This window comes from Embiotoca jacksoni, unplaced genomic scaffold, assembly GCF_022577435.1.
Source record: "Embiotoca jacksoni isolate LCO1_2020_lvr unplaced genomic scaffold, fEmbJac1.0.p SCAF_3, whole genome shotgun sequence".
Lineage (NCBI taxonomy): Eukaryota > Metazoa > Chordata > Actinopteri > Embiotocidae > Embiotoca > Embiotoca jacksoni.
This window is the reverse complement of record NW_027185381.1, coordinates 20,411,724-20,519,143: the sequence shown is the minus strand read 5'-3', so window position 1 is coordinate 20,519,143 and position 107,420 is coordinate 20,411,724. Positions and strand designations below refer to the sequence as shown.

Here is a 107,420-nt window from a genome sequence, read left to right as displayed (position 1 = left end):
TTTCTGTTCTGCACTTGAATGTAACTTGACACCTAATCACATGACCCAGGTCTGACTGACGGCTTTATCTGTGCTCGGAAGTTAAGGAGAATGATTCAGGTAAAACGTGCCACACCTAGTTCCCCGTCCATTCATAAATCCGCACAGAGGTGTGCGGCCCTGTTCCTCTGCTGTGTGTGAAGCTCGCTTTCCCAGACATACCAGGCAGAGAGGTAACCGGTAATAATGCAGTAAAGCCAATAAGCTTAACCTGGTTATAATTGCCATTGTTTACATGGGAGAGGAAAGTTTGTCATTGTTCGTAAAAGATTGTGCAGAGCTTTCTGTTAACTCTGGTAGATTTAATTTTCTACATATTGCAAAATGAATCTGGCCCTGTGCACCTTTTAATTATATATATATATATATATATTTTTTTTTTATACAACTGATCTTTGTTTGTTTGATCAAATGTAGTTTTACTGAGACGATGATTCAGCGCTGAGCTCGGGTTTGATTCCTTGCCCAAGCCTTTTATTTCTGGATTTCTCCTCCCACAGTCTACAGAGACATGCCAGTCAGGTAGGCCTGACATGCCCAATGCATTCCGGGACAGACTCCAGTCCATAGTAGGGAAAAAAAAAAAGAAAGAAAAAGATTGTGTTTTGGCCAACAGCTGTCAAAATCCCTCCGTATTTCCATCACCGGACGCCCACATACAACGTTCACACACAAAGGTTTATTGTGAAACTCCGGCTGACGTGTTAGTCATGGCCATGTTTGGTCTCGCTCCTGGAGGAGATCGTGCCCCTCTTACCCCCTTAAGGATTCCGGCCTGCCTGAACAGAGTTTCCCATGAGTGGGGCAGGTTTGGATTATAAATTGCAAAGTGTTGTCAGAGCAGATTGTGGTAACAGTTGAGCTGGCTGTTTGCATGTTTAGTGCTGTTGACCTCTGGTTTGAACTAAGGATGGACATTTTAAGTAGAAACACCATTCGATATGTGCAGGGAACTATTTGACTATTATTAAAATCCCCTCCCCTCCCCTCCCCGACACACACACACACACACACACACACACACACACACACACACACACACACACACACACATACACCTTTGTGCTGTAAACTCGGGCTCAACAAGTGCCATCAAACTTCGAAAACCTTCACCTTTCACAAATCTGATGAGAAGCACGTCTTTATCTATATTTTAGATGAGGGTCGTTGTTTGCGCTGCACGTTTTAACATCATCGTTGTGTCAAAGCTAGCCGTTGGTTGTTGATCTCTGGAGATCTGCTCGATGCTTTGCCCTCTGATGACGGCGAATAGTTATGGTAGATGTACGACATGCTTGCTTCGCCTGCAGAGTTTGCGCAGCGCCTCATTCTCGTTTACCCTTTGAAGGATTTAGAGAGAACTTTTTGACGGTTGTTGTCGTCTTTTGTTTCTGCTGTTGGAACCGAAACATTGAATCTCAGATCGTCGCACATGTTGGAGTTACTTTTTCTTTTGTTGCCTGGTAGCGTTTGTCAAACAGCTTTTAGTTGCATCACTGCTACGATGCTATGTGTGTTACCGATGGCAGTAACACACGACAAGACGCCAGTAAAATATCATTTTTAAGACAATAATCGCATAAACGATTCAATTTCTTTATGATTTAATGACTGTTTTAAAATCATGACCAATCCCTAATGTGAACTATAAACTTAAGTGCCCCTCATGGTTTGTCAACTCTCAAAAATAAAAGCCCTACTGAAGTCTGGAGGATCACAAAACATACCCCAGAGTAGCTCTTTTCGTTGAGCCCTCGATCTCATGTCTTTTTACTAATACGATTGTTTGCTATTGTTAAGTACCACAAACATCAAAGAGCAGCAGACTGTAGAGACAAACAAAGAAATTGGACAAAATAATACAATGATTGCAAAATGCAGATCATCCTGAGGTTGGGCATTAAATATGTGTATCAAATTAAATGGAAATCTGTCCAATAGTTGTTGAGCCATTTCACTTAAAACAACAAACCTCAACTTCATACTGGAGCTAGAGGAAAAAAAATTAACAAAGTCTTTACGGTTCCGCTTTTTAGGACGACGAATGCCCGTACAAAATTTTATGGAAATGTATCCGGTAGCTGTTGACATATTTCAGTCTGGACCAGAGTGGTGGGCCAACGTAGCCATCCATAGAGCCGCTCTCAATTTTTGCAACTTCAGCTTTGTGCGTCATGTATCTTCTGAGAAACTAAAAGGGAGATTGAAATGTATCAAATGAGATAGTCTGTAGTCGGTATGTGCAGCCCTACCACTAACATTATCAGATCTGAGAGGTAATGGGCTCTTTATCAGGCTGTCGGTTCAGCTCATTCAGCTCACCAACCCGGCGTCGGCAGCATAAAACGCTCCTCTGTTCCCTTCTTTCTCTCTGGATCTCAGTCTGGCTCGCATCACTTCCGACCGGGAGGGGACGATACAGAAGAACCCCACACAGACGACCTTGTTCACACACACACACACACACACACACACACACACACACACACACACACACACACACACACACACTCGTATGTGTGCTCGCGTGGGACCGCTGCCAGAAGCACCTTTAGGCCGAGAGTGGGACGACGGGTGCAGCTGTGAGCTCGTAGCAAGGTTAGGAGAAGACTGCACCCTTAACGCTTCTGCTGGATGAAGATGAGACGATGGCAGACGGCGTCACTCAGGAATAATCCCAGCCGTCTGAATACCCTTCTTTGTTCCACCCCTCTCCTTTGTTCTGCTGCTGTGAACATGTGCACTACATCGAGATCATCTCCTCTACAGTCCAGCAGACTGATTTCTTATTTATTTGCTGTTGAAATGTTAAATGTCCTCTCTGTCCACCCATCAGACAGCTGAGGATGCCAAAGGGCTTCTCTTCTCTTTCTCAAAGAGCCCTGAAGATAAAGCCTCACTGTAGTTCTCTTTTCTTTTTCATTCCCTCTTCTTTCACCAGGATCAAATGAAGTTGTTGAATGAATGGCCTCCTCTGTTCCAGAGACTCATCTCGTTATCTGGACGTCACCTTTCCAGCAACAAAACTGGACTGCTACACCTGCCTTTCATTCTGTCGGTGTGGCTGCTCACGACATTCAGTCAGCATTTTCCTTCAAGCCCGTGGAAGACTTGGGCGCGTGTGTTTGGTGGGCGGTTCGAGGAGTCCTCCCCCTAGAAAATGTGACTTTTTTTTTCATTAGAAATATGCAATTATTACCATATCTGTGTCAAATTTTCCCCAAATTTAGAAAAGCTAGAGCAAGTAGCAAATAAACAACACCCCAAAAAAAGCTTAAAGACAAAACATTTGTGAAAATGTTTTTCACTGTGATTTAATGTTTAATCAGATTCTAGGTGGTTCCCAAAACAGCTTGGGTGCTCCACCGACGCCTTACAGTGACAGGAAGAGCCCTGCATTCAGTCATTTAATGTGTCCATCTGACAGTCAAGACTGTTGTAGTGATGTAAATACAGGCGGCTGTGGGTATCCAGCCGATAGACTGAAAAAGCAGTTTACTGCTCTGTGGATAACTAAAGCTTTTAAACAAATCTACAGTTTTAGAGCCTCACTGAAACATTGTGCTACATGTTTGTTAACCACATTTTAGGAATCATGGCAAAAAAAAATGTGTTTATTAACACTGGTATTTGCAGTAAATATAAAAAGAATATCGGCTGATGAATTGAGAACAGAATCTTTTTTTTTTTTTCTCTCTAATATTGGTTTTGGCATTGGCAACAAAAAGCTAGTATCTGTTGTGCTCTACATATTTTATTATTTCCTTAGGAGACATTCATCTTGAAGCTGAAGCTTCAGTACGAACGAATTGCTTTTTAGATTAAAATTAAATGAATACAACTCTGTGTGGCTACCATATTTTGTCAGATTGAAAAGTATCATTTGTTAGTCAAGTTATTTGTGTATTGCGTTGCCCACCAGTTTACAGTTCAAAGTACAAGTGCATCAATATAACACCAGTGTGCAGTTTCATCTCTCTGGCCTTGTTTCTGAAAATGCAGATATGAGTTCAGAGGCACAATCGGGCTCCTTGTTACAGTGAGGCGAACCCTAACCCCCCCACACAGCAGCCGCAGCATGAATAGTGTCTTGTTCACAGGTCTTCAGAGCAAAAGCCTAAAAAAAAATTACAGTAAGACACTGGAGAGGAATCACAATTCACAGCTGCCCACTCATTCCCTCCATCACATGAAACCGTCCCAGTTTTCTAAACATTAAAAGAGATAGTTTGAAAAGTGACCGAGCCTTTGTCACAATCTTGATCTAATCCAAACTTCTGTTTTCTCACTGTCTCACGTTGTCACCCGTGTTCCCACGAAGACAGGAGCACAAACACACATAGCTGCGAGTGTTGTTGGATGAGACGACAGGAAAAGAAAGCACCTGTCTGCCGGCACCTTGCAGAAAACCTGGGTTGCTAGGACAGTGTCGCCGTCTTCCTCGAGAAACTTCAGAGCGCTCAGCCATGATCTCCCACAATGCATCACAAGGGTCCCTTTAGAGGAGCGTGCGTGCTTCCTCTATCTGCAAGACCGAATTCCACACATTCTGGTTTCCTTGCTTGAGGTTTGACAGGCCGTAAACAAATTCCTCCAGCCGGGACACTGCCCTGCTCTTACAACGTCACCATGGTGTCTGTGATGCAGAGAAGGCTCAGTTCATCTGCTCCTCGGTCAGCACGTTGAGACTGTGACTGCATGATGCAAACTCTTGCCAATCATTTGCAAACCGTCACCTGATGTCTAACAGTAAAGTCAGTGTCCGGTCACATTGTGCTGTCAACAGCATGTGCATTCACCCGAAGAAACGTATCTGAGCACACAGAAAAAAAAGAAAAAAAAAAGAAAAATAAACTTGACCGGTCTGCTACTGGCCATGAAAGCAGCTCCACTGGAGCTGCAGGCGACCGAGTGTCCTGCTTAACATTACGCCTTACCGTGTTTTCCATTTGAACCGAGAAGTCAGTATTTCCTAACCCAACGTCACTGCATGTGTATTTGGGTCTTGCCGCGCTGTGTTTGGGATTGTTTCCAGTCATTGTATCCGATTAGGGCGTAGACCTTGCGGTAATTTTGAGACTATTGGAGCAGCCTTTAATCAATCGGCATTGACCACCACATAATGTATGTTGCGTGCCGAAACTCGGCCAGCTATGAATAACAAGAGACCTTCCCGTAATGTCAGCAGAGTGCAACGCCATGTTGGTAAATGACAATTGCAGACTTCAAAAAAATAAAAAAAAATAAAAAATCTTGACGTTCTTGCTTCAGCTTCCAATTCTTCCATATTTGCTGCTGTTAAGTTACTTGATGAGCAGTTGTAGTACTACATTTCAACACAAATACCCTCACTGGTCGCTGATTGGTCCACCTCTCAAGAGTGGCTGAGCGACCTGATATGCGAACAGGGTTTCCAGAGTATAATCACAGATTGTGGATGGCGGTCGACTCGGGTGACATCATTTTCCAATTCCACCACCGATATCCTTGAATATATCCATGTCCAGCTATTTCAGTCTGCACATTCGGCCACTTCCTCCAAGTTCGTGTAGTTTCTCCTTCTGAAGAGACGCAATTTGAGGCACAATCTCTTCAAAGTCCTAAAACCGTGTTTATGTGCTGAAAGAGACAATTTCCCTCTCACTTAAAAACTATTCTGTAGTACAACTGCATGAGTTCAAGGGATCTTTTATCAGATCTGCAAAGAAAGTTTGGATTATTCTCAAATTATGAATACAAAAAACCCCCCCGTCCTCCTCTTATTTGTCCTCTTGTGGCCCTAGTAATCTGTTATATGAAAGTATTCTGGATACAAATATGTAAACCTGTGCCGAGTGTTTTTTCGCCTGTTCTGTCGGCTAATGTGGGACAAACACACAGAAAGGACAGAGGACACTAAAAACACATTTCCATGTCGCACAACTTTAATAGAATATCTTAACTAACTCTGTACAAATTGAAAAGAAATATTGCGCAAGTAACAAATTGTGAATAAGAACCAGTTAAGGCCATTGCTAGCACACGGTCCGATGTGGTAGATTTGAAGATGTCGACCGTGGCTCTGAGAGATCTGTCCAACGAGATCTACAATCGTTCTTTTTAAAAAGAGAGAAGGGGTGGGTATTAGTTTGTTGTCACTGCTATCGATGACCAGTCACCAGGCAAAGGTGTCCAACCAAACGGCCAAAATCCAAGTGCAGTATATAAAATACATTGGCACCCTCTTCCGTTTTGTTTTCCACAGACATTCTACTGAATCATTAGACAATAACAGAAATATTTATATATTCTTTAACAACTTTAAATGCTGAATAAGATTACATCGTGTTAATGACAATTGGCAAACAATTGAAATTTAATAAAAGAGGACGGCGTGTCTTTCCTTTTGGCTTCTTGGCAACAGAATTTACATTTGATCAAGCTTCCTGCACTCTGTCCCATCACTGACTCTCAATGACATTTGTTAAGAACTAGATACATACCAGAAGTGGTATCTTAAAAACAACCAGAGAAGTTGAACGGTCAGCAACTGGTGTAAATCTGTCATCCGAGGGGAATTTTCAACAGACTGGATGTGATGCTGTGAAATCAGCATATGTGGAGAGATATATTTGTTCTTTGTTTAGTACGTCAGGAAGGAGCGATATCTGACCGTTCCGAGGTACGACCACGTGCCTGTCTCAACATTGTAATTAGCTGTTGTGTGTCCACGCAAGTGCTCAGTTTAAATGCTTGTATAGCCCAATACACCCGGGCAGAAGTGAGCAGAGTTAATGCAGAACACAAATATTCAGTCTTTGAATATGTTTTGATTAAAAAGGGTAAGAAACAAAACAAAAACAACAAAAAAAAAAACACTTGGCAGTATTCACGTTTTGTTGACCTGCTAAAAGCCCAATACGATTTCAACCAATGAAAATGAGCCTATAAACACGGCTGGACCTTAAAGCATTCCCCAAAATGCACCACTTCATACAGCTGCATGACACTATAATAAATAGTCCTTTGACATGACAATGAACATTTAAAAAAGTAAATTAAATTCAAAATGATACATTGTATGTCTCTTAAAAAACACCATAACAAAAGAGAAACACAACCCCAGTGAAAGATTAAGTCAAAACTTTGTTCAGCAGTTTCCTGGTAAACTCGCACGTCTCTTGTTGGCATTTAAAAAACCCTGAGTAACTGACTTATTTCCATGAAGACTAAAGTTGGGATCCATTCCTTTCTATCTTTTTTTTTTTTTTTTTCTAACAATGATGTTCCGAGTTTGGCAGTAGTAACCTACTTCACCTTTCCAGGGAAGAAGACTATGTGATGCCATGGTAATTTAATTAGACAAGTCAATTCCTGCTTTGAGTTTGAATGAAGCCAAATAAAAGGAGTGAGATGGGCGCAAGACAAAAGAAAAAGAAAGTCATGCACATAGTAAAAACGCTGTTTGGTTTGCGTTCTATTGCGTTCAGATGAGAGTTCGTAAAAGGGCGGAGCCTGCAAGAGTAGGACTTGCTGATTGGTTAAGAACTGGTTTGACGGACAGCAGGTCTCCCACATCCCCTGATCACCACGGTTACTGCTGTTGGCATTCGGCAGGCTGGGGCTGTTCTTTCTGCGGACGACACAAGAGGAAATCCAGATTAGACAACAACAGGACAGACAGCTAAAGAAGCCACTGGGCACTAGTGAGCAACTAGAAGAGGTTAACAAGAAAGCAGATGCAAGAGAATGGAAACACCTGGGCTGGTGCAGCAAAGGGAACAGTGTTAGAAACCTGGGACGGGACTACAGCAGAAAATAGATCGGAAACTAAAGACAGGCTAAGGAAAATAAGAGCCCGAATCTACCCAAGTTATGAGTTGGGGGATCATAAAGACCTTGGGACTACAGGGAGAATCAAGGATGTAGTGATTAAAGAAAGACAGCAAGAATAAACCAAAGCCACTTGACGAGACAGTGTGTGTAGTGTAGGTGGGGCGCCATCCTTATTTTCTCCCTTACCTAGAAATGCATGGGATGAGAATGTTTGATTATGCCTGCAATGGAGGGGGGATCCGGGGGGGAGGGAGAGACAACAGCATGAACAAGTTTAATCATCACATTCAGACATGACAGTGAAACACAGCCGAGGTTGGTCAACAGGCACCCCGAGCTCCTGAAGCGAATCGATAACGAGGGGCTGACGGCAGGAACCGCGCCGGGAAAAAAGTCGACAACAGGCTGCTGAAGACGCTCGCTCGCAGACAAAGCAGCATTGTTGGTCACTACCAAAAAAAAAAATAATACTCACAAGGCACATAATCCTTTACTCACAGCTAGACTGGAATAGCTCACAAATGGAGCCGAGTCATCTCAAACTAATCCGCAAAATAAATGCCTCTTTCAGTGGCTGCTCTTACGTAATCACTTTTAGCCAACAGTCTGAGAAAGTGAGTGCGGAAAAAGCAAACAGGAAAACTCTGAGGGAGTCTGACACAAAGCGCTGAATGCCCGAGTTGGTGACGGAAATCAGTGATACTGTTAAAGAACTGACATCCGTAGGTGAAGCAGAATTATCCACATGTTGATCTAAACTGGAATAGATATTTAAAATGGTAAGTTTAGCTGGAATTGAATCTGGAGTTTAAGCCGAACACGACACAACTGTTCTGTAACGAACAGGCGCCTGACAATCAGGTAACTGGAAAGAAAATGTCTTGACATTTAAATATTAAAAAAAAAAAAAATATTCACATTGAGAATAGCAGAAGGAAAACGTGCAGGGTGCAAACTGACCTTGGGGTCAAAGTCTCCCTCATCGTCATCTTCATCACACTCCTCATCTTGTTCCTGAGTCACAAAAACACGAAAGCCACCGTTATTGAAGAACACGTCGCCGAAGGACTGGTAATAATGTGAAGGTTCGGCACAGACGCACACCAACCAGCTGACTGGCGCTTCAGTTGAAATGACAGTGTTTGCGAGTAGCAGTAGTAACATGAACTAACCTCTTCATCGCCCTCTTCCAGCTCCTCCTCTTCAAACTGCAACACAAACCACAAAGTCGCGTGTGAAAACACAGCCGGCCGTATGTTTAGCTTCTACATCCTCAAAAAAAAACGGTCCGTCTGCAAGCAGCTCGTCTCGTGGCTTTTCTGCGCTTTCACAACACTCACACTCTCGTCATCCTCCAGGGCCTCCCCGGTGAAGTACAGCACTGCTCTGGGAACTATTCTTTCACGGAAGAAATGACCGATCTCGAAGTCTGTGGCGAGAGTGAACTCCGAATCTTCATCCTGCGAAACGAGAACGCCACGACGGTTTCAACACGGCAAAGAACCCGACGGATTAAACGGAGTGAAAGAGGCGATGTTGATTTCTATGAAGAATAAGATCCATTTTACTCACCATTTCTCCATCTGGTGAAGCTGTAAAGTAAAACACATACATAAGTTAAACTCCTCATACTCACACGGTTGTACAATGATTGTAGAAGGCTTTTAAAAAGCTAGAAGTGGAATTTTTTTTTTTTTTTTTTAAATCCGATTTTAAAAGGCACATTCATTTTTAATGGTTGCATATTTTACACTTTTCTTATGTTTGGTTTTCTATCTTGATATCCATAAGAGGATATTTTTGAGGGTTAACTGCAAAAAAAAGCACCTCAGATTTATGGTAATCCAAATAACTGAATGTGAACACTTTTCCATGGACAAGGCATTTTGACACTTTCACAGTATTTATGTAGCATCTAAACCTGCTTTATAACTAAAACAAAAAAAAAATAGAAAAGGAAATCTGAATTTAATCAATGTGGGTCCTTTAAAATGACAAGTTAAACCGTATATCACGGGCAGACGTTACATTTGTTTTGGAATAGCTTTTTCGGGACAGCTTTGGGATTAGCTGTAATTCAACCAACATGTGAACGCCCATGTAAGGAAACCGCTACGGCGAACAGAAATCACAATGCAAGTCATCATACATAGGAAGTGACAGGTCATTAGCAAACAGCTGTGCTCCACCAGCCAGGTGGGGGAGGGAGACAACACCGGACAAATGATGACATCGTCTGACCTTTTCCTCTTCCTCTTCCGTTCAACAACACTGCATTAGAGGAAGCTGCTTTTACACTTACGAGGCTGCGTAGACACGCTGCAGTGCGTGAGGCGGGATTTTACGTCTGTCAAACAGGCTTGATGGTATTCATTCTTTACGAATACTAATACCGGATTTTTGAAACTGATATTAATGTGTGTTGAGGAAGACATTCGGGAGATAGAAAAATAAAATGTCAATAATCTCTTGTAGACTCAGTTAAAGGAGACACAATTTCCACAATGCTTCAAACATATCTCGTTTCTATACGAACATTTCTTCTTTGCCAACAAATGCACCAATATCAATATGTCTGTATTGAGCCAATATTTGCCCAGTTTAGCTCTAGTAATAATGCAAAATTCAAATTAATTTGTGAAATAAAAGAATTACTGTCAAATTTAAGGGCTAGCCAAAAAAAACACCTTTTAGTATATATACACGTACGCACCTTTGAATATCGTCTCTGGCATCCTGATAGAATAGATAATAACTGATGACATAAATTCATTTCCCCCGAGGGCGGGTGTAGATATTAAAATGAATATTAAAGATGCATTTCTGTCATATGGATGGCTCTGCAGCAGTGAAAAAAAAGTGCCAAGACACAATAAAAATGTTTAAAAAAAAAAATCCTGTATTTTCTGTGGCATCAACTTTCTAATCCAATTTGTTTTTTTGTTTTTTTTAAGTCTGCCCAACAATGAATTATACAATAAATCCTCACAATCTTCACCGCACTTGAGTCATATGCACTCTTTGTGCGTGTTCACATGACCGGTGAGTGATGCACATTCCAGACACAGAGCTGCACACCTCAACTCACTTAATAAGAAGGTTTTTATATTCGCCAGTCATCCAGCGAGACAATGACTGAACCAGTTAGTCCGACATTTGCTCAGCCAATGGACGACCAGGTCTTAAAAGTCAGAATAAGTCCAGGCCTGTCTGACAGGTTAAGTTGACTGTACGGGAAAGACGATACAGTCATTGAATTAAGGCGTATCAATAATCTCTTAAAAGATATACTAAAAATAAAATGTTCAGAACATACAACGGCGATTTGCTAAATGTTTTAGGTAGTGGCTAGATACTTCTTTTTTCACTGGTCTCCGTGCCTCACATTCTAGCTTCAGTCATGAAATGATTAGTTAGCGCCGTAAACACGCCCTCGTCACTGGAAAATGATGGTAAAACCAAAGTTGACTTCATGTACAAGTCCAGCTTCGGTGAGCAACAGACGTGCCAACGGCTCCCCCTCCACACAGCAGCACTGGACAAAATGTGACAGCAAGAGTCTGCTGCCACCTGCTGTTCAAATTAGTTCAATGCCAACAGAAAACTGGTATGTTACCGTGTTGCTACACTACCTGCATATAAACATAGATACGGCGTACAGTCCAACAGCAGGCCTACGTGTGTCTTTCTTTCTTACAGCTTTGAGTGAATCAGGATTTCTGCGTGGACTTCGCGTATGTGTGCACAGTTAACGGCAAAGCTTTGAATTTCAGTGTTTACTGCTATGCGAGATAAATACAGAGGTTGTTGAAAAGAAGTAGGAGTAGGCTGCTTTGAATGGTACATTTAGACCTCCAGAGAAGTCCAATACACTTTGTGGGTGTCTTATTTTTGTGTGAGCTCTCACCTTTGACTGGGTTAAAGAAGTTGAAGAAAGAGTCATTAGGGACCTGTTTGGTAACAGTGCGAACAGTGCCACGGCCTTTATGCTTCTGCTTCTTCTTAATAGTTTTCACTGTCACATCCTTCCCCTTGTGCCAATCTATCTGACAGCTAGAGAGAGGAATTGTGCAAAAAGGAAAGAAGTGAGAGGCAGCGGAAAGCACGTACGCAAAAAAAGGTAAAAGTTGGAGGAAGTGCCAACAGGAGGCTGATATGTGGGATGATATGTGAGATTAATATAGCAAGAGTGGACAGAAATGTTTTACGAACCACACAACATCTATCTGTTTTTTTTTTACTTCAATCTCAAACTCGTGTATCAAAACCACAGTTGAACAAACGTGTTTGTGCACTCTGGCTCTCACCCTTCGCAGTCAATGATCTCTGGCCCCTCAAATGAGAAAGGATCTGCAGCATCTGGCTCTGACTTCATCTTGTAGACTTTAGTGAGGACTGCATTGTTGAAGTAGCCGTTGGGCTCAAAGTGGAACTCTAATGCGAAACTCTGAGAGACGGATCAAAAAGATAATTTCGTTTTTAGTGTATTTAGTTTCTATAAGTGACGTGATATTGCTGCATTACTACCCCATGCGGATACTGACCATTGGCTGTCCTGGCTCAGAAAACTTGACTTGAATATCTTTCAGGTGCTTTAGGATGGGCTCATCATGTTCCTAATAGGAGATCAACAGTCACGTCAGAAGCTCGAGACACTGTTCAGAAATGTGTTGAGACGGCATGAAGAACTGAAATGTACCTGCAGCATGTCGCTGAGCATGTCCACACTCTTGAATATAGTGAGCCAGAACTCAGGGATGCCCTTTGGATCTTCTTCTGGCGTGGCTTCCTCTTTCTTTGCATCCTCAATAGCAGCTTTTTCTTTTACCTCCTCCTGTAGGCAGAATTTATTTTTTATTTTTTTAAATTCACTGTTTACAAAGATCCAAACAATTTAATTGATTAAGTTTTCACAAATGAAATCAAATTGTAATAATCCATTCCCCAAAAATAATCTCCAAGAAATTAGATAAGCATAAGATCACAGCAACACTAGTCAGCCATACAAAAAAAAGCTGTCGCCACAGTTTGTGAGCGCTTGAGTCTGGGATTAAAACCACATTTCCCAAAACCTCTTATTTGCACCCTCTTTTTTTATTTTATATTATTTTAGAAAACAGTGCCACCGGACAAAATTCTGTCAGTCTCTCGTTATTACAGTGTTGGGTAATGACATATTAATCGTTTGATAACATGGTCTAAATCTATCACTCCAGACTTTACTCCACAGTAAAGTTAATTTCAGCGCTCTCCTGGTATCATTTATGAGATTCACATGTGGTTGCAAGAAAAATCTTTTTTCATTCTCTGTTGAAAACCAGAAGAAAAATGAAAGCTGCACTTACAGCTAGCTCCTCCTCTTCCTCTCGGTCACTGTGCCACTCGCACTCCTCGTCTGTGGGTTCCGCCGTTCCTGTGACGATATCTCTTCTCTGTGACACACACACACACACACACACACACAATTGCAAAGTTCACTATTTCAGAGTGGGAATAAGGTTTATTACTGTGAAATATCTGCATATGGACGAACATTCATCTGGTAAGGCTGAAGTATTTTAAGCTAGCACACTGACATCAACACCATTTGAGGCCGAGACTGACACACACATGATATGCACACAGTACAGACAGGTGCAGCAGGATTACAGCTGCCACTCTTCAGTGTGATTAAGAATGGCAGAGTTCTTGTCACTATCTCTGGAAATAGCCTTGACTGACAAAAGGACAGCCGACTACTCGTTGTGGCAGTTTTCAATTTAGCACCAAGGTTGCGCCCTTCCTGACCTCGGGTCGGACCAGAGGCATAATTTGACAACCCTTCGTGCAGTGAACAACACAATTGATTCTTAAATATTTAAGACATCTTGTTTGTGGGCAGGCCGTTTTTTTGGTCATCATTTACAGTGTGCGCGAAGTAACACGACATAAAATGTGCAGAGGAAATTCGATATGTAGAGTGTTATAGCCAAGTAAGGAAAAGTTTTGTCCCAAAAACCTAATTTACTGTACCTTGTCAAACAGTGGCTGATAGAGGGCAGCATACTTCCTCTCTAACTCGTGGACCTCCTCGTAGAATTTAGCCTCGATGTTAGCACACTGCACCTGTAGCCTTTTCAACGCATGCACTCGCCTCTTCACTGCTTTTGGAAGCATGCTGGAAGAGAAGAGAAACATTCGGGGTTGAGGTGAAGTTTCATCTTTTATAGTGAAACTAAATTTGGAACGATGTTTTTAGATGTAATCCTGAACCAAATGCGGTGTCTCTCAACTTCAAGGATTGGGGACCACCAAAGGATGTTTTATGAACTTGAAAGGTGATTTTTGTTTGTGTTCAGGTGTGGTAGGACGGCAGGTGTCTAAAGTGATACTATATTGTCTACCTGCAATATAACTTCATTTCATTTATCAGCTTCCTCGGCTGATTAGATCAATATCATGTTGTGTATAGCAATACAACAGTTCTCTGTACTAAACCCTCATTGCATCATTTCATGGGGCTGTACACACATTCAATTTAAGCATTTAAGTTTAATATTTTAAACGATGTAAAACAAAAACAACACATCTGAAAATGCCCCTGTCACAAATCTGAGCATTTACTTTTACAATTATACAAGTACAACTCACCATCTTAGGTCACACACTACCATGTTTACATGATGGGTACATAACTAAAATTACCATCTTTTAGCAGCTATGTGTCAATTATTTCAGAATGTAACTGGAAATTTTCACGTTTTTGCATAACCAATATATCTGACCTGTAGTAAATAATTATAAAGTGGCCAAGGAACATGGAAACCTCAATGCTCTGGGTGACCAAAGGTTATGTGAAGATGGTAAATTCTTCTCTAAAGTTAGAGTTAGATAAGAGAAGATATTTAGAAAATTCCACAAAAGATTAGAGGCAAAAGAAGTTATCCTTTTCTCCCACTGCGGTCTTAAGTAGTCCAGACATTGATGAGAACAACAACAAGTTATAACCATGACAATCTTTCCACTTTTACCTGGTATCTTAATATATAGCAGAAACATGGTGTAGAACATCTGCACTGACCTTTCCAGGAAGTGAAAGCTGACAGGTCTGTCCATCTGCCCACCTGGATTTTGCATACTTTGATCCCCTTTACCTACCGAAACAACAAAGAGTAGTCATGCAGGTGTACGTCTCACACTGTCATGAAAGAAAGTACCGACTGAGATAACGCTGTGGGCTATGCTATTCCTTTCATGATTAGGGTAACTGTACATTTAATTCCAGCACACAAAGTAATGTCCAACACAATGTTCTCCACCTTAATACATAAAGCAGTTTTGAGATGCAACGTTTTTTGTTTAGCTGATTATTGTTACTCTGTAGTATTTCATATTTCCAGTTACCTTTATACTATTCTCTTTAATATCAGCGTGTAAAAATGGACATGTAACAGTTAACAAGGTTAGGTTAGGTAGTTACTTTATTAATCCCTGAGGGGACATGTTTTCGCTACAGCAGCATACAGGAAGCAATAAGATAATAATAAAAAAGCAATAAAATAGCAGTAAAAAAATAATAAATATAAAATGCACAGTATATACAGTACAGTATATATCTCTATATATATTATATACAAACAACCAAGAAACACAGTCAACAGTGTTATTGTTGTGTGAAGTATCGAGTTGAAGCAAGTAAATCAAAGTATTGGATATCCATTTCAAGGTGGCAAACAAAAATATGAGTTCTTTACCTTTATTGGCATCCATGACCAAGTATCAGCTCCTTCCTCTGTTTGGAAGCAGATCATTAATAGCAGCCGTAACAATCAACATGAGCAACGACAGGGATTGAGTAACTTATTATTACAGTTTATCAGCGTTAAAGCCTCAAAATACACAAGCGATGATTGAAAGTGTCGGCGTGAAAAAAAAATCATGAGTGACAGGCAGACCAGCTGATCTCACTTCGTCCGATCTCAGTGTTGAGCAAGCGCAGGCCGATGACGCACTACTGACGTGCTAACGGGAGTTGAGCTACCAATCTAAGTAAGCATCTCTCCATTTAAAACAACAACAACAACAAAAAAAGTAAAATGACGACCTCTGCTTTATGACAGTCGCAGAGGACCCGTCGACGATGACAGATGAATACACACGATGACGTCAGCTTAACATCAATAATCGCTCGGCTGGTTATGGGCGGGGCCAAGTAACTGACAGCCGCTATCCGGGCTAGTTAGCTTAGCACGAAACTACGAGCCAACGTGCTATGAACAATGCTTTAGCGAACAGCGAGCGCGAAGGTTAACTCTTAACATTACAACAACAACAAAAAAATCTAAGCTACGAGAGTATTTTGGGTAAAGCGGCTGAGCGACAAATCCTTTTTTTTTTACACGTCTATTACGCAGGTCGATGAAACTGGTCGTTAACTGGTGCAGCTATTAGCCAACTCCCGGCCGCACTCAGAAGCTAAGACCAGCTAACAACCGTTAGCTCGCTAGTCAATAAAAAAAAAAAGAAAAAAAAAAAAAAGAAATCACCAAGAGTCGGAGCAAAGTGTTGCGAAGACAGTTAACCTGCTGTCTGTCAAATTAGGCAAAGACTTAAGTTTCCCGAGGTGGCGGCGAAATGCTCGCGTCGATTAAATATGAGCGCTCGCGAGCTGTTTCGGCAGTCTTACCTCTTCACGAGCGGAATCCTCGCCAGTCGCTCCGCTCACGCGTCTCCGCTTCGAGCCCCACGCGCTGTCGACACACGCGCACCAGCATCCTGGATTCTGATTGGACAGCTGGAGAAGAAGCGCTTTTGGTGCTGCGTTCACGTCCTGCGTTGCAAAAAAAAAAAAAATCCCAATCTCGGGGAACACCTACAGGGGGACTACTACTCACTCACCTCTGCTTTCTCAAATGAACAGACAGAGGATAAACAAGTAGTATTTACAATAATAATAAGAATAAGAATAATATCAAATTCTAATCTCAGACTTTGTCTAAACTCTGTAAAATATCAGAACTATGCAAAACGATTACATTCTGGTTTTATTGAAGATAGCTAATACATTTATATATAATTCATTTTCAATTAATTTTAACAACTTTTACATTGACTGTGCTTATATTTGTGTGCATATGAAGACAAAGTGAAGTCAGTTCTGTTTCTGTAGCCATATAAAACAACAGAAGTGGGAGAAGAAGAGTACTGTCACAATCCCGCTGGTTAGACAAAAGGGCCATTAGATAGTCTTAGTTATCAACGGTCTAATGTCTGCTTTAATATCTCAACACAGGTCAATTGAAGTGCCACAAAGTGCCAGTGTGGTTTGCCCAAGTAGTCTGCTCTGCTGAAGTGCCCTTTTTGGACATTTAGGACTATTTACAACACGGATAAAAACAAAGAATTGTGCACAGTTAAAGAGGTTTTAGATTGTACCCATTGCCCCTTCAAGCTCTTGTACAGTTTACCACTGTGACTCTGAGTTTCAAACAGTAACGGCCTCATATAATCTCTATTTGATTTCAGGTGATCCATGTTGGGCAGGAACCTTTGGTGGTGAGTCATAGCCCATACCGCATCTTAAATTTCTATAAGCTAACTGTATATTGTGAGAGCTTCTCATGTTTAGACCACAAGAGGGCTTCATACACCCGTAAGAGATAGTGCATCTATTGGTGTGTGCACGCTGAGAGGCTCTCACGTTGTATACATGTATTAATAAGTTGTTTTCCATCTGCCCCAGCATATGTGAAAGGCTTCAACTCAGACAATGTATGACAAGCCTCGGAGGCCTATTTTAGAAAGTCTGCCAAACATATCAAACAGGAACAAATAAAATAAGGTATTGTCATGGCTTTCAGAGATGTGCTGGAATGAGTAAAATTAAAAAACAAACACAGAAAATGAAGGTGCAGTTTAATTGTTCTGTAAAAGTGATCAAATTAAAACCCTTATGAGTTCTTCTGCAGAGAGGGTGGTGTTTCTGCTCATCTGAGGGAATGTGTGTCTGTATGAAGTGAAGCTGATGATGATTATTGTAGATGACAGACATGCTACATATAATAACCGTTCTGTATTATGAAACAACATATCATTGTGAAACAAAATGCCATATTAAAGAAAAGAAAAGACAAGACATCAGAGTTATCATTTAACTGCTTTGTCAGATAGCATCATTATTTCTATTAGAAACACGAGCTGACATCAGTGGAGATTTTAAATGTGTGGCAGGGAAGTTTTGAACTGGAAAGTGCTAATAGCTTTGAGACATTTTCTGTCACCATCCACAAATTGACAAATCAATTTTCCTTTTCTTCTCTCGTCGTTAGAAAATGCATCTCAAATGAGAAAATCCACAGCCTTTTCACATCATATTTATTTAGAAATGAGGTGCTCAATTGAAAATGTTCTGCCTCAAGAGCACTGAATATGCCTCAATACAAAATCATTATTAACCATATGAGCATGTACAATATCCGAATGTTCCACCAGTTAGTAATTTTTTTCTTTTGGAAATGTGCTTTTTGCTGAAATAGTCCACTGGGTAACAGAACATAAAACCACTAAAATCCAGCCTTCCTTCTGTTTGCTATCAACCACTGCATAGTCTACACACTTGAGAGGAAGTGACAGCACTGGGCCCCTCAGGGTAGGATTGTTGTGACCAGGCTTTGTGCCTGTCACAGTGTGACATTTACCAGCAGGGTCTGTACTCACAGAAGAAATCAAATGTGATTGTGTAGCATTTGGGATGAGGCAGGGATCTAGAAACAAGTGTATAGTAATGGAGAATTTACAGTAAAAATGTACAGACGAGTACATTGTGCACTACTACCAGAGCATATTGTGGATCGTTGAGTCAAATATATCAAAGAAAAATTGACTTTAAATCAGAGGCTTTTGATAGTTTTGTGACCCTCTGCAGGTCTTTGTTGTGGTGATATTTTTAAGACAATAGTAACACCGGCAGCTCTCGCACAAAGCTGTACTTTACAGCGTCAGCCCATCAACAAGTCCCCGACTCCCAGATTACACCCCCTCTCAGTCTGTTCTGTTCTCCTGTTGAGTGGGCAGAGGCACACACACCTGGCTGTTCAAATGTTATGTGATATCTCTGTTTGTAACGGTTCTTGCCCAGCTCTGCGTGCCCACATTTCAATGTATTATAATGCAAATGTTTGCTCTGCACATTTTAAATGATGCAAGATAAACTCTTGGAATTACTGAAGAGGCATTACTGAATGGATGTCACAAAGTAAAATTCACTGATCCATGTTCTCATCATACATCAATCACTCTTTGTCTGGAATAGCGGATTTTCAAAGGCTGGAGGAATCAAAAACATCACAAACATTTATCACAATCTGTCACTAACAATCGACTTTCTGCCCTCACACTTTTCCGTTTCTTTTTGCTGTTTTTGCAACTAAGACACAGTACAAAATACTCCAACAATGTGCATGGAAGCTGTCTTCTCTAGCCTGTTAATATTTACTTATATGCTACTGTATGTATACATATGTCTTCGTTGTATGGCAAATATGTCATGTCTGTCGGGAAAAATGGGTCCCACCCCACAGTTTCTTGTGGAGCTTTTCCTTATCCAGTTCAAGGCACTCAGGATAAAGGTTGACATATGTTGTCCACATGATAGAAATCCTCTGAAACCCTCTTTTTTTTTTCTTTCAAATATTAATATCATTATTCAATATTTTCTATTGATATATTTGAATATACATTCATCTGAAAAAATACGTAGTCTATAACCCATGGAAATGGTTGAAGTCTTCATCTTGTCTGAAGAAGCAAACACTTTATCCTAAAAGAGTGCCTACAAATATTGGAAACATACTTTAACACATTTATTTGTCAATTGAGACTTTGTAGCCATTTTCAGAATTTGTATTTAAAAAACAAACAAACAGATCAGTCACATTGAAAAAGTATATCTCTTTGGGTCCTTGCTCACCAAGCAGCAGGGGGGCTGTCCAATAGATTATTGTAAAAACAAATTTTCCTTGTGGTCTTGTTCAAGTATACCACCTTTATGTGTAGACACTGCTTCAAAGAGGGTAAAGGGTCAACCAGTGGTTGTAATTTTCACATGACAAAATTGGATCAACATGACTTCTCCTCAGTTTACCAATTTTAACTCAAACTTTTATTTTTCTCAATCATTATTAGACGCTGATTTTAGTGTATATAAAACAATGATGAAATAGTTCATTTAGTTAGAGACTCAAAAGAGAAAATCCTTGACAGTTGTGAGTGTGAAAGTGTTTGTTGGATTTGGTGTTCGAAATAAAACCAATTGGTGACATGATGACAAAGGTGTCTTTTTACATGCCGCCAGATTACATGCTGGCAAAGGCTCGGCCCCCTTGACAATGAATAGAGATAAGTGGGTAAAAACAGAAAATGAATAATTGAACATGTACATGTCATCACATTTTCATGCACTGATGAGTCGATTCCTCTGCATTGATCGGTTGAACATGAACATGTATTGTACAGACAGATCTGCAGAATGATGTGTTTATTATTTAAAAGCTCTCTAATCAATATTTTTACCAATAGAAAGAGAGGCATGTTTTGTTGCTTTTATTGGTCACAGCCGAGGTGGTCTATTCAATGCCCCTGTTGTTCACCTGCACAAACACATACACATGAAACAAAGACAAGACAAGAATTGACACCCTCAAAGTGGATGTCATGATAGCCCTTGTCTTTTTGCCTTGATTGAACAGTGCCTACGTTGGCCCATCTCATCCCACTGGGGTATTGGTTTTGTGAATGAAGTGGCCAAACTCCCAGATGGCAGTATTGATATGGCCGGGGGGGTTTATGAGCCACCCTGCCCCTGCATCCTCTGTCGTCCATTAAGCCCCTCTCCTCGTAACGCACGGGTAATGGCCTATCTGTACACCATAATCAGACAGACACACACACACACACAGTGACTGTAAAAAGCCATCAAAATAAGACACACAAACAGGCGCACACACGACTAGCGGCTACATTGACACAGCTGCAGTCATTACTCACAGGAGGTAGTCTTGGGTGGGTGAGGTTGGTGGGGAGTGGGGGGGGGGGGGGTCGAGGGATGAAAAATGGCAGGCAGAACTACTATATCTCCAATGAGGTGGCTGCCTCAGAGGGACCTCAATGCGTAACAAATTCAGCAAAGCCATCGATCCAACTTATGGCAGGCTGAGTCCTCGGCTCACGCTTTCCACACTTTGAGTGCAATTTAGTTTCATCTGCACCGATAAGCAATTTCAATCATGACATCTTGTTTGTTTGTTTCTTGGTGTGTGTTGTCCTCTGCCGTCTCCATCATTCTGATTCTGCAACAACAGCTAAACCTTTTAGTTACCAACAAAAACAGCCCATAACACCTTCTGTCTCATGCACAGACACCCAATGACAGATTTTGTGTGTTTTTTCCCCTATAATTTAAGCATCAAAAATGTGACGACAAAACAAAGTTTATTCCAATTGTGACGGTTAAGGATTTTCTGTGAAGGGCATGGTTACTTTCATCATTTTCATTATTTGTAGCTTCATTTGGTTTTGTGTCCAAAATCACAGTCAGAGTCACTCAAGTGTAAGTGCTTTAAGTTAAGGTTTCATCTCAGCTAAATTAATACAACAGTTGTAACTCAGTGTTTTACAATGCCCTTCAAGTCCTGAAAGATTTTTCCCAAGCACAAGTCGTTGTTTTGTGAGGACAAAATATTTGACAATAGATGAATATGTTTCACTGCCCTGCAGTTTACCCGCAACAGATCCACGCACTCAGAATGGAGAGTTAATTCAATTCGGTTCAATTCAGTTTCATTTAGATCACGCCTATTAACAACACATGTTATTTCAGGGCACTTGACATTGTAAAGTTCTTACAACAGAACCCTATATACAAAGCACAGAAACTATATTATACAAAGGAACCCAACAATTCAACAATACCCAGCTGGGAGGAAAAAACTCTCTTTTAACAGGAAGATGGGCGCCCATTTGCATGCATGTCAATGGTTTAAAGAAGCAGATCAGATAGTTATAGTTTTAACACTACAGGTGAGGTTCATCTGAAGCTTCAGCTGCTTGATTTTCATCATGAGCTGCAGTAGTTTGTCCCCTTAGGCTGCTAGATGACAGCGGACCATTAGGGAAAGGTAAATGTAATTAGGAGTCTCTTTAGCCACAAAGCTCCGTGCCACTGCTGGAGGGGAAATGGGTTACGTAACAACATCATCGTGTTGCCTCTGTGACCGTGGCACCACCCGGTGTCCACGCTCTTAGCTAAGCAGATATATGTTTCTGGACACTTCGGGAGGCCTGAGATGAGAAGTGTTGAGTTGTAAGAGAGGCTTATCTGGACGTGTGGTAGCTTTAAGAAAATACACTTCAAGTCCATGTCATCAAACCAATCAAACTCTTTGCCTATACTGAATGTCTATAGAGTGCAGAGCAATATTAACATCCGGGCACAGACATTTGGATATTTCCATCGTTTGTTGCAGCCCGTAAGCAAAAAATTCACTTAATTGTGCAATTTGTGACCAGCGAGTTCTCAGACCCCTTAAAAGCTTGATGGAAATCATTGTTGAATGACTTTGAACTCCTTGTGGATTTTTATCCTGCTGAGCATATCCAACATGACAAAAACAGTCGATATGTGGATGCATCCGGACCACAATCAGACTTATCAGATATGACATTTAGATAAGCACAGGCTGCTCGAGAAAGAAAGGCGAGTGGGAGGTGCAACATGTGTGGCCTTAAGCGCTGATGATGTGTGGCAGACAATCATCAACGAACAGTTTAAAAGGTAAAAGAAAAGACGCTGCTTCCCTTTAACTGATCTCGAAATGAAAAAGTGGGACATTTCTAATATATCATCTTCTTTTAGTTAGGAGGCTCAGCTGTCCTTCTACTTTCCCCTTCATCATTGTAACCTGCTGTTCCTAATCTAAATGGGCCAATGCGCAACAGTCGACAAGAAGGATTTGTTTTCCTCGAGTGGAAACGAAGATCAGTTTAGTCTTTGCGCTTGATTTAGAAATCTTCAATCAACATGCTCCTTTCAGTCATAATGGGATCAAATTAAATTACATCTTCACGTCATGTGAATGTTTGTACCTTTGTGAGAACAAACTAAAGCTGAGGCCACTGGTCCTGGGAACCCATATGTTTTAAATGTTGCCCTGCTAAACATGATTAAGATAAATGGGTCTCCATCAGGCCGTGCAGAAGAACTAGCCCGTATTGACAAACAATGGCTTATGCTGCCGTCAAGTGAGGTTATGTTCACAAAGAGTTCACGTGAACACCCACCTCTTGTGGTATTCACAAACTTGGACCTCAGATTTTTCTGAAATGTATTTGTCAACATTTTCAGGAATGGCAGAAGGACATAAAAATATTTTTTTTTAATTTTGTGTGTGTGTGTGTGTGTGTGTGTGTGTGTGTGTGTGTGTGTGTGTGTGTGTGTGTGTGTGTGTGTGTGTGTGTGTGTGTGTGTAAATTAACAATACAATGTTCTTAACGGTGTAATCTTTTTTCTTGTCATTATACCTTTGCATTTCCTGCATTACATTACCCACCTGCTAGCTTGCTAAACTGTTAGCCTCTGTGGCCTCCAAGTGGCAACCAACAGGGACGTGACCCATTGCTTTGTGAACTGCTGTTATGAAGCCTCCAGTTCAGATTTTGGCCGTCACCATCTTGCTATGCTGGAGCCGGAAGTGGCCATGGTTGAACGAACTGGGGAGGAGCGCACGGTGAATCTGACTTGATCTGATTGGGAACCCAAGGACACTACACCCCGCTTACCAATAACGGAAACCTGACTGCACCACAGGCCTGTCAATAAAGCAGACTAACACCCAAAAATACCACTTTTTGAGACCTAATATTGAATTAATGATGGGAATATTTTCAGATGGAGGGACAGAAAACTAATAATAAGGAGTGACTTATAGCAAACGACACCAAATTGACTTGTGAGAAAAATTTGTTGACTTTGTATTTCATGAGAGAAGTTGAATGGGGGTCTAAGGAGTCTGAGCGTTTTTGGAGCGGACCCCTAGCGGCTCTAGGTGGTATTGTACTTTAAGGCACTTTCACATTGTCCTCATTTTTTAGACTAGGGAGCTACTTCCACCTTTATGTACAGTTTATGGTGGCTTTTAGATGCGTCCATGTTGCCATTGCCTAGCAGCAGTGTACTGATGACTTAATCACTTGAACACTAAGCATACCGCTCATGCGACTTCCACAAGCTCACAGGCTCCATATGAAGGCACCATTAGACCACCGAAAACCAGACTGATTTGAAGTTTGAAGCGGTCATGTCGGCCACCATGGCACCAGCGTGATGACGGCAGTTGACATGGACCATTGAGCATCAGTCCCTCAGCCGCTCGCCCACCCCAGAAACACTTTCTGCCACCGCTGTCATTACACATGTAGACAGATGCACTGGAGGAGCACTCTGTGTGATTACTCATTCCACTTGGCAGCTGTATTTTGACAAAAACAATCACAGTCATCACCAATCACAGAAGTTCTATTAAAAAAAAAACAACGGTGTGTGTGTGTGTGTGTGTGTGTGTGTGTGTGTGTGTGCGTGCGTGCGTGCGTGCGTGCGTGTGCGTGGGTGCGTGTGTGTGTGTGTGTGTGTGTGTGTGTGTGTGTGTGTGTGTGCGTGTGTGTGCGTGTGTGTGTGTGTGTTACATGTTACCCCAAAAGATCCAATCTAACTAATTCGCATGTAAAGACTCAATGTTCAAAAATTGCCTTTGCATTTGTCCTATGAAAGTCTAAATAGTATCAGTATGTTGTTAGGCCTCCTAATTTTTCCACATAAAATACTTTGCAAATGCATTTTTTTGTGTCTTTGTCTTTTGATCAGGTTAAATCTTAATCAGTCATGTTATTTTTCAAAAAAAGAAACCACAAAAATTATTTCTGATTTGCAAAACCTTTGATCTTAATCACAAGAGACAATCAATCACAGTTAACCAGACATCCTACAGATGGCCCATGCATAACTGTTGCAAAGTTCCATTTCTTCTTTTGTAATTTTTCCATTACAGTTTAAAAATAAAACATTAAAACGACCATCTTTAAAGAGTTGTATACTGGTCACTGTTAGTACACAGACGGAATAGCCATGACGCATTTTCATTCATACAGTATGCAGCAAACGAATACAGTCCAGTCACGCAAGTTCACGAGTGTTCGGGTAGCCACACGGGAAGCACTAGAAGCTGATATGCTCATTTTGAAGCTGTTTATCCAACATTATTGCAATTAATAGGACATTTATTTTGTGTTTTCTTTTCTCTTCATCAACAGGATGAGTCTAATGACCCCCCACAAAGGTGACCAGCATTGTTCAGCAGGGGGAGAAAGAAAAGAAATGTGGAGGATGATGAATAATAGCCCAGCTGGTCCTGTTAGCTGCAATTAGCCCGTCTGAAGTCCCACAATTATCCAGGGAAAAGCTGACACTCACAAAGCCACAATGCTGCAGCTGAATCAATACATAATTGTAATAATTATCACGCTGGTGTCATTTGTGGACACGTCCGACACTTCCTGGAAAGAACATGGAATTGGATAAACACAGAGGGATGAATGGCAGAGACGTTTTGCCTCTTTAAGTGCAACATTTCTAACAAAAGGTAGCCTCCATACCTGGTATGAGCAACTCAGTGGTCACGATAACTCAGCCCAACTAAAGCAGCCAGACTGGACTTTCTCTGCAGCTAAACAACTGTACGACACAATAATGGTCAAGTAGGAGAGGGTGCATGTCACAATCAGCTAAACCTTGAGATCAGAGCGTTTACGAAATTAATGGATTTACACAGTTTTCAAAGCTCTCTCTTGTCCCTTAAGTTAGAGGTGTGACATGCTTGAAGGAGGCCAATATGATTCTCTCTATGCCCACTATTATATTTTAATTCAATGCCAAATTAATACGCTATATTTTAGATTTTCCTTTTCCTTCTATTTCATGTTCAGAAACTTAAGACCAATTGAGCTGACTTAATCATGGAAAAGGAGCCTACATATGGCAATTACTGTATGTCACTGTTGCAAAATAAATCAGAATTGAAGGTCATTACATGCACGTTTTATCAACCTAAATTTATTTAGACTTCAGTGGAGAATAGGACCAATGTCATTACCGTTTAAGGGTTATAAATGCTACATTCTTTACATATGAACTTCCTTTGGTGTAGCTGGAAAAAGCTTTCTCTCTGGGTGATTTTAAATAACCAGTAGGCCAAGGTCTTGATAAACTGGGCTAACACAGGAAAGCAGACCTTTAGAGGGAGGAGTGGAAGGGATGTCAGTTTATCTTGATCCTGATTCAGCCTGTGGCTCTGCTGCCCTTCCCCAGACACACAAAATCTTGTTGTACTTGAATAAACCTACATTTTGTACAAGTCCCCAGCGGTTTGGAGTACAATTATTTTTTAAGTTTTTTTTATTTTTTGTTTTTTTTTTACTGACTTGTATAATATGTAATAATGATATGTAATGATGTATTTCACATGGCAAATATTTTGTGGCTATTTTGACAAATCTTTCTTTCTGATTTTAGTAACTTATAACTAGTAATTTCGTTACTATGGCAACAATAATCTATCTTTTGTATCTCTCATCTGATTGCCTCGACAAGTACTAAACTACTTGAAAGACATGGATTGAACAAAGCACAAAATTGATAATTGTTCCTGTCTCTGGATAAATGTCAAGCTTCTGTCTGTTGCTCAGTGTTTTACGTCCTGCTACTTTCAAAAAAGGTCAAGATAGGTAGAAAAAACACAACACATTACATTTTTAAAGACCAATTTGCATCGTTTCCATGCAGAAAATTGACTTAAACAAAGTGGAGAGGAGAGTTAGTTCCTCTCTTATTGTCTGTTTGCTTTATCTACCTTTCTTCAGACTAACTCTGGCACCCCGCTATAAATGAAAGAACTGTCATTTTCTGTGCCCAGGGCCATATCAGTGCCCTTTAGCATTTTCAGCCTGTGTGTTCAGGTTAAGGTAAGAGTCACACTGGGGCCCATCTGCTTTTTCTGCACCCTTGCAAGGTTGCTGCTGTGGCAGCATGTGGCCAGAGGTCTACAAATAATCCTTTTACCTCTTGTTGCCTGTGGGCACTGTGCATCACTCACAATCATGTTAACCACCAAAATCATCAGCCAAAAGCGATACAAATTCACTTGATGTGGTTGTTGCTGAGGTAAGAAACAGAGAGAGGGGCAGAAACAGGAGAGCAATGTGTTGTTCTCTTTAGCTGCCTTGTGCATGTGTTTTTTTCTCCACAATCAAATCTAATTTGTGAGGAACTGTGGAGATTGGATTGAGCTGATAAAGTGACTTAATTTTCCACAGTTGACTTTTCTTTCTGGCCTAACCTTTATATAAAACCCTGGGGTCAAAGCTTTGATAATTGTCTGAAGATGACTACAGTGTGTCCAACTGGTGGTTTGAACCATACAGCCTCATCTTTCTTATGTAAATGTTGACAAAAAATAAACATAACTGCAAAAACATGTATTAAATCATATAAAAAAAAATTCTGCAGGGTCACTTCATTTTCAATTAAAAACATATGTATTATAATCATAATAACTTGCAATACATCTGAAATTGTACAAATGTTGAAATGTAATATTCACAGTATTTTTTAAGAACACTGGGAATTTGCTAAAATTGGGGAAAGACTCTGTTTCAAACCCAAATCCTTTGTGTTACTTGGCATCAAGAGGTCATATATATACTGTATATAGGCGGCTCCAAGTTGGGATAAGTCTGATAGATTCTGCGCATTGACTGATGAGAGGGGGATTAGCGTGTTTGACGTCAGAAACTGCAAACAAATGATCCCATAAAAAGAGGAAACCTGTCTGGGGGAAAAAAGGAAAAACTCGGCACACCGCACAGCCTGGTCTCGAGAGCACCGCAACCCCACTGCCACTTGTGCCACACGCAGACAAAGGCAATAGAGAAGACTTTTGAGCAGAAAGATGCCCCTTTCAACCAGCTCCACGTCCTCCACAAAGAGCATTCGCAGAGCCGCATCTGAGCTGGAGAGGTCTGATTCAATCACGGTAAGAGAAATCTTCAAAGAAAATGTTTTAACACCCAGGGTTGTTTTAGATCACAAGCGTGAATCTGTAATTGAGTTTTTCAGTGATCTGTCAAAATTATGTTCAGGGCACCACTAAAACTGTTGGATAGCGCGAAAAAAAAAACTTGGCGAGGTGGTCATTACGCACTGACTGTGCCTGGCGCGCAACAGATCATATCCACATAGATTTAAAAAAAAAAAAAATAAAAAAAAAATACACAGGTCACAATTAACACCAAATATGTGCTAAACAGTGTGCTGTGGTAGCCACTTGATCTTAGTTTTGTCGTAGGTTTTCCCTTCATCGCTTTGCTGTTCTATTGCGCATTTGAAGATGTAAAACGCTTCCATCAAATATTCAACGAGAGATCCAAAAAGAAAGAAAAGTCCAGAAGTATCCTTTCTCTGGAGCCGTGTCCGTGTGCTCTGTTCGTGAGTTATCCCAAAAAGAACGTGATTTCTCTTTTTGGAACAGTCTCCAAGATTTGTTGGAAGACGCCAAAGCTTGATCGAGGACGCGCGGAAGGAGAGGGAAGCCGCCGCTGCAGCGGCAGAGGCTGCAGAGGCCAGTGAACAGATTGTGTTTGAGGAAGACGATGGAAAAGCCCTTCTCAACATCTTCTTCACTTTAAGGAGCTCCAAGACACCTGCACTGTCGCGGACACTCAAAGTTTTCGAGGTATTACAAAACATCAATGGAATTTCTAAAGATTTAATACATTTATAAAGGGTTTATAGCTTGTAATTACTGATTTATTAAATATTTTAGTAATGCTCTACAGATCAGTTTTAAGCCATTACTAAGATCAATTTGGTTAATGTATTGTCAAAAATCCCACTGGACCATGTTTATTTTGACAATTTCAAAATATTGCGATTATAAATGTTGGTAATGAAATTCCCACTTTATAATAAACCATCAATGTTAGTAAGTTAAAATGTCACTTGAAGGGTAATTAGTCAAAGAAATGTTTCACAGCCAGCAACCCCAAAATACGCTTCTATTATTGGATTATAACTCATCTGTAAAGGATTGATAAATTATTTATAAACCATTAATAAACTAATAGCCCATCAAAACCTTTGTAAAAGATAAACACATTTGAAAGCATATATATATATATATCATGTATGGTGCCTTTAAACAACGGATATTGTGAAGTAGGCAAGTGCACCTATTTTGGTGGACAATGATTATTGTTATGGTTAACAATTTTAAGCTATTGTATGACATTTTGCATCTTTTCCTTTGTCATTTGGTCAAAAACCATTTGACCTCCATGTTTATTTTATGCTCAAAGAAACTGTTCCACATTTTAAACTGTCTAGTGTGCATCCAGAATATTCCCCTAAACATCCGACGCTGTGCTTCCCTTAACATGCTTTGAATATCATCCTGTACCGCTGCCAGAGTTGCATTTCAGTGTGTTGACTGTATTTCAGACATTTGAATCTAGAATTCACCACTTGGAGACACGACCATGCCGGAAACTGAAGGACAACCTGAAAGGCCTGGAGTACTTTGTTCGCTGTGAGGTGCACCTCTCAGACGTCAGCACTCTGATCGGCTCCATCAAGAGGAACGCAGAGGATGTTAAAACCACCAAAGAAGTCAAATGTGACACCCTTTAACCTCTTATAAAATCAATTTATATTTTGCAGTAGTAAGCACAAAAACAGCACAGCTGAATTGTTTCCTGTTTCCTGTTTCTAGTTCACTGGTTCCCGAAGAGAATTGTGGATTTGGACAAATGTCATCATCTGGTCACGAAATTTGATCCAGATTTAGATCAAGACCATCCTGTAAGTAATGCCAGTAGCATACGAGATGAGAAATTATCCTCATTACTAGGCTGGTTATGTGGTTGAACCAATATGTCATGACACAGAAAATGTGATCAGTGATTGATATATTTGATTTGAGCAGGGCTACACAGACCCTGCCTACAGACAGAGAAGGAAGATGATTGGCGACATCGCCTTCAGATACAGACAGTAAGATACAGTCTTTTCACTAAGTAATGCACAGACAACCATAAAAAAATAGACATGAATCATAAATTTGATTATTCCTGATAAATGTGTACGTATGTTTGTCCTCAGCGGCCAGTCGATTCCCAGGGTGGAATACACAGAGGAGGAGATTGGCACATGGTAAGGGCTGCTGCATGTTCATTTCAAATGCTGTTAATATTTGGGAAGGCTGAAGACTCGCAGCAACAAGCATGAAATCAAAATTTAAACCAAATATAAATTGTCACTTCTTTTCAAACAAGCTGCTTTCTGTTTCCGTGTCAGAGCACTGTTGTGTTGGTTTCATCTGGTTTCTGACAGTTGCTTATGATTTGCCTTTTGATATTTTGGTAAATTAGTCACAGATGGGGGGCGTTATCAGAGCAATCTAGATGTGGCAGCTTGAGCTTGTCGAATCACAAAATATATCAGTGGATCAGTGGCCCAGAGACAAAGGATTTTATAAGAACAGTTTAAAAGTCAATGCATTTTCCACTGTATCAATAATTCTATTTGAACAGTGCGTGACAAAAGAAAAGTTTTATGTTTCAGCCACATAAAAAGGGAAAGTTTATTTGTAGGAATATGAATCAAAGTACTTTACATAAGACAAAAACTAAAAGAAAGAAAAAATAAATCATAAAAAACATATTAATATAATTTTAAAGATAAAGATAAAAAAATATATAAATTTAAATAATACTTAGTGGCAGTGCAATATATAAGTTATATTTTTTTTTCCAAATTAAATTGGACCTTATTCACACTTGTTCAAATGCATCTTACTTATTAATTTCCATCCCTTTTCTATGTCAAGAAAAATGTTTGCATGAACAAATACATTTTTATGATGTTACACCCCATATTAGGCGGGAAGTTTATCTCACCCTGCGGGACCTGTATACCACCCATGCCTGCAACGAATACCTCGAGGCCTTTCGTCTGCTAGAAAGGCATTGTGGGTACAGTCCAGACAACATTCCCCAGTTGGAAGACGTGTCATGCTTCCTCAAAGGTAAAGATGAGATGAGAAACGATGAAAGCACTGAAACCTAAAGATGTTTACCAGAGTTTGATTCTCTCTCTGCATCTCTTCAGAGCGCACTGGGTTTCAGCTGCGTCCCGTGGCAGGTCTGCTCTCAGCCAGAGATTTTCTGGCCAGCTTGGCGTTCCGGGTGTTCCAGTGCACCCAGTACATCCGACACTCCTCCTCCCCCATGCACTCCCCAGAACCGTGAGTATTCCTCCTCCGGCTTAGTTTCTTATATCTAATTCTGCCACATATTTCAGCCAGTGCCATGCAAATCCATGTGTGTGTCAATATCACAATAAAGCTGAGTAAACCTTTAATTTTGCTTTCCTCTCACTCTGTGCAGGTATGTCACTTTGATTAATTCAATTCAATAAAATTGTATTTATATAGCGCCAAATCACAACACAGGTTATTTCATAGCACTTAACACATAAAAGTCCTTGCAGCAGAACTTTACAATATTATACATAGAAACCCAACAGTTCAACAATTTCCACATAACATTAGAACATCAATACAATAAATATATGACACAAGCAAAAAGACTAAGCACACAGCATGAAACATCCACTGACAAACAACCAATGCAGGTCATGTAAGAAGTATTCTTTGGAATATTTAAGATTTAATAGTACATAAAGATGTATATTTTTAGTTTTTCTTTATTTAAATAAGCTGATTTGTCAGGGGAAAAAAAAGGAAAGTGCAGATTTGTGGGGTCAATTTAATGTTTTTTTTCACTGCGGCACAGAATTGGTTTTCACTCCGTAACCATTGTTTTGTAATGCGACTAGATTGAATTACCATTTTGTGATCACAAAATCTGTATTTCATTAAATTTATCTGTGTAGTTTTTTTCAATTTGGCTTCAACATGGTCACAGTTGATTTTTTTTTTTTTCTTTTCTCTTTCCCTCTTCAGTGACTGTGTCCATGAGCTGCTGGGCCATGTCCCCATGCTGGCTGACCGCACCTTTGCCCAGTTTTCACAGGTTGTCCTGCAGCCTTACAAATGATCATTTACCCGTGCATGAGCTATTATGTTTTGTCTAAAAATGTTTTGATTGTTTTTTGCAGAACCTTGGTCTGGCGTCACTGGGAGCCTCGGATGAAGATATTGAGAAACTGTCCACAGTAAGACTCTAGTCCTCCAACACCAACAACACATTAGGACTGTACACAAATGATTGAGGTGAAGGGATGGGAATAAACTCATCTTGGACTTTATAAAAAGAAAGACCCTCATCAAGATTATTTACATTGAGCCCTCTCCATGAACACTCCAACTAACTCAAGTTAGCCTCAATTTCAAGCATAATATGTTCATAATTTCAACATCCTAGATCACAAATTAATGCATTTATCCACTACATCCAATAGTTTTTGTATAGTCCCTCATCTGAAATGTGATATATAAATAATGAACTGATTGTCCACCCCAGTATCCCTTTTTAGAGTCACCCCCTTTCTGTTTTTCCCATCAGCTGTACTGGTTCACAGTCGAGTATGGCTTATGTAAACAGAATGGTGAAGTGAGGGCTTATGGGGCTGGACTGCTCTCCTCTTATGGAGAACTTGTGGTACGTTCCATCATAATCTTTTTCTCAATGCACCAATCGCAGCCAACTGAGCCATCAGCTAACCCTACATCTTTTTTTGTAATGTCCGTCCAGCACTCTTTGTCTGATGAACCAGAGACCAGAGAGTTTGAACCAGAGACTGCAGCATTGCAGCCTTATCAAGACCAGACGTACCAGCCTGTCTACTTTATTTCTGAGAGCTTTTCAGATGCAAAGGAGAAATTCAGGTACTTTCAGACAAACAAATACACAATAACTTAAAAAGACAGAGAGAAATAGGAAATAAAAACAAAAAAAGAGAAGGGTTATGTAAGGACAAGGTCAGAGAACAGCCAGCCAACCCCTGAGGCCACAAACCTTTGTAGGTCAGCCACAGCAGCCAGAAGACAGCTGTTACTAATGTAGTCTTTCTTACCAAGGCAAAATGCTGGAGTTTGATTTGGCAAACACATCAAATGTTGCCCTGCAAAACAAGTAGCTTTAGTGAGTGTTTTGACAGTATTCAATCTCGAGTAGAATACAGCACACGACATCCCTGCCGCACTGGATGAGAAAAATATGCATGGGGATGTTTGGAGAAGCGTAGTAAATATGAAACAGAGTACATCATGAATACTATTAGAGATGAATGTGTTTCTTATGCAGTGGAAATTCATGTCTCTGTAAAGCGCATATATGCATAAACAACAAGGTGTTTTTGGTCAGACAAAGGGAAGTTTCTTCGAGCCAAGTGAAATATTTGGGTTTACAACTTCCAGACAGGGCAGTTTCAATGCATACATTCAGGAGGAGCTCGAAGACAACCTGCACCTCTGAGCTCTTCAGGTCACAGTTTTGTGGTTTCTGACCTGTTTGAATTTTTCCCAGGACATATGTAGCTGGCATCAAGCGTCCCTTCTCGGTGAGGTTTGATCCGTACACCAGTAGCATCGAGGTCCTGGACAACCCACTGAAGATCCAAGGAGGCCTGGAAGGTGTGAAGGACGAGCTCAAGGTGTTGGCAGATGCCCTCAGTGTTCTGTCATGATGACGTCCTCGTCTGTGACCATACCGCTGTTGTTTGCTTCCTTCTCCGCTGAGCTCTGCGATGTCCGACATGTTACCACATCGATGTGTTCATCTTTCTGTGCTGTAAGTCCAGTATGACGCTGAGTTGTTTTCTTGTTGTGGCCCCCTGGTTGGCCAACAAAGTTGCGACCATTAAAACCTCATAACGCTGCAAAGTTTGGCAAAGTTTCCAAAGATGTTTAATGGCTCGCTGGGTGTGGATGTATTTGTAAAATGATGGGGTTTTACTGACTGGGCCATTCATGATTTTAAAGCAAAACTGTGTTGTTTGAGAAATGTGTCAACAATTGGAACCAAAATCCAAGGGAACTGTGATTAAGAATGTATTAAAAGATAACTCAATGATTTAAGTATTTTAAAAACAAAGAAATGTGTTACAGTGGAGATTAAGGTGTATATTTTAATTATTTATTTTATTTAGAAAATATTCTATAACTGCTCTATTAAAGGCTTTATTTTCCAGAAATGTGAATTCAATATATGAGTAATTATATTTGCTGGTTTATTGGGTTTAAGCTGTTTTTGTCTCGCAGTGTATTTTATGCTGTTTTTTGTCTTACAGTGTAGATCCATAGTAAAAAAGACATAATGAAACATAATAAACTGTTGATTACAAATATTAAAATAATAAAGAATTGCAAATTAACATTTTGCTGTCAAGTTTACATATTTTATTAAATTGTATTCCTTTAATTCAAGAAAAATATATAAATAATAATACTTTTCTGATCCTCTGGTGCCTGACAAGAGAAAAAGAAATCGCTAAATTATATGAATCGTTGTTTAACAATAACTGACTATTTAATAGTTTACATTTATCTGCCACAAGAGGGAGCAGTCCAGCCGGTTGTACCTGCCAGATAATAAAATCACAGCATATTTATTGAGTTTATCAATGGAATAAATTTTGTCAAAGCTCTTCTCCTGCCAGCAGCCGAAATGTGCTGTTTTGCAACGTTACTCAATGTTGAAAAAAATACGCTTCTGAAATTTGAATGACAAAACAAATGTGCAGAGACATAGATGGAAACAATATTAAGTGTCATACATACATTAAAATCAGATATATTTTAGCTTTGAAAAATTTGTGTTGCATGATCACCACCCAAATGAATGGTACTGACACCTAAATTAATGGTGCAAGTTCATATTCCCCGAATGGATATACTTTACTGAGTGGTATTTAGGAAACCTGAGGAAATATACTGCCTATGAGTATTAACACAACGGAAAAATATTAAATTGTATAAGAAATCAAACTTTCGGGAGCTTGTCCGGACATAACTTCTGCTGGTCAGGTAAGTGGCTGTGAATCAGACCTCGGATCAGCAGTCCAGCACAGAGCAGCTGTTTCAAAAACCGCCAGACAAACAAGCGGAGGTTCACCAACCGGACCAGTAGGTGTCAGTCTCAGTCTGAAGACGTGTCCAGATTTTTACCTTTTGGTGAAGACACACTTACTTACATAAGGGAACCCTCATACAGTTCCACAAAGAAAAAAGTGAATGTGCTTGCTCATATATAAAATCACATTTTCCAACTCAATGTATGCAACCTTTTGTCTATTGTGAAGCTGCCTGTGCAACATCTGGGCGAGGTTTTACTGGACTCTAAGGAAGGAGTTTACTTGTCATCTATAATGGGTGAGAAATGCTCCGATTTTTTTTTTTTTTTTTTTTTTTTTTTTTTTTTTGTCTTATTCTCTTATATCTATCGTGGATCTCCATCATATGAAGCTACATTTGAAATACACATGAAGTTCCTCACTGAGTCACTGCTGCATCCTCCCTCACTGCATCTGCCCCTGTTTATGCTCCCCTCTGGTCGGACAACCTTAGTATCCACTCCATTGTCAGACACCTTTGACCCCAGTGACTACATCTACACCTGAGTCAGAGGAAAGCCGCAGACATTGGCCACACTGATTCCACTGGATGTTAATCTTAATTACAGCAGGGCGGAGACATTGACATTTTTCTTGGAGTCGAAGGAATTACGTCTATTCTTGTTCAGTCTGCGTCCCGTGTGTAAACATTGTGATTGTAGGTTACAGTGCGTAAACGTGGAAAATGCCTATGGAAGTGTTCCATATTTTGGTGACTCTCACCCTCTCGTTCTCTTCTTGCCTTTTCTCCCTTTAAGCACTTTTCCATAAAACGTCTCTGGGCCATTTTTTTTTTTTTTTTTTTTTTTTTTTTATCAGACGTGAAGAGGAGGAGCGAGGGGGTGGGGTGGGTGTAAGGGGCGTGTTTTGGTATATAATACTTCTCACTGAGAACTTTTGCCTGTCGCCTGGTCCCTGGGACAGCCTTTCACTCACAACCTCTATAGTCTCACCAACTGGGAAACTAACTCACCTGCAATCTCTCCAACCAAATAACTTCCAACATTTTGACTACTGCCACCTGACATGGAAACCCAGCAAAGACACGGACACCACTCACTTTGCCACACCTGCCGGAGAACGGAGAACAGCAGAATGAAGGTAACCAGAAGGAGCAAATACTTTTATACTGTCCGGTTGAGCTGTGCGCGTAATGCCAGACCTCTGGCAGAGTTCTAGCGATGTGTGCTTGGCTTTATAAGTGCGAAAACAGCCTCGGGTTCAGTAGATGCATTGCCCGCATCAGTTTTGTGCAGTGTGGGCAACCGGACATCTCGTAATGTGCATACAGCAGAGAAAGTTGAAGATGCATTCATGACATGGAGAGCGCTGGGAGCTTTGCGCTTGAAGCTTGGAGGAATTTGTGGTAGAATAGAAGAAAAAGGAGATGGGAGGCATTTTTAATCATATTTTGTCTGGATGGTGCGCCGTTCGCTGGACGCGGAGCAAACAGCTGGTCTTTTTTGCCGGCAGATAGGGGGCGGTAGGTCCGAGGGTCAGTGAGCTCACTCCAGGGTGAGCAAGGGGAAAATATATGCTGAGTCTGGTTTTTCGGATAGTTAACTATCGAGCAGCCGGCTTTGCAACTTCTGGAGAGTTGTGTAAGAGTGTGAAAGCGAGAGATACCGTCGACTTTTTCCTCCAGAATAAGCACTTCTCTCAGGTGCGACACACATGGCAGCAGCTGATAATAGCCAGGGGGAATCTGCACATTTGGCATTATATATTTTAAGCAAAATACTTTTTCTGAGTTAGTAGGTCAATACATAGAACATAATTTGATTGTACGTTTTGTACAAGTGTGCGTATTATTAGGATCATGCCTTTTTGTGGAAACATCTGGCTGTCATCTCAGTTTTATTATTGCATTTTATATTCTACCTCTTAATACATTTTGTAGTTGCGTTTTGTGATCTCATGCTTTATTTTGCAACGTGTGTTTTTGTCTGCAGATCAAGAAGATGTCTTCGACCAGCCGTGCGCTGCTGTTCGCGCTGACCCTGACGCTCTACGCTGTGGAAATGGCCTCGGCAGAGACGCTGTGTGGGGGAGAATTGGTGGATGCGCTGCAGTTTGTCTGTGAAGACAGAGGCTTCTATTTCAGTAGGTTTCAGACCGTCACAAGTTTTCACAATGAGCGGCATAAATGTTGATTCGGCCTTTTTTATTTCCCTCTGTTGAATCTCTGTTGTTCGTTCGCACACATCTGTTTGGATAGCTGAGACTGTCTGTGGCTGTGTGGTATGCGTGTTTGCTATTTTTCTTTCTCACGCACTCACACTCTCACACGCACACATACACACACAGACAGAGAGACGGAAGGAGAGAGAGAGAGAGAGAGAGAGAGAGAGAGAGAGAGAGAGAGAGAGAGAGAGAGAGAGAGGGAGATTATAGCCAGCTGTGTGTCTCAAGACCTCGTCCAGGCTGCTCTGCTGAGTCTGCTTACAGCCCATACCTCTCATTGCATATGAAAGGCTGAGGCGAAGGCACACAGGACTCAGGGACACAATGGGCCGCTTGTTTACCAGTAAAGTAATAGCACCCCAAGAGGCATACCAGTCACCTCAGCACCAGTGTTCCCAGGCCAGGAGACCACACTGATGAGCCGGGTGGGGGGTGCTGATGTCAGGCTGAGAGGAAAGATCATTAACATCAATTCTGATCATTGCTTCCATTGTAGTGATGATGGCATAGCTGTAAAAGCTGGAGCTGGTAATCCTCGACTGGATAAGCTTCTGTTTGCATAGTCTGCGGTGTTTGTGACATACATAACTTCACCTTCTTCTGATAATTCAGATCGTTCAGAAAAGGTATTAGCTGCGTCCCACCCACTGCTTTTCGCCTTGAACAGACCAGCAGTTTCTTTGTATGCTGCTTGCCACAGAAGTTTTTTCTCCAATCGGAAAGATCATTATCCAATTTGGGCCAACATAGATGTGCTTCCCTTCCCCTCCCTCCCTCTTTGCCTTCTCCTCCCCCCCTGGATCACCCTCTCTTTCTCTCTCATTCCTCTTCCCGCAATCAAATCTAGCCATACCTCTCATGAGATTTCTCCAACATTGTGTGGGTCGCAGGACTTCAAACAATCGCGGATAATGTTCCCCTCTGCAACATGCTAACCATCCATCCCCTCACCTTATTCTTTTGCACCTTTTTCTCTCATGTCTTTACACTCTTGCTCTTTTGTTATGCATTGTTCCCCTCTGTTTTGACCCTCTCGCTCTATCTCTCTCTGTGCACTGATCCCCTTTCTCCTGTTTTCTCTACCTCTCTGCCCCTCCTCTCCAACATCCCTCCTCAGCCTCTTTATCTCTGCTGACTTGACAAAGGACAAGGTCACAGAAGAGTTTCCATTTTATGTATTTGCTCACCCTAAGGTCTGTCTGAGAGCTTAGCCATCTCTTTTGGTCTCTACAGCACAGGGTGTTTACTTGTGTATTCACTCATTTAAAGACTTCCAGATAGCCCTAATCAGATTACCCTCTACAAACAAAAAGATTTGTTGCAGTTGGTCATAGATTTCCTTTTATCCTCTTTGCGCCAAAGGCTGCTATGATTGTCGAAGTAATCCTGCAAAAACAACCTAGATTCATTACTGATGCCAGTGTTGTGTTTTCAGGCCTTAACCTCACCCTCCTCATTGCCTGTCTTCATTGCTTGCTGTGTTTCTCCTCAGGTAGGCCAACCAGCAGGGGTAACAACCGGCGCACCCAGAACCGTGGGATCGTAGAGGAGTGTTGTTTCCGTAGCTGTGACCTCAACCTGCTGGAGCAGTACTGTGCCAAACCCGCCAAGTCCGAAAGGGACGTGTCGGCCACCTCTTTACAGGTCATACCCGTGATGCCCGCACTAAAACCGGTACGTCTGAGCAACAACAACAACACACCAGTATGGGAAACAATGCTAATCCTGGTCTCTTATCTGTCCTGCCATCTACTGCGCACCTCATTCACCCCTATGTCACTGACACTAAGTACAGACTGATACCCACGCGAAGACAGGTTTATCTTGTTAAATGGTCAATGGTAAGCAGTTACCTGCCATGCAAAGTGCTGACCGTCGTGGAAAACAGCAAGACCGTCACAGCACACTGCATTAAGGAAACAGCAGAGTCATAGTCGCAGACTTAAGTGCGTTTGTCTGTGAGAGAGTATGAGAGATGGTGGAGACCATTGGTCTGTAACAAAACAGTGTGTTCTGAGTGTGATTATTAGTCACAGAACAGCGAGCTCTCTAAATGAATTGCCGGTCAAAAACACCCCCACCTGGCCTGCAGAGCTTCTCTGAAATATATCTTAAACATGGGAGGGGGATTGTCAAAGCATTTCAGATCTTTTCATTGCAGTCACAAGACTGAGTTATGGCTGCTTTCCAAACCTCTTAAAAACCCTTAAAAACTTTTTTCAGAAAAGCCTAGAAAGATGTTTCAAATGTTTTTTCTTTGACTTGTCAGAAAAATCTGTGTTGGTGACGTGACGTGGCTAGAGATTTAAATAAAAAGAATTAAATGTTGTAAATGTCAAGAGGAATGTAATGGACTTTTTGTCTGAAACGTAAAAAAAACAGGCTGCAGGGGAATTAGTTTGGACATGTCCCTCGTTTGTCTTGGTAGCGAGAGTTGATGGGTACAGCTTGCTCTGAGGGCCAGCTGTTCTTTGGCTATTGAGAAGGCTTGGAGTGAATGAAGGGGGATAAACACTCTTCAAGTGGCAGGACCAAAACAAGCCATTCATATGGAGCACTGGCTACTCACGCATAAATTCTGGTTTCGCTGCCACCACTCCCACTTTGTCTCAATCTCTGGTGCTCAGGACAACACTTTGCTGTTTACAAGAGCCTGCTGTGTAAGAACAGAAGTTTAGAAATGACAATGTGTTCATGTGTTGTTTCATTGGATCTTATGTTACGCAGTTCATTGGCTGAATGACGACTTGCTGCTCATACGTATATGAGTGACCGCCCTTCCCTTTGACTGTATGTTAAAGAGGCTGAATTAAGCACTTGTTGATGGCTTCTCTCAGTCAAGGAAACCAAAACAAGGGCAAGTCAGAGGCAGGGCGAGTCTGTTATGACGTTCAGTACTATAAGAATGACATTTGATTTCCATTTTGCTGGCCTGACAATGACTGAATGTTTTCATAAAATAAACAAGGCTTTCCTCCATTATAATAAGAACTTGTACCGTATCTTATCACCCCTAATGAACTGACTCACTCTTTTCCCTTTTTTCCTCTATTTTCTCCTGCACGCCACAATAGGAAGTCCCAAGGAAGCCGCATGTGACCGTTAAGTATTCCAAATACGAGGTGTGGCAGAGGAAGGCGGCCCAGCGGCTCCGGAGGGGTGTCCCTGCCATCCTGAAGGCCAAAAAGTCTCAGAGGCAGGCGGAGAAGATTAAAGCCCAGGAGCAGTCGATCTTCCACAGGCCCCTCATCAGCCTGCCCAGCAAACTGCCTCCCGTGTTGCTCACCACGGACAACTTTGTCAACCACAAATGAGCCCGCTGCCAGCCCTTTGCACAGACAAGAGTTTTGAGGGTGAAAAAAAAGACGAGGGGATTATAGCTTTGTCTCTGACGTCATTTCTGTGGCAGTCCTCTTTGACCTCCCCTGCCCTGTCCGAGCCCACCAATCCCTCCCCCTCGCTCTCCTCCACTACGTCTTGAACCCCTGGCCCTTTTTCTAACGCCCCCCTCAACCCCCACCCGACCACCCTCCTCCGGCACACAAACATGCCTTCACATTCTTCCTGTCTGAACTCTTTCGCTCCCTCTCTCTTTCAGTCACTGATACAAAAGGCACAAATACAAATGTTGAACAAAAAGTTAACAATTCGGCTGAATGCAATTCAGGTGGATCCTTAAGCAAAAGAGAAAAGGGAAGTGAGAAAAGAAGATGAAAGAGATCGGTGGTTTGCAAGTGTCAAGAGGACACCTAGCGGAATGTTTTTTGTCCTTGTGGAAGACAACTGAAAGTGAAGAGCAGCTTGCATGAAAGAATCCATTCCACATCATTTTTCCTGAGGCAAAAAGAAAATCTCTGTTAGTTCTTTTCCTTATTAGTTTGCACCTCTACCTATAAAGGGACTTCCACACTGTAAGGAATTATTTTGTAAAATTAGATTCCTGTTCCAGCACCTTTTGATCACAAACAAAAAGCAGAAAAGAGTCTGCAAAATTGCACATTGCCACGGATTACGTCAAAGTAAAGAAAAAATGGCACTATTTTTTTATGAACAATGAACGTGTAGCTTAAAAAAATGTCATGGTGCTAGCTTTGGGAATGGACTCAAAGAAGAGGTCGAAAAGCACGTTTTTTTTTTTCTTTGAATGAATTTTAAAACTTTCCGTTTTAAGGAAAGTGTGACTTTTAAAAAAGGAAAATAAAGGATATGGGGGAGCTCCTGGCAGTGGCAATGTCAAGAGGGAAGAGTCACTGAGGAAAAACATGGGCTGTGTTGGCGAGTGCTAGCGGCTGCTCATTTCTAGTTTGCCAGCATAAGCGGCAAAAGGGGGGACCTGAGATCTAGTCCCTGTTCCTCCTGTCCCTCGGAGGCTGCCGGACACATGGAGCAGTGTGGGGACACATATTGGACACCGTGGACCGCCTGGATTGGGACAGTACTATAGTTCTGGGACAGTACTCCCTGTTTGCCATGGCTTTGCAGACTGCTTTGACATGAAGTAACATGGCATGGACAAAGAACGAGTGGGATAATGATGATTATATTTTATTTTGTCTTTTTTCATATCAATGTTTCAATGAAAAAAAAAAAAAGGAAAACCCTGTCAGTTTCTGGTACCGTGACATTCCTGTTTTTCCAAGTTAGGCATTTTTTTTTTGTTTTCATGGTTATTGTTATGATGTTATTTTGCAGTTTTTAAAGAAAGGCACAAAATTTCAATTCAAAGGGAAAAAAACAGCAATAATGTCAACTAACATTTTATTTTTATTGTATATCAGTAGTATTCACATGCTTTTGCCTGAAAACAAATACTTGAAAATATATATATACACGTCTATATATATATATATCTATGTATAGATATATATAGAGATATATATAGATATATAGATATATAATTAGTTTCCAGGGACGTTGTGTTATTTTCCTTTAGTCTGAGCTGTATCTTGCGTAATGAGCCGCCAAGCTTTTTTGTTTATTTGTTGAAATACAAATAAGGGCACTGTATAAAGGCATTATTTATTTTGTTATGAAATATATTTGAAAAATTGGTCCAAATAATATACGTAGCACTGATGCTCAACTGACGGATTTATTTTTTATGATCTCTGTTTTCCAATTGGAGTTGTAAGGCTTTTTTGTAGATGCTTTGTACCAAAAATAATGTCTTTTTTTTTTCCTTTTTTCATTTGCCATAGTTACTTTAAATTAATATTTTAACAGCAGCATAGCCTGGATTGCTTAGGCTTGTTATGTCACAGAAATAGGCACATACTCTGAATACGTTGGTCTGCATGGATTTCCAGAAGCCTGTCAGGGTTGTCTGAGAAAAGGATAGCATCAGTGAGTGACTTTTTCATTATTGGAAAAATAACTGTTCAACATTGATTGTACTCAAACCCACTATGTTTTTGAAGCCACTTTAGTATTGATGGCGGGGAGAATGATCAGTCCTTCATTAAATCATGTCTTTGTAATTGTGCATGGTGTCCTATGATCTTCTACGGAGCATCTCGTGTGCCAGTGCCATTGATGCTGTTGTGTGTTGGTTGGGTCATGAGGCCATAAATGCCCGCTTAGCTGTAGATTTAGGGTTTAGCTTTCATTTGACCTAACCAGGTCATCATATTGATGCCCTAATTGGAGGTAATGATGTCACTATAATGCTAGCAACCATCAAAGGTCACCAAAAGGTCATTGTCTGTCAAACAGAGACCTATCTATCTATCTATCTATCTATCTATCTATCTATCTATCTATCTATCTATCTATCTATCTATCTATCTATCTATCTACCTACCTACCTACCTACCTACCTACCTACCTACCTATCTATCTATCTATCTATCTATCTATCTATCTATCTATCTATCTATCTATCTATCTATCTATCTATCTATCTATCTATCTATCTATCTATCTATCTATCTATGTCTCTGTTTGTGAAACACAATGTTCCTGGTCTTATGCATCATCAGTATGTTTCTGTATTCGCATGGCATGTGTGTTTGGGGGTGGCATTCTCCCCTCGCAATCTTCCAATAATGCATCCATTATGCATTCGATGAAGGGCTATCACGCTGAACCATTTCTGAAGCACTCAGGAAAAAAAAAAGATCTGTGCTCTCCGAGGGAGAAGTGGAGTAGTTGCTGAGTTCAAGTGATAACCTTGTTGTGGAAGGGCAGCTGAGGTTGTTACCCATACCTGGTCACAATGATACAGTTCTCTGTGACAAACCACTGAAGCCCATGTCAGAAACAAGGTCATTCTGTGCCACATTATAGTTTCCTCCTCTATTGTGTCATGCATCATCCCATGAAATGGAGACTTAATGGATACTCACCATACTGCGGTGAAGAGTCAAGAGAATACATTATATCTTTTTTCTGTCAGAGAGATCTCAATTATCAAGGCTGCATCTTGTCTCTAATTATATTCTACTTCAGTTGTGCAACAAAGCAGGCAGTGCAATTATTATTATTATTATATTATTAATATTATTATTATATTTTATATTTTATTTTATATTTTCCTGCTAGGACTGCATTCATTCACTATTGTAATGTTCAAACAGGCTACTCTAGTGTTCTTATGAATGGCGTGAAAGACAACCACTTCTTTTCGCTGAATATGAAGAGATATCTTGCCGAGCAACGGCAACTTTGTCTGTGTCAGTAGCTCACTCAGCCTGTGTGTATTTTATTGATTTAACCTCTGCACGCTAGAACGTCCGAAATGCACAATTCATGTACTTTCATTTTTAATATCAATAAAAAACATTTTATCAAACATACAAAGTCTAAAAGATGTACTGCTTTGTTCGGTGGATTTGCCAGTCTTGGATGTGGGCTCACAATTGCCTCCGTGTGTTGAGCTTGAGGGCCATTTTCAAAATATTTTTATATCAATTCAACCTCATGTACCCTGTAAATTATTTATTACATCTTGAGTCCTTGCAAAGAATCTCCAGTTGCTTTTAGCACCCTCTCTCTTCCTCTCACCCACCAGCCCCCTTTCCCCCCTCTCTTCTTGCTCTCTCTCAGTCTGCCTGCCTCTACTGCTGTCCTTCTGTCTCTGTCTGTCTGCTCTGTGATAGGGCACAGTGTGCCAAAGTGGAAATCAGCTCTCTCAGAGTGACAAGCTGGCTGGTCGCAACTCCTCAGTCCTTCCTCTTGTGCATGCCACACTAAAACCTGACCTGTTCTCGCTGCCTCTGACACACCCTTCCGTACATCCATCCCTCCATCCTCCGGTGGCTTGTTAACTACTGGAGCAAGCTCCACTTCAGTGGCTTAGTTTAGTAACCGACATGTCTCAAATTATCACATGCATGTTCTGAAAATGGCACAACCTTTCATTGTTGACATGCATGCACATACCCACACATGAGATGTCTGTTACCGGGCAGATTTACAGCATAGTATCTTTGTTCCCAGAAGGGAACAGTTTGGGGCACCGGGGTTATCTTGGTTCAGCAGAGTTTACTGTAGCTATTAGTAATGTTTTAGGCTGGCATCAAAGACTTTGAACTTTACAGCCAGAAGTGAAGAAATCTTTTTTCTTTGGCTTTAGTGCAAAGTTTTGTCTTAACAGTGATGAGATGCACATGTGTTGCTTCTGGCAAAGTGGAGAAGCTGGTCGGCTATCGTCGTAGAGGAGCTCATGTTCTGTGTTTTATAGTCATAAATCGCTCTATTAAATCACCTTTGCCTGTCTCATGAAACCTTATTGCCCTACAAAGGAGTCCATTCCCCAGCAGAAAGAGGGAAAAACACTGAAAGTGTACGTTGTCAAAAATAGTTTGTTTCTGAAGGGTGGCTAGAGGCTGTACAAGTCCACACACAGCATGCACATCCTGAACGTGCACGTAAACACGTGAATTTTTTTCACATACTTTCACCTCTGACTCACTTCACTTAATTGATCAATTTATTATTAGTGTAATGTTCTTTATGCATCATCCCCAGAAAAATGCTTTACTCTTACTGACACAATCAGTGAGAGTGACACTTAATACACTCTCACACAGTGACTGTGTGTGTGCACACTCTGGGACTGAAACTGTTCTGTGCAGGTGTTTATACAAAGTATGACTGAACAACTTGGAGATGAGATCAGGCACTCTCTGGTCCTCAGGGCTCATCATGTCACTGCAATGCCTGGCAGGGCAGCGTCTGGCACAACATTAGTCAACTAAAACAAGACAAATCAGGCCAAAGTATCGAGATCATTAACAGTGATAGCGCAATGGTTTGGCGCAGTCTAGAGAGTACGATTTGAGTATAGACAGATCAAAGGAAATTGCATTCTCATTTACTGTGGAATTACAGAGTGTTTATGACTTTGTAATGCAAAAACGTGAACAGAACTTAATATGTGGAAGAGTACACGTTTTTTTCTTCTATCCAAATTATGCATGTAATTTTGGTGCGTGCATTTTTAACTTGTTGCCAAATTTGAAAGGACCTCTGCATCTAAATTTGGAGCCTGGACATAAAATCACTATAAAATTATCCTAAATAAGTAAACAATAGAAAGAGCACAAAAAATGCCACCTCAACCTAAAGTGGAGGAGCCAAATAAACCATAAACCCAAACCCACGCATACATCCCCATCAGAGAGGCCTCCTGAACTGTGGAGCGGAGTGTAGATGTGGGTGGCACAACTCTCCCAGGCCTGACATTGGAAACTGCCAAAGAGCACACTAGAGTTAGTTGTGGTTGGCCGGATGCACGGGATGCATGTAAGGCCAGGCCAACTATTGAGGCACAGGGTTTGGCAAGCCCAGACCATCACAGCCCAGCGTGGCCACACAGGCCAATTAAGACAGGCCTTCTCCTCTCCTTTCTTCTCCTCTCCTCCTCTGTCTATCTCTCATCTCTACCTCTCTCTTTATCTCTCACTTTCTCCCTTGTACTCCCTCTCTCTTTCTCTCAATCCTCACAAAGCGTGCTCACACATTCCTCTTTTCCCACTTTGCCTCTCTAATTGCTGTGGACTGAAAAGGGGATAGAGTGAAGGCAATGAGATTGAGAGAAAGAGACAGTGAGAGGGAGAATTAGAGGGAAAAGGGGTCATACCACAGAACCTCTATGGCCAGGACAAACTGTACTGGCCCCCTGGAATAGTCAAAACTCCTGTGTGTGGTGTGTACGGGATCGAGCGTCCAATGCTCTCTCTCTCTCTCTCTCTCTCGTTAATTACACAGAAACATAACCGTTTGGCTAATTTTCCCCCAAAGAGCTTAAGTTCATAATGTGAAATATAATTCAATCTACATCCTTGCATGGGCTCTGAGGTGGTTACAGCAGAGCCAGAGTATAAAGAGGGGATTGTGTTTCTTCAGCGCCCCACAAAACTACCTAATTGTTGATTCCTAATCAACCAGGAGCTGCGGCGAGGCGTTTCCTAATTATGTAACCGTAGATTCTGAAATATTAACAATGAAGTGGAAGTTTTAGTGGATTTTCTACAAAGAAAAACTGTGTGAGGAGAAGAGAAGAAGGTCAGGACTACTGAATCTTCTTCCTGAATCAACTATGTGTGTTCATGTTGTTTACATCGCTCAAGTTGTCATAATCATAGGTCTTTTCTTATTTTCAACAAATTTACGTGTAAAATAAAACATCTGAATTCAATTGTGTGATAATGAGGCAAAAACAAACTACTTAGGCACGCAAAAACAACTTCACAATGTCAGTGTTTGTCTTTGGTCAGTGTCTGATCATGTCTTAAAAAGCAGGAGAAGGATACACGCAGCCCACTCATTCTCTATATATAGAGGGCTTCGGATGCTACACTTGTAAAGTTTTGCAATTTTGAGGCTTTTGGTGTCTTTGTCAACACACAGCGAAAGGTCAGAGATGTCAGAAACAGCAGGGCAATGTGGATGTGACAAAGCCCTTCGGGTAGCCTGAATTCTGGAGGGCCTGAACATGGGAAATGAAGTAGTTAAGCCATACAAAATCATAACAAAGGGGGAAGTGGTTTCCACTGTGGTCACTGGGTCATGGCATGACAATTTCCTCTTACTGGAAAACAAGGGGGTCGCAGCTTTACACCAAAATATACTCTGTGTGTGGTGCAGAGACTGTCTGGGCTGTACTTATTCACAGGGGTCAAATGTTACACTCTGTGGCCTCTCACTTTTAAGATTTAACACTATGCACATTTTCAAACAAACAAAATCCGTCCACACGATCTGTAGTTTTCAACAGGGAGTATCATCACTTTTGACAGTTTTTAAATATTCATGGACTTGTTTAAGGCAAAATTTAATTGGAGGTGTTGCAGGAAGAGTGAAGTGGGTGGCAGTAAATGTTTTAAAAGCAAAATGCTGCACTTAATTAAACAAGGAGGTCAGCATCTTGTAACGTTTAAGGTTTCTGAGTTTCTAACTTTAACATTATCCAGGTGGGTCCTTACTTCACTCTCTCGGGGCATTCATCATTGTTGCACGTCAGTGTCACTATGTGGGGGTCACCAGGGCACTACCTGGGAATATACACACACCACACACACAAATACACGTGCACACACCGGCAATGCCTCCCTGCCATGATCCATTAGGCACATTAGTGGGAAGACAGTGATGGGTGCAAAACTGTGGCAGATAAACGAACCCTGCTGGATGCATTTTAGTCTTAATGCTAAACTACAAAGAAGTGCAACTTTTAAACCAAAGGCAGACAATCAGTGATGCTGGCACTTGTTGTGGCAGTAGAGGCGCAATAAAGCAGGCTGCACAATAACCAGGGACACTCCCCTCTATGTTTGAACAACATATAATTACAGATCAGGATAGGAGAGCCCATTCTGAGGGGAAAATAGCAATCTCTCTTAATTACAAGGCAGGCCATGATCCATACCTATCCCTCACTTCAAATAACTCTTTTAGATGACTCTCTGTTGGAGTGGCTGGCAATATTATTTCTGTTCAGGTAGAGATAAACAACACAAGTCCTAAAAGGGTTACCAGATAAACTGAACTCTATAGACCGACAACGGTAAATTCAGCTGGAAAAAAAACACATTTGTAGTTTCTGAAAGTTTTTAAGTCTTACTAAAAATACAGAAAAATTGAATGATGCCGATTCAATAGAAAAGTAAAAAAAAAAAACCCACAAATAGCAATGAAACAAACTTCTCTTCTGCATGTTTTTTTTACTTCCATTTTTATAAACCATTCACAGATCCCTGTGGATGTTATTATGTGCTTTTGAATGACAAGTGTTGAGTTGGACTTTTGTGCAACACTTGAGTGCGTTCCAGCATGTGTGTCCAGCTGTCATGCTCTCACACACATAAACAGGCTCCAGTCTCAAGTCCCCAGTGAACAGTGTCAGCATACAGCTATGGTGGAGGTTCCTCTCTCTGGCCAGATGAGCATTTTAGTTATCTTCCCCACATAAACAAGATAAGCTCCATTTCTTTGGCCCTCACCAAGGCCCAGAGGTTAGAGAGTTTGTTCCTCCTATTGCTCTCTTTCTCTTCCTCTCCTTGACCTTTTTTTGTGCAACTTCTGTTTTTTGGTGTTGTACGGGTTTCTGCAGAAATCGTGTGCAAAATCTCCTCACTCATGAAATAATTAATATCTGATCATTTATTTACATAAAGCCCCAGTAAATTCATTTGAATTTTTTTTCCATAATTGCAAATCAGTTTATCCTGGAAAAACAACTACCTTTTCTAAGAATGACAGACATTTCAGATGTGGTCATAGCCCACGCACCAAAGACGCACAAACACACATACTCAACAACAACATGGCAGAAGAGCAAAAATATTTGTGAGGAAATTGCTCGAGAAGGACATTGCAACTGTGCCATTTGGCTGCCCTAAACCATTGTCTACTGAGACTTGCCATGAAAGCTGGCAGCAGTTGTTTGTGTCTGCTGTGCCATCGTTGAGCCCAAAACTGTCAATTTCATTCTCATGCTTCAGTAACGTGGATGGGAAGACATCCAGAAATGCCACAACAGGAAGACTATGTATATACATATGTGTGTCTGTATGCATATGTTTGTGTGGACTTTTATGCGGCAGTGTCAAGTGACGGCAACGTTTTCTGTGTGAAAACCCACACATACACGGGCAAACATAAACAAACAAACAGGCATACATAAACACACATGACAGCAAACATGGATACATAAACATATGCATGCACATTTACACATGTTAAAATGTGAACACATGCACGCACTTATACCCACACATACATACATACACACTCATGCATTTGTGTTCATGGAGCCCTGCTAATGATGGGTGGCAGTTTGATGTTTGTGTGTGTTCCAAAAGAATTGGCATTACTACTTGGGCCAAATCAGCAGCCAACAGCAGCAGGCTATTAACAAAACTGTTTCTTTGTTTGCTTTTTTCCTGTTTTTTTTTTCCCTTTTTTTCTTGAGAGGCGCCAAGCAATTAATGGTCTGCCTATGGGAGACCAGTAAACTGTGGCAAACTCGAGAACATATGCACAATAATACAAGACGTGGTGGAAGAAGAGATCATATTATGACAAGCATACATTTATAATTCTGATCTGTATTACAGGGTAAATCAAAATGAAGACCATGTTCTGTGTCCAGCTGACATCCAAATGGACTCGCCACACTTAAGACTATCCTGTTACCAAAGTCAAAACCTGCAGGAACATACAGGGACGGAAAACTGTGGTGGGAGATAAAATCACTATGTTGGAAAAATATCCTCCAACACATGATAGAAAGAGAGACAATTTACAAACAGTTTTCTACTTCTTCTTCAGCCTGGTCTTACTTAATCAGCCGTATGATATCAATCTTAATTGTGCAATTAGGATTGCACTCACAAGGTTTTCAAGAAAGTCTAATAAAATAAGATCACATGACGGACAGGGAGAAAAACATGGCTCGTTCATGGCCGCAAGGTGGTAAAACTACAGCACTCAAATGTAAACAACTTCTGATGAGTAGCTTTTATCTGCTGTTATATTGGACCATTTTAACAAAGGTGATAAGCAGCACAGATATGAAGGGCAGGGCAGAAAAAGGGAAAAATATAATGAACATTTGCATTAAGTGCTTAAGATCTAAACATCTTGTTAATTACTTTTCTCACTTGAATGAATGAATGAATGAATAGTGTTGTTCTCAAGCTGAATAAGTCATTGCCACTGATACCAGGTTTTTTTCCTATAGTTTACACGTGCTGTAAATTTAAGTTATTCTGAAAAAGAGTGTCTCCAATTTGACTATAAAAATAAATACTATATGAAACAAGCAGGTCAAACTGTAATTTGAATAGGATTTACATCATTTCTATATTTGGAGCGTTCTGTATTTGACATATGTAAAAAAAAAAGAAAAAGAAAAAAAGAAAAGAGAATCAAAGACAGTCCACATCGCATTATTTAGTGCTGAGTATTAATGGCACGCTGCCAGCGACCTCACAGGACACCGGTCCATGGTTCAGTATCTACACCTGCTCTATCTAATAGTACAAAAATCACTCCTTGAGTGAAGAAAAGTGAATAGATAATTTGAGATAAATGGGGCAAGTGTGCAGTGTGGATGGGCCTGATTAATGTTCAGCCACATCATGATAAATTAGAGGATATGGCTGGGCCATAAAGGTGGCAGAATGGGAGATAATGTGGATTTATAGACCTTTGGTGGCAATGAGGACACAGCTCATGTACTCATTGTGGAGTGCATCTGAGTGCAGCAAGTGTAAGTACCTGTGTACTGGCTTCCCTTTTAAGGACAGTCAAAATCAAATGCCAGAATGAATTAAATCAACCATCATCACAGTTCTGTGAAAACCTTGACAACTAAAATTCTTAACTTTTAAGAGACAAATAAAAACTGCCTGGTTTGAAATTTAGTGATAACGTCATATTAAGATGTCATCAAAAAAATTATTAATATGAATAAATTATGATTTTATGTAGTCATTAGGTTCAAAACCCATCTGAAAACCCCAAAATAATAACATTTCCAGATGCTTTTATTTCGCTGCAGAGTGACAATCATGATGTTCAGTCATTCCTGAGAGCAGGAATCAACTTCCAGTCTTCTCAGCAGGGTTTTAGCTGTGCATTACGGGGTAATAATAAAGCTATAAAACACCCTCAAAGTGCCTCCATTTTATTGTAATTAACTCAGAACATCATCAGTAATATCCTGTTCTCACATGAATGCTGATGCCCTTTGGGGTTTTGAATCACGTAAGATGATGTAACTGTGGTGGTTTCACCTTAACTAGACGTTTTGGGCAGGAAAATTAGCCGCAAATCCACGTTTATCTCCCTGTACATGTTGGCTAATTCATATTGTGGTATGTGCATGTTCCTGAATGCATGTCTGTGTATGTAAGTTCATTTTTAGTGGGTGTTCAAAACCATAGATGTTTTTTTTTCTTCTGGTATTTACATGTTAAGTGTGTTTGTGAGAAGTGGCTGCAACAGGTAACCAAGAATTATCCAGTGGCTTGCTCCCCAGACAGACTTGTGCGTACATAGTGTGCCAGGCTAGTAATTGTGGGCTCGGAGGGAGAGAGGCTGTACCAAGTTAGTCTTATTATTATCATTAAAGCGAGAGTTAGCTTTCTGTCTGAGGCCAGGTTGAACAGGGAGATGTTCCTCCAGACAAACTGCTGCTTACAAGCCTCCTGTTTGTCCCAGAGGTGCTCAGTGAATCAACTGCTGCCTGGTAGCAATTACTGACAGGTCATCACTGCAAATAACAATTTGTCTTTATTTGACCTCCATACTGACACTAATTTAAAAAATTGTGAAAATAAGAGGTTGTGCTGATGGTTTCAGCCATCTCTCTCTGGCAGTGTATTATCACTTATTAGTCCTGAAGGTTTGAACACCTGCAGCCCTGCAGTCTGATAAACAATGAAGGCTGCTCAGCTCCCAGTGCTGAGAGCCGACTGTGAGTCTCTGTGTGTGACCAACTGTACCTGTACTTCAGCTCGGGTCTCTTTTAACACATGTAACTGCTCAGACAGCTGCTCAGCTCTCCTATGACTGTATTAAGAAACAGAGAGGGAAAGTTGGGAGGGGTGGTGAGGTCCTGAAAGGTGCATTTATTTGATCTTTTTTCTTGCTCAACCTTTATTTCAGCTGCAGAAAAAAAGCAGACAAGTGATACACAAACAATGTTAAAACAGGCAATAATACTAAAATAAGGCTAAAAGTAGGCTGAGAACAATCAATTAAGCATGGAGTCATTTTCCATGTGGATCACAAGTCTTGAAATCTGACAGAGATCTCAGATTCACTTATTTTGTATTCCTTTTGCAGACTATTTCAGCCCATTCTCATTCCCAGGGTGTCCAATACATGCCATTTGGAAAGGGTGAGCGATACGCACAAGGTGCCCTTTGGCGTTTAAGACATACGTCCTGACGACCCCCGGATCGAAGAAGGACAAATGACAAAGTAAAAAGAGTGATAACATCCATGTAGAGATGAACTTGAGGATGGTTGGGTGGAACAAACACAGGACCTTCAACTGGGATTCCGGTGTTCAGAGACCGGCGTTCGAGTCTGTGAGAAAGCAAAAGTCAACAAGGATTAAGTAAGTGATTCACATAACGTATTCAACTCCAATAACTTCTGTGTCATACATAATGTTTCTTTATGTAAATAACTTATTCCAAGCCAAACCATGACCTTTTCCTAACCCGAACTAAACTGTGGCCATTTTCACATTTAACCCAAACCATGAGGTTTTCCTAAAACTTATCACATGCTGCCTAAACCTAATTCACGTTGTGAGAATGTCTGAGATGCTAGCTGGCTATGACAAAACAGCAGTATTTGATGCTGCTATGAGAACAGGTGGACTTTTTCAGGTGGGTGGAGCAAAATGAGAAAAAGAAGCAAAGGAAGATCTTCAAGATGGTCAAATTCATCATTTCCAAACTGAAAGTGGAAACATCCTGTGGAATTTCTTGCTTTCATTTTTTTCATATCTAGTAAATTTCTCTTTGAAAACGAGTATTATTTTCTTAAAAAACAAAAATATCAGTCTTACTATTATGTATCTCCCACAAGTCAGGAGGGAGACAGAGTTGTCGCCACAGACTGGCAAACCAAACATAAAAGTGAGCAAAACAGCCCTGGACAACAGACAAAAAGTTTTATCAATAAAGATGTTCTTTCTATGAAAACAATCAGAGCAGCCAAACAAAACATAACGCAAGATCCAGAGTTGTTGTCGGAGTTTTGCCAGCTGACGTTGTTGAAGGAAACTGTGCAGAGCAGGGGACAGGCGATGACGCCACGTGACCTTTCCCCCTCTAAAAGTCCCTCTTCACCTGTCCCAGCCCACATTCCAGCAGTATCACCTGCTCATCTGTGTACCCCACAGGGAGAGTCCTGAGGGTCCTGGGGTTTCCAGCAGCCTGATAATAGGGGATGATGTGTCTGCCGGCTCAGCTCGGCTCCCATGTGTCATCAGTGAGGGTTTTTTGTCGGGTGGGGGAGGGGTGTGAGGAACAACAGCAGAAAAACAGAGAGATTAAAGCACTCAGTAACACTTTTTTTTTTTTTTTTTTTTTTTATCATGTACTATGTCCACTCTACGTGTGAATGAGTCTTGCTCGACACAAAGACCATGAAAACAACACTTTGATGGAAAATAACACCCAAGGGTCACTTTTCTGCTGTTGCTAATGTGATTGTTTGTCTCCTCCTCCTATTTACAAGCAGCTTAATTGCTTTATCTTTTACATTTTTTATATGTTTTCCCCACGCCAAAGACAATTTTAGATACGGTTAAAGCTTAAAGATAGAACAAAATGTCAATAATGAAAAATGTTTGGTGAAATATAAGCTGAGGAGTGAACAGAAACGAACAAGGATGTGCTCAAATCCTCTGGCATTGGTCTTTGGACAGGAATGGAAAGAATTTTGATATCTTCAATTTATTAATAGCACATGGCAAAGAAGTACTGTGTGTGTGTGTGTGTGTGTGTGTGTGTGTGTGTGTGTGTGTGTGTGTGTGTGTGTGTGTGGGAGAGAGTGTATGTGTGCATGTTAAGCGCACAACAGGTGCCAAACACAACAGAGGAGACGAGAAAAACATGGTGGGGTTAGCTCACAGCCGGGCTTCCCGCTAACGCCGTGTCACAAACAAAAAATGGGACGGTGCGTAACGTTGAGCATGCCTATGTGATTTTGTGACTATGTGTGATGTTGTGTGTGTGTGTGTGTGTGTGTTTTGATAGATAGTGTGACTGAGAGGATGCACATGTGGGTGTGTGTGTGCATGTGCAGTGTCTGCAGCTGTATGTGTGTAATGTGCGAAAACAGTATGGGGAAATGAATGAGGTATGTGTAATGGCTTGCTGCTCTGCTATGTTCATTAGGCTGCAGCGCGTGTTAGAGTGTGTGTGTGTGTGTGTGTGTGTGTGTGTGTGTGTGTGTGTGTGTGTGTGTTTGTGTGTGTCTGTCTGCCTCAGTGTGTTTGCTTTGCTTAAACACAAATTCCTGGGAAACAGTAGGAGGTATGGAAAGTGTGCAGTTTTTGAGGTTTGGTTGTCAACATTGTCAGTATAACATCACTGACACTAACACATAAGACAGATGCTGACACTGTAGCAGATTACCCTACATTTGTTTGGCTCCATCAACTCAGATCATATTTCTAATTTCTCTGCTGTCTCTGTGGAGAGTGACATAAATGTTGGGCCTCACATGTTTTGCGGTGAAAATATGTTATTCAAAAAAGGAGTGAGAGCCAGCGTGTCCTTTCAAAATGTGTTCGCTGTGTTGCAATGGCATGTTTTATATACAACATATACTCTGTGTTGGCCAATTTCCCCCCAATATTCAGGGCATTAGCTGCTGCCTGTGTGTGCTGAAGCAACTCTATACTATAGCTGTTTGAATACAGAAAGTTTTGCAGAAAATGTTTCCCTTCTCGTATATCCCTTTCCTCCCATCCATACTACCCGTTCTTTCACACGTAATCATTACGTGATTGTTTTTCTCTGCGTTACTGAGGTAATTAAGTGATATCGTATGTATGCACTCTGTAGTTCAGGGGAGCCGGGAGATGTGGCAGAACAGTGTGTACGATATAATTCATAATACAATGAGAATTTTCCCACAAGGTGAAGTGGATATAAATATGATCCTCGCGTGCTGTGACACATTTGGCAAGCCCTGTAACATACACAAAGCATATATTTCCATTTTATATACTGAGACACTCTCTTTGAACTCTACCCCAAAAACAGAGATCTTGGTTGCCAGATGACACAATAAACACCCTTTTTACAGCCTCAAAGCCAGATTGTCATTAAATGTATGGTCCTTGTTAGAGAAGCCACAATGTTGACATTAGTGAAATTGTTTTCCTTATGAGGCTGTACATTACCCAACGTACCCTTGGCTGTCCACATAGTCCGAGCTGGCTGACCCCCTACATAGTTTACTGGGAGTTTCACTTCTACAGCAGTTCCCAAAAAAGTTCTCTGACACAGACAGCAGTACAGCTGGCCGCCCTATCGCTGACATTTACAAGAACCTCTCATCTTACAGTGATTCACAGCGCATACACTGAGGCTGTATTGCACTCAAGATGCAGCAGAGGGACTGTACGACAACAACCAGGACATCGGTGATGAATTATGTCTCACTGAGCAGGTGGATAGTCCAAACAGCCTGAAGTTTGGTGCTTTCATGCTGAAAGTATACACAAAACAAAACAAATTTGACATCATTTCAGATGTTGAATATGGTACTGCAAATAAATAGAAGTTAACTCAGTGCAGCTTGAGGTCTGTCTTTAATGCCATCCATGCTGGAGGTGTTTTCAGGTCACGGAAGAAGCAGAAAGAACATTTAAGTTCACCAGAAACAGATGGATATACAAGTTATACTAAAACTGTAACGGGATGCATAGAAATCAAGCTTTTACATCAAATTGTTGCGCAGTTGCAGTTGATGGTGTATTAGGGGAAGATAAAGGAGGAGATCGTTTGACAATTTCAAGCTGCATACGTTGCTTCTTTCTGGCCATTACCTTTATGATGTGCAAACGGCAAAGTTTACTGCTTTTAAAAGTTAAAAGCTTCAGTCTGAAGTTTGCTATCAATGGATTCTGAAGAATCAACATTTTTCAAATTTTTCCTGTGGAAAGTGACCTTTGGCACTGTAATTTGCATGAAAGAACTTGCTTTATCTGATTGTGCTGTTTCAGTGTGTATGATTGGTAGAGAAGTTGTTGCTTGCAGCAAATTCTTTTTTACCTGCTTTAGCATATGAGTAAATACTTCACTTACAAAAGCTGTTTTCCTCCCCTGGCCAGGAAAATATCAAGGACTGTGTGTGTGTGTGTGTGTGTGTGTGTGTGTGTGTGTGTGTTTTGGGAAATTGTTTAAGGTGGGATTGCAAATTGACCTCAGGGTGTGGAATTCCAGGGCTTGGTATTCGAGGAACATGCCCAGCCCTAAGAGCAGGCGAGCCCAAACCCCCCTCTGGGCAACTTCAGCCTTACACAACACATCTCCAACACACACACACACACACACACACACACACACACACACACACACACACACACACACACACACACACACACACACACACACACACACACACACACACACACACATGCACTCACACACAATAAGCAGACAGTCCCCTACCCCCTTCCTTTTGTTGTTGTTGTTTTCTCCTCTCCCCCACTCACAATGGAAAGGCATCTCCACTTTCTAAGAGGCCACAGAGAGAAATCTGCTCAGTAGCAGAACAATAAACAGAAACAATACTGGCTACACTCTGCTCCTACCTTGGACTTAAGTCAGCCAATGATTCTTACAGATACAAGGCATAGATAAGAGACAGGCATGCAGGCAAACATTCCCTTTCTGTCAAACAGAGTTCTTGATAAAGCCACTTTTAGGCTGCTTCAAACCACATCGGACCTCTCTGGACAAGGACCTTCCGTCGCTGAGGCCCCAGCCGCATCAAGCCCTCAGTGAGTCTCTGTCAATACAAAGCTCCTTTGAGTTTGAGCATTGTCTCCTCCCCAGTTTGTTCTCTATGATTAGTCAGCAATCTGCTATCGCACAGGGCCCTGGCCTACTTCTACACAGGAATTCGACCTATGACATCAGTCTGCTGCAAAGAGGCCAAAGTCTGTCCGGCATGGGCCTTATAAAGCCCAGGTGGAACAGTTTGAAGATTTTGTCTGTTTTAAACCTATCTCATTCATTAAAACACACATCGTCAGGCCACACGTATAAAAGGCATGTCCTAAAAGCTTATTAAAAAGTGTGCGAATACATGAAAAGATGACGTGACTAAGCAGAATGGAAACAGACAAAAGGTGCACACAAGAATGTTGTTGTGGTGAGTTTTTCTTATTTAACCATGACCAAAGGCTTTCAAACCCCAACCACAACCATAAACCTAAAACATTTACCAAATTGTTTTAGTTCCTTAACCTTAACCAAACCTTTGACTGCCTAAATCTCACATGAACCTTAACCATTAGGTAACCATTACTGTGATGAACACAAGATGTCCCAATCTGTGTTGTTGACATATAATCTAATTTGTGGTCGAGGAATATACCGTTGGCAACACGTAATTTGCATCTCAGACTTTGGGCTCATTTCCCGAAATTTTACGAGGCCTTAATGGTGCTCACACAGTTGCGGACACACACACACACACACACACACACACACACACACACACACACACACACACACACACACACACACACACACACACACACACACAGTTGTGGACACGGACACACACATAGAGGGATGAAAAAGACACTGATGGAGGAGGGGTTAGAGGGAAGGAAAACAGAAAACGTGAGAACAGAAATGGGGAAGAAAGACTGATTAATCCTCCCTTTGGTGGTGCTCTCAAAACATTTGATTCAACAGGACACCCCCCCACCCTCACAACCTGTCTACTTCTCTGTGAGGTGGTTTGATGTTTCATTCTTTCTTATCAATAGCACCTTTGCATCAATTACCCAACAAAAACATCCTTCAGAGGGAAGGGGATGGGGGAGTGTGGAGGGGAGGGGGCTGGGGTGGGCTCTCTAAGGGAGTGTGGGAGACAACCTCCTTGTAGCACATTCCAGGCTTTTGTCATCCCTGGGAATTTGTTTCCTGTCAACGTCTTAAGCCAATAGATAATACGTTATCAGGGATGAGAGGTGCCTCACCCCCCCATGATGAGAGAAGAAAATATATATGAGGAAATACCTTTTAAGTGAGATGTCTTCTTCTGTGATAAATGCTTGCTGGTTTATGTCCACAGCGGTAATCATTAAAACAGAATTGGGGGGACTCAATTGTTGAAGTCATGATCTAAAGCATGGGAGAGCAGAGGAAAGACTGAATAGTCTTCATGGGACACCCCCTAAAATAATTATCAGGAGAGCTGATAAAGTCAAGAGGCTGCCAGGTTCTTACTCAAAGTGACATAAAAGATGTTTACAGATTTTTCTCTATTATGGATGTTTCGGGGTATTATTTCATTGCTATTTGGCCTAATTTATGAGGTGCTCCACACACGAGTTCTTTCAGTTTTATGGCTCTGTGTTTCCCAGTGTCTGCAAAGAGATGTGTGTGCCCTCTAGACGGCCAGCCTGGGGCCAGTAAACCTCTCTCTGTACAGGCAACCGCAACCATTCTCTCTAAATTACATCACCTTTCCAGATCCCAGCAGTGAAACCGACTCTCAGCTGCTGCTAGATTCACCTCTCGTTACTCTCTCCATCTTTCTACATTTCTTACATTCAGCATATGAAATCTTACTCTTTCTTTGACTTATGACCCTGAAAACACCACAAGCATTTTTCAAAGTTATAGCAATATTTCAAAACTTATATTAAAACTGCTTTAATTTACTCTTGGGTTTACTTTTTACATCCCTTCTCTCTTTCATCCCTCTCCATCTCCACAACCTACTTGGAAGGAAGTGACTGTGGGTCAGTGGTATGTCTGCAGAGTAAACAGTGGCTAGCGGAGGCCTGGACCAGGCTTATCAGGTCTGTCTGATTGACCCTCCACTCCCTCTTTGTTTAGACGTCCTGACAGGCGGGTCACCACTCCACATCCTTCTCCGCCTCTGTTCCATTATTCCCACAATTTCATGTTGTAAAAGTGAAAGGCCATGTTTTACTTCTTTACTTGAAGGGCAAACAAGCAGCTGGAGGAGCTTTTGGGGGAAACCAAACACTTCAATAAAGGGACTAAGGCTGCCATCCGAGACACTGCAGGTCATGATGCTCAGACAGGAATCTCTGATATGTGGCTCATTCAACAGAAGCAGTAGGGAAAGGTAAAGTCATGTCGCGGGCGCTGACAAATATTTACAGCTCACTTGGACAACAGGAGGAATGCAGGGGAACGTCTCTATCAGAGGTCACCTACCCCCCACCTTCATCTTTCCCCTCTGTGTGTGGTACCGCTGCGTTCTTCAGCTGTTCCCCATGTCTGTCTGAGGTCGCTGTGGGCTGTCAGCCTGTCAGATTAAAGCTTCGCTCTCCTAGTCTTCCTTAAATGCCACACTCTTTGTTTTCATTGAGGAGGGGTGCAGAATGCGTGTGATCTCTTGTCTGCCTCCTTCACATCCATCTCTGCCAGAAGCCGAGGGGGCAGAGGAGGTAAAAGGGGGTTCAGGCGGGGGCAAGGGGCAGGGTCACACAGGGGGAAGAGCAGGGTCAGAGGTTAAGCTAGGTTACCCTCAGCCTTTGCACTAAAGCAGCGAGAACTTGAAGAGGGGCCTACCAGACACACACACACACACACACACACACACACACACACACACACACACACACACACACACACACACACACACACACACACACACACACACACACACACACACACGCTTCTATGCCCACCAGTAATAAAGTCTTCCACTGACATTTCGCTCATGTCTGCAACACTGCTGTTATTCATGCAGAGTGTGGCCTGTTATTGAGTGCAGATGTGGGGCTGTAATGAGCAGTGGCTCTGGCAATGACTACTCAGTGATGAACAGAGGCCTGCGCTGTGCCCAGATGTGGAGGCAGAGAGAAAGAGATGGATAAAGAGAGTGAAATGGATAAGCTAAATGAGATTAGACTGTTGTTTAATGACATGCATAGTTTCGGGTTCTTTAGCAGGTGCAGAACATGTTGTCCACAGTCAACTGTGAGTCCTGCTGTAATACCAGTTTTATAGAGTCTTTTGCTGTGTGCCTTGGTGGTGTAGAGTTCATGGGAATAAAATGAAAGCGTAACCAACAGAATAGATAAATCAGAGATAAGAGGAGGATTGGGGGGGAAAGTGAGAAGAAAAATAGAGAGCTTCATAAAAAAGAAAGAGAGCTCTTTGTAACAACGTACTAGTTTTCTCTGGACTCATGCACTCCACATCACAGCGGTTTGAGTGAACATTGGTCCTGCTAGAGCCTCTCTAGGTCTTACCCAATCTGCTGGTATCAAATTGAAGAGTTCAAAGATCACCTATCGGGTAACCTACCTCATACACATCAGCAAAATTTTCTGACATCATTATAGTATACAACATGTACATATATTGAGTAAAATATGTATTTTTGAATAATTCAAAGCCCTGAAATTCATCATAGTTTACTGGACACATGAGAGTGAAGTGATTTTATTTGCAACTGCACTTTTTAACTGAGATCAGCAAACTTTAAATTCTTGCAAAAACAATTGAGTAACTATTGAGCCACCATATGAATGTGTTTTCACTTCCCTCACAGCTGTCAAGTCAGTGCTGCACTGGTGGAAGTGACGAAGCTAAAGATAGCTTGCATCATGCAGTGATTCATCACGTGAGAGAGTCAAATTTAAAAAGCGGTCACAAATCAAATCCTGTTGCTCTCGTTGATTTTGTATGAAACTATTTTTTACACAGAAACTGCCGCAACTTGTGAAGCGATCATTTTCTCTGATTTAGAGAATCAAGAAACTTTACAGGCAAGCTAGTGGAGTGATTGGATGAAGGCAAATGACAACAGTTTAGCAGTTCAAACCTTGGCCCTGTCTCGTGCTTGTCAAACAGCAGGCGAGTACAGACCGGGGTTCAGAATCTTATCTCAGTTTGTTCCAAACTCTCTGACTGTCTGGGAAAATGTGAACATTACTCTCTCAGGTGCCATGACACATACTAACTGTAAGGCCAACACACAACATCTGACTGATCCCATGGAGCTTCAACTTAGTCACATATATTGCGATTTATGACACTATGTGAATTAACGGGAAAGCTTGTCTTATGTATATGCAGGATCACTTTCTGCCCAATTCAGGGCTTCTTTTAGTTGCTATAGTAATTACTTGATGTGACATTAGTGATGATGATGAGAGGAAGAGGGAGGCTCCAGCAGCAGAAAATTCCAAACCAGACTGTGCAATTGTCTGAGCCTCTGTCCATGGTCCTGAACCACTCAGCTACACCCATAGACCTAGAGCAAGTAGAAGAGACTGACCAGACATTGTATTAACAGCCTACCTAAACAGAAGATGAGTTCAAAATATAGACAAGTAGCAAGCTGAAAAGAAATGTCTTTTTTGCACCCAAATATTTTTGGCTGAATTTTTTAACGTCTTTCCAAATAAATGTGTGAAATGTGGAATTGCCAGAAAATGCTACTGTATAAAACCTATTTATGTTTAAAGTGAGGAAGAAATATTTGCTGATATTTAGCCGCTGTATGAGTAGCCTTCAGTACAAACATGGGAAGATTTATTTAAATCTCATGAAAAATGTAAAAGCTATTAAAAGTTGAAAAGTTGAAAGTATAATGTAAATAGATCAAGCTATCTGGTAGACAACTTCCCTTCGCCTTCTGTTCCCTTGATGAGCATGCTGTCCTCTGTTGTTTTCATCTTCTCTTGCGCTCTCCTGAGATGTCAAAGAAGTAAGTGTGCCGGGAAGAACGGAGCACTCACCTCAAATGGCTTCCACTCGCATAATGCATGAGGAGACGTCCTCAGTAAACACCACAACAGGAAGTGTTTGAATCTACGAAACATCCTGCTTTCTGAAAGTTAAATGACATGCTGTGAATAAGTTGCCCGGAGAGCTAGTTTTTGCATGTGCGTGACTAATACAGATATGAGCTACCGCGGTGCAGACTGTGCTGCACGCAGCTAGAAAACCCAGACCTTAAACTGACTCCGTGAATCAGACAAATTTTTCAAAGTTTTTACAGGGTGCCTGTGACTCGCTGCGGATATGCGTATGTGTCTTAGTCACCTCAAGCCACAGGCCATAAACCCGCTGTGAGCTCCTGACCTTCCACCCTAATAATGTCCACATCACTCAAACTTACTCCTGCCACCCACATACACAAACACACAAACACACGCGCGCGCGCGCACACGCACACACACACACACACACACACACACACACACACACACACACACACACACACACACACTTAATTATCTTTGCTCTTTTGACTTTACACCATCCAAATGATTATTGTAAGTCAGCCCATTAAACAATTTATTTTTCATAAAGCTGAGGTTAATGAAATGTACTTTTCCTACCAACAGTCATCACTTGTTCTTTTTAACTATGATCAGGGTCATTCGCTGACCATAACCAAGTGGTTGTTTGTGTAACCATGACAACAAAGGTTCCCTAACCCTCACAAAGTTGTAATTCTAAATCCTTGAAACTTCTTTATTTCCCCAGAATTGTTTTTGTGTCTAAAATTAACCAAAATTGTAATCATAGAGATGTGAGATCAGAAAAATTTTATATTTCTAAAACAACAACAGGGAACAACAATATATGTTGATAGTCTATGTGTAGCACACATGATGACCCATGATAACACCATGCTTTTATGACACACACCATGAGCCACACAGAAATAACCCCCTGATGGAGTCTCGACACTGTGGCGGTGAATGAGTTAAAATGAGCCGAGCTGGATATCTGGGTGGATGTCAAGTGTCAAGTGCATTTCCTGACAAACTCACTGGGAAGTAGAGCTGACGAAGAACCGAAAATCCAATTAATTGAACTGAATTATTTCACAGTCAAATCAGACGGCAACGGCATATGAAATGTTTTTTTTTTTTTTACTTATGTTGTCTTTCATTTATCGTCTATCCCATTACAAATACATAGCCTAAGCTATTATCAAAGCAAGTAAAGTTTTGGCAGGAAGACCTTTATTTCTGTGGTGTTTATATAATTTTCTCATACACTAGTGCCTCTACTGCCTGGCGATGGTATTGCTCTACAAACATTGCTCTTCCACTCATAGGCCTGTAGCCTACAGATTAGCGCTAAATTTTTAATATCCACTTTGTCGTCGTTTGTGAAAGAAATTCCTGATTCCATTAGCCATCGTGATATTTTAGTGAATACACTACAAAAGATTGGGCTCATGTAAAACTGTACAAATGAGTAACGGAAAAGTGCTGTTTCATACACAAGTCATGACAATCAAATAATTTTCTGTCAGTCGACTTTTTTTTTTACACCGCGGATGCAATGTAAATTACATTCATGCCACGAGCTGGTGCTCAGGAGTGTGAATCTGATACTCAGGACTCACATGGTGAATGCAATCGTAGGGTTCTTGCCAGTTCTGAGTCAGACAGACTCAGACCGTGAAATCAACAAGTCCCAGATGCCAGAGGTTCACAAACTTATCAGACTATATATCAAACCAACTTTCCCAAGTACCACTTCCCACTGCACATACCAACTTTGTTCATTAATTGATAGTCACTGACTTAACCATGCAACAGTTCAGAAAGGCTAATAAACAACAACACAAGGCTACTATTTCAAAATCAAAGAACATTTTTACAGCTCAAGGTGGAGCTACTCAGCACCTCAACTGCTAACTTCAACTCTTCTTCATCATTAAAAGGTTCTTCTGACCTCTTCTGTCTATAACGGCAAAAGTCTGAATTCGATTGCGTTAAACGAACTCTAGCGTTATGGTCTGTTAGTCAAGATGTGACGTCACCCTACAAGGCTAATCATAGGCAAACTATTTTTGTACATCATTGTAATGTGTTTATATGCAATTTCTGTTGTCTGTTGTACAACAAAATAAATGACAATATCTGGATTGTTAGGCCTTCCAGCAAAGCTCTTGTGCACCACAAGCTGGGGCCTGGCGCATCATAACACAATAAAGGAATCACTGCTACGAGCCATTGCAATGTTTTATAAGTGCACAGGGTAGATTACAAACTAGAAATACAGAAGCCATCAACGGAGTCATATATGGGCTATGAATTAAATAATGCGTAGTGGCATGTACTCAGAGGGACTAGGCTACTGTCTGCTACATAAAGGAAAGACATGATGTGTGTAACATGAGCAGCATGTTAGCAGAGCGGCAGCAGCTCCAGCGCTCCGGGTCTCTACACAGGAGGCGCTCAGGCACAGCACAGCTCTGTAGATCACCTGTCTCCTTGAGTTACTCAGAGCCAAAATCCGAATCACTGTAGCTACAAACATAAATGCAAAAAATGAGACAGCAAGAGTAAAAATATGGCTTAAGTCATGTGTATGGGTGTCTAACGTGAAGTAAAATGTGTATATAGCAGTATCGATTAAAAAAGGAATTGTCAGATACGCATAATGAGGGAAAATGAAGAAGGTGAACGCTTTCTGGGTAGACATGTTTTTAGCCAAGGGTAAGATAATTCATGAAATTTATCTGGCAATGAATCAGTAAAGTCAATGATAAAACTTATCTTTAGTCTGTAGCACTGTTCTTTTGGTCTGTCATTGTAAAGTAAGATAGTCCCTTAAAGTAGACCATGTATCTGTAGAGATATACTTGTTGATACAGCACACAGGAGGCCAGAATGTCCCTAACATCTGCTGTCACGTGTCTTTTCGTCACCATTTACATCAGTCCTTTTCTGTCCTTTTCTCTAAAGGACTATAAAATACCATAAATGCACACAAAAACACCTCAGAAGAAACACAAGACATTTAGTAGACAAGTTCGGCAGGAGCTCAGTTTTTTTGTTTAACCTCACAGCTCAGATGGAGACACATGCTGTACACACACTCACATGATTTTCACCGAAACAACCAAACACTTTCTCTAAACCTGAACCATTTGAAGTCCTCTGAATTCAGTTGACTTTCACAAGCCTTTGGGAACAACGTAATGGGGGCTACAAGTGCTCAGCATTGACCCTTCCAATATCATAAGCTCCAACTTGCTTTGGCCGGTCACTGATTAACCAGAGTCTTGATAAGATCTGTTGGCTCAGCTGATAAGTCCTCGCGTGTCAAACACAAGAGGAGATCATTGACACTCGCACAGCATTATGAAACACCAAGTGCTTCTGCAGCAACCTGTCCTTTCACAGAAGTGGAAGGTTTGGATTGACTGATTGATTCTGGTCTCTCTTTCTGTGTGAGAGATGATCATTGCTCTCCAATTCCAACCCCATAACCTGTCTATCAGATTAAAACAGTACTTCATAATCTGTGGAAATTCTGCAAATTCAGAACATGCATGTTGCACTATCTAGGAACAAAGAAAGGGGACTTTAGCTGACCGAGTTAACCCTTTTCACGTAAACTAATTCATGTTTTGCATGTTTCATATAATTTATATAAATTATATTTTGCATAGTTTGTACTTACTACACGGAGGTGTATCCCTTGTGGTCGTGATGGGATCCATAGCGTATCCATGTGGTTGCCAGAGTACTGTATGATGGTTTTAAATCAACAAATAGTGTAGGATTACCACTCTTCTATATTTGTAATGCATGAGAGAGTCTTTAATGGATTTTAAATTCTGTCTTTAAAAAAAATTGGATTCCTTCAAACTAAATTTCTTCCACAGTCCTTATATCGTGCAAATATTCAAGTCTAATCCAAAATTTGGCAAAACAAATTGAAGCTCCCAGTCTCAGTTTGTCCGATTAAATTAGCATTTTACAAAATCTGTTCAGTACAAAATTACACTGCAACTAGCAAAGAATAATTATCTTTGGATTACTTTGTCATGAAAATACTGTATTTCTACTGTCTGCACTGTTGAGATCATCCTGACAAAATGATAAAAGCATGATAACTTTGCAGAGTTGTAAAATCCTGTGAGTGAGCAGTACTAACCACTGTGCAGTGTCTTCACATCTGATAATCCTGGAACTATGTAATTTGTTATTGCAACTGGACTTGCTGGATCATATTTCATGTCTCAGAAACTGATAGTGCCTGATCGATATTTTTGATATACACAAGCTACTCATTTGGTATCATTTCTTTGAACAGAATCAGTAACAATACTATATTAAAACAAAACGGCTGTGAGGCTGCATCACTTCCAAACCACTGTCGTATAATATTTACGCCAGCAAACATGGACACGACCTGTCCGTGTTTACTGGCATGTGAGTGTTCACATTTGCACCGTGCAACTGTGCCCTGTGCACACTTCCGCATTTAACATGAGAGAATGACATGGCAGAAAGGCAGATCCACTCTGGGATCTGGCAGAAGGGAAACGCTTTTCATCTGTAGATAAAAATACAGCAAGATTATCTCTTTGTGACAGAAGATTGCCACATAGGAGCAACATGAGTAACCTCTTAAAAACATTTTAAAATCAACATAAATAAAAGTCTTCTGCACCACCCTCTGTCCGATAAAAGATGTTGATGTAGGAGTTTTCAGAGAGGAAAGGCAGATTTTACGTGTCATGTGATTTGCCCTTTTTCTTTTTGTTAAAGAAATGACTATTGTTTTGAAAAATCACATACCTGTTAAAGAAATTATCAGTATTTGTATCTTTATCATACAAAAATTACAAAAAAGTATTGATATTTTATGGAATTAAAAAAGTTTGGTCCAATAGATTTGAAATCTTAATTAACCAATTATCCAGTGACATACACCTGGTGTGGTTGACTGTGTTGTTTGCTTAATGTTTATGTCCAATTTGACTCACAAGAAGACCAATTTAAACATGGTGAATTAATCAGTGATTCAGTTCCTTTTTTTAATTTTTTTAATTTTGGGGAATTTTATATCCTGAAGCTTAGAAGCATCTGATTCAGCTGCAATTGTCTGGAAGATGTTTTGGCTAAAGGATTTAGCTTTTGCTGATCTCTATCTGAGAGGAATTGAGGTTTTTCTTCCTGTTAAAAGAGTTTATTTTCTTCTCCAGCTGTTGGTCATTGGGGAATTGTTTGATTGTTTGGTTTCTTTGTATAATATTGGAAAGGGTAAGGGTTTCATTATGTTAAGTTCCCAAAAAAAATAACAAAATTAATAAAAATGTATCAAGCTTAGCGATAAAGAAGAAACATCACTGCAAGATAATTCAGACTTTCTAGAGGCAACCACATTCTACATCTACTAGAAACTCATTTGGAATGAGGAAAAAAAATCAGTCTAACTAGTTTAGACTTGATGAGTGTTGCGCCATTTCATCTCCATACCGATCGCTTAGCAGCTTCCTGAACACTGAGCAGATCTGTCCCTGCAGCTCATGGCAGACAGTTACAGGTATGTATCTTCTGAGGCGGACAGCAGAAGCCTGACTGTTATTCCTGGGAGCTGGACGTGTGGTGGGAGCCAGGGGACATTCTGACATCAGAAGTTCAGACACTGAGATGCTGCCTTTGGGGTTTATGATTAACAGAGATTCAACTGGATAAGGCAGAAGCCAAACACACACGACATATTTTTTTTAAACTCCAGGAAATCATCCTGCTAACATCTAACCCTGCCCATCCCTCAGCCTTTCCAAATGCTCACACTTTCCCTCCCAGGGGAAAGGACTTTGATCTTTTATTGGATCCACGAAGCCTTCATTCATAAATTCAATGGAAGTTCATTAATAAAGAAAAAGAAGAATAATCTAATAAAATAAGTAAGTAAGATTTTTCTCATCAGTGTTATTAATATAATTTACATCATTTATCAAAAATCACTTTCTTATACAGGCATATGTAAAAAAAAAAAATATATAAAGATTTAATCAAAGCTTTTCAAAACAAAAGCACACAGTTGTTAATTTAGACTTCCATCTGCCACACCAATTACATTTTCTGATTAGTAATTCCTATTAATTTAGGAGACGGCGTATCCCTGCTGATTTAACTGAGGGCTGAAACTACAAGATTTTATAAAGTATTGTGAGAATAAATTACTTTAATGGATGGCAAATAGAAATGGAGAAAAAAAAACCTCGTTACCTGCAACTTACCATTAAAAATAATTCCTCCTTCTGTGTAAGTAATAATCAACACCACGTTCTGTCCCACTGAGAATAGTCTAATTTGTGCACTGGATCAATATCTCTGACTGACTGGGAAAAAAAAATGCTTGGACAATGTTGATGAAGCCTGATAAAGCCTGATGAAGCTTTTTAGGACTATTACAACTGAACTAATTTTATGGTGGAGGAAAACCTTCAGTTCCACCCTTTCTGGGTTTTTCTCAGTCTAACACACTTTCACCCACTTTGATTCACACAAACGTACGTGCATACTTTCACAAAAACACCTCAAATACATGCACACGAGCACATGGCTTACACGCATGCACAAGCTCAACACTCATGCCCACACATCTCCACTGCAAACAGACATTTTCATGTGAATTATACTTCCAGGCAGGGAGCAAAAAACTTTGCTTAGCACAGGTTGCCCTTGAGCAGATAACTCTGTTTGGTTTGCTAGATTTTAGACTTCATGTTCAGAGATGGCCTGGGAATTTAAATGCACTGGAATCATGTGGATCAACAGACTAAATACATCATGATGTAATTTTTACTGTAACTGTGCCTTTTATTAAAAAATAAAATTAAAGCCAATGAAGATGATGTTGTCGCCAGCAAATCAAATTGATTTCTAAGTGATTGCACAACCGTGTTATTTAGAAATGTTACATTATATTAGATCACAGTGATTCTGTTTTAAGAGGAACTAAAATGTGTCCAAATAAAAAAAAAAAAATACCAACAGATCTCAGCCGGGAAAACAGAAAAAAAAAAAAATCCAAGGGTCACCGTTGGTGTTGTGGTATTCACAGGCCATCAATGCCCTCATTCTTTTACGGAGTGTATTACAACAATATTTAGAGATGAGGTCATCCTTTCCCCCCCATTAATTCTCAGGGATATTTATTCAGTGAAATGATCGTGATATCATGGTGTCACAGGATATGACCCAAAACAGCTCAGATGACATAATTGCTATCACCTGCCTGATGCCCAGACATTCCTGTGGCTGGTCGCCGTTGAGTCAGTGATAATCATCATCATACCAAAAACAACATACCGCACTGCAAGCACGCGAGAGTGGATTTCATCTTATTATGAAATGTGACAAAACTTCCCACCACCAAAGCTGAAAGTTCAACACTGCTGCAAAAGGATTTCCATGCAGACTATGCCTTCCTTGGCTCTCTCTGGGGGATTTCGTCTGGGTCATACTGACCTGAGGTCTTGAGGGAGTTGTACAAGTAGCAGCCGTAAAAAGGAGTGGGCAGTTTACTTGGTACGGCAGCAGACCTCACGTTTTAACTGCCGTGTAACTATTTTCTGTGTCGGAGTGGATCATTAGAAATGCATTAATGGCAGTCCTGTCTGTGTGTGTTTTGATACTTTTGGAGAAATGCCTCCTTGATTTCAAAGGCTACAGTGGTATGCTGCCATCTGCAGTTGTCTACATGGGACAGAGCTCTCTCTCTTAGTGTGTGTTTATGTGCATTTGGAAATGCAGGTGTAAGATGTTGCCGTTACTGTTCTCCTCTTAGCTGAAACCTCATTGACCTGTGTAACTGATTTGATCTTTTCTGCACGGGCTCGCAGTTACATTTCAAAAATCTGATATTTAAAAAACAAAAAACTCTACACTGTCTACTTTATGTTTGGTGAACGTCAAATACTTAATTCGTCTAGTCATGACTAAATGATTTGCACAGCATGTCAAATGCATTTTTGTCCACCATTTTGATTTGTTTCACTACACCTCACACATACACACAATTTTTCATGAAGTTACCAATTTAATATATGTAGACTTACCAAATTTTTTTATATTTACCTTATTTGATTTTTACCATGGTGCTCGACATGGCTAAAGCCATGTTGTGGGTGTAAATACAGGTTGGACGTCAGAACTTTCTTGCAAAATTTGGTTTGCGTCTTGTCGACAGGGGACACTCATTTTGAAACAGACTGTGTGGGCCTGGCTGATGTATGACATTTTGTCCCGACTAATAAAACGTGTGTGGCTTATAGCAACCCATGTTTGAAATCACTACAATGGAAACCCTCTGAAAAATCTTTTTTAGTCACGTTGGTGAACTGTGCACAGACTTTACGTAATGAACTTGCTGAAATTGCCCCCACTGTCCCCTCTCATTTGCAAAATACCAAGAACCGTTGAACTCATGCTGTGAACTTTGGCCCAAAGAGAGCAAACAGTGATCATGACTACTTTATTAAATATTCTACTATTTCTTGCATATATCAAATGATTTATATGATGTCTTTACGTGTTATTAAACACAAACACATGCTATCAAAATACCATTTCCAGTGAATTTTCATACCTGCAGGGTGTTTTACAGACCTTTTGCCTGTTTAAAAATGTCCTGTCACTAGTGAATGGTGAATGGTTAATAGGGAGCTGTTGTCCAGCCTGATTGCCCAAAGGCCACATCAAGCATCTGCAGTTTGAAATGCCTCTTTAATGGGTCGATATAATGATCCACAGTGAGCTCTGCCTTTCTGATGAACAGAAGAAGTGCTCCTTTAAGAACTAGTTTTCTGAAATTGTTTTGAAAACTCTACTTCTCGGTTGTCGACTTGAAAGCCTCCGCAAATAAAAAAACAAAAAAAAAGAAAGAAAAAGAAGAAAAAACCTGCTACGCCGACATGCCCTGGAACAATGGGCACAAACACACCCAGGAGTGGTCACGCATGCCTCATCATGGCTCCAACAAAGGTCAAGTGTAGGTTACATGGAGCCGGTTGACCTCATTGTTAATTCTACCACAGTTAGTCTGCCCTTATATGTTTGACAGATTTATCAGGTCACAGCAGAGGGTCACAAAATGTTTAGTTTAAAGTTGAGTATATTTCACAACTCTGATTCGCAAGTCTAACTCATCACTTTTGTTGATGATGATAATATTTTACTCACAAGAAAAATTGCTGAGATGCAAGTTTCCCAACTGAAAACGACCAAGTTCAAGTGCCATCGTACACATGGACAGTCAGACAGGTTTAAACAAGTCCTGTAGGCGAACAAACCAGAAACTCAAATCAACGTGTACACGTACAGTAATATGGCTCAAATAATTTTTTCAATATCTAATGGGCTTGAAAAAGGCAAATCATTTTTATCTTCCTTATCGCTTACTCATGAGACATCGATATTATTTAAGTAACTTTGTCTTATTAGAAACTTGAGTCTTTGCATGTGTAATGCTAGCTTAGCATCTTAGCAGGCGACCAAAACACTGCAATTCTTTGTTTTAAAAAAAAAAAACTGAAAAAAAAAATCACATCAGATGCTACTTACAACTAGAAGGGGACTCAGCAAACGCAGACGTCTGCCAAGACCAATAGTCCATTCTTCCACGATGTACAAATTTGCAACCAAAAAAAAAAATCTAAATGTCTGTATGTATTTCCAAAACTATTAGAATGATGCAAAATAAACCTGTGCCTTGCCTCACACCTCAGCTGATCAGTTAATTATCAGTAATTTATCAGTCATCACTTCATTCTACTGGACTTTAAGAATTCAAAATGTCCTAGCTCACAATGTTAATGAAAGTGAAAAAGAACTAGGTGCAACAAGTTCTCATTCCCTGGGTGTCAGGGAAAGCCATTTACATCTCAGGCGGAAAAGGTGTCATGTGTCCTTTGCATCTATATGAGACACTTAACGTTTTGGCATCAAAAATGACGTGGTTATTGTTAGGAAAAGATTACGGTTTGGGTTAAATGTGACACACTAGCAGTTTGGTTAGGGTTTGACACAAAGACTGCTTGGTTAGGAAAAGGTTGTAGTTTTCACCCCTTTGTACTTTGTCACATTATCTTTTTAAACTTGCCTCATCATAGTGCATAACACGAAGTACCTTGTGCATATGTCTTAGATGCCAAAGGGCATCTTGTGTGTATCGCTTTAACCAAAGGGTAGTATTCAACACACTGGGAATGAAAAGTGCCCAGTAATTCTGATCCACCCCAGATTTTATGTACTCGCAGTCCAAAAAAAAAAAATCCCTCGAACATTTTTAGTTCAGTATTTATGATCATAACAGATTAAAATCCACAACATAGAGTACTGTAACTAAAGGTCACCTTGATGACCTTACAAACTAAACTATGCAGTCTGAAATAGCAATGCCAAATTATAGGTTAACTATTGTTTGCATGCAACCCCACATTCAGTGTCCTGCACAAGCGGAGGGACAGAAACTAATGATTTTACAATAGCATAATACAATAGCTCTGTCCACACAAGCTTCCGGAGTAGACATGTCTAAGCATGTGCCATATGATCCATGTAATGGGATGATGGTCAACTGGAGAGAGAGCACTCAGATGTTTTTATGGGGCTTGCAGCATTAGCATACTAAAGCCCATTTGCAGATGGAAAACTAAATTCAGCTGTGCACAAGTATTTCCTGAATGTCTCTATGAATAAAATCGTCCACCATACTGCCATTGCAGTCGACTTGCAAGTAGCGGAATTCTGGCCACATAAAGTTACCATTATAGAGCTGAGGATCTCTCTCATCCTCGTTTGATGGAGAAAAATAACATGAACTGTGGCCACAATGCCACAGCAGACAGGCTACTGTAGACTGCGTACGTCAGTCTTCATTTTACAGTAGCATGACGAGAACACATTCAACCCTTTCAATCACTCCGTTTTGGCGGGCGATCATTAAAGCCAGAGCTCACACACTGAAAACTACCTGCACTGTAAAAAGAATGACGCAAACATTCCTCACAATTTCCTCCACAAAAAACATAATAGAAAAGGCAAAATCAAAATGTTTTTTTTTTCAAAAGCCGCATGCTGATTAGTACTTAAAGTCAAGTGTTGGACGGTGGCAACAAGTGGTGACCTAACATAATGACATCATCTTATTTTGACAGTTGCCCCATTTAATGTGGAAACAATTAAAGAGGAAGACAAAGAGGGATTTCACCCATTACCCATTAAAGTTAACCACCAAATTACATGGGATTTTATAGGCCATAAATAAGAAAATGCTGCTGGATTTTGCCCTCCTCTAGCCACTGTTCAAACTCCCCTGTGAGTTTGTGTGCCTGCTGCCAAGCTCAGGGGGAGAGACTTCGCCACGGGACTCACCCGACTCACCGCTGTAGACGCAGCACACCAGTACAGAGTTAGCAGAGGTTTGAACAGCAGACGGGGTATAAAACGCTCGCACAGACACAAACACATGCACTCATTCACTTTCAACATATTGTACTAAATTCAAGCCTATCATATTACAGTCCTTTCTTGGCCAGCCACCCCTGGCAGGGATCATGTTAACAGTGCCGACCGTTGAATGCTGCAATTCCTGGAAAGTGATGGGCAAGCTTTTTACAGTTTATTATCTCACGCAGCTCCCGCTCATCCATCCATGCAGCCATCACAGCAAAAGATCTCTCAGCACTTTCACCATTGCAACGCTCATTCTGTAACCCATTTGGTTGCGATTTACTACCAAAGACGTTTACAGCAAATTGCCCCCCTTTCCCTCTCGTTCTAACCCCTCCCCCATTCATTCCCCTCCCATTCTGATCTGCATTATGGTATTTCATTGTGTTTTGTTTGTTTCACCGTGACTCCTTTCATCTCCCAGTCTGTCTGGCCTCATATCATTTTTAAAGTGGACCCAAATGCTTTCCCTGGCAGATCCTAACAAGCACTTCCAGTAAGTCTGAGACATAAATCGAATATTTGAAAAAAGACAAATAAATACAAGTGTAAATATCCTCTTGGAAATGGCCTTAGCAACTTCTGTGTATAATTAGGCTGTCGTCTGTGAGTGTGCGCATATGTGCCTGTTTGTGTGTGTGTGCCTGTTAGTCTGTGTGTGTAAGGGTGGGGAGAAAGTGGGGGTTAGATGCAAGATGTTAACAATTGTGTTTGTGTGTCTGTGTTAGTGTGCGGGTGACTAAATGCCCTTTTTAACCAATGTGTGAAATGTTCCTAGCGGGGCTGGAAATGACTTAGAGCCCCCGAGGTGATGGTAAAAGGGTCTTTTCCATATTCGCAGACGTCACGCCTCTTTGGATGACCATCCCCTGACCACCCAACACCCCCACACCTCCAGCACGAGCAACATTTGACTAACAAAAACTATGGGCTGCCATTTAACTAATGGCTCAGTATCTAACTGATTCACTGCCTTCTGACTGTGATACCAAATTAGCTTCCAGGAACACAAGAGACTGAGGGATAGAAAAAGAGAGAAAGAATGACATATTTGGCAAGATGATTCAGAGAAACCAATACATGTCTGGCATCTGTGAATGTCATAATCATGATGAGATGATGGGGCAACCCCTCAGTTTATTCCTCTGTTGTTTGTTTACACATATGTATGTGTGTGTGTGTGTGTGTGTGTGTGTACGTGAGTTTGATCGTACAGCGGAGTGTTTTTTATGCCAGTGTCGCCAGTGAGTTGGCGCGTTTACTGTGTTTATGTGTGGGTATTGTGTCTGGACTGAGTGGTCATTGTATTCCAGACATGTGGTATATTCAGTGCAGAGTGATTCACTCCTACCAGCATCTGTTGTCTACCTCTGCAGTCTCTAAGAGGTCTGATTAACACCACACACAAGTGACCCATCCGGATCTGACCACACCTCCAGAAATACATCAGAGACAACAGGATAAAACCAAGACCAAGAGGAAGTAATCATCCCTGTTGCAAATAACACACGTCCTATCACAGGCAAAAACTTTTTTACTGAACTTAACAGCGAACCAGATTGTTTTATTTTAATATTTATGGTTGATTTCCCAGGTATCATTATGAACATTTACTTCATAGAAATACAGTGGTAATTTTAACTCTTTGTTTGCTGCTCATTTTCACAAAGAAACAAAAAAACATTATTTCCTCTGCAGTTTTCTTTTCTGTGATTGGAAATGAATCTAAAATTGTGTATTGTAAGATTTAGATTTAGATTTTGGTAGCAGTTGCATTGCAAATTTTAATTTAGCCCCCAACTCAACCTAACTTTTACTGAAACCACCATTAAATCTTCAAATTTTCTTTGTCATTTAATAATTAAGGCTTTAGCAAAATGATTAATGCTACTTCTGAATTTTCAGGTTTTAGTACTTTTGGAAGTAACTAAATTACTTTGTCAGATCAAATAGCACAATAACAATTAATAAAACTGAAGAAGTTGGCGAATTACACTGTACTTTGGTTTTGCTTATAAATAATAATGGGCAACTGCGGACTGTTGAAAATAAATTAAATCCATTCCTCCAATTTCCTGTCTGGCACCCTCCAGAGAAGGAAAGAGAGTTGAAAACTGACCAGGCAGAAGCCACTCGTATCGCATTCTAGGATTCCGAGTGGCGTGTGTGTCAGAAGAAGGGGATCCTGCACCAGCCCCTGTGTGCACCAGGACGTCAAGTCCGTCAACCCTGCAGGTTACTGGGATCGCACCACTTAGATGGAGGTGCTGGAGGACACAGGGTCATCCAGTTGGGAGCAAAGCCCAGACCAGGGGGTCTCATCTGGCAAGGGCAACTGCCGGTCCTCGCCAGGGATGGATGATGGAGAATGAAAGGTCATGGCCCTCCGCGACCTGGAAAAGGAAGAAGGGCATGCTGATACCCAATAGAAAGCTTGGCAAACCGGGCCTGGAAGGCAGGCAGGCAACACTAAAATAATATACGCAGCTATGTATGCATCAATAAGAGAATCGAGGCAGACATTTAAAAGTTTCCAGAGTAAATACTTTTTGCATGTAGTAAATAAATTGATAGCCATTGATAGAAGGAACTAGAAGCAGTAACAAATTTCCAGTAACTTTCACAACACTGACGACCGAATGCAGTGAATGAAGTGCAGCTTTATCATTTGTCAAATTCATACCTTGGTCTTAGAGAGAGACAGCCAGGAGGATGTTAAATCTGCCGGCTTTGTGCCATTGAGTGTTGCCATTCATAACAGATATAAAACTTTTGCCTTAGACATAGTCGGATGACACATCACACAAAATAGCTAGTTTGAAGTTTACTGAACCCTTTTTAGTCCTCTAAATAGTCAAACACATTCACAAACCTTACCTTTGTGTTCGTCAGACAATCAGGCTATTGTTAGAAACACCCATTTTAAAATGTCCCTGTTTTGTTTTGTGTTTTATCATATCTTAGTGAGAAGCCTCCCTCTGTCCTAATTGTTGGCTGCGGTTTGTCGTTAACATAAACACAACACTTCCTTCATCTGTTTCACATTAAAAACCTTCCAGTGGTTGTGACACATAATCCGTTCCCCAGAGTGCTTTTATTGTGAAATATCTGTGGTGTAACATCTATAGCTTAACAACAATGACAAAAGAGATCATGCAAGCCACTGGTCAATATTCCCGCAAGTTCTCCTTTGCCTTTATTTTGAAGTTTTTACATTTGTCCAACACAGAACAAATGGCTGTTGTTGATAATGCTCTCAAACAGGAACAAATAACATTCAAGGTGCCAGGCAGTTGTTTTTGCTCATGTTTATGCCTCTCAAGTTTTTCACACATTAACGTAAGTGATCTGCATTGCCATGTGAGGGTGATCAGACAATGTGAAAAACAGCGTGCTGTGCACGCCTCATTTCCTCCAGAAGCTGTTTAGTACAAACCAATTGTATACTCAGTTTAAAAGAATGCCCTTGCGTGTTTGCATGTTTAGGGAAATACCAAAATTTCATAGCACTCATGCCAATCTTTCTGCTGTTATAAGAATTTAGCCCACAAACAGTGATGTGGGGTGTGTTGTGGTTTATTCTGCTTGTAAATCTGCTTTATCATGTTGTCTTGGTTTTAATCAAAATATGATCTGCAGAGTCGTTGTTAATGTTGACCTGCTTGTTGACGTTTCAAGTAGGATTTGTGGGATTACTTGAAATAAATGAAAACATTTTGTGAGCTCAAAACTGGCTTCTTGGAAGCAGACATATTAGCGATGGAGTGAAAGAAATGCAGGACAGGACACAAGAATACGTTGTTACTGGATTGTTCCAGTTTCTATATTTGATAAATCCTACTGCACATGTTCGCACTTTCAGGAAGCTTATCATTAAGGGATCACATTTCACTCTGTTTAGTCATCATTATGCTGATGATACTGGCTTTCCCTTTGATGTTGTAGGTTGCCAATACATCACCATAAGCGCTCACAGAGATGCTGCCTCAGTCAGCTGCTTCCATGAGATCTGGGGAAGATCAGTCACAAGCCCACGCAGATGCAAGTCCTTGAGGAGGCCATGAAAAAAGGCAGCAGTATTTATCCCACTTGTGGCTGTTTTCAGGACTGGGAACAATGCTGTCTTTATGGTGTGGTTTTATCTCTCTCCGGCCACAGCCGAGAATGGTTGCTGTCTTGTGATGGCCACTGCATAAATCAGTTTTCGTGCTCTCGCTTGGCAGCGTAGTCAGGCGAGAGTTAGATAAGACTAGTACAGGGAAGAGGAGGGGACAGAGGGGCTGTTGGAGGTCATGAGGACAGATAGATTGAAAAATTGATAGAGGGAGTACAGAAAAGTGAAAAGGGAGAGTTACAGGAACGAGGAGGAGACCTGGCTATTAAACACTCAGGACAGTGTGTGCTTTTAAGAACAACTCATCCCTCTAACCACCTCAGCTCCTTCTGAATAACTTACCATAAATAGAGCTTTCTAATCGACTTATTCATCAAAGAAGGGTTTCATTCTGCCTCACTGTGAATGACGGAGAATGAGGTGTTCCTCCAGATTACAACTCCTCAACTTGGTCTTTGAGGATTACGGGGAGTAGAATGCAGTACAATGGAGTCTGCACAGATAAGTACTCACAGGAATCAGCAGAGGGGCAGATGAAAACATGCTTTTCTGCCCATGTATTTCTAGCGTCTCCAAGCCGTAGCTGGATATAACTGTCTGAATAGTGAACCGAGATATTTAACTCGGCTAAGGAGATTACTTTTCTAAACGGCTTTAAGTGGCTCAGTCAACATTTAGACATTTTTTTTTCCTTCTCAGACAAACTGTACTGACTCAGATAATAACTGCTGATTAACATCCAAGAGCTGAACAAAGCGCATTTATCAGATTCATTCACAGAAATGTGGATCGCAACTTGTGCGCATGCTTGTCTCAATGTGTGTGCACAAATGGAAAAGGGGGGAATGAGGGGGGGGGGGGCTCCTTGATGCATCAGTAACCCTTCATTAAGGCTAGAAAACACAAGCAAAGTGAGGAGACAGGCCATGCTTTGTTAAGCTGCCGAGGGACTTAAGTAATGCTGCTGAGCGTGTGTGCTCAGTGGATCAGTCTTAACTGTCTTTGGCGTTGATGAGATTTATCATAAAAGCGTAATGTCATAACCATATCATCAACACAATGGCTCCTTACGATTAAAAGATTTGGTGTGCCAAGATCTTTGAAGTCTCAGATGAAGCTCTGAAACATTATCCTGACGCGAGTGAGACATCAACACACTGATTCATGAGCTATTGGAAAAAAAACTAAAAACAATACAAAGACTGAAAGGTATGTTTAGTGAATGGGGAGGTTCGTGCCCACAGAAACCTATAAGGTGCATTCTTATTCCCCTCACTTCATCAGTGTGCGCATTTCTCTGATTGTTCAGTGTCATGTCAGAACAACGCGAGGCACACAGCTGTATTGGCAGTGGCGTTATCACAACCTGCTACACAGCACTACAAGGAAACAACAGCTCTTTTGTGAACATGTGTGTTTATGCGAGCTAGAGAGACAGGGAGTGTTTTTTGGCAGACCTTATTACCATACAGCCCCTCTTTAATCCTGCCCTTCCTCTCTCCACCTATATGGCTGCATATCCTTTAGCCCGGCGACAGATAGAGAAGAATCTGCCGTGGAGGAGAGGGCGATCAGAGGGCGAGTAATTGAAAACACAAAGAGCACCGACTCAGAGAGCCCAGCTACCAAGGGAAGGTGCTGTGTGTGTGTGTGTGTGTGTGTGTGTGTGTGTGTGTGTGTGTGTGTGTGTGTGTGTGTGTGTGTGTGTGTGTGTGTGTGTGTGTGTGTGTGTGTGTGTGTGTGTGTGCCCATGTGTTTGTGAATGTGTGTATGTGTCTCTGTGAGAAAGGCCTGATGAACAAAGGTTTGAATTGCGAAAGAGACAAACTCACTCTGCGTGACATCTGACTAAATACTTTCATTGTTTCTCCTGCTGAAAACAAGTATCAAGTATCGCAGCCGGGAGTGCAAAGAGACAACGTTCTGAGACCTGCCTTGTTAATTTACTCCAACGTGTGCTCTCTGCTAAAGGGTATTCGCTGTTGCCGGTCAATTCCTAATTTCAAGTCTTGACATTTGCCAGTGAACAAACTGCCACTGGGCTGAGGTAACTAGTTGTTGTGAACCAATTTTTTTTTTTAAATTTACTCGATATGAGTGGAATCTCACTTGTGGTCAGTCTTGTTTTGAGAACCCTACTCTGAGAAAATTGCTTAATTTTCTAAAAGCACTTTTACCGAAAATAAAGAAAAACTGGAAATAATTATCTCAACAGTATAATTTGAACCTGCTTCAGAAAATGAGGATGTGAGTCGAACGCCAATGCGAGTGTTTCTTGCCATTTTCTTGCTGTGTGTATGTCTGTGCCCACATGCTGTGTAACCCTGTGTGTGTTTCAGTGTCTTTTAACACCAATTCACCAGCGGCAAGAAGAGAAAACAGTGTTTGAACACTGTTTATTCATCTGAGAGGGTAAGACAACGTAACCCTGTGCGCTACTACTTGGAAGCATCCTCAGGCCTCTTGGAAGGATTTAGTACTCAGAGAAAATGCAACTGATACCGGGGAGAACTTGAGGTTTCCTTCACCGAGGTCTGAAATATGCTCCCGGCATTCAAGCCACGAGGATGAAAAGTTATTGGACCACGGGGCTAATCTACATAAAAAAATCTGTGGCTATATGGTTGAATTCTATACTCCTCGTATCACATTTCAAATGCCTCCAGTGCTTGAGTGCAATTCAGTGTTTGGTTGATTGTTTGGGGCTGTCTGGGCTTTCAGTCATATGGCAGTGCTCCTCAGGACACAGGCCAAACTCATAGCATATGTTGGAAGAGTATGACAGGAGTTCAGTGAGTATGTGTTTTTGAAGTGTACACACACAGATACCCACACACTGAGAAATGGCCTTTGTTTGAACGATATGTTTTTTGGCACACATTCACACACATTCATGAATAATGAATGCATGTGTGTGTGTTAACATTTGCACAATGACACACACACTTTCTCTCGGTTGTGAGCTTTACACATACTTAGTCACACACAAAACTCAACAAATAAACACAGACACTGGGGGCAATTTGTCTTGATTTTGTAGTCTTTGAACAGGAAGGTCAAAGATTTCTGATAGGTTGATCAGGACACTGATATTGTCTATCTGCATCATTTGTGTGAATGGGCTTTTGGATGTGTGTGTGTGTGTGTGTGTGTGTGTGTGTGTGTGTGTGTGTGTGTGTGTGTGTGTGTGTGTGTGTATGTGTGTGTGTGTTTCCATCCCACATTGTTGCAGTCTTCTGCCAAAGACACAGCCATGTAAGGTAATTCACCCATCCTGGACGTGTGTTTTTGTGAACATTAATATCTCAAACATCTGTGCATGTCTGTGATTGTGACTTGGCAATCTCTGTAAAGTTTGCTGTGGACCCTGCGACACGATCAAAAACATATTTGTGCCAACCTTATCTTAAGAGTGGCTTTTATCCGCCATGCTGACTGCTGCTCTGGTATTTTTCTGTTTCTCATTCTTTCTTCCCCTCTCTCCTTCCTCCTCTTTTCCCTCCATCACCAGTCTCAAGGATTTCCTCTATTATTCACTTGTTTTTCTCCCCTTCTCCCTGCTTTCCCTCTCACTCTCTTTCTCCTTTTCTTCTGCTTGTAGCCTGTTTTGATTCAGGATGTGCCAGTTTGGGTGGTGAGGATGGAGCTCCCCAGACCCTGGAGGGGTATTGGAGCCCTAGGAACATTGGTCTCTGCCTCTCCATGCGTCGGCATTGTGAGCATGGGCTAATCGTTAGAGTGAGGCCTCAAAGAGAGATGACAAAAGGTCACAGTGGGTCACTTTGGCGTCCTAACATAAAAGGAGTTCCCAGTTTCAATGAGGATTAATCAAAAATTCCATTGACTGCAACACTATGGGAACTCCCTGCATCTTATACATGGGAATTCCCAACACATATGAAAGTGCCTCCTCTCCTCTCCTCTCCTCTCCTCTCCTCTCCTCTCCTCTCCTCGCAGGAGCAATCACAAACACACAGGCATTCACACAGACAAACTCTGCCTGAGTTGACTGTCGGTAGTACTAACGGTCAAATCCTGACCTTTGACCGCTTGGGTGCCTTTCAGCGAGTCTGTGTGTGTGTGTGTGTGTGTGTGTGTGTGTGTGTGTGTGTGTGTGTGTGTGTGTGTGTGTGTGTGTGTGTGTGTGTGTGTGTAAGTGAGCGGTTGTGTGTGTGCGTGTGTTTATTTGTGAGCGCGTGTGAGGGAATTAAAGCGTCTGTGTGGCCAAAGACAGATTAAGGTCCTGACAGCAGAGTTTATTTCGAGGTTAATGTGTCAGGTAATGAACAGTGTGCACAGCTCCGCGTCGTTATGAGGTGAGATCCAACATGCCGTACCCCCAAAGTCAGCTTCAAGTGTGTGCTCTGTCATGGAGGATAATAAACTGGGATCAAAAATCAAGCTTTTGTCTCACATCAGATGAATACACTAAGGATGCAGAATGGAGAGAATGAGATGACTGAATGGAAGGACGACAGGATTACTGAACCATGGCTGTGCCCTCTGTATAAATGGACTGACTAACGGGGGCGGGGGGCCACATTCGACGCCTTTGTGACCTTAAGGCTATGACACAAAATGTGTACTCAGTTCCAGTGATCTCTGGTCTTTACTTTGCGCAGAGGCTAGCAGCGGGGTTCTGCATGACTCGCTTGGCACCCACTTCATGTCATGGGCAGTACTTAATCGCTTCATTCCTGCCTGGCAGTAAAGCTTTATGTGCCCATACATCCAAGAGGTCATTACGACAGACGCAGGATTCTTGTTGTCTTCCATGTCATAATGAACACGTGAACTTCAAACACGTTCCTCTGACACGATGGGTCGATCATGCAGAACCAAGTCCTATTCAGGTCCATTCCTGGAGCCTTCATTGTTTTTGACATGTTTTTTCATACTTGATGTCTATGGATAAAGTTGAAGTTGTAGCACCTGACAGACTGCAGACTAATGACAAGTCTTCCAATCACAGACAAAACATCTTTTCTTTCACCTCGGCTTGATGTTGATTGTTAGGAATGGTCACATCTGATTGATGTTTTTTTTTAATAAATAACACATCAATTCTTGAACCTTGTAATATCCCACCTGTAAAATTATGTGTAATGAGTGTTATTTCAGCTTAAAAAGTTTAACCATAATGCCTATTTTTATCAGATAATGACTGATTCATACCTCAATTATATCTTCTCATAATTTTTAACATTTGGTGGCATTATGTAAAAGGCAGGAGGAACCCCAAAGGAGCCACTCAAGCACTCAGAAGTGTGATGGCCCAAATGAAGACTACACAATGGTCAGGTTTGACGAAGAATCTGTTTACGGTAATAGATTGTTTTCTTCCAAATTTCCACGCAAATCAGAATGAAATCTGGAAATCCTTTGCTCAGCCTGTTGAACTAAAGGCTCCGGGGAGTCCTGCACACATGTGTGTCACTGATTAATACTGCAGGCTTTCCCAAAAAATGTGAGGCAGAGGAAAAAAGAAAACACCAACTATCAAAAGGAAAACACAGATTTCCCATCATCCTCCTCTCTGTTTCAGGCCAATGGTAAAAGTTCTGGGAAGTGTGCGTAAATAGTGAAGTTGGTGGTCATGATCTAATGGCCGACAGCGTACAGAATAGGTCACTCACTATCACGTGGGTGTAAGCAGCCTTGATAACAAAGACGATAATGTGCTATAATTGTGATGCCAAAAGCTGTTGTCCATGCAAAGCAGAGATAGAGCATACTGGCATGCCGGGTCACAGAAATGGAGGGAAATGTGTTGCCTCTGATACAGTTACGGACAGGAGTGATACTGTGCCCCCTTTGTGCACTCGAGGCTTTGTCGGGTGCAGAGATAGGAAATGGGGCCCTGTAATTCCATGGCACAAGGGCAGGCAGGCACAGAGTGTGAAAAGAAAGGGGGCGGACCTGAGCACCGGCATATGTTACCCATCAACGGAGAGAGCATGGTGATAATCAGGGCTGGGCTTTGATTACATTTGATGGCATTCTTACAGTGAGTGCTGTGAATAATGTATTATTGCATATAGTAACATGCTGTGTTGCTAGGTGGCCATGGTTACATTACAGTACCATTCATGCCCATTTTTTTTTTTCTAGATCATCAGCTCAAATGGGAGGGACCCTCTCATTGAACTATGCAAGACCCCTGAAATATTTGTTTGCTCTTCACTATTCTCTGTTCCCCATGATATTATTTTTCCCACGAGATGTAATCTGTTGCCTTTTATGACCCCTATTATTGTATTGCTTTATTTAATATCCTCTCAATCTGTCTGCACTAGTTTACAATTCAATTTACCGCAGACTTTCACTGAGAATAAGAACAGATGAGCAGTTGACACAGAAATACAGAAACACCAAACTGCACAGTAATGAACAGAAATTTGGACAGCATATTGGACAGCATTCAAAATAACATTCAAATAACATGTTTTTATTTTGTTTTTCTTGAATGATGGTAAAATGGCAAGCTGTGACAATAACGCAACCAAGCCTCAACCTCAAGTGCTAAAAGTCATGAGGAAAGATTTTACTGTGCGAACACAAAAAGATAAAAGAATAAGAGAGACCATGATAGAAGAAAACAAATTGAAAGAAAGAATGGCAGAGACACACACGTGCACATACAGTACACACACACACACACACACACACACACACACACACACACACACACAAAGGACAAACAGCTTTTGTTTCTGTCATGCGAGGCTCAAAGAGGCAGAGAGAGACTTTTTGGAAAAAGGGCTGTGGTGTTTTCCTCTCCAAAATCACTAGGGCTCATTAGAGAAGACATTTCAGAGCTGGAAAAGAGCACATGACACATCACACTTCAGACAGCTGACCTATTTACGGGGTGACTTGTAGCATATCTATAAAACACATTACAGTCCCGTCACCAGGGACTGGTCCATACAATTGGGGGAAAATATGAACTAATCATCTTCTGAGGTTACGTACAGGGGAAGGGAGGAGGGGATGATTTAGCTGTCAAAGAGAGAATAACAGGAGCTCAGACACATCAAACACACTTCAAATACAAGTGACGCACACATTCACACCCACTCAGACAAACACACACTCTTACTTGTGTGGCGTGTATCCTCCGTGTACTGAATGTTTGATATATCCATATACTTTATATGTGTACGATTCTGCAGGCGCCTGCTTCCAGTCTCCGCACCGCAAGCTCCCAGTCCGAGCTGATGGCTTCCATGTGTTGTGTATCAGTGGTGAAATTTACCTTTTTCATGGAAAAGGAAGGGCAACCCGACACAGTGGCATCCCCCAAAATGTCTCCTTCTGCGAAAAAGCCACCATAGAAAAAGAAACTATAAACCATTTGGCTAGATGACGTCATACATTTTTGGGATGGGTTTCCCCAGTGGTAAACGCAGTATTGCAAAGTATTAATCAAAGAACTGTCTAAATTTCTGCAATCATTAGGGCCGTTTTTAGGCACAGGCCACCTACACCTAGAGGGCCACCAGCTGGAGGGGCGCCAGAGAGGAGGAATGAACATTTGCTCCTGGTTTACTTAAAGTCTACTTGACGCTGAAAAACACAAAAACTGCTCACACGGCACTAAACACTTGATACTGAGGAGACTACAGGCAGATAGTAGAGGGACACTTCTGCTGGGGACTGACTGTCAATAACTGTCACGGTTTTGGTCCGTCTTCTTCACCTACGTGTGGTTTGCTCTTGGTGTTACTCCCTCTACCTACCTCTTGCTCTTAATGCCTTGGTCTCATGCCTGTCATGCCAATCTCACCTGTTCCGTGTCTCCCAATGTGCCCCAGCTGTAGTCGCTTTACAATAAAACTCCAAGTCAGCCACTACAGCTTTGCCATATTGTCAGAAAAGTCAGCTTCAAATCAATACCTTTATGGATTACCTGTTTTTGCTGATCATTCTACCAGTGTCTCAACTTGGACTACGTACTCCTTCCTGTGTATCAATTTTGAACTTTGTGCATCCACTTATTCTTGCAAGTAAAATTATTTTTGTTTTCCCCATTTTTGTGTCATTGGGTTGTACCATTGGGACCTAAATCTGCAGAGTTGTGACAATAATCTGCTGTCTTCCCCACCCAATATTATAATATAATCCACACAGGGATAAACCATTTTCAGGATTTAAGCCATTGCATGTGTAAAAATGTATAGGTTTTGTTTTACTCCATTTTAATATACATGTGGGAATATTTGCGTACCTTCTACATATTTTCCCACAGCACAGAAGCAAGTACTATATGTTCTTATCTTTCCTTGTATCAGCAGTGAAACTCCATCACTTCCTCAGCTCTTTCTCGTTCCCACCTATCCAGTTCAGTCCAGTTGTGTTTTGAAAGGGTGGTTATATTCACTGTTATTGTATGATTTCACAGAACCTCTCCTCCCAGCCTTTGAAGCGAGGAAGAGCTGACCGAAGCTGAGTGATCCCTGCTGTAAGCCCCAGTCTGGGCAAGACCTGAGTCAGTCCCACCACCAGGACTCTTCTCCCTCTCTCATACCTAGCCGCATTCTTCCTGCCCCTTCATGTAACTGGAACAAATTTATGTCAGCCCAACAGATTTTCAGGGCACTTTTGAGGTGCACACAAGGCCGCTAGCCGGGTGAAGCTGACCCGAGGGTATTTGTCCTGATTGAGGCCTTTGAAAATAAACAAGAGGACAGAGGAGCTTAGTCTTGTGAAGTGGTGAGATTTCAGGGGCAGAGGAAAACAACAATTACCCATGGCATTATGGACATTAAGTGCTGAATGAGAGCTGTTCAGAGGTAGGGCTCTCTGAGTAAATAAGCAAAGTGGGGGATACTATCTGTGTGCTGCGGACGTCGATGAAAGGGACTAATAGGAAAACATAAATAAACTTTATCTGACTCGGCACTGACCTCTTTTGTCAAAGTGCTACCGCTGGGTGTGAGGTGTTGGGTTTCCGTCAGTCCGCCTCTCTCTCTCTGTCCTCAGTTTTCACACTATAATTAAGGCCTTGTACTTTCATACGAAGCCTTAATGGTACAACAAAGGCCTCTTTCCCTGTCAGCAACAACCGAAGGTAGTCAAAAGCAATAGCGCGTATGTTTATAAGGCAGTGCAGCTGCAAGGGGATGGTGCATCAGTTCAGCAATGTGCAACACGATTGCAAAACACTGTGTTTACTCTGCATCCGCCCACATGTACTGGCTCTTTAATTCCTATGCTCTTTCGAGGATTTGGCAACGGGGTCCAAGGGCCTTCCAGTCTAACCTTGAATGCTCCAATGACCTTGAAATTATAGGCTTTATATCTCTAGAAAACTCCCCATTTACACATGCTTTGGACTAAACACAAGATATTCCTTGTGACTGCACATGAAAGAGTGGATGTGAAAAAAGAGCTTGTGGGGAATAGGAAACTATTAGTCCACGAGAATGTTTTTGTTGGTCCAAATTAACACCACAGTTAATGACCTCACAAAGGTCTGTTGTGCTGTTATTCACCCTTAGGTGACCTTGTAAACAAACAAGAACTGCAAAAGCCATAGAAGCTTTTAATACTGGCTCGCCAACACAAGTTGCCTCACATGATAGCGATGGTGAGAGTTGATAGAGTATGGACATTTTTGGCTTACTTTATGATAACCGCTGATTATGTATTTTCTGCTGTGAACAGACACCAAAGGCAAATTGCCAAAAACTGCCGTCAGTCTGCCTCCTATTTGGCGTTTGAAGGCATATAAACAATCTTTTCTAGGAACTGGGGAATATCAGTGCAGGCCAATTGGCCCTGCACATACACGCACAGTTAGCACAGCAAGGAAAAGCCTTGGCCTCATCGCTGCTCACTGGGTCACCATGAGTTCCTAATGACCCAAACAAATACATCCTCTATCCCTGTGTGGTTCATCTGCTTGGTTTTTCTGCCACTTAGTCTATTCTACCAGTTTGTGCCACTGCATATTTCAGTGGATAGGGATGTTTATGAGCAATTACCGACATTTACGGTTGTCGAGTTTGCTCCACTTGCGTGAGGATGCTTTTTTAATTGTGTTTGTGCTAGCAGCCAAGCCTAAGAAGGCTTTTGTGTCCAGAGGAAATTATGAAGGGCATGCAACCTTGACTATTTCATGGTCACATTTTGAAACATGAATATATTGATTTTGAATTTTTTTTTTCAAAAAATAAGAAACTTTTTCAATATTATCTATTGAATGAGTAACATTAGCGGCTTTAATTAAAGTTAACAGGAAAATAAAATCTTGTAATTCTGGGTCAAAAAAGTCTCAAAGCATCTCTCTCTCCGTCTGTTTGGCTGTGCAGCAAAACTGTTACAGCACTCTGTCTCAGTGAAGTGAGATCACTGTAGATGCAACAGCCTTTGTTGGTCAGTTACTATGGGATACTGTAAGTGATAACAAGAACAACATGAATCAGGTCTAGAATTTACTACAAATTCCCCCTCAGACAGACTTCATATTCAATTAAGGACAATGTACAAAAAGGACCTACAGCAGAGTTTATATGAATTATGACATTTGTTCATAATTTAGTTGAAAATACAAGAGGAAGGGTCACACATGAATAACACAAGTCCATGAGTTATTTCCATTGCAGTCCTACAGATAGCAAACATTCAGGAGCCCAGGTAATTCAGGGACAACTTGCTACAAAAAAAAAAAAACAGCACAATTAATACCCTTATCTTCATCAATCAAATCACTGCAGTCACCATGTAAAAGACTCACATGACATCAAAATATTATAGATTTTACAGTTTATATTCTCCCTAAACCTATATTATTGTAGTTGTGAGAAGGTGATTCTAACTCAGGGCAGAAAAAAAAAGAAAAAGAAACAGATACGCATATTGCTATTAAACCTTGGCAAGCACAAGTTGGCAACACTCGCTGTACTCTGGTGGGCATTTTCTCCAAACTCTACAAAGGTGGTCATGACATTCTCAGGAAAGAAAAGACTGTCTAAAACTGGTCATTAACTAAAGCAGGATCAAATGGTGCCTGGCTGTTTTACTACAGTAAAACGAACAGCCACCACCGTGGGCCAACTGCCCGTTAAGCACTTTTTAATTCAGTAAATGTTGATTTGGAGCAAAGAACTAGAGCATGAAGAGTGATGTCTCACCGCGTTTGACCATGCGCAGGTACGATTTAAATATCTGCTAACTCTGCAACTTGTGGCAAGTCATGAAACCATCATGTCAAAATACTGTAGCTTTCTGAAGTGCAATACGTAAGCTTGGCTCCGTTTCCCACCATCTACATCTCTCTCCTTCTCTTCGGTTATGATATCTTCTCTTCTGGGATAAAATCTGGTTTTATGTTCCCTGGCTGCCCAAACTCTGCTACTATTTCAGAGGAGTTATCGCACAACTCTTAAATAGAGATCGCCAGACATACAAAGGTTGACATCACCTCCACTCACACACACAGTCACAGAAACACTCTCACCTTAGCTGACAGAACTGACTTCCCTTCCAGAGCACGCACATGGTTGCCTGGTGGAGGAGCTGAAGAGGAAGGGTAGACATACTCTGGCCCCATCTCCAGTCTCCGTCAATATTTCATAAGGAACCTTTTTCCTGTCTCCTGTTGCCCAGCTGCCTTCCCCTGCATGCAGCATCAATTCTTTATTCTTCCACTGCAAACAGCTGTCACTCGTCCCCCGACAGGAAATACAGCAAGTTCCAAAAACCCCTTTGCATACTTATACTAAACTATCTTCTGTGACGATTCCGTTTTTCTGGGCTTCCCGCAGCGTTACGATTTGTGCTGCCTTGGGAGTCGAATAAAGTAGTCAGATACATGTTTCACCTTTGAGCATTTGTGGTCATCCAACAGGCACAGCGAGTCTGGTCACTTCATGCAATTGGATTCTTTCCATTTGAGGTTAATGGATAAAATTACTCAAGAAATTGCATCTGATGCAGCTCTTTTTCACTCTACTGAGTCAGAAACAACATTTGGGGGATCAAAAGAAGAAATTGCAGTTATGTGTTTGGATTCCACCTTGGTATGCCATATTTAGACAGCAATCCAGGCTTGCGTGCAATAATATGCCAGCAGTATTTTATAATTATGTAAACATGATTTTAAGCCCATCTGTCTGTAGATCTTCAAAAGGTAGGAATGGCACGGAGAGTCTTTAGGAACAGCAGGGGGGGAAAAAAAAAAATTCTCAGAGGATCTCAGTCACTGAGTAAAAGCAATTAACGTTAGCTGGTTGGCCACACTGCTACCGCTGAGCTGGAAAATACGAATAAACATGCCTATAGTGTCAGAGTGAGAGGAGACAGAAACAAACTAAAACTAAACAGAGAACATGAAAGAACGATTTGATAAGGAATTTGTCAGCCAAAGAGCTTGACGAATCTGTCTCTTACACCGGGATCCAAAACTGAACCAAACGAGCCACACGAGCGTTCATGCGCATGCACAGGACAGGGGGAAGAAGTTAGAAGAAGAGACGGCAAAAAGAGGACAGTCTGAGCAAGAGGGACAGTAAATTTGGCACAGCGAATGCACCAAACTGCGCAACATAATGACATCATCGGGGGGGGGGGGGGGGGGGGGGGGGATATCAGTGAAACAGCCAAAGAGGAGAAGGTCAGTAGACGACGACACGATCAGACGAGGCTGAAGAGATGTGTTAACATTGCTGAGGTAGGCTTTCAGAAGGCGACGAGACCTCCAACGGTTTGGAAGCACGGAGACGGCTGCGGAGGCTCTTTCTGCTTGACGGGTGGGAAACAAAAAATGTTTCCCAGTTTCTCAGAACCAATAGATCAGTTTTGTTCGGTGCAGTTAGCTCATGCTCGTGAGAGCTAATCCCAACTCGTTAGTCGCAAGCGGGTGACATTTGTCAAACGTGAAATGACTCACCCACGGACAGTCAGCCTACTTTTTTTTTTTTAGTTTGCCAAGATATGCTGTGATCAGGTGGTGTGCTGGCTCTGGGCAACAGTGTCGACCTTTCTGCACGTTAGCTTTCCTAACCTACAACTTAAGCTAAAAGTTTGGTACGTTACTTGCAGTGCCGTTGTTCGCTCCACACTGCATTTAAGAAGGGTTTTACAGCTCCAAAGACTTAAAAACACAAGCTTGCTTGGCACGGTTGGATTGTTTTGATCGATGCGCAACTAGAAATGCATGCCAGGTTACGTTACTTTCCTTGTTAACTTACCTACAAACGTGCCGCCCTCTCTTCAGTCACCTTGGTTTTGTAAAAGCAATTTAAACAACCAACCATCACAAGTTTTTTTATGTAGCTGTTTTTTGGATGCTTGCGTGTGGTTTGTTTGGATATATTTTACATCATAATTTCCTTCTTTTTTTTTTTTTTTTGCTCCAGCTATGAGAAAAGGACATCAACTTCAATGCTGTAAAAGGCTGGAGCGTCTCGCTGATCCAGTTGGCAGTCTTGTTGCCTTCGAAATGCACATCCATGTCACCCAGATACCTTTAAGGTATCGGTGACATGTAGTGTCAAAAAAACAAAACACAAATAAAAGAAATTGTATTTCATTCATTTTATCTGAAAATCTTTGTGGCTTTACATGTGGCCTTACCAGCCTAATGTTTGGGGTGGATAATGAAGCATATTATTTTTCATTCACTCAGTACTAACAAAAGGAAAAACAAGACGTGCATGAATGTTTGAATTGGCTCCAGTCTGGCTGTGATTGCGAACAGGAATAAGCAGTTACAAGAAATACATAGATGAATTGACTGAGTCCTAACGCGAAAGGGAAGCCACTTATCACACATTCTGTGAAATAAGTAATTTTATTTACTGAAAGAGTGAGAGACCATATTATTCATGTTGCACTTAGGACAAACTTCTAATGGTTTGAAATTGCTGTTTGGTTTTGGCAGCAGGCGGAAAGCTTTATGACAGCCAGGCTGCAGTAAAATGTCCGCAGACATATTTCATTCAATGCAAAAGTAACCTTCACTGGCCTCTGATTATTCCCAAGATTTCTACAAGCCTTCATGAATGAGTTTAGCGTATCTGACAGCTCCTTCCCTTTTGTAACAGGAGTTCAGTTTTGGATGATGTGTCTGAGGGGGATTTACAGTAATTTCTTTTTTTTGTTAAAATTTGCATTGCTACGATCAATTTAATTTTACTGACATTTGATTCACATTTTAAGAGTAAAAAAAAAAATACTGCATTATTGGTGCACAGGGTGAAAGCTACTTTTACAAAATAATACAATACAATAAAGTAGCTGTAACATATTGCTTTAAATCACTGATGTGTAGTCATAAATCTATCATGAATAATAACTTTTTAAACACCGAAATGTTGAATTGACTTTGAGCAGAAATGAAGTCTTTTCATAAACATCTTGAAATGTTTACATCTGTTGCTTTTACAAATGTACTTTTTTCATTGTGAGATGGATCTTCCACGTGGGTCTTTTACACAAAACATATTGCACATCTTCAGGAAATACTCCATAGTAACCCAAAACTCTCAGATGGAGTCCGTCTGTGTATTTGTCATCGTTTTATTTTGCCGGCCTGTCTCCTCCGGGCTTCCTCTCCTTTGAGGCGGAGGGGAGTGTGACACAGACATGCCGCCCATAGATGAGCTGATCACAGAGATGAAAGATTGAGAGACAATCAAAGATAAGAGAATAAAAGAGATGACGAGATGAAAGGAGGTAGTCGCTGCGTCACCAGCTGAATTGCTCGTTAGATCAGACCACATTCTGAGAAACGCCCAGCGTTATGAGAAGACCGGGTGGTGTGTATCTTTTCCCATCCAACTTTTCTCTCTGCGTTTGGCACTGTTCACTTTCTGCATCCTTGCACTCTTGGTGACCAACGCGTTTCCATGAGCTTCTCACAGGCCAAGTCATAGTGTGAGAAGCACACTTGTGGTCTCCGGAGGACTCTGTGACGTAGATGATAGTAGAGGGGCATACATTATGCTGTCACTGACTGTCAGTCACCCCTCTCCTTCCTCCCCACTCCAGACTGAAGAGCTCTGTCGCACTGAATGTGTTCAACAAGCCTAATTGTTTCCAAGTCAGCATCTGTGGTTGTAGCCTATCTGGAATTTGAACTTACAGAGTGACAAGGTCGCGAGATAAGATGTAGTGCGCTTGTAAATAATAAATACCATTGGTCTCAAGATGAGGGATGAGGTGAATGTGTGGCCAAGGAGGGGAAATGATGGTTCATCGTCAAATCACAGCAAACAGACCTCCGCTCTGGAGTAAATCTGCAGCCCCTCGGATTGGAAACTCGAGTCTGCTTCTGCTGAGACACCGTGGATTCACAGAAACCCTCACTGAGCAAAAGGGATGGGAAAGAGCGAGGTGAAAAAGCAAGCAGCCAGGGCGAGAAAAATGTAGGAATATAATGGATAAAGAGGTGTTACGAGGAGAGAGATTGATTTCATAAACTCTTTACCCCCTACCCCATCACCCTGTGCAGCCCTCCAAGGTTAGGTCCGTCCATCTGGCATGTAAACTATATAGGCCAGAAGGAAGGAAACGGCAGGGGAAGGAGGATGAGAGCGAGATACCTTCCCCGTTCAACTATTATTCTTTGTTAACCAGTTTTTAGTACTGCTCAACCTCTCTGGTGGTTTTCATTAAGAAAGGAATCACCTTGGTTTTGCTAGGACCCCTAATCAAAACCAGACGCCTTGGAGTTTTTAATTGAAGCAAGATGGACCTCCACGTTGTATACAACTGGCTAAATGTGACAACTTATCCCATCACTACAACAGTGTTTCCCAACGGACCGGGGAGAAAAACATCCCTTCAATGGGGGAAATCTAGGGGTTTGTTAATATGTCTCTGATTTCAGAGGGTTGTTATTGTTGAAACAACTCCAGACTGCTATTTACTACCACATCAACCTCTACTTCTGCGTTACATTACTTGCATTTTGTTTTGAGCCCTCTCTTTTCCCTCCTTGGGTAATGTTATGGCCATTAGAACAGTACCGTAGCGGCATGTGTCTGGTTCTGACTTGGCAGTAGGAGAACGAAGAACACATTGTGTGACTGTGTGTCCAGCATTAGCCAGCTCTCTGGGCAGGGGAGCTTGCTTTTAGCTGAAAGAAAACACAAGTCTGAATGAAAACGACAAGCTCAGAGCTGAGGATGTTTTTTTAGCTACAGCCAAAGCACCAGTTCCAGTTCTTGCTGTAACACCGCCATAAAGATAGTGTTTCATTCAGCTTTCAGTCTTTATATAACCAAGGCCACTACTTTTTTCCCCCTTTGTTTCTCTCATATGTTGACAGTTCAGTTGAACCAAAAAACTGGGGACAGATAATCTACCTGCTTCCTTCTCTTCCCTTACCCCCTTCTCCCCTGAGAGTGTTTGGGTTTCTTTGAAAAACAATATTAATAATTTGGAAATGTGGCTCCTCCGGCTCCTGCTGTGTTTCTTTTCTTTCTTTGCTCATTTCCTTCTCAAAGCTCCCTTGATGTGGGGCTTGTTGTGCTGTTTTGAGAGGAGTGTGAGACCTCAGTGAGTTATTACCCAAGCTCCTCACCATACACCCTCGCTAACCTCTGAGACGATACACGCAACCGACTAAATACACCTGGCTCGCTGTGAATAAAGTTTCGGCATCAGGTCAAGGCTGAAGGTAAAACTAAAATGGGAAACCCTAAAACGAAACTTTCTTCACGCTCCTGTACTGTTTGGGACGCCAACTGGATAGAGACGTTATGGGGCAGAATGAATCGGATATGTAAATCCGGCGGCCGTGTGTTGAATGCGCGCAAGTAAACGCAAGAAACATGTCGTCAGCCACAAATTGTTTCCCACCCAGGCAGATTTACACATGGCAAGTCGATGAACTGTCTGGCAGTCAGAAACCAACTTCACCAAAGCCATGACCACAGGCATGAACAGTATCCTCCAAGGGATGGAGATAAGAGGGAGGAAATCAGAGAGACTCCGAATATGTACAGTAAACCCTACATATCAATTCAAAGTCAATGTAATTGCCAGTGATTAATCCAAGAGACAGCTCTTCTTGTCTTCAAACAGCCATATTTCATCCGTTTGCCACAGATGTGCAGCTTTCAATTGCTCCTCCCATACATGCCTCTTAATGTTCTCACCCTGACACTTCTTCTACTCATCCTGCTACTTATCTATACATCTTCACGCCCCTTCTTTCAAATGCTCTTCTCCCCGTTTCTTCCTACCCTGAGTGCTGCAATGCAGTGGGTCAACAGGGGTAGCGATGGTGGGAGAGACAGAGGGATGGAGGGATGGGAGGGAGGCCCCAGAAGAGAGGGGCTGATTATTAGAACGAAGGAGAAAGAACTAAGGGTTTCAACATGTCCCACAGCATATCGAGTGGGGAAGGGGAGTTGGAGAAGCCAATTTCAGTCAGCCACAAGGAGAGAGTGTAGTGTTTGCGTTTACTGCCTTAACAGATTGTTTTTCTAACTACCCACTCCCACTTGTATCTTCAGACCCTCCTTACGCTCCTTTGTACACACCATCTCCTTCCCCGCCTCAGTTATTTTACCCTAAATGGGTCAGCTGCTGTTTGCGATTTGAAACAAGACAGTTGTATAGTCATACATGGGGAATATTTAACAAGACCTTCATGTTTTGTGATGACTAGCATAGCATGCAAGTAGACCATCTTTCAAGGCTAAAGGTATTGAAGTAGTGAAAGGCAGTTGAAGTATTGCAAACTCTCTTTCAATGAGTCACTCAAAACATGCAAACAGTCAACATGCTTCTATGACACACACAGCCTCATAGCTTTTGGCCAACCAGATGACAACAGGCACTTTACTCCCCGTGGTTCATGATGTTTGTGCGGCGTGCAAACATCCCTCTACTGGTTTCTTTAGGGACGGGAGGGGAGAGTGATAACACAGACAGCGATGAGAGGAGAGGAGGGGTCGCGCCATGACTCCCCAGCATCATCGTCATCAGGCTGTCTGCTTCAATGGCAGAAATGTGAGAACTTTCAGCGCCAAAACGAGAGTGGAGTTGCGCCCACGGTGATAAGTGCATAAAAGACACGAGTATTTTCATGTCTGTCCAGATTAATCTACAGTCTAATGACATTTTGATCAAAACAGGGTGTGGCAGGGAAGAGTTGTTGATGGCCCGGGCCTGCCTGTGAAGTGGATGGGCCCAAAACAAATAAATCCTAATACAGTCCTAGATGTGGTTAGACACAGCATGGAGAGACTTTTGATCTACCCCTGAAATAAAATACTACTGTACATCTTGACTGTGAATGATCAAACCCTTCAATGATGACTAAATGCCAAAATATCAGGCCGACCACAAAAATGCATTGTCATGGGGATGTCCTGTTATCCCTTATGGAAGAAGCAGACAGCATGGTTTGTAGATGAACAACCTCTTGTGACATGAAACACCCGCTCGGATGTAGTGAATATGTCTTGTTAGCCTAGATTCCTTCTGCGGCTAGAGAGATCCTTGCTAACTCTGAGCCGTTAAAACAAACAGGGAGGTCCCTGAGCACAGCGCTTTGGACAGAGGTTAAAGCAATATCCCCCAGCACTATTCATTTCAGAGAATCCATCCCACTCACTGGCTTTGATCCTCTTTTTCGCTCTCTGCCCCTCTTTCTCTCTTGCTTACCCTGATTTGTTAAGGAGGTGGATGTGTGTGTGTATGTGAGAGAGAGAGAGAGAGAGAGAGAGAGAGAGTGATGAGAAGCAGAGTTCAATGTGAATCCTTGAAAACATCATCTCACCGACTGCAACAGTCATCGGCGCTCGTATAGCACCACAGGATCTGGCAGCGCCGAGTGAAGCCTGGAGCTGAACCCGCGCAGAAGAGGCGTGAGCAGTTTTATCTGCACCCCAACTCAAGAGTGTTTTTGCATGCGTGTGCGAGTGTGCGAGCGTGCGTGTGTGTGTGTGTGTGTGTGTGTGTGTGTGTGTGTGTGTGTGTGTGTGTGTGTGTGTGTGTACGTGCGTGCGTGCGTGCGTGTGTGTGTGTGTGTGTGTGTGTGTGTGAAGTTCAGCTGCTGAAGGCCCCAGAGGAAAGCCTGTCCCTGAGGCTGTTTACCTCCACCAGAGCTGTTTACTTGACCCCTGATGATTTAGATGCATAACCAAATAAAAACAGCCAGGGAAGTTCAAACAGCTAGTGACGCATAAAGTGTGTATAAGGGGGGACAGCGCTGTGTTCGATGATGGCTCGCAGCTGGACCTCCCCACGTCACCTACAGCACAAGAGATGAACCGAGAAGACCCGTTACTCATAATCCTATATATCAAGTGCTTTTTCAAACACATAAGAACCTCTTTATAAATCTTCATAACACATAATTCTTAATGTGTTCAATGGAAGCCTGTGGATGCTGGCCAGAAAATTAATTTCATTGAAGTTCACCGTTCATGGGAGCGGACTATGATTCATAAATTTGAACCTTGAGGAGGCTTTGTAAACTAGTGCAAACTTCCCCTATGTGTGTACATATAATCATGTGTACCACCTCTGGGGCATATTTCATCATATTTCAACATTGTGAACATTTGGCCATTCGTACAGTGTTGTTTATATTTTGACAGGAGGAGCATTGTTGTGTAGCAACGGATCCATTTACATAATTTCTCGATGTTGTAAGCACTTACATAATGCCCCCATTCATTTGGATTGAACTGCAGCTCCCTTAAAGGCCCCTGGACCTGCAGACTGCGGAACACACACCCATACTACGCTAACTCAGGTCTGTGGGCTCACACAGTTCCTCACATATTTACATTTACTATATGGTGTGATGAGAAACGGGTAGGAGACGAGACAAACCAGAGAAAAGACTGATGTGATCTTTTTAAATGGAGGAGATTTAGTAAAAATCTATCTCTTAAAATATCTTGGAAATAAATTTGAATTAGAAATGAGCATAAGAACTTAGATTGCTATATAGGTGTACACTACTTCACATGTACATACAGCATCTTGCGGATAGTGTGACATACTGCTCGACTCGTATTGCTGTACCCGAGAGAGCGCATGCCAAAGCATAATTTAGTTGTGGCAACTACTGCAGCAAAGGGAAACATCCGAGAGGGTATAGTTTAGATCATGTTCTCACATGGGATGATGTCATCCCCTTTCAAATGAGCAGTCTTCACTTGCACAGATCACTTACACACTTGACCACACACCCACACATCCCCACATACACAACGGGTGCACAGTTATACATGCGTGTAAAAATACAAAAAAAAAAACAGTAACGCAGATGTTTTAACATGGATTTTGTCTATTTAGATTAGAATGGATTATATTCAGTGTAGGATTATGTTAAGTGATGTGTCACCAACGTAACATGCGTGATGACTGCAACAAACGTTATCAGGAAAAGGCAGGGAAACAGATTTTTAAGGAATACAGGCATCGTACGAGGCAGCTCAAATGACATTGCATCTCTAACAGCTGATAATCAAACAGCAGCAGGTGGGTGGAGATGCTGTGAAACCCTTTAGCTTGATCTTTTCATAGTTTTTAGGTTTGAAAACAGAAACCTTTTTCCATTTAACAGTATTATTGTCTATGTTACTGCTACACGTGACACTTGTTTACATCCAGCGCAGAGCTATCAGTTGAAGTCACATTTGTGTGCTAAATTTAAATTGAGTGGAAACCACGCCCAATGGCCAGCCGAGTTTTGTAGTGTCCCCCCTTTTTTGTTCACTTTATGATAGAGAGCAACAGAGGCAACACTGGGTTTGTTCTGGAAATTCCACTGAATCACAAAACACAGATTTGTCTCGCCACTCAAAACGGGCCAGAGGGAGTTATCGTGACTACATGTTTTCATTCTCTTTATGATGGAAAGCGATGATCAAGGTGAGGAGTGGTTTTACAAAGGAAATGGTACCACTAGCATACATTGCAAAAAAATAATTATGCGTACAGTTATCAAGAGGCAGAATATAAATAAACCTAATTTGACCGATGACAAATTTTGTGGTTTCCACGTGATGTCTCTGTCGCTCCCACAGACTCTACGTATACTTATATTTTTGAGCTGCTGCAGCTGTACTTCACATGTAGCCTCTGCAACACCCTGACACAGACGTATAAATCCGGCTTTACACTCATCCAGTGTTTCTCTCCCAGTAATGGGCTCGGGCTGTGGTAAGCTGCTTGAAATAGAAGAAGGAAAGAAAAGAAATGAGGAGAGGAGGAATAAAACCAAGGAGGAGACCGAAAACACATAGTTAGAGATGCATTTGCCAGCCCTAGGTAGCTTTGCTTCACTCTGATAGTAACACACCATCAGGAACAAAGCACCATCAAAAATGATCACCCAACCGTAGCAGGTGGCTAAATTTGGACATGCGTGCAGTGGACAGGGACACACTGAGAACTGTCTTCACAGAGATAGCAGGTAGAGGAGACGAGCAATGAACATCATGAATATGAATCCTCATAATCCCTCTATGGACCTCACAAAAACACTCACATGGTAGGTGATGAAAATGATGTGAAAATTGATATACAGTCAAAGCTCCACTGTTGCTAATGTGGTGATGGAAATACGAGGAGGGCAGAGGAGCCACTAAAATGTTTTTGAGCTTGAAGTGCGTTGAGGTCTGTTCCATGACTGACGCGGTGACCTTACTGCTGAATCCTGTGTAAAATCTGTCTGACATCACTCGCCGAGGCTTTTCCATCTCACAATCTGAGCCCTGTTTTATTCTGAGACGTGATAGTCTCGCACTCTATTTTACTTCCACACGCTCACTCTTTTTCACCGTAACGTGCAATCGCACAATCGCGCACGCACTCACACATACTAAGTGTTCTCAGACAAGGCGAGTGAGTGATATTCCTGGTGTGGTTGAAGGGTGGAGTGGGAAACAGTGGACCAAACCTGGTTTAAAGTTAGAATCGTGTTGCCATATGAAAATGACCTCATTTCTAAATTGAGGGAAACCCTGATGGATACTTTGGAACACAATACAGTGGCATGTCTCTGTCATGCATGATAATAATCTCATAACACGGAGTGATATGATTTTACAAAGACTTGGCAAAGCGGGATGCCACATGATGTCAGCTTATGACTCCATGGCCCCTTTTTGGTGCCAGTGAGTCCACTAATCACTTAACATTGATGGATCTAAGCAAAAGGATTTCATTGCAGGGCTCCTATAGGAACACTCGCGTCTCACTACATGTAGAGTACAGTGTAGATGTCTCATGGCAGTTTTTACTCAAACTAGATGTTAAGGAAGGGGCATCTTTGTAATGGCTGTCATGGAATAAACCAAGAGTAATCAAGCAGATTACTTGGCTCTATATTGTCTTGGCCTTGCCAGTAGTGCGGCTTTTGTGCTGGTAAATATTTGCTGTGAGTTGAGTAGCATGGCATCAGCACATCAGAGGGACATTTTGTGTTTCCCAAACATTAGACCAGTGACGTCAGGAGGCCCTAATGATGTTTAACAAGCCCACCCAGTCCAGCATCACCCCATAAACAACCCTGATATACCCTTAGTCCCCTGTCCAACTACTTTGGAGCACAGTAGAACCCAACACCCACTTAACCTGGCAATCCTCCATGTTATTTTAAGGTAACAAAAACAGATACGCAGCGCCGCGCAACCTTTCATAACCTCATTTGGGCGTTCTCACCTTCACCGAGTTGCAGATGAGGGGCTGTTCAGTGTTGGCCTATTGAAGGACATGGCTCAGCTGTTTTGATGTGGAGAGACCCAGTTTGATAATTAGAAAAGAAGAAAAAAACGACAGACTGGAAAACCCATAACATCACCACTTCAAAAGGGAGAAAAGGAGAAAGAGGACACACCTCTGAGAAAGAACCGAGTGGAGGCAAATAGGAAGAAGAGGAGGAGGATGGAAAAGTGACAGTAAAAAGTCATAATTTGTGACTGATTAGCAACCGTTTCCAATTAGAACAGCAGAGGACAGGAAAACCAGAGGGAGGGAGGGACGGGGTCGGTGGGGTTCATTTCCATCCGGCAAGCCTCAAACACACACGCACACACACAAACAAGTCCTCGCATGGAGCAGAGTTTTCCAGCAGAAGCCCAATTTGTGTTTGGGCTCACTTACACTATTATATTGGTCCAGTATGATCTCAGCTCAGACTGAGGCTAAATGTCTGTGTCTGCCTGTTTGTAGGTGGGATTTTGTGCGTGTATGTATGTATGCGTGCATGTTTGTGTGTAATTCTGCGTACTTGCCCCTACGTGCACGTGCATGCACGCAAAGTGTGCATGTGCGATATCCACGTTCGCATGTGCGCCAGTGGCCGTACATATACGCGAGCTTGTGTGTGTGTGTTTGTGTGTGAGTGCGTGGGGTTGCCAGTATGTCTGACAGGAGAGCAGAGGTCATGCTAAGGTTGGGATGAAGTCAGAATGTAATTATGCTTCAATGAACCAAAGGGGAAGTAATAAAGACCAGCTGCATGTTGTGTGACTCTTAAAGTTCCACTTAAAGCAAGCTGCACATTCTCACTACTCTCCCGCGCTGCAGTGAGAAGGGGAATACGTGGTATGTATGGGATACAAGGAGAGTTTAGAAAAACACACACATGCGCGCGCACGCACGCACGCACACACGCACGCACGCACGCACACACACACACACACACACACACACGTTATTAAAAAGCACAGCGTCAGCAGCAAATAAAGACATAATAAAAATGGGCAAAATATTTCCTCTCGCATTCTAATGGGGCGGAGTTGCCAAGGTGACCTGGCGTGCAGCCAGGGATGAAGATGGTCACTGAGTGCATCTATGGGAGGAAAGAAAGGGAGGGCAACACACCAGGTGGTTTCACTCGGGTGATCCAGTCTCGACTGCCTGTGTCAAAAAAAAGAAGGAAGGCAAAGAAAAAACATCAACTGGCCCGTCAAAAACAAGAGGGAAAAAAGGGAGAACTTTATCTTCCCCTGAATGAGCCTCCCTCTTTTCTCTCTCCCTCTTGTGATTTTCCCCTCTCTTTTCTCTCCTTCTCTGTTTCACTAAAATCTCCTAAATCTTTCTCATTCCTGTCTGCTTTTTTATTTCTCTCCCTCTCATCATCCTCTCCCCATCTGTCTCACTCAGACATGTTTTGTAAGGCCTGCCATCCATAGATACCGTATCCACCAACAGTAGCCCGCCAGTGCCTAGCGGCAAGCCCCAGGGGAAGGTGGAGAGCTGAGGGAAGGCCTGCCGGGTACGGGGTGATACAGCTGATACAGTTGGAGGGGAGGTCATAAGCGCTCCTACCTGATAACCACAGCGGCTCTATCTGGAGACGCATGGAAGGAGAAACGCGCTGGTCAATGTCCAGCACAAATACAAGTTAAACTGAAACAATTAGAATGGCAGGAATAACAATAATAAAATAGGTTTATATTGCAGTTTTCTTTTTATTCAAATATGTATGTTTTACAGCATAATAACATAATTTATTAAAACTACAGGTAAATGGTGTCTGTATAGTTAGACTTTAAGAAGGCGTAAGGTAGCTTCTATTGCCTGAAAGCATACTGTATATTTGTATATATTGTGAAATGACTGTATTTACAGTTTTTTCTGGTTTTAAGTTTAATTGTTTTTTGTCTCTAAAAATAAGATTGAGGCTGCAGGATATGAGAGTTTTGATGAAATCATAAAACAGAAATTGCTGCACGGGTTGTTCCTGTTCATATATAAAGTATTGTGTATGAAATGACATGACAACAGTTTTATGAAGCCACAATGTGTGCTAATTTCTTTTTCTCCTTTCTTTATTCACGTCATAGTAAACATTAAAAAAACAACAACTATAAAGCAGGGCTTTATCAGGAAAAGTATATAAGTCACTGGGTTCTGATGTGGAACTGGAACTGGATGCTGCTGTCAGAAGGGAGCTACGTTAACAGATACTCAGCAGTCACCAGTCATCCCCAAAACATGTGGTTCCTGTAAAAACAACCCACCAATTTCCCCCTCCCTCTCTCCCCCCTCATGAACCCCTGCTACTATGCACTCACACTGTCCAATCGACGGGGAGAGAGGGATGTATTTTTTCCTGAGGGTGTCCCCCTGGGGTATGCTGCATGCATGAGCGTGGGTGTGTGTTTGTGTGCGGCGCGCATGTGTAAGACAGGGGGCCGCTCATTATTTTGGTGTCAAGGTCAACACCACATCGCTGCAACTGGCACTGATTTAGGTGAGACTTAGTCAGTGAGTGGTGCGGTTTCTCAGACAAGGGATTGCGCCAGCCTTGTCAAATTTAGAAGTTAATTGGAAAAGTCTAAACATTTACATTATGGTTTTGATTTTTACAGGCATTTTCCTTTTGTTCTAGATCCTTTATGGATAGACAGGGTTGACTGGAAATGGGGGAGGAGCATGCAGGGAAGGTCCTTTTAGGGACTCCCAGCCAACAGACCCACCAGTGTGATCATTCAATAAACATGTTCATCTTTGTATTTTAGCTAATGTTCTAATAAAACAGGGGTATAACTTTGGCCTTCTCTCTCAAAGTACTGCAAACAGCAAAACCCCAATGGTTTGCCTCCCATGTATTGCCATTAAATTCAAGTTACAGGCTAAGCATCCAGTTTTCCGAAAGAAAAAATAAAACCTGACACTCTTTGAAAAACCCAGGGGGTAATTTAACAACATTTATTGCTGTTCAGAAAGGTATTGCCAGACTCCTTGAAAAATCCTCTAATCATCTGGATACAATTTTTTTTAATCTGATGCTTGATTAAAAAATATATATATATATCTGTAAACAGCTTCCCAAACTGTGACTGTTTTCTATCTAGCCGCTAGATTCTAGCCGGTCATCTTCTTGATTGCTTTGTGTGGCATACTTTTTTTTTTTTTTTAAAGCATTATTTTATGTGACAATATCTGTGCTACAAATTAGCATAAATACAGTCAAATATAACTGTCCTAAGTTCACTTTCACTCAAAAATATGTTTAACTTTTTGTTCCTTCAGTTGAATGTTTCAGCATCGCTCTGCAGAATGACAATTTGACACTTTAGGGCTGTTTTCATATTTATTTCCTGAAAGTTCAAAGTTTCCCTGTGCCCATTAAAAATCTGATTCTAAAAGGCTGGTCTACAAGCAGGACTTGTGACATCACAAACAGTTTGGATGCCGACCTTGGTCCAATATTCAACTTTGACAAATGTGATGTGAAAACTTGAAGCCCAGTGGTTGTAAACTGATAAAGAATTTTACAGTGAAGTATGAGTCATCTTATGTTCACCAGTTAAATTGATTCAATTACAGAATATAATGTATTTGCACATTAAGAGATTATGGAATTTCCCTTGAGGAACAAGAACACTTAAATGCTAGTTTAATAAGTTAATTGAGCTTTTTTTGTGGAAAGAAAAAATCAGACTCACATTTTTGCTCCAAGAAAAGTGTTTTCATAAGTTTTAATACATGTCTGGAGGGATAGATTTTTGCCTAAACTCAATAATCCAACAGAGAAACATTTCAATGCTTTGTTTGATTTTGTGAAGTTTGTGTTTTTCAAACTTTCCATTGCGCCTCAGTTAATGGTTTTCACATTAGTATAACACGCTTTGCTCTGCCTCTTGTCAGTCAAAAAACAATTAACCCTGAGAAGCATATTGGCAAATCCTTTTTATCACATGCATGTTTTCTCAATACTTTAACTGTCAATTTTTCCTTAATTTTAATCTGATGATTTCATGGACAAACTTTAAAATGACTAGAGGAAATGTAACACGTAGGCAGAACTGTGACTCTGTAGTCCTGAAAACCTTTTGAAGGTCGGTCCAAGTGTTGGAGACTCAGGAAGGAGAATCTGTCAAGGCCGGGGGAATGTGACCAGGTCGTTGTAAGGAAGTGGACACCCGGGTGCTTAATATTAGCGTCATGAACTCAGCAATTTTTACGTCCTTGATTTTCCATTCAACCTCTGACACTGCTCCGAGGAAGATGCACAGTGGCATGACATAAAGTCACAAAAATTAATTTTATACTTGATTTCACAGGTTTCCCTCAGTACGTGACAATCCAGAGCCTTGAATCAGTAAACACATCCTTTTGGAAACCTTAGAACCTCTCCTCACAATAGATCTGTGTTAGAAAAAAAGACAATCTTGGAAAGCCAAACAAGCTGCTGAGAAAACTTCTGAAAAACATATTCAGGCTAAAAACAAAAGCACTGGACAAAAACACATCCTGCCCAATACCTAAACCTCACTGACCCAGCCGCTTACAAAAGTATGTCCCGAATAACAGGCAGGTTTGTGTCAGGGCTGGCATCCTGAAGAGCATGCCCAGGGAGGGAGCGGGAGGGAGCGGGGGGGAGCGGACGCAGCTGGGTTCAAGGTGGGCCTCTAACCCCTGAGCCACCCTATACCAAAGAGATGTCTGCAGAGCGGAAATCCTCTTTAATAGTCTGCATGCGAGAAGAACTCTTTCAGACTGATAATGGTAAAAAAAAAAAGCTAAAAAAAAAAAAAGCTCAGGTTTCCAATGAAACCACTATATTCGTGTAGCTGACATGCTCCAGCAAAGGCAAAAACACACAGAAGCAAGGAAGCTCATCCTGTTTGCCTTTCTGACCATGGTGCAGCCGTGCAGCGTAACATCATCGAGGAACGTCTTGAATCAGTGAACCGTGAACCAAACATAAACCAGATAGTCTCCAGACTCATATGTTGTGAAGACTTTGAAGGAATTTAATAAAAGGTATTAGGTGTATTTTTAGGGATATGTGAATCAAATTGATTTGACATGATTTTGTTAAGCTTTGTTGTTTTTGTTCTGCTGCGTGTCTACTGTATTGGTCTGTAAATTCATTGAGAGAAACAAAAAACAGAGTCAAACTGTCTGCATGTGTTCACATGCTCTGCCGATAAAGTTGATTCTGATGGAAGACAAAGTTGTTGCCATGACAGTAGACAATGCTTTAGATATGGATGTTGCTGCGAAGAAGGTGAATGCTTAACACACATCTTCAACCTGACAGCACAGAAGATCTACACAATCACCACAGAGTCAACGTGGACACCCAGGATTAGTGTCACCAATTCAGTAATTGACCAAGGGTGAAATATGGTCACAATCTCTCCTTCAATTCCTGAGTTTGGTGTCATATAATGGACACAAAAGTGTTTTTGCAGAACATTATGATCACAGTGTATCTGACCTTTAACCTTTTGGATATAAAATGACATACCTTCATCCATTTATCGTATAAGACATTTGTGTGCAATGTTGTCATAATTAGTGTATGACTTGTATGGTTATGGCCACAAACGTGTTTTGTGAAGTCACAGACCTTTGACCTTTGACAACCACACTCTAATCAGCACATCCTTCAGTACAAGTGGAGGTTTGTTGCAGATGTAATGAAACTCCCTCCAGGCATCCATTGACTCAATGAGTTTCTCTTTGATAAGGTCCGAGGTCTGACAAGTGATGAGCTGTAACCAAAAAGCAGGCAGGTGGTTTATATTTACCCTCTGCGAGGTGAGACACACCGACACAAAGGAGAGATACAGAGAGAGGAGAGAGAGTGCAGCGACGAAAGCCCCGCCTCTCACCTGGTGGAGTACCGTCATGATAGATTTAGAGCCTACACTGTGTTTCTACTATGATTATACACTACAAATGTGATCACAGATCGCTTCCCTGTATATTTTAGCCGGGACGCCAAAATAAAGCGACGCCACGCAGCAACATGTAACGCACACACCAGGCACCCAGTGTGTTCCAGGCCTTCTATATCGAGGTTACATGAATGAGACGGACATTAAGTTACAGTGTCCTCTGACCTCCAAAATCACATAAGTCCAGCTGAATGTTTGTGGCAAAATTGTCGAAATTCCATTCAGACGTTCCTGAGATATTGCATTCATGAGAATGGGATGGACAGCTGGCACAGAGGGAGAACAAATTGCAAAGACACGTCAAGAGAGGAATGAAGGAAAATCAAACTGCCAAATAAATACAGTCATTAAATATACTAAAAACACACCGCTGACACAGGATGCACAGAGCAAATCTCAAGCATTCATACTAAGTGAAAATCCTCCTGAACTTTTACCCAGATGCTGGGATGCAGTATAAAGTTTCCACACAACTGATACACTATCCATTTGCTTTATATCACTCAAACACATTCACTGTTATATTAAACTAGAATAAAACATACACAAAAGATTATAAAACATGCCACCATAAAAAAAAAAAATCAGGACCTGGCAACTTGTTTATTAAATGAAGCATGTACCAAATCTTTTCACCAACCTCTTAATTTAATGCAACCATGCAAATGAAATGTGCTTCACATTGTTTAACTTGTTAGTATTTTACTTTATGAATGGAAGCCAATGCAGTCGAGTTAAGATGAGAAAACAGTAACGAAGGCTTAAAAACCAAACACTAAAACCCCTGATAGTCCCCCAACTCCACTATAAAACTTGTGTGTATGTGTTTGTGTGTATGCATATGTGCGTGTCCCACCCCACATTCTGCCAAACACAGATCCATGTAAGGTCATTAGCCCACCTCCAACGTCTCTGCTTTGTGTCTTAATGGCAACTCCCCAAACACTCTGCTCCTCTCTGCCAGGGCTTCCCACAACTCACACAAACATA

The 107,420-nt window shown here is 41.4% G+C and overlaps 3 protein-coding genes across 7 annotated transcripts; 2 read left to right on the top strand and 1 right to left on the bottom strand.

Annotated features, from left to right (window-relative positions):
* Positions 1-5,945: 5,945 nt before the first annotated feature.
* nap1l4a (nucleosome assembly protein 1-like 4a) lies at positions 5,946-16,585 on the bottom strand. 3 transcript variants are annotated; one of them, XM_069162244.1, is made up of 15 exons: positions 16,520-16,585; positions 15,588-15,625; positions 14,915-14,987; positions 13,867-14,011; positions 13,200-13,286; positions 12,554-12,688; positions 12,399-12,470; positions 12,162-12,301; positions 11,762-11,907; positions 9,427-9,446; positions 9,195-9,314; positions 9,027-9,062; positions 8,815-8,868; positions 8,041-8,075; positions 5,946-7,651 (listed from the first exon to the last, which is right to left on the bottom strand). In XM_069162244.1, exons 2-14 carry the CDS (start codon positions 15,601-15,603, stop codon positions 8,070-8,072), a joined length of 1,050 nt encoding a protein of 349 aa, XP_069018345.1. In that variant the 5' UTR covers positions 15,604-15,625; positions 16,520-16,585; the 3' UTR covers positions 5,946-7,651; positions 8,041-8,069. The 3 variants fall into 3 exon arrangements, with proteins under 3 accessions (XP_069018345.1, XP_069018343.1, XP_069018344.1); XM_069162242.1 differs by lacking the exon at positions 8,041-8,075 and having other exon boundaries at positions 16,520-16,584; XM_069162243.1 differs by lacking the exons at positions 8,041-8,075; positions 16,520-16,585 and adding an exon at positions 16,380-16,511.
* An 11,181-nt stretch (positions 16,586-27,766) lies between these two features.
* Positions 27,767-34,318, top strand: th (tyrosine hydroxylase). 2 transcript variants are annotated; one of them, XM_069163379.1, is made up of 13 exons: positions 27,767-27,971; positions 28,467-28,670; positions 29,435-29,609; positions 29,706-29,794; positions 29,919-29,986; positions 30,095-30,145; positions 30,874-31,019; positions 31,103-31,238; positions 31,959-32,028; positions 32,114-32,170; positions 32,521-32,616; positions 32,710-32,843; positions 33,495-33,611. In XM_069163379.1, the coding sequence occupies exons 1-13, from the start codon at positions 27,888-27,890 to the stop codon at positions 33,526-33,528; spliced, it is 1,344 nt and encodes a 447-aa protein (XP_069019480.1). In that variant the 5' UTR covers positions 27,767-27,887; the 3' UTR covers positions 33,529-33,611. The 2 variants fall into 2 exon arrangements, with proteins under 2 accessions (XP_069019480.1, XP_069019479.1); XM_069163378.1 differs by having other exon boundaries at positions 27,768-27,971; positions 33,484-34,318.
* Positions 34,319-35,984: 1,666 nt separating this feature from the next.
* Positions 35,985-44,050, top strand: igf2b (insulin-like growth factor 2b). Of its 2 annotated transcripts, none has more exons than XM_069162867.1 (4): positions 35,985-36,169; positions 37,021-37,171; positions 38,745-38,926; positions 40,327-44,050. In XM_069162867.1, the coding sequence occupies exons 1-4, from the start codon at positions 36,095-36,097 to the stop codon at positions 40,564-40,566; spliced, it is 648 nt and encodes a 215-aa protein (XP_069018968.1). In that variant the 5' UTR covers positions 35,985-36,094; the 3' UTR covers positions 40,567-44,050. The 2 variants fall into 2 exon arrangements, with proteins under 2 accessions (XP_069018968.1, XP_069018967.1); XM_069162866.1 differs by having other exon boundaries at positions 37,021-37,175; positions 38,749-38,926.
* Positions 44,051-107,420: the final 63,370 nt, after the last annotated feature.

What these genes read in the sequence shown, in the direction of transcription:
- th (XM_069163378.1), top strand. Translation starts at nt 27,888, where the DNA reads ATGCCCCTTTCAACCAGCTCCACGTCCTCCACAAAGAGCATTCGCAGA. An exon ending in AACCACCAAAGAAGTCAAAT is followed by an intron (nt 29,610 to 29,705) that starts GTGACACCCTTT and finishes TCCTGTTTCTAG; the next exon opens with TTCACTGGTTCCCGAAGAGA. An exon ending in ATCGCCTTCAGATACAGACA is followed by an intron (nt 29,987 to 30,094) that starts GTAAGATACAGT and finishes GTTTGTCCTCAG; the next exon opens with CGGCCAGTCGATTCCCAGGG.
- nap1l4a (XM_069162242.1), bottom strand. An exon ending in TGCTCAGCGACATGCTGCAG is followed by an intron (nt 12,471 to 12,553) that starts GTACATTTCAGT and finishes ATCTCCTATTAG; the next exon opens with GAACATGATGAGCCCATCCT. An exon ending in CTTCTTTAACCCAGTCAAAG is followed by an intron (nt 9,447 to 11,761) that starts GTGAGAGCTCAC and finishes TTTACTTTACAG; the next exon opens with CTTCACCAGATGGAGAAATG.
- igf2b (XM_069162867.1), top strand. Translation starts at nt 36,095, where the DNA reads ATGGAAACCCAGCAAAGACACGGACACCACTCACTTTGCCACACCTGC. An exon ending in AGACAGAGGCTTCTATTTCA is followed by an intron (nt 37,172 to 38,744) that starts GTAGGTTTCAGA and finishes GTTTCTCCTCAG; the next exon opens with GTAGGCCAACCAGCAGGGGT. An exon ending in TGATGCCCGCACTAAAACCG is followed by an intron (nt 38,927 to 40,326) that starts GTACGTCTGAGC and finishes ACGCCACAATAG; the next exon opens with GAAGTCCCAAGGAAGCCGCA.